Source organism: Pelmatolapia mariae, linkage group LG7 (assembly GCF_036321145.2).
Source record: "Pelmatolapia mariae isolate MD_Pm_ZW linkage group LG7, Pm_UMD_F_2, whole genome shotgun sequence".
NCBI classification, from domain to species: domain Eukaryota; kingdom Metazoa; phylum Chordata; class Actinopteri; order Cichliformes; family Cichlidae; genus Pelmatolapia; species Pelmatolapia mariae.
Window position 1 is genome coordinate 60,111,156 of NC_086233.1, and position 140,343 is coordinate 60,251,498.

General features: G+C 41.4%; 7 protein-coding genes and 2 long non-coding RNA genes across 18 annotated transcripts in view; 5 read left to right on the forward strand and 4 right to left on the reverse strand.

Annotated features, from left to right (window-relative positions):
- LOC134632489 (uncharacterized) overlaps positions 1-641 on the forward strand; it is a 5,946-nt gene extending 5,305 nt beyond the window's left edge. For both annotated transcript variants that reach the window (XR_010094505.1, XR_010094506.1), the window contains exon 5: positions 1-641. This exon is cut by the window's left edge and continues 19 nt beyond it. This is a non-coding gene — a long non-coding RNA (uncharacterized LOC134632489).
- Positions 642-2,470: 1,829 nt separating this feature from the next.
- Positions 2,471-7,124, reverse strand: LOC134632490 (uncharacterized). 8 transcript variants are annotated; one of them, XR_010094508.1, is made up of 7 exons: positions 6,860-7,122; positions 4,806-5,001; positions 4,234-4,714; positions 3,992-4,116; positions 3,425-3,533; positions 3,219-3,320; positions 2,471-3,073 (listed from the first exon to the last, which is right to left on the reverse strand). It is a non-coding gene; the product is annotated as an uncharacterized LOC134632490 (long non-coding RNA). The 8 variants fall into 8 exon arrangements; XR_010094512.1 differs by having other exon boundaries at positions 3,992-4,439; positions 4,622-4,714; positions 6,860-7,121; XR_010094509.1 differs by having other exon boundaries at positions 3,992-4,439; positions 4,594-4,714; positions 6,860-7,121.
- Positions 7,125-16,368: 9,244 nt separating this feature from the next.
- fnbp4 (formin binding protein 4) lies at positions 16,369-23,402 on the reverse strand. Its single transcript, XM_063480042.1, has 17 exons — positions 23,191-23,402; positions 22,653-22,724; positions 22,404-22,534; positions 21,952-22,126; positions 21,393-21,540; positions 21,198-21,300; positions 20,748-21,092; positions 20,477-20,669; positions 20,245-20,384; positions 20,061-20,165; positions 19,587-19,720; positions 18,428-18,588; positions 17,971-18,272; positions 17,748-17,865; positions 17,414-17,607; positions 17,053-17,210; positions 16,369-16,909 (listed from the first exon to the last, which is right to left on the reverse strand). Exons 1-17 carry the CDS (start codon positions 23,312-23,314, stop codon positions 16,819-16,821), a joined length of 2,694 nt encoding a protein of 897 aa, XP_063336112.1. The 5' UTR covers positions 23,315-23,402; the 3' UTR covers positions 16,369-16,818.
- Positions 23,403-23,454: 52 nt separating this feature from the next.
- LOC134631572 (seipin-like) lies at positions 23,455-26,126 on the forward strand. Its single transcript, XM_063480043.1, has one exon. It carries the CDS (start codon positions 23,662-23,664, stop codon positions 24,925-24,927), a length of 1,266 nt encoding a protein of 421 aa, XP_063336113.1. The 5' UTR covers positions 23,455-23,661; the 3' UTR covers positions 24,928-26,126.
- A 2,296-nt stretch (positions 26,127-28,422) lies between these two features.
- lrrc10 (leucine rich repeat containing 10) lies at positions 28,423-29,253 on the reverse strand. The gene has a single exon (XM_063480413.1). It carries the CDS (start codon positions 29,251-29,253, stop codon positions 28,423-28,425), a length of 831 nt encoding a protein of 276 aa, XP_063336483.1.
- A 2,211-nt stretch (positions 29,254-31,464) lies between these two features.
- On the forward strand, positions 31,465-42,328 carry cnot2 (CCR4-NOT transcription complex, subunit 2). Its single transcript, XM_063480045.1, has 15 exons — positions 31,465-31,515; positions 34,273-34,401; positions 34,537-34,609; positions 34,775-34,922; positions 35,003-35,185; positions 36,401-36,477; positions 36,898-37,023; positions 37,248-37,372; positions 37,497-37,614; positions 37,953-38,109; positions 38,707-38,768; positions 39,258-39,307; positions 39,396-39,496; positions 40,573-40,717; positions 40,800-42,328. Exons 2-15 carry the CDS (start codon positions 34,285-34,287, stop codon positions 40,884-40,886), a joined length of 1,569 nt encoding a protein of 522 aa, XP_063336115.1. The 5' UTR covers positions 31,465-31,515; positions 34,273-34,284; the 3' UTR covers positions 40,887-42,328.
- Positions 42,329-42,479: 151 nt separating this feature from the next.
- On the reverse strand, positions 42,480-57,112 carry washc4 (WASH complex subunit 4). Its single transcript, XM_063480044.2, has 33 exons — positions 56,979-57,112; positions 56,041-56,180; positions 55,886-55,939; positions 55,726-55,791; positions 55,486-55,531; positions 55,308-55,375; positions 55,141-55,223; positions 54,788-54,830; positions 54,598-54,701; positions 52,469-52,589; positions 52,252-52,375; positions 52,029-52,156; positions 51,748-51,908; positions 51,548-51,674; positions 50,510-50,635; positions 50,310-50,417; positions 49,291-49,437; positions 49,118-49,197; positions 48,364-48,469; positions 47,817-47,933; positions 47,566-47,734; positions 46,846-47,000; positions 46,684-46,758; positions 46,500-46,604; positions 46,275-46,409; positions 46,014-46,122; positions 45,861-45,927; positions 45,622-45,708; positions 44,198-44,345; positions 44,006-44,102; positions 43,700-43,896; positions 43,484-43,580; positions 42,480-43,346 (listed from the first exon to the last, which is right to left on the reverse strand). The coding sequence occupies exons 1-33, from the start codon at positions 57,037-57,039 to the stop codon at positions 43,282-43,284; spliced, it is 3,516 nt and encodes a 1,171-aa protein (XP_063336114.1). The 5' UTR covers positions 57,040-57,112; the 3' UTR covers positions 42,480-43,281.
- Positions 57,113-57,245: 133 nt separating this feature from the next.
- On the forward strand, positions 57,246-89,888 carry slc41a2a (solute carrier family 41 member 2a). Its single transcript, XM_063480049.1, has 11 exons — positions 57,246-57,369; positions 58,222-58,640; positions 58,731-58,838; positions 64,299-64,370; positions 64,525-64,669; positions 82,667-82,813; positions 83,033-83,180; positions 83,412-83,491; positions 87,139-87,270; positions 87,349-87,497; positions 87,587-89,888. Exons 2-11 carry the CDS (start codon positions 58,290-58,292, stop codon positions 87,761-87,763), a joined length of 1,509 nt encoding a protein of 502 aa, XP_063336119.1. The 5' UTR covers positions 57,246-57,369; positions 58,222-58,289; the 3' UTR covers positions 87,764-89,888.
- A 3,650-nt stretch (positions 89,889-93,538) lies between these two features.
- On the forward strand, positions 93,539-117,693 carry si:ch211-106e7.2 (uncharacterized). 2 transcript variants are annotated; one of them, XM_063480048.1, is made up of 5 exons: positions 93,539-93,691; positions 112,008-114,408; positions 114,529-116,137; positions 116,754-116,825; positions 116,927-117,693. In XM_063480048.1, exons 2-5 carry the CDS (start codon positions 112,054-112,056, stop codon positions 117,037-117,039), a joined length of 4,149 nt encoding a protein of 1,382 aa, XP_063336118.1. In that variant the 5' UTR covers positions 93,539-93,691; positions 112,008-112,053; the 3' UTR covers positions 117,040-117,693. The 2 variants fall into 2 exon arrangements, with proteins under 2 accessions (XP_063336118.1, XP_063336117.1); XM_063480047.1 differs by having other exon boundaries at positions 112,008-116,137.
- Positions 117,694-140,343: the final 22,650 nt, after the last annotated feature.

Sequence of the window (140,343 nt, forward strand, 5' to 3'; positions counted from 1 at the left end):
TTTCTGCTTCCATTTTGATGGCAAGAAGAAGAAGAAGACTTCAGCGAAGTGGCGTTCATGGTCTCAGTGGACAGTCATGGTCACACACTGCATGTGGTTTTAAAAGCAACATGTCTGTTCACCACAACAATGGAGATGTGTAATATCAGTGCAGCTACGGTTTGTTCTTGAACATCAGTTCTGTTTTCTACTTTGACCACTTAGACCAAAAAAGTGTTGTTTTCAGATTCTTTCTTATAAATCTGTAAAGCACCTGCTCATTTTTTATTACAATTAGTTTCACATAAATAGTAGTGTTTCCTTTATGATCTTTTAATGCTTACACTACACTGTACACGTCTACATTAGAGACATTTCTGTTACCTATTTATGAGACTGGGCCTCTTGACTACAATTTGGAAATGGATGCAAAATCACACGGATCGTGCTATTGTTTGTTTTTTAATATGATGGACTGAACACAGGACGTGTCTGACTAAGCAAAGATTAATCTGATCCCATTTCTACCTGTCTCTGCTGTTTCAACATTTCACTGAAGTTTGCTCAACTGTAACTGTCAGGATATATATTTATTCCAGCTCTCACAGGGCAAAGGAATGACTCAGACTTGTCAAATGTTCTTTGACTTGATACACAATATGAAGTTCACAATTTTCTTACAAATAAAACTATAATGACAAACATGAACAGCTGTGGTTATTTCTGAGACATGATTTTTTTGAATGTGTTCATATTTAGACATTTGTATGCTGAAACTGTAATGGTGAACCTGAGGTGATGGTCAGCAGAAGGCAAATATATATAAATATAAAACAATATTGAAGTAATGTCTTTACCCTGTGCAGCGTGTGGACGCTGTAGTAAACGTGCACCGCTAGCTCACGTGACTGACTGTCTCCATGGTTACATCGTATATTATTAGCTATGTAAACAGCTTCCAAAGATACCGCCATAGCTCTCTGCAGCTGTAACACTTTAACACTTTACAAATCATTTCACGTTTTTGATAGTTATGAAGAAAGAATATGTTTTTTAAGTCATGCTAGGCTGTTGCTATGGTGGTTGCTGTGGACTAGGGTGGACCGCGCGTCCGATTCCTGTTATTAGCTGTCCGCCGTAGGAAGGCTGCGTTCCGTTTAGAAGTAGCTCCAGTCTGCCGTAACTCGAACTCAAACCCCGCTTTGTTCTGTAATTAAAGGGCTTTTACAGCCGTTCATGACACACACGCACGCACATAAAGCACTTTGCCTCACCATGAGAATGCAACTTTACTAAAACCTTTAAAGTATCTGAGATAGGATAGAAAAATGAAGCAACCAGAGATTTAATGATGAAGACTCTGGGTTCTGTAGTTCACGTTTTACAGTCCTGAATGACTCTCTGCACATCCAAATAATTTATTGAAGAGGAGTTTAGAATGCACTTTACATTTAGACTGTTGCTGTTTAATTTTTTACACTGTTACGATGTCATGAATAAGCTTCACCTGCCAGGGGTTTGATGGATCAGCTGGACAATACAGTCAAAGACACACTTCATTCATGATATGCAAGAATCCTAGTTGGATTTTTGTTTTCACTCATATTTTAGAACCAAATATTGAAAACAACTCTGACAGACTGGATACCTGGTCAGGGTGTACATTACCTTTCACTCAAGCATCCCAGGACAGAGCCCTGCCCCACAATGAGCCTGGGTGGATACGTAGTTATAATATAAAATGACTGATACTGAATATGAATATTTCATGAAAATCAAATTATAATATGAATTCCTAGGTGTTTGTTATATCCAGCAAGAGATTGATTACATATGTCTGAATTGCTAACCCTAACCCTAGCTCAATAGACCACAATGCCCTGGACTGTCACTATTATTACATGTTGTGAACATAAGTAGCTTTGATCACAGTTTATGTTGTAAAAGAGAAGGAATATTGAAAAAAAGATCAACATTGTGATATTATTTCTTCCAAACCGACCAGAAACATGTTTGTCATACTCTCACAGCACAGGATCAGACTCACTGTGCATGACGGCTCAGGCCAATAATGTTTGTTAGATTGTCAGTTGTTTAGTATACTTCTGTACAGTTAGGGTCACCATCTCTATTTCAGTATAATTAATATGCAGAAAACACTAAAAGTTGATTGTCTTCCAATATTCTAACATAATTAAAAAAACTTTGACTTACTATGTAAGTACATATTGTTACAGTCCTAATGCCAATATGATTCTTCATAACTCCTGCTTTGAAATACTGAGCTTTAAAATTGATAATTTACAGTGGCAGTCTGTCAGAATAATTCTGACTATAAGATCACTGTATTAATCTGAATCCTTCTGAAATGTGCTGTGAATGAATGCTGATGCAACTCACTGTGGGAAAGCTGTTAATAAAATGAATCTGTGACACATGCAACACATTCACAGAGGAAGAGGACACAAAGGGAGGAGACGCAGAGGCTGTGTTAAAGTCAGAAATCCAAATCTTTAGTCAAAAACAGGCGGCGGTTACAAACAGGAAGACAAGCAGTCCATCAAACAGTCTACAGGGTCAAACATACAGAGAATTCAAACAGCAGTAAAAAATAACTGGACACTGAAAAACTTAAAGCAATGTGTGACGCAATAAAAGGAAGCAGCGCAGTATATTCACTGAATTATCATCAATTACAAAAGAGAAAAACGACGATTTCTAAGGATTATTTTCTTAAATGCAGGTAGAGTGTGGCTGGTAAAGATGGAAACATACAGAATGTAAACTGTGTGAGTTTGATGAACTTTGTTAGTAACAAATGAGGTAAAAAAAAAACCCCAAAACAGACAAAACACAGAAAGAGGCTCTCAGTATTCATTAATAATTAGAAAGCATCTAAACATTCTGGTCGTGGATTTTTACAGTCTTAGTTCCGCTCGCTGTCATCATTATAATCATCATGATCAATGGCGAGGTCCTGAGGTGGGCGGGGCTGTCTCTGGTGATGAAACCATGAAGGAACAGCATCTGGCACGTGTTGGTGAAACATCCCAGTACTGGTTTAGTTTCCTCTCCAGCTGTTTGACATTTGACACTTCAACATTAAGGGGAAGAAGAAGAAGAAACAGTGTTAGGTCAGGTGACCACATGGTTTCTAAAATAACTGACAGGAAGTAACCAGGCCGTTAGAAATGGATATCATGTGTTTATAGTTACTGTAGTTAGGTAACTCTACTTACCAAAAGCAAAGCTGCTGAATGTTGCAGGAACATGCTCATGTGTGGTGGTCATTCAGTGCTGCTCCGGCAGGTTAGACAGTCCAAGACTGATATCCTGCCCATCTGAGAGTTTGAAAACACACATGCAAAGATTTAATTGTATTACAGTCAAAGTTGGATGTTCGTTTTTGTCCTTTAAAAATGTTTGTGTATTTGAAAGCACTAACAAGGTGGTGAGATGGACTCGTGCCCTTGGTGACTCTGCTAGTTCTTCTGAGGAAACACCACCGTCTGTCCACACCGTCTCCATCTGTGAGCACAAACTGCCGCTCTGCTCTGCCAGCATGTAGGAAATCACATATCACACACACAAGGGTGAAGAAACATTAGAGCTCAACTTTGGATACTTTAGATCTAAACAGATCAAACTAGCTCTTAGTTTCAGCAATCAGACAAACAATGATACCATACTGATTCTGTATGAATACAATATGGTATTTTCAATACAGGTGTAAATTAATGTATTAAAACTAATACAGATATATGTATATATATTTTTGATAAATTAGTTTGCTAAATTAGAATATATTTTTATTTATTTAACAATTGCAACTGAAAGAAATTAAATATTGAACAAATATATTGTCACATTCTTCATTCTCAAATACAAATTTCACAAAGTAAATTTTTGATTAACAGAAAAAATATGAATTACAAAAAATAATTTTATATTATTAAAATATTATGCAACCATGACCAAACTCAGAATCATCATTACAGTACTGTGGACTTACTGCTTGGCTAATAGTGATAAACTTCAGGGGAGATCATGATGACAGAAAAATGTAAACAACACTCTGAAGTCTGAAGCTTCTTTTCTTGTTTCTGTGACCTCAGCACGCTGACAGACTTGAAGTTGCTAAAGATTTTAAAAAGTGATAATTATAGGGAAGAAACTTCTCTTTTTCATCCGTTTAATCAAACATTTGATGCCTCAGCTGTCTCAGTCCTATAGCATTCTGCAACTACAACTAACCTGAGGAGGCTTGGATTTGGCTGCAGATACCCCTGTACATCCTTCTCAGCAGCACACATGTGGGTACCATTTAATCACACTTCTTCCTGAGCTTTGCTTCATCACAAGACTAAAGGTGGCATACCGTGTCACGGTCTTATCATCATCCAATTGGAGAAGAAACATTTACACGCCTCCTGGTTTTGTTTTCTGATCCTGCAAAAAGACTGAGGACAACAAAGCCCAGAGAACAAGAGATACACAACATCCAACATTCAGACTCAACAGCCTCCATAAATGAAGAGCACCAGGTTGGTTCAGTTATACTAGATATAAACATACTTCACATTACTGTGTATGAATAATAATCAAGAGACAAACTTTGAATATGCAGAGCATGAGGTCCCACCATCAGACTGCAAACAAATATCCACCAGGCTTCTTTGTTGGCAGAGGTGATGATTCTCCCATCAGGGATCAGTAGCGTGTATTAACCTGTGGTCTAAGCAGCAGTCACTGAAATATTAGTGTTTCAGATAAGAAATCTAGCACATAAAAGTCAAGATGGGAGGGATCTCTACAAACTGACTTACCTCTCTGCGAGTGTGAGGCTGTTCCTCCAGCTTCAACAAAAATCTGACTCTCCAGTCACAGACAAACAAAAAACTCCAGCTGGGAGATAGAAAACGCTGTCTGGGTCTTACTGGATGTTGCTGGTCAGAGTCTCACATTAGCAGAGTGCTGCTTGGTCCCACTGACCCATGTGGACAGCGACTGTGGAGAACTGTTCTGGAAAATGGAAAAGAGAATTAAAATGACAAAAAGCCAAACAGGATTTCCACAAAGACTCTCTTAGAATCAGCAATCAGAAAATCATTGGTTCATATTACAATTAAATATGAACAGGCTCCTTAAATGTAAGCAGTTAAGATCTGATTTGATTTACATCCTTCACACAGCACATTTCTCCAGGCTGTCAGGTAAACATAGAATTAATCTCAGGTAACATGACTCACAGTAGAGATTCAGTAAGAAAGATTGCTAGCTCTAATATTATTACCACACCAACAGCTCAGATTTCTAGAAGTATTTAAACAAATGTCAGTCTATCCATTCATTTTCTTCTGAATATTCAATTCATGTTCACAGTGGGAGGGTGGGGGGTATCGTGGAAGTTTGTAAATAAAGTCTGCAACACAGAAAGAGCTGTGATCAAGCTATTTATTACTGCGCGCAGGAGAGCCAACACACATCAAACATCACAGTTCACAGTCATGTCAGCTCTGCCACAGAAGTCGTGCTCCTACTCCTTTATGCATTCCAAGGAAGAGGGAGGAAGTTACAAACTGATCATACCACACTTCACGCGCCTCGCTATGAAACCTAACCAATCAATGGTTATGCTGTTTTGTGCCCTTGGTCTTATCAGCACCTGTAAAGGGAATTGTTTTCTCAAACTGCTGATGCTGAAGTAGGTTCATCTAGTTTTAGAAACTTTCACTGAACAGTCTATAACAGTGTCACAACTAAGCATATGCATAAGCACTCATACTTTAAATGAGAATAATAGAAAATTTCTATTACAGGAGCCAGAGCCTGTCCCAGTAGTCACAGGTAGAGCACACCTGGACAGGTACCAGTCTGTCAGAGGACTAACAGAGAGACAGACATCAGAGTAACAAATCTATTTCAAATTAATGTAAGCTTGCTACAGCTGTATGTATGAACATGTGTTTCTGTGCTCACAGTCCACCTCTCAGGAACCTGCAGTTCATTTTAAGTCTACTTTAAACAGACCTCACAAAAGGCTGATGTGGCTGGTTCAGTAGTCTGATTTAAGTACAATACCTTTGGCCAGGGATTAATCTGGTACATCGCTTCACTGCAGTCTTACATATTATCCCCACACCTGAATAAAAAATATTGATATTTACAAATAACAGATTCGGCTGATGCAGCCTGACTCAATCTGATTCCAGATGTTCAGCACACACAGAGACACAGAGGTACTGTTTAAAGTTTAGTGTTAACCTGAGTCACTGATCATTTACAGTATTACAGAGTCTGGCAGTCTTTGCATGATTTTCCACGTCACTGTAAGTTTCTAGCTGACTCTCAGGTGTGACAGGTGTGCCAGCAGGAAAGAGTAATAAGAACCTGCATCCTGAGGTTTGTCATGCAGGATTAAAGGAGCCAGACTTTGTTCACACAGCTAGGATTGTATTTTACACTGACCCTGGGTCAGTATAAGTATCATACAGTTTAAACGAAGCACTGAAACTTGCACATATTTATTACAGATGCATTGAAGCAAATCGGGATATTTACTGTCAATCTGTGGCTGCGATTAATCACTTTAATGGAAACTTTATTAACTAGTAACTTCATCAGTCATGACAGAAGCTAATATTTCTGTGCTAACATCGTTTAAACAGTAACAGCTTTACTACAATATAAGCTAACGTTTACACCGTAACTTTAAGCTAGCACCATAAAGACGGTAAAACACGTAATAATATCTACAAATGCATCTTAAAGCTGTTATATTAGCACTCGCTGTATTACTAACATAACCACATTAACATTATTGACACTCGCTGACTTTTAATAGTCATTCTATAAATGCTGTCCGTTTAAATGGTCTTACCTGTAACACTGCTGTATCCACCGGATTCCAGCCAGAGTGGATTCTGGAGTCTTCCACGCTCCTGTCAGTGATCCTCCATCTGGATGGATGATAACAACCTTCTGAACAATCTAGCAGGTGGATGGCCCACATCTATGGGACTGATTTCTGCTAATAACGCCCATTGTATGGACTGATAACAGCCGAAGCGGGTGAATAAAGTCACCCAGTCGCTAGCTGTGCCATTACCCAGCATGCACCACTCCCTCCATCAATGCAATAAACGATACAAAAGTAATGGCCTATAATTAATGTATCTGCTGTATCTGCTGTTTCTCATGTAGTTGTTTGCATTATATAATATATTGTGTTCAGTACACGTCACTACAATGTGATTTCGGAAATGTATAAATATACGGACAACAGGCTCTTCCGCGGCAATCTCTTGTCGTCAATAAACAACGATTAGGGAGCAGCATAGTATTCAATAGGAGGACCCTGCACGTCAATTCTCGACGCCAGGGGGGTACCCTGCGCGTCGATAAGTGAAGCAGAGGGAGCCTGACCATGCGTCACACATTTGACGAGTTGGGAGTGAGAACGTGTTGACGTCAAACAGAAAACTGATTAAACAGAAGTGTGAGACGGTCGAGAGTTTACGTCAGGTTATATTTATATATATATTACCTGACGTTATATTTTAGATAGCAAGGAGCAGACGGCAGAGTTTCACTCCACCGAGGGAGCTCGTGACGTACTACCCGGCTTTCTTTAGACCGCGAAGGCCGGGTCCTCAGGTGGAAGCGGCCTCTGAATTTGGACACCCCCGCTGTTTCTGGGCCGGCCAATAATAACGGTGACATTTAACGTATTTTATCCGATAAATAAACACTGTAAAATGTATTTATCACCCCCCAACAGCCCTTTTGAATGTCTCCCTAATTCTGAGGTCTCAAGGTTGGCAAGTATGGCCACAACACCTCACTTTTTTGCCACATGTATCGCAAACCACGTCTCAGCTGTTTGTGGAGGTAAAATACATCCGCACAATTACGCTCAGCCATTGTTGTGAGTGCGAGACATTTATACAGCCGTATTTCGCACATGACTATGAAAGGCGCAAGAGGAAGTAGTTCCTTTGAATGTAGACAATCCGAATGTTATAGTTTCTTTCCACTGTGTTCCTGTTAATGATAAACTACAAATTTACCCTAAATTACTAAAATATCGATATTTTAATGTGAGAATCGATTCTAGAACATAAATGATTGGTATCGGAGGAATCGATATTTCAGTATCGATCCGCACATCACTAATATCTGGGCTCCAGAACATGGAGGAGACAGGAATCCAACATTTTCTACCTCCGAGAGTGGCTGGTCACTCAATGCAATGTACTCGATAATTGCCTGTGTTATTTTCACAGCACGTGGATTGTCTCTGGACATTTTCTCTCGTCTTGCAAGAGTTTGCTGCAGCGTGGGTTGTGTTGGTTTAGAAGCGTGGGTAAACTTTTTGTACTCCTTGTCGTGTTGGGATTTCTAGGTGCTTGATTAAATTGCTTGTGTTAAATGCGCTACCTTTGGAGCCTCCTCTGGACAATTTCGCTGAGCACAATTTGCAGTCCGCCTTTGTTTTGTCGTCTTCATTCATTTGAAATAGTTCCACACGGCTGACATGTCTCGCCTCGCCTTCTCCCCGGCTCTGAGGTAGTGATGGGTCGTTCACGAACGAAATGGCTCTTAGAGCCGGATCTTTCACGTGAACGACGCGAGCCGGATCCTTATCGCGAGCCGTGGGGTTTTTTTTTTCTTTCTCTCACCCTCTCTCTCGCACTTTTTTTCTGCTTCACTCCGCACGCGAGCCTTGTGCTTGCGCTGGAAAGAGGGGGGAGGGGCGGTAGTTACACTCAGTAGCACAGGAACAGAGCGGGAGGGAGAGAGAGAGAAAGAGAGCCAGGGACAACAACGTCGCATTAGAAAGGTATAGTAATGATCCACAACTATTTTCAGTTGCGGATGATAAAGGATACAGAAAGTTTATTCATGCAGGCCCATATGACAGAGAATGTGTATGTTCTTTTTGTTTTCATATTTTAATTTATATTTAATTGTGTTGTGGTTTACAGTGTTTTGTGTTGTTTGTTTAAAAGGAAAAAGCTGAAAATTTCAATAGTTAAAAGTTGAAATGTGAATAGTTGGTTTTTGTATTATATGATTTATTTATTACATTTTATGTGGGGTGAATAAATAAAAGTATATTTACGGTGGCCCCTAGAGACAAAGCACGTACAAACTCCAAAACACGTCCGAACTCTGAAGCACGTACAAACTCCAAAACACGTAAAAACTCAGAAGCACGTAAAAACTCCAAAACACGTACAGAAGACAACAGAAGTGCTCCAGGATGCTAGGCGCAGTGTTGAGCTTTTGTTACCTAGTGGCTACACAAGCCAGCAAGTACCAACGACCGGATTTGGTGTGTGGTAGTAACAGGTAAATGAACATTTTTTTTTTTGAATTATTTGAATATATATGAGTGCTTGTGTATAAATACACAAACAATACACATATGCTTTCAATTGTGTAATTTAAGTGATCTAGGTAGCTCTGTTTTGGAGGTTCAGTTAACGCTAGAAATGTGTTTTGGAGTTTGTACGTGCTTTGTCTCTAGGGGCCACCGCATATATTTATATATAAACATATATAAATAAAACCACTTTTTTTTTACATTAGTAATTCCTTTTGTGCATAAATTTATACTGTTGTTAATAATAAATTAATTAAAGCAACAAAACAACCTAAAGAGCCGGCTCTTTTTAGTGAGCCGAGCCGAAAGAGCCGGTTCTCTAAAAAGAGCCGGAAATCCCATCACTACTGAGCTGCAGCCGGGCCTGGGGGCGGGCACTCGGCGCCTGCGATTAACCCCTTACACGCTGCTCAAACATAGACATTTCTCAGACCATGGTATCGGTCCCCGGTATCGGGGGACTTTTAACGAGTACGAGTACTTTAGAAAATGTGGTATCGAGGCCGATACCAGATACCGGTATCGGTGCATCCCTATCTACGTTAGAGACCTGTTTTAATTTGGATAAGTCCCTCTGAGAGTAAAGGCAATCTCCAGCAGGTCTGAGCTAAGGAAACAAAGTACACTAATGTAGTTATAACGTAATGAGTCGTTATAGATATATACGTAATTATACGTTATATTGAGCAGGCTACTGCGCACGCTAAACTGTGACTATCACCAGGCAATCTGGGGGTGTTTCCTAAATCACTAGCAGGCGTGAAACTTCTGACAGAGTGAACAGGATCTATGCAGGTAAACTCCAGATTGACACGAGCTGATCGGTGGAGTCATGGGGAAAATATTGGCTTGTGATCTATGTTACAGAAATGGTAAATGGTAAATGGCCTGTATTTATATAGCGCTTTACTAGTCTCTAAGGACCCCAAAGCGCTTTACATATCCAGTCATCCACCCATTCACGCACACATTCACACACTGGCAGAGAGAGGTACAACACCAGATGGAAGGCATTTTATTTACACACTAAACTAATCTGATATCCCATTTTCAGCAAATGAAATGAAACACAAAACACAAAATGTATTTTTATTTCACTTTATTTTATTTATTTATTTTGGTGTGGCGCTGTTTCTTAACTTAAAATGTCCTGTTGTAATTGGACATTTTAACTTAAGAAACGGTGCTAAACCAAGCCCCCCCCCCCCACTTCCCTCAAGGTGTATTATTGCAAGGTCAAGACCATGCAGTAATACACAGAAACTCCAACCCCCTACGAGCAAGCACTTTGGCGACAGTGGGAAGGAAAAACCCCCTTTTACAAGGGGGAAACCTCCAGCAGAACCAGGCTCAGGAATGGGGTGGCCATCTGCCTCGGCCAGTTGGGGATGAGGGAAGGAAGGCAGGAGAAAAAGAGTGGTTATTTTAACCACTCTTTTTTTTTTTTTTTACCAATTTAAATTGTTCCATCTCATCTAAACTTAGTTTTAAAACCACTCTGGTTTTAAAACTAAGTTTAGATGAGATGGACCAATTTAAATAAATATTTTAAGCTATTTTAAGACAAGCACAATAGCACACATTTTTCTCATTTGCACTCATTTAGTGTGCAAATGAGAAAATCCTAGAGATGACACTTCGTCTCTTCAGCTTGGCATGTTTTTTGAAAGTCTTGACAATTATTTCGTCAACTGTTGGGTTGCTTAACTTCATGAACTGTCCTGGAGAATGCCACATTTCATGGAGATCATTGTATACTGTCAAGCTGAGTTCTTCAATGTTCTCTAAGTAGATTTTATAATTTTTGGACAAAATTTTGTTCCAGATCTTTTGGCTAAGCCTCTGTACAATGAAGTCAGTTGTTCCTGAATGCCATGTCGTCGTCTCATTTAGTTCGGCCATACTGTGTATTACCAGATCTCTAGTGAATTTTTCCACAAGTTCCCAGTACTCGTCCCGGTTTTTAGATACACTGAGTACTCTTTTTGGTAATCCCAGCAGGTGTTTGGTGAAGATTGGAACAGTAATGTTATCAAGCTGTTCCCTCAGACTAAAAATCAAATATTTTTCCTTGCATTTGTGTGTTTTGCAAAGATCCTTTAAAATGGCCTTGTGGATATTTTTTAGGCTTTTTGGAGATAGATCCAAATGTTTGTCATTAATTTCTGGCCACATTTTCTCAAGCAAGCGATCACCAATGCAGTCAGGAGTGAGGCGCTCTGTGAAGAGCTTGTGTTTAGAGGCGACGTTGTCTATGGCCTCTGAAACCACCATCTGAATAACTTTGTTGACACACAACTTTTCCTCGCTCAGAGAATCAGATAGTGGACTGATCTGAGAAGAAGTTAAAGACTCACTGTCACTGAGGAATCCCTGAAATCTGGGGGTTGCCTCATCTTTCAGTCCTCGACTTTCTGTTTCATCTCTGTAGCTTGAGTTGTCTACAGATATGCAGCCTACAACTGGTTGAGCCTCCAATCCCTGGTCTTCTACAGAGCTTTCACCTAGAGAATCAGACAGCGGACTGATACTAGAAAAAGTTAAAGACTCAGTGTCACTGTCCAGCTCAGGTACTGCTAGCTTCACAGGCTTTTCCAGGGGACAAGATTTTGTTTTGTCAAAGTCTTTTGTATCAGCTGTGAAGTTTTTCTTCATACAGCTCTTTTTTGGCTTTGCTGTGTCTGTTGTTTCGAGTTGTGTGTTTGAATTACCCACAGATATGCAGTCTAGGGCTGCTTGAGCCTCCAGTCCTGGAGTTTCTAAGTTTTCATTATCACCATGGTCATCTACAGAGCTTTCATTCAGGATGCTGTCCTTTGCTCCTGTATCCTCTGTTTTCTTGGGGCAGTCTGCGCCCATGGACTGAAGACAGACCTCAGAGGTCTGCATGGAGGTTGGATCGCCATTCTTTGTGGGTTCCCTAGTTGATCTCACTAACATTTTACAAAACTTCAGCATGTCTGTTAACAAAGTGGAAAGCAGATGAAAGTCACAGTACTCTGGTTTGAACGGTACCAGAGATTGCCACTGTGGTACAATTGTACCAAAAAAGTGGTTGATGAGTAACTCCCAAGTTTCCACTGAGGTGTAAGTGAGTGGAGTAGTCATGTTGAAGTCTGTACTTTTTAAACTCTGAATTGGAGAAGTGGGATTCATTTGATGTGTGGTTGGAGTTGTGCTAGACATGTGTGCGCTTTGTAAACTAAATGCGTTTAAATTATATTCGCTGCTCTGATGCATAACTCCTTTGTGAACTGAGCTTTACTGGGATTGTGGAGGGGTATTTAAGGACTTCGCATGCCAGAAGCCACGCCCACATCGAAGAACGCTTTGATAGATCAAAGCAGCCAGCCAGTTTGACGTCACACGCAGTTCTTGGTCCGAAGAAAACTGTTTAAAGTTAAAAAAAAAAAATCATTTTAAATTAGCTTTAAAGTAAGTATTAACTCTCATATGGCTCATTTATCAATAACAAAGAACCTTAAACGTGTTTTTAGGTTAATAGCGATAAAATATCAATAAGCACTCCAAGGTGAAGAAATACAGACAGGCTTTGAATGCTGCCTGGTTTTCATTGTCGCTAATAAAACTTAATTTCAGCTAACGACAGGAGCGAGAACAACCTGGAAAGCCTTAAGATAGATAAAATAAATATAACTTTGATAAGAACTAAAGTATTTTTGTTGTTATTTCGTTATTGTATTTTGTGGCGTGGTGGCGGGGAAAGAGCTCAGGTCTTTTAACTAAGATGTACTAGCAAAAGGGAACGTGAGACGAGCTGATTGGCGGAGTCGTTAAAATATCTGAGTTGGGGATGCAATATCTGGAACATTGAAAGTAGAATATCTAAACAAATCTAAACTGAAACACCGGTTATACTTATTTATCTGTCGTGTTTTGTCACCACCGGTTTGGACACATTACTCTAATCTGATATTCCATTCTCAGCAAATGAAATGAAACACAATTTCAATTTTTATTTTATTTTTTGGTGTGGCGCTGTTTCTGAAGTTAAAATGTCCAGTTGTAATTGGAGATTTTAAATGAAACATGAAACACATATTCACATGAAAATATCTGGTAGTATTCTGCTCCTCTGTGCTAATAAGCCCTCGTGAACAGCCAGTTGGAGCGCGACACACGGCAGACTTGGGAGCCCTGCGTCATTCATGGCTTTAATCATGTTTTTGGCATTGTCACGAAGCACAACACGTACAGATGTTTTATGTATACCCCATGTCTGGAGCATTTCCTCAAACACATGCGCTATAGCCTGGCTGGTGTGCGAGCCGCGGAATTGTTTGGCATGTAATATGGCTCGTTGCGGCGTGAAACTCGTCTATCCACTGGGAGGTTAGGCTAATTAGCGACACGGGGCTAACACTGCTTGTCCAAATATCCGTGGTGAAACTAAACGCAGAGGAGGCTTGCAGTAGGCTGTGGATATGTTTTTTCACGGACTCGTGTAGTTTAGGCAGCTCCGTGTCAGTCATGTAGTGGCGGCTTGGGACATCATATCTGGTAGTGATGTGCGATACCACTGATTTCCTTTCCGATCCGATACCAAGTAATATTCAGGGTGGTATCTACGTAGGGTTGCCAACCGTCCCTTAAAAAACGGAATCGTCCCGTATTTAGAAACAAAAGTACACGTCCCGTATTGAGCTAATAAGGGACGCACTTTGTCCCGTAATACAGTGAGAATCAAAAGTAGTCTATAAATGTTAATGGAATTAACGCTTTGTTTGAAAACATAATTCCCAGCCCCTCTCCTGCTCTGTGACCAATGAGCTGACAGCACACTTATGACAATTCAGATTACCGCTTATCTCATTGGTCGAGGAAAGGTCGCTTACGGAGAAAATACCGGAAGACAACAGATGACCACAACAAGAAGCATGGCAGGGAAACAAACGCCGACACTGCGGTGCAAGTCTCGGACGACAGTACACCTAAAGCTGGGCAGACACTGCGATTTTCAAACTGCACGATTGGCTCGCAGGGGTTATAAGTTGGTAGGTCACGATGCAGGGTCTCACACTATACCGCCCGATGCTCTGATGCGACCTGAGTGCTCACACTGTGCCTCCATAAAATGAAGGTTATAACAGAAAAGCTGTCGCTCGCTCTCCCTCTGTGTCTTTCACTCACACAGACACGCACACCACCACCATCAACTTTGCTAAATTGCTAATGAAAAACATTGATCAGGCAGCTGTGATTGAGCAGCAATGTAAATCCAACTATTTCACGGTTGTTGTGGTCGTGATAATTTTGTGAGGCCACATCGAAAAGGCTCGGATGAGCTTTCCAAAGTTCTACAAGTTGTGCCTCCATCACTTGTGTCCAGATCACACGCTGCACACCCGTACTGCTCCGTCTTTTTCACCGACGTTTACGTGTTTGCGCGTCAGCGGCTGCGGTGACACCCTCACGAGCAATTGATGATCGGGAGCTGGTCGTGAGGTGTTAATCGCTTCTCGTTACCCCACGTATACTACACGATGAAGGCCAAAATCGGGCCGATCACCAAATCGGTCGCACGACTCAAAAATCGGCTCAAAATGGGCCAAAAATCGTACAGTGTAAGCCCAGCATTAGGTGTACTGTCGTCCGAGACTTGCACCGCAGTGTCGGCGTTTGTTTCCCTGCCATGCTTCTTGTTGTGGTCATCTGTTGTCTTCCGGTATTTTCTCCGTAAGCGACCTTTCCTCGACCAATGAGATAAGCGGTAATCTGAATTGTCATACTCGAATTGTCATAAGTGTGCCGTCAGCTCATTGGTCACAAAGCAGGAGAGGGGCTGGGAATTATGTTTTCAAACAAAGCGTTAATTCCATTAACATTTATAGACTACTTTTGATTCTCACTGTATTACGGGACAAAGTGCGTCCCTTATTAGCTCAATACGGGACGTGTACTTTTGTTTCTAAATACGGGACGATTCCGTTTTTTAAGGGACGGTTGGCAACCCTAATTACATGGCAATACGGTGACTTGATTACCCTCTTTATACGGGGCTGCACAGCATTTTTAGTCTCTGTCCCCTGTCTCACATTTCGGCTGGACCTTTGAATAGTCTGGCTTTTATCCATGGTCTATGAAGGGAAGGCTTTTTATTAGCCTATAATGCCATCACCAGGAAAAGTAAAAAGTCACCCAAAAGTCACAAGCTCTGCAGATCTCGTTGAATATGATGAAAACAACCACAAAATCAGTTTAGTATACCTCTCTGCATTCTTCATGTGCCCAACTTTGTCCCTCACGGCGTTTAGCCCACATTTAGTTTGTTGCCATCTGGTTACCCTGCTCTGGCAGATGCCCCTCTACCAGATATATTGTATTATAGAGGGGAATAAGATGTGATATTAACGATTTCTTATATCTGTCCAGACCTGAATCAGTCTGTTAGGGAAGATGCTCCACTGCCTGTCCAGTGGTGCAGAGGATGGTCAGGATTACCTATAGTGGAGAACAGTTTCTTCATAGCTAGCTCTTCTGATATGTTTATTCAGTCTGTGGGTATCATCAGCTCTGATCCTGTTCCCCCAGCAGACCACAGTACAAACTGCACTCACCACTAGTGAGTGATAGAATGTCTCCATCTGCACATACTGAAGGATATACAGCTTACTTGGGGAAACAGAGCCTGCTCATCGCCCAATAATTCCTGTTTTGCTCTTCCAGTTCAGCCTGTTATCCTTAAGGACACCCAAGTTCTTGTACTCCTAGACTTGGATTCAGATGCAGTGCTCTGTACGTCTCCTCCTGCCCATAACTAACACACAGAACAGTCAATGTAGTATTGACTTTGTCATAAACCCTAAAAAAATAAAATAAAATAAAAAAGGACAGTGATCCAAACGCACTCTTGTGCTGTTTGTATAGTTGTATGCCCTAGTCATTCCTGGTCAATGTAGTATTGTTACTGAAAACAAGTAAATTGTAATTGAGATGGTGGGAGGGAAAACAAAACAAAAATGCAAAAGAAAAAAAAAAGATCACTTTAGAAACATTTTTTAATAACTTTTTACAAAATATACAAGTTCAACGAAGTCCCCCCCTTCCACAAACATGGCTTATCCCATTATACATTTTATATACAACATTGTAAAAATGCTCCATAAAATTAAATCCTCCAAAACAAATGGGTGATCATCTACAAGGGGCTATACAAAATAGCCATGAAACAACTTGATATACCGATTTTCTCGAGACATTTGGCACATTTACAGTGGTGGCTACAAAAACCAGGAGAAGGACATTCAAAACCCCTCTGTGTGAATGGCCTGCCATGTAAGGGCTTCTAAATGTCTTCATCACGGACAAGTAAAAGTTTAAGTTCACAGATCTTTAGAGAAAACCCTAAGCTGGGGAAGGATAACCTAATGACAGTGGTTGGAGTGGTTTTTAAAAACATTGCCTGGGCAGTGTATGACCCAGACCTGATGTTACGTGCTGTTCATCATCTTCCTTTTCTTCAGGCGTTCCCGCCAGTCCTCGGGCAGTGCCTCAAAGTTGGCATTCTTTGAAGCTTTTCCTCTGTAAAAATTGAAAAAAGTTACATTTATAATCACTGAAATAAGAGTAAAACTGGGTGAGAAAGCAGTAAAAACAAGTAAAGCTCATTTTAAAAAATAAAAAAATTAAAACCTAAAGTAAAAGGAAGGGGCATAACCACATACGTGCTGAGCTGCTGTTGCTTCCACTCTTCAATACTCTTCTTGTTGAGCAGCTCTCTATCTTCATCACTGGAACTGCTCTTTTCTTCCTCATCCAACTCCTTCTGTATACTCTGCCACTTCTTCACCAGAGAAGGCATTTTGGTCTTACTTTTCTTGGGCTAGAGACAGAGAAGAAGTGTGTCAAATGGAAAACTTGAACTGCATGTTTTCCTGAATGTCATTTTAAGTATTGCATCACAGGGACGGCTTCATGGAAAGGAATTTTTTTTGAGAACAATTAGTCTTTAACAAAAGACAAACCATGATGAACACTCTGGAATGAAAGACTTCTTGGTCAGCTGATTTTAACTCCAATACTAACCTTATCCTTTTTGGTTTTCTTGCTCTTGTCTGTGAGCAGAGTTTTTGCCCCAGGAGGTTCAAAGGGTGGCTGAGATGGTGGCAGTGGTGGTTGTGGAGGCAGAGCTGGGACAGGTGGAGCTGGAGGTTCACAAGGTACCAAAGGGGCAGTGACGGCCGGCATACCCCAGTAGGCAGTTGCTGACATTAGAGGGGCTGCAGACAAGGAGAAACTTTATTGTTACTTTGTAAACATATTAAATGAACCAATTGTGTACATGTACTGTCCCCTATTCAGTGTAGCTTTGCCTTTTGTTTTCATTATGATGGACGTGTAGTGAAGCTTTTTTTTTTACCTGCACTGGCAGCTGGCTGGGTGTACAGAATGGGACTGCTGCCAATTGTAATGGTTTTATTCATCTGACCAGCTTTACGTTTTTGACCCTTTCCCAGGGGACCCGATGACTCGACAGCCTGTGTGAATGACAACAAATACAATATAAAGCTAAAGCGGATGGCTACTGTTCTTCTGAAAAAATGAAAACACTAACGTAATTAGAATCATAACTACTTCCACACCTTCGTGCTAGCAGAGCCTGGTGGCAAAGGAGGCTTCCCACTGCCATCTTCCTCAGTTCCAGGGGCTGGAGGTTCTTCATCATTGTCATCATCCATCTCCATCTCCACCTCCATGATCTCTCCATCACTGTCAGGAGGGGGAGGTGGGGGAGGTGGTGAGCCTGGGGGAAGTGGTGGAGGTGGGGGGTAGTTGGATGGTGGAGGAGGGCTGTCAGGAAGTGGAGGTTGGGATGGGGACCAGAAGGATGATGGATTGGGCTGAGGAGGTAGTGGTGGCGGGGCAGTAGGAGGACATGTAGATCCTTTGTTTAAAAAAAAAAAAAAAGGGAGATTAACATTATTATGCAATTACAGCAAAGAAATATGTATTGAACAGACTTTATTGCAATTATTTTCCTTTCCACTCCCCAGTAATTTTCTCCTAGTCTAAGACCAGCAGCAGTAATAATAGATTTACCTGTGACACCTGACGCACTTGTTTTGGTATCCACCTGGCTTGAAGTCTGTGTCTGAGTACCCTGGCCATCTTTCAGGTCCTCCTCCTTGTCATCCTCTGTTGGAAAATCCCACTGGGAGGCACCGGTCCGGTCCTTCACATAGAAATACCGCCTGTGCTCTCTAGAGAGTGGGACAACAGAGATAGAAGGCACAAGTCTCAACCACTGGTCTACATACTTGCTGTGTAGCTTGATACCCTGGGACAGAAGGGCAAGGGAGTGGACAGTATGGCCACAATTAAGGACTAGGAATGTTGGTATGGACAGTGCTTTTAACTGTCCTGAACAAAGGCCGAATTAAGAGTGTGGTTATGGTTGTGGATAGGGAACCCACCTTGCTCTCAGGAATAAATAAACAAACAAATCATCTCTAGGTCCTGAAAGCAGCATTCAGCAGCTCACACCATGGTTGTCACATTTCTTTTGTTTTAGACAACCATTCCCTCCCAGACACAGGAAGACGCCGGGGAGGAAGCACCATTATTATTATTATCATCAGCAGCAACAACAACCATAGGGCATAAAATAAGAAGCACAAATTCAACTCATTTTACGTCAGAAAGAAGTAAATGGAAAAACAGGAAAACATATGAAATAGAGTTGGTCTGACCTGCTGGATTCCCGTCATTGCTCCATCTTCACCTTTTATTTGATGCGTGACACTCGTCGCTTCCAGGGCATCACTCTTTCAGCATTGCATTCAGGGGGTTGTAGTCCTGTAAAGTGCAAAGCTGTCCCACGCAACCAAACCTTCCTACCATACACCCCCTCCCAGTTTTTCCACTGTCTGGACCCATAATCAGTTTACAAATGCCCTTTTACAACAAAAGGCTTAAGAGTCTGTTACAGGGACTAATAGTCCTCTCTGTGGCAGGTGTATTTAACACGAAGCAGGCAGGCCCAGAGTGGATGCTCCCTTATCAGTGTACGCAAAGGACTGCATCACAAAAACCTGAAGAGTCTGTTTCTGGTAAGTATTTTGATCCACTCGGACTGGTTAAGTTCTCCCCAAGTCATGTTACAAAGTCTGCAACCTCAGCACTGAGGGATGTGTAGTCACACGGTAAGATTTTTGGGGGGCGGGGGAGTTTAGAGATGTGAAAGGTAAGGAGCGCGTACCTGTCCCAGTGGCAGGACCAGCCTTTAGGGGTGGCGTTAAGTTCGTAATATTTTATGTGTTCGGCAGCTTCCTGCAGCCGGCGGCGAAGATAGACTCCATTCAGAGCGCCCTCCCTCCAATCAGCAACCCGTGTCTGGGGGAAAAAAAATGAAATAAAGAACAAAAAAAGAAAGAAGAGGGACAGAGACAAAAATTAGACAAAAGCCCATAAAATATAACTAAAGGGCTCAAGAGACAGATAAAGACAGAAGAGCTACAGGATAGATGAGTAATATGGAAGAGTAATTACAGTAAGTTTCCAGAATGACACCTTATGATGAATTATTATGAAGATTTTAAATATTAAATACTACCACGTGCCTGTGCAAAATTATGTGAAACAAAATTAAATGTTAAATATTTTAAAAGTCGCAATAGAAAAGCAGCAAATGGAAGTTAGGATGACATTGCTTAGAAAATGAATATCCACGCACCTCAGTTTGTAGCAGAAGCAGCTGAAAGTTTGAGATCCCTTTCTTATTTATCCCAAGAAACTCCATCTTGCTAATTAAGGTGTTTGCCAGTTCACCGATCTGAAACTACATTTTTTACCATTAAAATACTTCTCAAAAGAGAGTGCAAATTACTGTTTGTTAGTAATAGTAGTAGTGTTGTTACCTTGAGCTCAGGTGTTTCCTCTTTGAGCTCAGATGTCTCCCCCTCCTCCTTCACGGAAGGTTTTGAACCCATTTTGTCCTCAGAATTTTCCACTTCATTGTCTTCTCCTTCCACAACACTTTCTAAGACTTTAGGAAGTGCTACAAGAAACAAGAGAGGCATAAAATTATGTAGATAGAATTTTATTATGTTATTCCACCCACTTCTCTCATGTGTTAATGTTTAAACTAACCAGTCTCTGTGTTATCCGGTATATCTGAACTTCTACTGTTAGAGTCGGGGCTGGCAGCACTGAGGAAAGAAGTCTTCCACCGGTTCTTCTTCACCAGGACACCACGAGGACCGGAGGCTTCTTGGCTATTCTCAGAACAAGGACTGGAGCCCCCAGCACTGACATCACCCTCCTCCAGTGCTCGTAGCTCAGCCTAAGAGTCAGGTGTTTGATTATTCTGTGTGCCAAAAGAAAGTTTCAAAGATATTCCTGAGCTGCATTAAATACACACCTTTTTCCTTTCCAGAGCCAGTTCTAACTCCATTGTGTCCTCTTCTGCCTCTTCATCACCTTCAGAGTTGTCTCCAGATTGCTTCTTGGTGCATCCATCTTTCTGGACAATGGGAGCTGAGTCTGAGTCCCTCAGAGGGGTAGAAGGAGATCCTGTAAGACGAATGCCATCTCCGTCAGAATCCAAGCTATTCTCACTCTCATCCAGGCCTTTAAGCAGTCTTTTCCTCCATTTCTCTTCTGCTTCCTTCACTTCAGAGGGAATCAGAGGAGCGAGGAGTGCTGCAGCAACTCCCTGGCGCTCTTCCTCTTCACTTGTGAGGCCTACAACGCTTTCAATTACCTCCTTTAAAGAAAAACACAGTGCAAGTCATATTTAGTATCAAGGTGAGAGTATTTAAACAAAACAGAAACTAGCTGAATAGCTGAATTGGGGACAGATGGAACATGCCTTCACTTTTGTCTCTTTTGCTGATGTTGTTGTGGCAGCAGATACAGCATTTTCTTCTGTGTAATAACCTGCATGAGCTGTGCCATTTCCATTGACACTCGAGCTATAAATAAAAGCAGAATACCCACAATTAGCAGGTGTCAGAAATAAACATAATCTTCAAACACTTTGTTTAATACTCTTAATGTCTCCTACCTGTTGGTATAATGCCCCAGGCTTTGCACCTGATCAGCTAGATAGTGTGGCAGCTCCCAGGATACTTCATTGGTCAGTGTGTTCCAGTAATAATAGCAACCAGAGTTCTCGTCCCACACCTCCTGCCAGTCTCCCATCTCTACACCCACTGAAATACAAGCAAATACATGGGACTTTAAAAAAAACCCCAAAACAATATCTCAAAAATTGTCCTTGTCACAAACAAACAAAATAAGACAAAAAACTCCAGTGTTCTCAGTTAGAGCAAAGACATTAACAAAAATAAAATAAAATAATCGGCTGTGTTTAATGGTTAGTAGACATCAATATCAAACCATCCCTTCTGAAAGTAACCACTGCGTGATTGATCTCTTTATATAATCAATGTAGCACATCATTAAATACTTCATGTAATCAAGAATATAACATTAGAAAAATGCAGTTTTCTTTTCACATGAATATAAATACATTATTATACAAATTATTTTTGGTGAAGAAATATAAATCAGTTCACTAAGGACATGCACACTTGATATTTTAATGCAGCTGAGATAATTACCGCCGGCTAGTGAGTACTGTGTATTGTACTCAAAGTCTGTGCCTTGCTGATTCTGTCCTTCACCAGCAGCTGGCTGCTGAGTATTAACCTCAGGTTTGGGTGGAGTAGCACTTGGAACTGATTGATGAGTTGGTGCATCATCTGAACTTGGCTGAGTTGTGATTGCATCAATTTCCTGCAACCAGAAAACAGAGACAGCAAGTTTTTAGTTGCGTGAATAAACCACACTGGTCAAAGCACTAGGCTTTACATAGAGTATATGATTTAATAATGAATAAGGAGCTCAAAGAGTATAAAATCTGCATAAGTGATTTGAAAAATCAGGAAAAACAAACAATTTTATAAAGTTATAAAGTAGAAGTTGACTTTAACCTACTTGCCATTAATCTACACCTTTATTAGCTCAACATAAATAATAAGAGACTGGCTTACAGTATCGTCATCATACTTACAGCCATGAAATTGGCCAGTGTGCTGTCGATGTCACCTGACTGATTGTGTTGAGAATTTGCGGCTGAACGATGAGAATCTCCCGCATCCTCTTCATCGCTATCCTCATAGGCTCCGAGCAAAGACAACCCCTCTACAAGTGAAAGCAAAAAAGCTTTGTTCAGTGAAATGAAATAAAGTCTTGAATCTGCTGCTTGAGAATGACTGCAGCAACACACACGAAAAGAGAGAGGGAGAGAAAAACACCTCACCTGTAGCTTTTACTGCTGGAGCCTTGATGTTTGTGCGTCTCACGAATCTATGCCCATCCCCATCCTGTTCATCTGGGGGGAAAAAAACAAAGTTTTGTAGTAAAATATTGTCGCTTTTAACATTACAGGTATTCATAGATTAAATAAAAAGCATCGCGGTTAAAGGGTATCGATCCCACAGATCATTCCCCCATTTCTTTTTGGCTAGTTAATCCTATCCTATCCTATCCTATCCTAACATATTTTGTAAGGTAAAGTGACAATGTTCCCCGAACTGTTAGCTTAGCGCACTAGCCTGTAGCTTCTGGTAGAAGCTAAAACTAGAAAAAGAATTCATAATAACTACAGCTCTCAGCTGCAGTTTCTCAGTGACGGTGTATATTTGCAGCATATGTTAAGTAACTGGACAGCTAAATATAAAAATACCAGTATTATTGTCATTAATAATAATAATAATAATCAGATGAGCCCGTTGTTCGCACCTCAGGTATTTAGCACTAGGCTAGCCTGCCGCTAACATGCTACTGAGATAAAATACCATCAGATCCCGAGGGCGCTTCTTCTCTCTCTCCAACATTCACGCCGCGGTTCCCGGGTGGGGAAAGCTGCAATATAGTTCTCCGACCGACGGCTCCTCCAGGGAGGCGACTTTTCTTCCCCATCTCTGTTTATGTGTTTGTAGGCCTGCTTCCTTCGCTGGCGACGTTAATTACTGCTTTTTTTCTACGTTGCTGCTTCGAGCTGGCACAAAAGCTTTTCATTTCCGGGTCACGGTGTAGTGTTTTGAGCATAGTCGCCGGAAATTCATTGTGTAACCCGGCAAGCTAATTTGCTATCTTAAATTCACAGTCTGATTGAAACCAACACAGTCCAGACTTTAGAAAAGCAGGATATTTGTGTTTGCTGAGTAGTTTATTTCGCCCGTGACGGTAGCTGCAACTATCACGGTTAGCGTGTAGCCGGTTAACCAGACTTGAAATGGAGGGTGAAGATAAGCGATTACACGGTTATGGAGGAGACCCACCCACTGATGCATCAAGGTAGGGGCCTTCCGCTGAGGCAGCGGTCCACGGGACTCCAAGGAGCAACGACTGTCCAGAACGGGACCAGAAGAAGGTCGGTGAGTTCCGGATCGGAAACATTAGGAGGTGCCATGGGACCACTTCTGCACTGGCTGCACGATGTGGCAGCTGTCACGCTCCTCAAAGCCCGACGGACACTGCTTCAGGCAGCCATCCTTTTTTGTGTCCTAGTGCTGCTGCTCTGGGTGTCCATCTTTCTCTATGGGAGCTTTTATTACTCTTATATGCCTACCGTGAGCTTCTCCACCCCAGTGCACTTCTTCTACACTGCTGACTGTGATGCCTCGGAGTCGAGACTTTGCTCCTTCCCCACAGCCAACATCTCTTTCATGAAGAATGACAGAGATCAGGTGATGGCCAATGGTCAGCCTTACCGAATATCTTTGGAGTTGGAAATGCCTGAATCGCCAGTGAATGAAGAGCTGGGTATGTTCATGGTAAAGATGTCTTGTTATACCAAGGGTGGAACGACTGTCTCATCAGTTGGAAGATCTACAATGCTGCATTACCGCTCTAAGCTTCTGCAGACTATGAGTACCTTAGTGTTCGCTCCTCTTCTCGTCACTGGCATGGTGGAGCAGAAGCAGCTCATAGAGGTGGAGCTATTCTCAGACTACAAGACCAATGCTTATCAACCCACTATTGGTGCAGTCATTGAGATCCACTCAAAACAGGTTCAGATCTATTCATCTCAGCTCCGTATCCATGCTTACTTCACTGGTATTCGTTATGTTCTGTATAACTTCCCCCTGACATCTGCAGTGATTGGCGTAGCGACCAACTTTGCCTTCCTCAGTGTCATTGTGCTGTTCAGCTACCTGCAGTTTATATGGGGTGGACTCTGGCCTCCAGATCAAGTGAGAGTCAGGGTTATGATGGGAGACGACACCCGCATCCAGCAGAGGAGAGAAGAGGTCCGAAAGCGCATGGAGAGGGAAAACTCTCAGAAGGAACTTAATTCTTCTAAAGTGACTGGATCTGTGAGTGAGTCATCTGATTTTCAGGAGACTGGCACAGGCACTGAGCTGTCAAAGAATGCCTCTGTAATCCCAGATTCCTTGGGGCCTGATGCTCCAGATAGCAAGGAAGAGGAGTCTCATGAGTCTGATGGGCCAGAGGTGGAAGAGAATTCTTCACCTCAGCTGGGTGAAACAGTACTCCGGCAGAGACCTGGACCCTGGATGAGCCTTTGAACCCTGTCACCTCACACAGTTACAGTACCTGTAGGATATGCTTATATATTCCATTATCACTCTTTAGCAGTTTGAATGTGATTTGGCAGATCGTGATAGATTGAAGCATACCTCCTGTTCCAATTTGTTCAAATTCACATGCATGACTGTAATCAGTACTAGCCACGTTGTTTTAGCTGGAACACTTCTCATTTTGACAAGAGGGTTTTTTTTGTAACTTTTACTGCTGCTTATTTCTTTCTTCTGGACTTACAGTTCTTGTCTTTGTTACATTTGAGTTTATTCTTTCCCACATCAAGAGGTGCTACATTCCAGATCTGGCTTGTCTAACAGTATTCTCTATCGTCACGTAATGCCAACAACTTAACACACCCTTTTAAGTCAGTTCAATCTCCTCATGTGTTACCCTTACTTCTCAGTTCAAACATCATTAAATATGAAGCCACTTTTGAAAGTAAATGCTTTGCAGTTGAAACAAAACTGCAAAAGACTGATGCATTTTCTCAAAGGGTCATTGAGAGACCAATTAGATTAGGAAATTTTGGTGTAAGAAGACAGCAATGGTAAAATGTGCAAAGAGCGCAGCCTGAGGGATCTAAAAAAATTGATGTTTGTTTGTTTGTTTTTTTAAATATTATAAATACATGTTCTTTTTCAGTGTACCACATGACTTACCTAGTGTGGCATATTTAGTTAAAGCTTGACTCTTTTATACAGTTGTGGTTCATTCTATGAGGTCTTTATTATTAAGTGCAGTTTGCGTTCTGCTGTTTGTTAAAAAATATTATTTATTTAGTTTTCATCACGACCAAGCACCAGAACATTTTAGATGGGTCTTTTAAGTAATATAAGTTTATTGACATGTGAAACTTTCTTTATTTATCATTAATGACTATGGAGAATAAGAGGAATAGTAAAGTTACTGTAGAATTGAAGCTGATGTTAGTATGTGGCTCAGCCTCCATGTGTTTAACCTGCACTTCAGGGGTGCTTTGGATCCAAGTAAGTTTAAGTAAAGGAAGTGGGCAAGTTGTGTTTTCGTTGGACTTTGAACCAAAGATATTTATGTATGTAATATAATGCACTCATAATCTCTCATCTTGTATCCTGAGAAAATACGAGTAGATGTTATGTGTTAAACAAATTAAACACAGTTAACTTCTTTATTGTCACCATAATAAAGCAACTCTAGCTACCAACTGAATTTTTAATTCCTATAGAGAAATCTGATGACTGTCTTGCAGTCTTATAGTAAATTACTTAATAACAAATTTACATTACATTACATATACATTTGAGAAATGTAAAATCATCGACAAGATAAGTTAATTTGTATCTCCAATAAACATGTCCTGAATACTAGGTTTTTAACATTTTAAACAAAAATATGTTTACTTCTTTTTGTTCCAATCTCTTGTACAGATAATTTACTGGAAATTCTAAGCAACTTCTGATGGCTAGTTCCAGCAGGGTAGCGTGCCATGTCACAAAGCCCAAACTTGTTTCTTCAAAATGACAGTGAATTACACACTCATCAGATCTCAATCCCATAGCACCTTTGGCATGTGGTGCTACAGGAGATTTTATCATGTGATGCTATCATGTCAGCATAGACCAAAAGCTCAGAGGAATGTTTCCAGCATCTTGTTGAATCTATGCGAATTAACACAGTTTTTAAGGGAAAAGCAGATTGAACCTGGTGCTAGCACAGTGTACCCAATAAAGTGGTCAGTGAGTGTGTGTGTGTGCAGAGAGAGCAGCAATGCAAACTCAAATGGTTTGTAATAAGTTGTGATCTGCAGATACTTAAAGGATTAACATTGATACTGTTGGCTTGTATTAAGCATGAAATCTATATATAGGTATGTGTCACACTTAAGCATAGATTAAATAACATTACAGCTATTGGTTTGAAAAAAATCCTGCAACTTCACATGACGTCTGATTTTGTTATAAAGGTAAAAACGTACCAAAACTTTGGTGAATGCTTTTGAATGACCAAACATAAAGATATTTATACATTTACAAACCTTCAAATTTAACTATACTGATTAAAAAAAAAAATAGGTGTTGTGTTTAATATAAGATTAGATAAGTTTATTCCAGTGTTACATTAAAACATAATGTTAAACATATAAAACATAACAAAATCAGATTGATATATATGTAGTTTATAATAGGACCATACAAATGTAAAAGATTGCCTGAAATCATAATAAATACTATAACGTAATATAAGTATACATTTAGATAAAATATTATGCATTCATATATTTAAAAAATCAAATACATGTTATAGAATAATATAAAGATCTATGAAAGGTGGAAGCACAGAAAATCAGTTGTAAATAATCACATTTCCAGAAGAAAAAACAATTTCAAGCCCTTTCAATCTTTTTTTTTATGCATTTTGTTTAGAAAGTTTCCAAATGCCCAGATCATATATCGTGGAATTACTTTTAAGCTTGTTTACAGAACATTTTCCTGGTACACAGGGGAATTGCAAAATTGCATGTATGATCTGTTTCAAACCAGAACCTTACAGCAACGACATTATGGCCCATTAGCAGTCTTTATTCAAAGCCACAGCTCCAATCTAGTCGATGAATTATGCATTGGTCTGGATACAGAGTGCACTAATTGACTTAAACCATCCATCTCTGGTATTAAAATCCCCAGCAGGTGCAGATACTATCTCGCACTGCTGGAACAAAATGTTTCCTAATTCTTTGCACTGTAAAATCAGAAGTCGCAAACTGTGACTTATACTGACTAAAAATGATGCATGTCATTTTTTTTTTTTTTTTTTACTTTTCTATAAAAGTAAGAAACTAATTCTCAGATCACTGGACAGCAACAGCTGCATGGCTGATTTACTAGAATAATGTTAATGCCTGTTTTGACACATTGCCTTGCAAACATACTATGGGAACTTGGCAATACACAAACAATATAATACATGCAACATTCCAGAGGAAAAAGATCAATCAAAAAGTTTACAGTGTTGAAATGAATAATTTCAAGGCATGCAGTCTTTTTATTTTGTTTTTTTAAATATTGCTTTTATGTCATGATTCAAATATCCCATTTTACAGACTATGCATTTTGGATTTCATTACTTTATGGCCTTTATAAGGACAGTTCAATCCAAAATAAAGTCATAATCCTAAAATATGTAAATGCAAACATAACTAGTATATCTAAAACTGGCCAAGTCTCACCAAACAATCCATCAGATTGTTTGGTGAGACTTGGCCTGCTGTGCCAGACCCTCAACTGGCCTGGCACAGCAGGCCAGTTGAGGGTGTGTGTGTGTGTGTAGATTTGATTTCAGAGGTGAACTTTCCCTTTTAAATGATTGGCTTTACCATATATGGACCAAATACCATCACCCTGATGGTATTTGTCATGCCACTCTGCTTTAAGTGCTCCAGGACGCCACTCGAGCGTGGCCAGTCAGTCCCGCCTCCCCACAGCTGAAGGTCACTTTGGTCCTTAACCTTGAATGTTCTGTTGCTCTTCGGGATGGACTTCGACAACCTCAGCTGTAGTCTCACTTGCTGCTTTTGAAGCATCATCTTCCTGCTCGTCATCTGAGCTATCAGCCCAGCGCCCAACCCTTCTGACTCCCTCAGCCACTGCTGGGGCATTAACACAGGGGTTGTGGTCATAGATCACAAGTTTTAACCCCTGCATGTGAGAAAGGCTAGGAAAATGACGTATTCTGTTCCGATCTACATCAACAACAGCCAGAGAGTGCATTTCAAGCAACACTGGTGGGAACTCTGGCAGTTGGTTCCCAGCAAGCCAAATACTTCGCAGCTCGTGCAGCCGTCCAAATTCTTTGGGTAAACTCCGTATCTGGTTATATCCGAGGTGCAGGGTCTTTAGATTTGAGAGCTCACAAACAACCTTAGGGAAAACAGTGAAGCAATTAGTCTCCAGCCACAGAGTGCTAAGTTCCCTAAGCTCTCTCAGCTCTACGGGGAGGTGATAAAGCCTGTTATTACCCAAGTAAAGAATACTAAGCTGGGGCAACCTGCATATGGCTAGTGGGAGCTCTTCAAAGCAGTTAAAGTCAAGGGCCAGAAGCTGCAGCTTTCTCAGGCTCTGCACTTCAGCCGGTAAGCTGCTGAGGTTGTTGTCACTCAGGTAAAGCTTCACCAACTCATTGAAGAGACAGGCAGCAACAGGCAGCTTTCGCAGCTGTCGGCTACTCAGGTCCAGGGTCCGATCTAGTGGCATCTCCTTCAGGTCCCCAACTAAGAAGCGCTGGCAGCGTTCAGAAGGAATGAAGGCGAGAATACTTCTCATGGCATTGCCCATTTTTCTTACTGTTTCTGCCACAAGACTGTTACTCCACATCCATCTCCTTTGTCTTCAAGTGAATTTCATGGTGTTCCATTAACACTCCTCCACTTCCCCTCTGCGTTTATTAATCTTGATAATCAAGAAAAAATGAAACAGTGAAATCATACAACAGCTTAGGAAGGAGGATGACACATCAATTATATTATGAAGTGCATCCTTTAATGGAATAAAGGGGGTGTTGTGTCAAGGTAATATATAATAAAATTAAACAGAAAAACATTGTAAGTGTTAAGATGTTCATACAAAAAATTCAAAATACCTACTTTCTAATGTCTTGCTGATGATATCCAGTATGACTCCCAGTATCTCCTACAGTAAGCCATTTGTTTATCCAACTTAATGAGCTGAAAACTTATTGTATTCCCTGGGCAGATATTTCCCAGTGCAGTCCTCTCACTATCTCTCTGTGGCTCCAAGCTCTGCCCAGACTCTCATGGCTATAGCAACCACTAGCTCTCTCCTCCCCATTTGTGCCTAATGACTTTCCCCTCTTCTTCTCTGAGATGACAGAGGTGGGAGAGAGAGAAACAGGGAGGGGCGCAGGGTGACATGGATAAGCAGAATAAGTGCTTTGTGATGAAAGAGCAACAAAGGTCATTTGCATTCTGCCGTAATCATCCCAGATGCAGTCTTGGGTGGAAGCCACTGGGCTCAACAGGTGAAATGTTCTTAGCAATTTGCCAGTGTTTGCAGGGATATCAGATTACTTTGATTACAGTATACTATGTTTTCAGTTATGGAAAATCTCTGTAGATCTGTGTTTTGCCAATGCCACATTGTATAGTCCTGGAAATGGGTTCATTTAAAATCAACACATAGCAAGTCAAATCCTCCAAATCCAAACAATCTTCATGCAAGCTTATACTCAAAGATGAATATCCTAAATTGTAAGTAAGCTGGATATCTTACAAGAGGTGTGAAGTGTCCATGCTATCTGACATATCTTCATTGGGGCTATTTTCCAACTAGATAAAATTAGGAAGGGATTTCATTGTCCTTATCTGAGGGGGCAATAGTTGACCCTCATCTGCTTTCACTCACTGACACACTGTTTTTATCACTTTCCTGCAGCCACTTACTGCCAGAGCAGAATGGTGTGACTGTCATAAAAGACCCTGTTCATATTAGAAATCTGGATATCTCACAGGAAGGGAAGCACAGATATAATATATGGTTCCAGGGTGAAGTAACTGGAATGGAAACATCATTAATTTTATACCTGCCTTTTCTACTGTAAAACCCATTTATTTTTTCCCCCTTACACTATGGCTTACTTGTTGTTCCCAAAGCTTTCAGCTATGTCCAGTTCTTTTCCTCAGCAGATAAATAATGATGATTGATGGTTTGCCAAACACTTTAAGTCTAACTGGTAAAGGATCATTATAACAGCCTTAAGACACCATCTGCTGAGGAAGTCTGTATAAATATGGTTTTAAGTTTCCGGGCCATATTAAATTCACGTGAAGCTGCTGTTTTCCAACCTCACTGAGTAATTCATGCCACTGTGAACAGTGTTAGCTCCTGTGGGTCCACTTTAAAATACCTCTGACTACCAGGCTTTTCTCAACTACTCATTTTATGTAAGATATGAACAGATATAGCCCCCAGTTTGTTGTGTGCTAATTTGATTAAATGTAGAAATGCAGAAAAAAACAAACAAAAAACAGAAAATGTTAAGTAAAAAACAACCAAAAACCCAATTGTGACATAAGGCCCTTGTCAACACATAAAGTTCATGTTTTTGCACAGAAACCTGTGAGATTTGGGATACTCTATGAGATATGTGTCAAATGTGGTTGGTAACCCAACTTTTATTGCTGACAATCACATCCTCTGCAGTATGTAAATCCAGGGTTATTGTTGTACACTAATATACTCTAACATTACATTAGTGAATGAAGTATGCAGCTGCACACACACATTTATTTTACTGGAGTGAGACACCTAATGTTCACACGAGGGAGACAAAAACTCGACATTGTCATATTTGCTTTAAATGACTGCAAAATCTTCTTTTTTCTTTCCCCCTCCGTGAAGTACTTTTCTAGATATATGTTGGTTCTTCTCCCAGCACCCTGTTAGGGAAACTATCAGATGTGTTCATTTTTGTGTACGGAAGTGATCAGCAGGTTGTAAGGTCAGGGGGTAAAGGCTAGACCTCTTTCGATTGAGAATACAGCCATCTTGGATCTAACGAAGCGAAGGGAAATTGATGCGGTGAGATTATTTTACTTATTTTTGTTCTTATGTTAAAATTGCCCTATGTAAATTAAACTCCCTCAGCTGGAGCTTTTTACCTCCCTTGCTTTCTTTCGTTTAAATACGTAGCACGTCGTTAGCCTTTAGCACCCGCAGATTGTCGCTATTGGTCTGTCTGCTGCTACTGCCACTGCCTGCAATCGGAGCATAAACTGAGCCGTGAAAACACACAGCTGACAGTGGATAAACGGAGGCAAAGAGGGCCAGTGTTACTGGTAGCTAAACCACTGTGTATTTTTCAGTTTAAACGCTCTGTTACTTTGGTTGTTTTTAGAGTAGCCAGTTAGCAAGCTGACGTTAAGCTAGCTAAGCTAACTCAAAGTGACAAGCACCTAGCCTGCTAATGTTAGCTACCTAAACTAGTGTTGGCTAGCCTGTTAGCTTTGTTGCTGTTAAACACATTAATAGTAAAGTTTAACGGGATGGAACTTAACAACCAGTTCTGCTGTCATCTCATTTAGTTAACAGGTATCGTAGGGCTGCAGTTTTTGTTTGTTTTGTTGTAAAAGTCAAATTTTCATTTTAAATTAGTAGAGAAAACAACTATTCAAAAGTTTATTTTAAGAACCGTAAGGTGCCAGTTATAGCCCATTGAATTACAAAGAAATTATAACATATTGCATTTCCAGATGCTTCCATTTAACTTAGCGTTGCAGTCATATCAGATATCCTTTTTCTATACAAAGGTTATGAAATATCAGAGCGGTGTGGCGGCAGTAAAGTTCCAGTTGCACAAACGATACAATGTGGTGCTGTTAGTTTCAGACATGGGCTATTCAGTCTCAGATCATTGGGTTTTTAACAACATTTTCTGCTCAGCCATCGTTGATTTGCCTAAAGAAATGTGTAGTCCAAAATTTAAACATATAGAATGATTGCTGTGAAATTTCAGCATCGCATAACAAGTACTTTAAATATAAAGTACTTGAGATATACAGTACTGTGCAAAAGTTTTAGGCAGGTGAGGAAAGATGTTGTAAACAAAGAATGCTTTCAAAAATGCAAGTGTTAATCATTTATTTTCATCAAACAAAATAATGCAGTGAATGAACAAAAGAGAAATCTAAATCAAATCAGTATTTGGTGTGACCACCCTTTGCTTTCAAAACAGCATAAATTCTTTTAGGTACACTTGCACACAGTTTTTGACGGTTGTTGTTCCAAACATCTTGGACAACTAACCACAGATCGTCTGTGGATGTAGGCTTGTCGATGATATATACGTGTGTGTGTGTGTGTTTTTCCCCCCACACATTGATTTGATATCTGAAGCAGTGTTTGAACTCGAATATCTGAGAATCTGTTAAAGAAAACTGGCTTCTTTTACCATGAAAGTGAATCAGGTTCTTTAAATGGGAGCAAATACAGTAAAAAGTTCCAAGAATTATTCAAATGTGTTTAAAAAAGCCGTCTCATATTTGAACGTAGACTAACAAAAAAGAATAACATTAGTTATTAGTTAGAGACAGTTTCTGAAGGGTATTGACGTATTTCACAATAATACAAAATCAAACATGTAGAATGCTTAATCACAGGAATGAAGAAATAGTTATTTTCATTCAGCTGCCATTCTGGATTGAGGAAGCCTAACAAGTTGTACTGCATAACACAATTTTCAGCCCAGTAGTGTTATCAGATTAGAACAGATTTCTCTGGTTTCCAAGGTGCTCTCATTATAACTGAGAAAGTACTTCTGCTAAACATAATCTATGCAAATTTGTTATTTTCACTTGCTCCCTGACCCTTGCTCTGTCTAAGTTTAAAATGTAGTCAGAGGCATTAAAAATGCAACAAGTACTCATGTAAAAAAAAAAAAAATCACAAATACAAATAAGTATAGCAAAACAGGAGTAATCAGCCAGTAGTGTTCCAAGGCCAAGTTGCCATCAACGCAAGGTGCAATTGGTAGTCTGATACAAGACTCTAACCCTAACCCTAGGAGCTTAATTCTAATCTTAGCCCCCCGTATTTGCTTCTTTAACTCTAATCCTTACCCATTAGCCAGTATGCCTGAGCTGACTCCTATTCAAAACCCAGGAGGAACCAAAACTGGGCTTCACCCCCTGCCTGCTTACCCTTCTGAACCTGCTTCCACCTTCCTTACCCCAGAGGAATGCTGAGGGGGTTTTAGGACACACAATACACCTTAACAGGGGTGGTTTGGATTGCTTGATGCCAATGTATTATAAACTTCTGATCCCTGCAATGCCTCCTTGCTCATTTCTTCTCCCCATCACAGACTTAGTAGAGTAGTATAAGGTGCAGGGTACTAGTGGTGACATGTGTTTGTCTGTGCATTATCTTGACCAAGCCAATTTGGCCGACAAACCATTTCGGAGAGAGTCTTTAACAGAAAATGCGTACCCCTGTTCCTAATTCTTACCCTGCTGCTGCAACTGTGAGCAGAGATCAGGCAATTGCCACGCTGACTGCCTGAATGAATGCTGCAAGAATTATTCTATAAATACTAAAGCTAAAAAAAATTTTAATGTCCAATTTTGAAACCATAACATTTTTAGGCTAGTATAGAAGTTGACCAGAAAATATTGTATAGGTTGAACCTTACTGGCTCTGAATTTTATCTAGTTCAACTAGAAATCTAAAGAGAATTAAAATTCAAATCTAAGCCACAGTATAAGTTCAAAAAGTTCACTCCTGAGCATCTGCTTTCTTTCACATGCACATTTTAATTAATGTTCCTTTCTCTCTCTTCAGGTGACGAAAGGCATGTTTGGTGCTAGAAAGAAATTTGTAGAGTTCGTTGACGTTGTCGATAACGACTTTACCGATGAAAGCATGTACTACAACCAGCCGACGATGTTTCCACATCGGTCGGATAAAGATGTGAGTTTTGTGTGCTGGTACACCTTTCTTACCTGTTGAGATTTTTTTTTCCACATTTATCTTACTTATCTTCTTCTACTTTACTTATCTTCTATTTATCTGACTTATCTTCTGTCCTTTAATGTTTTTCTCTAGATGCTGTCCTCTCCCTCACCATCGTCATCGGGTCAGCTGTCGCAGCTCGGTGCGAGTTTATATGGTCCACAAAGTGAGTGTTGACCTTTATCTTACAGCCTGTAACATCAGTTTTGTCATTTGTGATAGACTTAAAATCGTAAAGACAATTCTGCTTTTTACCTCTGAACTAGAGTTACTTAAAGTTTGATTGTTATTTGAACAATTTACTGAAAAGCTTTCTTTTGTCTTTGTGCAGGTGCACTCGGCTTCTCAGTAAGAGGCATGGGAAACAACACACCTCAGTTAAACCGAAGTCTAACGCAAGGCTCGCAGCTACCAAGTCATATCACCCCCACAACAGGGGTCCCCACCATGTCTCTCCATACCCCACCATCACCAAGCAGGTGAGTGTGAACTTGACTGATTAATCATGCTGTTTAAGAAAACTTTTAATTCACTAAATTGGACGATGATGTTTTAACAGGGGGACGTTACCGATGAATTCGAGGAACGTACTGAATCACTCTCAGGTCGGTCAAGGCATTGGGATAAGCGGCAGGACCAACAGCATGGGCAGCTCGGGGCTGGGAAGCCCCAACCGTAGCTCACCCAGTATCATCTGTATGCCCAAACAGCAGCCAGCACGCCAGCCCTTTACCATAAACAGGTAGATGGATTTAGTATTTATTGCACATATCCACCAGTGATTCAAAGGGACATGGCCCCGTACTATGATGCAAATTCAACATACACAGGATGTCTTTCCGCTATCTGGGTTCAGTTATCTTAAAACTGGTGATTGGGCCAAGCAGTCACAAGAAGCTGATTATCAACTTAACAAGGCAACCCAGGGTTTCTCAGTCTAGCTACCAGCATGAAAGAGGTGCTGTTTACAGCATTTGACCAATCTGAAATGTGGATAAGTCTGTTGGCAGCAGAGCAGCTGATTTTGCAGAAAATGACAAAACTGTAATATGAGGAAAAATCTGAAGAAAATAATACATGCTGAACCCAAACCTTTATATGCATTTTGTGTGTGTGTGTGTGTGTGTGTGTGTGTGAGAAAGAGTTTTTTAAAAAAAATAGTAGCGTAGTATTAAAAGCGCCATATGAATCTATGTGCGCTTTAAGTGTTTGATCAGGGAGACTGCCAGAGTCCTACTGTATTAATAAAGTTTAGCCTATTACAGCCTGAAAGAAAGCAGGTAAGAATGCAAGCTGCTGAAGTTAACAGGCACCTCACAGCTATCACAGCTCAATCAAGAACAGGAGAAACTAATACAGTGAATATTTACTTTACATTAAAGTTTAGATGTACACAGGATGTTTGTTTGTTTTTTTGTTTTTTTTAGTCTTTCAGCTTTATCCCGGTCTGAGATTTTTAAAAAAGAAACAAAAAAAGTTCAAAACAAATAAGTAAAAATATTTGCCCCGTTTGTAAATTTAGAACAATAAAATCGTTTGCACCCAACAGGAAAAATAAACTTATGTCTAAGAATCTGTTTCTAATCAAACATAATGAACTACACAACTTTATCCATGCACTGAAATCCAAGGAACAGTGACAATATTTTGCAGAAAACTGATGAGTAGGCACTGGTTTTGTACCTGTTTATCTTTAACTGTGAACATAACATGCTCTGAAACAGGTTAGGATGTAAGTTACCATGGTGATGTACCACCTTTGTAATAATGAAAAGCCAGGGTTAACCTTGAAGTTACCTGGATGAGCTCAAATCTTGCTTCATAGTGCTGGCATGGGTTACCTTCGGTGTTTCCTTTTGTGTGTACAGTTGCTTTCTAAAACGTGTTTTTCTAATTAAGGAAATGTTTGTATCCTTTCTTTTTCTTTCTTTTTTCTTATTTTTTTCTGTCTCTGCAGCATGTCAGGATTTGGTATGAACCGCAATCAAGCTTTCATGAACAACTCATTATCAAGCAACATCTTCAACGGCACAGGTTGGTCTGTTCACTTTTGTCTAACCATCAGGTTTCAGCTACTTTTAGACTAACATTGCTCTGTGTGTGTGTTCAAAGCATAAAAAACAGCCACAGCCTGATAAATAATACTGCTTCCTGCACAAAATCACAGCTTTCCATTAATGCTGCTGTTAGGGTCTTATAAGAGTTAACAGCAGCAAACAGTGCCATCCATCATACATAAATTGTGTATCCTTGAAATGAATTGCAGGAAATTAGGTCTGAATAAAAATCTGATTAAACTGATCTGAGTCTTTTTAACCTGTTACATAAATACACATCAAAAAAGGGGAGACCTGCTATATCCTTAATCTACTTTATAATAAGGCTACATTATTACATATTTACAAAAATAGTGTATTTAAGGATTCACATGTTTGTACTGTCCTTGTGTAACAGATGGGAGTGAAAATGTAACAGGACTGGATTTGTCAGACTTCCCTGCATTAGCAGATAGGAGTCGGAGAGAAGGGACCGGAAACCCTACACCAGTTCTCAACCCACTGACTGGACGAGCGCCTTATGGTAGGCCATTAGACTGTAGAAAGTGTCTTATTATTTTCCTCACATGAATTTACAGACAGCACATTCCATCAACATTGGAAATGGATTTCAGCTGAAAACCATCAGATGAGCTTCATAATGTTAACTAAGCTTTTGTTACACTGCACACGACAGACTATCATTGCTGATTGTACCATTTTGTTTGTTTTTGTTTTTTTCTTTGCTGTTACACTTTCATCATCAAGTTGGCATGGTGACAAAGCCATCAACTGAGCAGACACAGGATTTCTCCATCCACAATGAGGACTTCCCTGCACTGCCTGGGCCAAACTATAAGGATCCCACGTTGAACAACGATGACAGCAAAACTGTAAGTCACACAGCACACTGGCAGGACTTTTTTATTTTTTGTGAGAAGAGTGCAGATCAAAAGAATTGAAATAAATACATGCATTATTTTTCCTGCCTATTGATTTTTTCCCCCTTCCCTTTAGAACTTGAACTCCACAAACAAGAGCACATCCAATGCAGATGGGCCCAAGTTCCCCGGAGACAAGACGGCCTCAGCACAGAACAACAACCAGAAGAAAGGGATTCAGGTGTTGCCTGATGGTGAGTCTTCACTGCCAATCGTATTGCTGTTAGTCCACCAAAACAACCCTTCTTAATTGCCTTGAGTGAGGCAGTTGGGCGTGCTACCCTGCATTTGGGCTTAGATAATTATCAACTAAGCTACAGTGAGGAAACCAACAAAATAACGTTCATTGTAACACAGCCATAATCACTTGTCCATTAATTTACCTGTGATCATGAGTTCAAAGAGGTATTCAGTTGGTTTGTTAACAAAGTGTAGTTATTAATGCAAAGGTGATTTGAGAATAAGTACTGAATCTAGCTCAGAGTCCAGTTTCTACAGTTTGTTTTAATCTTCAGTTGTCTTGCTGCTGCAGGTCGGGTGACGAACATTCCCGCAGGAATGGTGACGGATCAATTTGGCATGATTGGCCTACTGACGTTTATCCGGGCAGCAGAGACTGATCCGGGGATGGTCCATCTGGCATTAGGAAGTGACCTCACAACACTGGGACTCAACTTAAACTCACCAGAGTAAGACAAATTTCATTACCCTGCAAATACATACTGATTTTTCCTATACAAAAACACACAAAGAAACAATAAAAATTTTTAGTCCAATAATGCATGTTACATCTGTCTACTTTTATTTTTAATGAATGAATCTATTTAGTTCCCCACCGTTTCTTTGGATGGATGTAATTGTATTGTCATTAATGTATCAGTGGCTGAATACAAGAGGCGCAGTGTCTTTGTTGCCTTAGAATTAGCTTTTTATTATCTGCAGAAGGGGTGAGTCCCTTCACTGTCATTTTTATACATTAGGAACCTTTTGCATTTGTAATAGTCACGGGAGGAGCACTAAATCATACACGCTGGTCTTTTAAGTTTCAGGGTCTATGATTTTTGGTATACATCAAATTTCATTCTTACTCAGAGGTAATAAAGAAATAAGAGGAAAGAGACTCCATTAGTTAAGTTTGCCCCCTGCTGACTGCATCAGTAGGTTGGTAAAGTTGGTACTTTCAGAGTTTTTGACATTTCTTCCTGTTTTATCTAAAACGTTTAGCAAACAGTCTGCTTTTGATATTAATACTAGCACGAACTGATTGCAACTAAACTCTTTGACAGAAACTTGTACCCCAAGTTTGCCTCTCCTTGGGCTTCCGCACCTTGTCGACCTCAAGACATCGGTAAGACATTAATTTGATGTATGACAGTCCTGAGTAGCTTTCAAGACCAGAGTCAGAGCAGGTGTCAAGACATTTGCATTAGTGCTGAGGAGGAGCAGAGAAAGGATGCAATGCAATCTTAGTATTTGTGTAAAATAGTTACATTTTTAGTCATGTTTTTTTTCTTTTTTAACAAAAACTGTTGTTGTGGAAATTAAAGTACAAACATACATGTGGCCCTTTAAAATTAGTGCAGCTAAAAAAACCTTCAACTATTTTATTACGAGTAGTTGGCTGTTGACAGAGTTAATTAATAAGATTTAGATTCTGGCAGGCCTCCTGGTTTTTGTTTTTTTTATTTATTTTTTTTATCCAACCTGTTTTTGGAGACCACATTTTTGGCATATCAGTAGCATAAATTTTCAAAGCCACAGTGAATTAAAACAGTTACACACTGCTTTAGACACTCTTGTGTGTGCTGCTAACCTATATCTGTATCTGCATTTTTAGACTTCCATGTTCCATCGGAGTATTTAACAAATATCCACATAAGGGACAAGGTAACCATGAACTTGAGCTCAATGTAAGCGGTTCAAAGATTAATGTAGTAAAATAAAATTAATCTATACTGTCTTGTCTTGACTCTAGTTGGCTGCCATCAAACTGTCTCGATACGGTGAAGACCTGTTGTTCTACCTGTACTACATGAATGGAGGAGATCTGCTACAGCTTCTGGCAGCAGTGGAGCTGTGAGTACTGAGTTTTTGCTAGAAACGGCCACAAAGGTGTTTGTCTGTCCAGGAGATGATCACCTTACTTAGCAAAGAACAAGTTTAATTTCCTCTTCACAAAACTGTCTCATCTGCTCGCCAGTGAAAAGTTTTTAGTACAAAGCAGCAACTGCAAAGACTGTCGACTTTACACGACTCCTTTAAGCAATCCGTAAACAGAAAAACAAGCTAGAACATTATCCCTGCCATAAAACTGAATCTAAATTCTAAACCACAGTGATTCTCTCAGCAGATGCAAATATAATTGACTTTTTCCTGACACACAAGTTCAGCAACATTCATCTACAACCCAGCTCAGTAGGCCTTCTAAGGCCCGTTCAGTCCAAAGGCCACGGAAGACACAGCTGAGAGCGGAAGCCAGGAGTCTTGAACCAGCTCACTTTAAGAAAAAGCCTAGACTACTTATTAACGATGAACATAGCTTGCTGGTCTAAAAGGTAAAGGGTATGCAGAAGTGTTTTCAAATCTGCATTCATTCTTAATGACTTCTTCTTGTGTAGAAGTCTGGGGGGGGAATGAACCATACTCATCACTTGATGTAATCTGTTTATTATCTCAGTTTCTGTTTTTTTTTTTTGTCCCATTTGGAGTTGAATAGATGACACAAGTTCTCTGTTATTTCCACCCCTCAGTTGTGACCAGATTTCAAAAACACTGCATGGCAGTGCTCGAAACGGCCAAGTCAGGGTTTTAAAGTCGAACTACACAAGTACATCTCTTATAAACAGACTTTTGGAAAAAAACACTTGTAAAGCTTTAAAATGGTGATCAATTCTGACATCTGGTCTGTACTCTTAGATTAACACTTAACAAGGTACAATATTGTTTGTTTATGGAATAATTTTTCTTCTTTTGTATGAACATAATCATTTTTAGTTTTTGTAGAAATAGCTGGAAGTGTGTGTGAAACTCCCTGAGGCTTTTTAAGGGTCTTGAAATGAATCTTTCTTGGTCCTTGGTTAGCCACCAGGTGGCGGTGTTTTATTTATTTATTTATTGTAATACTACTTATTAATGTGTTCTTCACTCTCCAGCTTTAACCGGGACTGGAGGTACCACAAAGAGGAACGGGTTTGGATAACTAGGGCACCTGGCATGGAGCCTACACTGAAGACTAACACCTATGAGAGGGGTACCTACTACTTTTTTGATTGTCTTAACTGGAGGAAAGTAGCCAAGGTAAGAGTTGATATGATCAGGTTTTATTACTTTTAGTTTTGAGGATTAGAGCTATTATCTTAAAACTATCTGTTTCTCTAAGGAATTTCATTTGGAGTACGACAAGCTGGAAGAGAGGCCTCACGTGCCAACAACATTCAACTACAACCCAGCCCAGCAGGCCTTCTAAGGCCCAACCAGTCCAAAGGCCGCAGCTGTTCCTGTACACGACACCGTTGTCCAGGAGGGACGAGGAGTTCCACACAGCTTGGTTTTTTTATTCCTCGAGGATTTGGCTCTTTGACTGTAGGGGTCATCACCACCATTAAAACTGCCCTGCATTTTCAAATTTACAAGCTGCCCCAAAACACCAACGAATGTTTTGTTTTTATTCTTCATGTTCCTCCTGTTTTTTTTTTTTTTTTTGTTTGTTTGTTTTTTTTCCTCCTCTCTTGTTTTGAGCAGGGTCTGTGTTATGTTTACGTCTCTGAATCTGAAGCCTGTTTTTTCTCTGAAAGGAGGACTGACCTTGTGGCACAGGGCAGTGACAGAACAAAGGTTATTCTTTGTATTTATACCAAGTGTTAACTGAATTAAAGACGGGGAAAAGAAACGTTGACATCCTAGGAAGCAAGTTAAAGGGTGAAAGAAATGCAATGTTTATTGTTGCACTATATTTAGTAATAAAAGAACACAAAATTTGTTTGTGCTTTTTTTATGTGAACACTCCCTGGTAATTTCTCCCCCTCTTTTCTATTGTTATTTGCTTTTTTGTTGTTGTTGTTTTGAGTCAGGGAGTTCATGCAATTGTCCCACATCTATAAATTTCACCTTTTTAGCCCCCCTCCTTTCAATTTACATTCATCCTTCCACCCTGTTTTTGCACCACCAAACCTTTTCTGTCACATACAGTTTCTTCGTCTCTCTCTGTGACGTCTGTGCTGCCCAAACATGGACACAAATGTAGGAGACTACTTTGGTGGAGAAGTCCTCAGAGGCTGAACATCTACACGACTTTGCTCCAGAGCAAACAGAACTCTTTCCAGTCTTTGTTACAATTTTGTAAGAAATGTGTACATTTTTTTTTCTTTGCATCACATAAATTAGTATATGTATGTACGAATGTGTATATATGATTGCTACATATATATATGTATGTGTGTGTGTATATATATACATATATATATATATATATATATGACATTTATTTTGGAAGAAATTTTGCCCTGACTTGTACCTCGTTTTTATGAGGTAAGCATGGATGCAATATGTGGATGCGACAGGAGTTTTCTGGATCTGCTGGACAGGGTGTCACATGACACCGGGCACGTGCATCAAACTAAAAAATATTAAAATGTCACATGAGGAAAGGCCTGAATCTAAGCCCCACCACTAAAAGATTAAATAAATAAACCTGGAGATCATCATTATCATCCCCTTAATTTTGACTCAAACACAAAAAGGATGCATTTCATTTTAAGCTGACTGAACAGTGGTGGACAGCAGCATTTCATAGGAAACGGAAAAAAGACATGAGGAAAAAAAAACAAACCAACACACAGACCAATCTTGTATTTTCTGAATTTAAAATCTTAATTTCTTTGTATTAAAGCAGAAAAAGGCTTTCCTGAACTGTGTGTCTTGTTTATTGAGTATCTTACTAAAATTGACTGTACAGTGCAACAGAGAAAATTAAATTCAAATTTGTAAGACAGTTTAGAGAAATCCACAGCAAACACTGGACATACTTTTCACACCTTTTAATACAAACTCTGAAATGAGCCACTAAATTCTGCTGAAAATGCAAGGTTTACTTTTTATTCCTGAAGTTAATACATGGAATGTAATTACACATGTACCACATGCTTAAGATACAAAACTGGAAAACAAAAATGTAATGACACACCTTCAGAGCAGCAGTAAAAAATAATTAAATTTTAGCGCTGTATCTTTTGCATCGGATGAATTATTTCCAAAATATGTTATGAAAACAAGTATCCACAGTTTAGAAAGGCACATACACGCCCTAATTCATACAATGTATAAAGTGGACCAAGAAATGGTACACAGTTATGGCACACAAATGTGAAATTATACATTGAAAACATTCACAAGAGTCTTCGTTTCCATTGAAGGCCATAAAGAATCACAATAAGTACAGTGGACACCAACAAAGAGGCAGCACTCCATTGAAACAAAGATCCAAACTAGTTCATGACTGAGTAGTAAAAATACGTTCATCCAGACTGAGTAAAAATATCAAAAGATACACTTTTACATTAGATTTGTTAAGCCCGCTCATCTTTTTAAAACGCTGATGCATTTGTAAATGCTACTAATACAAAGTGAGTTATTAGATGCAGGGGTGATATCCTGATTAGCACTTTAAGTACACATTCTTTGTCTAATGAAGACGACTGTGCTGTGACAGAACACAAAGCGTTTTAAAGTCATTGTCTTTCAACCGTTTTCAACATTTTCCAGTTATTTTAAATCCCTGAACTGCACACACGAACGCAGCCTGCTGCTGAGCTCTCCTCTTCAGTGCTCCAATCCAGTACGTGACAGTGATCTGACAGCGAGGCTCACTTCGAGGCAGGGTCAGTTGGGGTGGAACTATCTGCAGAGCTTCCTGCTTTGGCAGCATTTTCTGTTGGAAATAAAATGACAACTTTAATCTTTCCATCTCTTGAAAAATTATCTACAAAAAGCATACATGACAGTGGGAGTGTGCCAGTGGTTTTGCATAATTAAAAGACTTTATTAATAACCTCACAAACTGCTAACCTTTATCTTTCTTCTCCTGAGTTTCCTCAGCTGCTGTCTTGTCAGCTCTGAAGAAGATCCGGGCGCTGCTTAAAGAGAAGTAGAGAAGCTCAAACTCCTGAAATGAAAAGGGAAAACAGTTCAGAAACACATCTCAGTGCCATTCTCACAACCACGCCACCAACAGTTAAACTTCTTGAAATTCAGTCTGACATTTAAAAAAAACCCAAAATGTACCTGGAGGTACACGTCCAGCCTCTTCTGGGTGAGATTCATGGTTTGCAGCAACTTTTCATCCTGATTGGCAGACTGAACGCTCTGCTCTTTCACCACTGCATTCATCTCTTTCTTGTACTTGTCTCTGACAGACTGGAACCAGTGCAAAGAGTCAAACTCTAGGTACTGGTCCAGTAGCTTCAGAATGTACGCCACACCTGAGAGAGGAGGCAGAGAGGGGACAGAAAAAGAAGATAGTACGTCCAAGGCCAGTACAGAAGAAAGGATTAAGGATGTCTGTGTGTATTATCAGGTTTGTCTGCTCACCCATTGCAAAGCCGTCGTCTGTAAAAGCAGCTCCAGATTTGTTTTTCTTGTTGAGTTTCTCTTTGCAGCTGATGGAGTGCTCCACAAAATTCACCGTCTAGAAGTGAGATTTGTTGCAATAAATGTAATCAAGCACAAACTGATTTCAAGTGAAGAGAACATGACATGTAGCAAAACAGCATCAGCACTGACCAGCGGTGGTACAATCATGTAGAAGTTCCTCAGGTGCATGTTCTTTGCACTGCGAAACTCAGGCGCAAACACGGCCACCAGCATCTTGAAGTACTCTGTCCCCTCGGCAGAGTTGCTGGTCAGATCTCCCAAAACAGAGTCCAGGATGCTGTGAATCATAATAATCATAACAGAAAGCAAATAAATGACAGCAAAGAAGGAATTACATTGAAGGAATACATTTTTTGGAAAAGTGCAGGGTGAAACTTTAATTTATTACCCCCACAGTAGATAATATATGAAACTACATGGGAAAAATACAGTATGTGTTCATTTCAATTCATTGTGATTATATATAACAATGTTACATGTTAACTTTTATGTAACATTGCAATACGGCGGTGGCCATCGGCAGAGATCACTCTGGAGTTTGGCCGGGATGTGATGTGATTTATTTCCTTTACATTTTTCCCCCATTACGAAATATCATTGTTAGGTTTATGTTGGCACAAAACTATTGCTGGAACAGCCGAGACAATTTTACTGCAACTAGCAAAGCATAAGACACCAGGCCGAACTCTTTGTGTGATCTCGTGCACGAGGGAGATGACCGAGACGAACGCTGTTCCTGCCGCTCGAACCCCAGTCACTCTCGGTCAGCTCCCCTGCAGTACTGCCTTTTATTGTGGTTACATGAATATGCATGGTTTCATTAACATATGACATCTTAAACAGGCATACATGTGAACAAAGAGTACCAGTCTGTGTGTACGTGTAGGTATGCGTGTGTGCGGGTCAAAATATGACCCTGTGAACGACTCCCCAAAGCTGGCGCCAGGAGTCCAGCGGTCCACCTAAACAAAGGGCCCTTGTACTCAAACAGATACAGAGTAGATGTCCTCCCATACTATATATCAGAAAGAGAAGGTACGACCTCTCTCATGACCTTAGGATGTGTGTGGTATGCCAGAGCACTCTGGAACGCACACAGACTCTTTGCAGACTACTAAGGATCAGACATTCTATCAATATGCAATCGATTATATACCTCTAAGCATTAGTGATTATATGTTTCTAAGTACAATTGACAATCATAAAATATCACTCCAACAATCATACTCTCTTTTGCTATAATTTAGAGTTGTAATTTATCAACATCAAACCTTTTCTTTAAAACTTTCACTTTTCTTTTACAATTTAAATGATAAACTAAAAACAATGTGGGAAGCACTTCAGTTATCTTTTTCCTATCTGAGGTGCCCCCTGCTGGTACAATAACGGCAATGCACACAACACTAACTGCTAGGTGCAGGATTGTTGGATTACACTCTGAAGCTGACATACAATTTAAAATTCATTGATGCACCGTCCATCCAAAATAGGAGCCTGCTCTGCAAACACTGACACACAAGAAGCGACTGACTGACTTTTTACAGATAACTCACCTAGCAGCTTTTTGGGTCTCCTCTGACAGTCCCTCTTCTTTCACCAGCTCCTCAAAGTTGACTATATCCTCCAGATCTGGGACAAATCTGAAGCAATAACGAAAAAGAAAATGTTTCCAATAGCAAGATAAAAATGTTTCTGATGTAAAATCACATTTAGCCTCATGTTTACACAATATATCAGTAATTCCTTCTAACTGAAGCCATATAAACTTTCACTCAAATTCCTTTTATTATACCTGATTGCGCTGCTGCAGCAATGAAGGCCTCCAGAACGGATCATACGTACATAGCCCATGGCGTTACCTGAAAGAACAGTGTGAAATTGTGTTATCTTTGCATGCAACTGCAGTTTAATGTTTAATACCAGAAACCAATAAAAGCATCCTCACCGATCTGGCTGATCAGCTGTCTGAACTGGTCCAGGTAGCTCTGTCCATCAGGAGTGATACCCAGTTTCCTGATGCCACGGTTAAACTTCTCTGCTCGCTCAAACGGATACTGTAACAACAAGACAAGACATATGGCACTGTGAGAGCTTAGCCCGAACAATGACAGCTCTACTTTTACTCCCTGGCTCCAGGGTCTTCCCCCTGTGCCAAACTTCCGTTCACTTAAAATGACTGAAAATGGAAAGACAGAGAAGACTGCACCTTCTGATCAGACTGGTCCTTTGTTTCTCTGAAGAAACGTATGTCTTTGATGAGTCTGGACTTGATGTGTTCGTCGTACATAAACTGACTGAAGATGTAAAACTTCTTTTGCAGAAACTGGTAGGTGAAATTCACCTGACGGAAGAATAGAGGACATATAAAACAGGCCTTACATTCACATGAGAATGTCAAAACACATGCTGCTGTTTTCTGCTGGAAACTCACAGTGGTGTTCATGATTCCTGTACCGTGTGTTCGGATGGAGTTGGCGATGTGACGGATGTTGATGGTGTTCAAGTGCTTGTTGTTGCTTGCCTTCTCAATGAAGATCTGTCACAAAAACAATTATAACTGCAGAGGCAGCAACACTTTGTGATTCAATGGGAGAAAAATCCATATGGACTCTGACCTGGTTGTTGAGGTTATAAAGGTATCGTGAGACAAAAACATGAATGTTCCTCATGATCTCCAAAACATCCAAACCCTGGTGAGAACACAAGGAGGATTTAGTTAATTTGTCTATGTAAATCTCCACCTCTGCTCATGATGAGGGAGGTGTAACCAAATAGACCTGCTCTAGTGTCTGGCTGGGCAGATGAGCCTCTGTCATTGTGAGTCCATAGCGCTGTGTAGCAAGGTTTCTCATCTCACTGTAGGTGGCCCAGTCATGCAGAGCGACAGTCGTCAGGTTGTAGAACGTTTTATCCAGGTAGTGAGTCACATAGGCTGTAGGACATTAAAAAAACATTATCACCTCACAGTACTGCAGTAAACAGTTTACTGTTAAAGAAACATTCATGCAAAGAACAAATCACTTATGGAGGACCTTTTTATATTTACTATAACTTGGGACTAAGTCACCAGAAAGCAATAGCAGCAACCCTCAGAGAGCAAAAAGGGATGTTTGTATTGTGCTTTTCTGAATGCCATGCAAAAAAAAGTGTGTGCCACAGCACAGAATGGCATGCAGATGGTGCACAAAACAAGAGTTTAGTTCATGTTGTTGGTGCATAAGAAGTCACTGTACTATTCAAACTTTTAGAGTGCAAATCAAACGCACACCTTACATTAAAATATAATAAAAATGATAGGACACTTTTTAAAAATTCAAATGACTTTAGAAAAGTAACAGATGTCTTCACAAATAACAGTACAGGTGGCTAAAAATATATTCTTTAAAGTTTCCCCACCCACAAAAAAACATTAAGCGTTTCCCATGGCTAAAACTAAAAGTAAAAAACAGGAGCAAACATGGTTTGAGGGCACAGACGTATGAAAAGTTCTTTTGCACCTTTGATATGAATGAAACGATTGAAGAATCGAATGGGCTTGAGGGAGAAGAAGTGGGCCAGATCCTTCATGCCAACTTTAAAAGGGTTCCTGTCATCAAGCTTCAGGTGCGTGTGAACAGAGAGACGCAGGTCCTTCTCAATCTCCTTACACAGCTTGTCAAGCAGGTGCTACAACACAGGAAGAAAGAATCTTAACAAATAAAAGCCTTAAAATAGCCACGAAAAAAGCATGTTCAGAGCGCGCTCTCACCTCCTTGAACACGTCCATGATCTCCTTGTCGTAGCTCTCCAGCAGCTGGTCACATGACTCCATGTGTTTGGAGTGCATCATAGACAGCACACTGTCCCTTAGTGCACTGAACATGTACTGCTCAAGCCAATCACCGTGCAGATGGACAGAACAGCAGAATAGCCAAAAATGAGATAACACTCAAAACCTCACGAAAATAAAGACAAAAAATACACACACTGGCACGAAGTATGGTGTAGTGAATATGATGTGACCTTTCTAAAGCAATATGTAACCTATTACTCATACATTTTTATCTTGTGTATGGTTACAACTCTTACTTTCTGCTGGTATGTGTGTACTCTACTCAACAAGTGTGAGTTAAGAAATTAATGTGTTTTGCCAGGGTCAATCTGACCCAGGGAACACTGCACTCAGTCCTGTGTGATAAACAGCCCTTATAAAGGATTAATGAAAGCAGATGTTGCTGTAGTTGAGGGCCAAGGACTTGTAAAGTGTCTTTGTAAATTTTCACTGTGTTATGTTCATCACAGGTCTGTCTGCTTACATGTATTCGTGCTGCGTCTACGGCGTTGTCATATACATCATCTAGATAGATGGGAAACACGGCTCGGTGCCAGTACAGGAAACTGCAGTCACACTGAAGCTTGACCCTGAGGAACAAAGAACACTGAATATTGAATATTTTAGCATGCAGGGATAATCTTAAGGTAGGTGAAAGATAACACTGAATAAGTCCCATTGGCGCCAAATTTTTCCACACCATCTAATGGAAACTTCACTGAGATGCCAGATGGCTGTGAGCTTCAACAAATAATCAGTGAGTCACCTGCCAGCATGTGCTTGTGCTGAACATTTGGATCAGTGTCTGAATGGATGTGTTTGTTGGCTTTAGATTAGTGGCATGAGACATTTCTGAGTTCTAAATGGTGCATTTTGGATTCTTCTGTCCTTCCGACACATGGTACTGGACCTCTATAAGTATGTCCTGGTGTATGTAGAGACACTTGCACTGTTTTCAGCAAAGCACTAGACACACACACTGGCACGAAGTATGCTGTAGTGAATAGAGTAGATCACTAGAGTGGTTTATTCCAACCACTTCTAATTATATAAGCTGCTTTGATTTTTTTGAACATCATTTTTTCCCCCACTTTGTCAACCTGCTCTAGCTCTTCTTTTTTTTTTTTTTTTATGAGTTTACAATTGTGTGTCATTTCAACTTAAGGCTGGTTCATCCATCCATCCCCCAAACAGTGTCCTGCACTGTGACGCATGACAAAAGAGGGAAAAAGTCTCACCTTTCACTTAGCTCACTAATCAGATCCAGCTTCTTCAGTACAAGCTGCAGTGGAAGAAGCTCATCATCCTTGAAAGTTTTCTGGAATAAAATTAAGAGGACAATGAAGACGAAAAGAAAGTACGAAGAAGGAAAAATTGTTTGTATATAAAATGAAGTCTCCTCCTGACTTACCAGCTGAGTGCCGACACACAGAGCCAGAGACACCACAAGGCGTCGCTCCTTTGTGCTGGGACCACTCAAAGCATTTTCTGCCAGCACCAAAGAGGACAGCACATCCAACCGCTGCTCACTGTACTTCTTGTCAGAGATCACCCTTTTCTTGAGGGAGAGAAGACATTTTTATTAAATGCTTCAATTCAATGTTATTTATACAGCGCGAAATCACAACAACAGTCGCCTCAAGGCTCTTTATATTGTAAGGTAGACCCTACACCATTCAGAAAATGCATTCAAAGAGCACATCCGCACTAATAACAGTTTTACCATGTCATGGAATTTTCTGTTAATAAAGTTTGCAACACGATCAGCTGTAGTCAAGCCTTTTATTTCTGCATTCACAGTTATACAGTCATGAGAGCTCTGCCCTTAAGACATTGCAGCAACCCTTTTATAATATCACACACACACACACACACACAACTCCTGTAAGAACTTCTTTCAGCAGTTTCTTGAACGCACACAGACTCTTTGCAGACTACTACCCTGTTGCTGTGCAATACCTGGGCAGGAAGCGAGCTCCTACCCCCTATGTCGCAGGAAGCACCTGGCACTGGTCTTTCTGGGAGTTTCCTCCTTCTATGCTCTAACAGTCACCAGATAACAAAGTTAAGCAGGCTATATCAGGTCATATTTGCACGCCTGTCATTCAACCTAGAGATGAAGCACATAAAACTTCTACAATGGAAATTTTAAGCACCTAAACCCAAATAAAGAACAAACTAGAAATGTTCCATCATAACCATTTTAAAGACAGCAATCCACATCTGTACTGAAATCTAAGGGTTTGCTCAAGCTTCATCTCTAGAAAAAACGTTTATGAAATTTAGCTCTGAGCAACCTTGACAGACAACGTAGTGGAAATGGTAACATAACTATAATCATCAATTCAACTCATAAATTTTATTTATATAGTGCCAAATTACAGTTGCCTCAAGGCAACATTAACAGGATTTATTGCTTGTTTCGTTTACCTTGGCAATGCTGATGGCACTGAGCGCCTGTGCCTGCAGCTGCTGAGTGATGTGAGAAACGGAGTCAGCAACAACCATAGAGCGTCTGTGAAACGTGTGCTCCACAGCCTGAGAGGAGAGTCACATGACATTCATTATTATTCTCAATGCAACAGGTATTTAAACAGAGGGCCAACACTCAAACACACACACACACACACCTTGAGTAACTCAACTAGTCGACAGAGAGCTTTGACCGATGTCTTGGTCATGGGCCGCTGCATCGACACGTACATGTTCATGGTCGTCTTGATAATGGTACTGACGGTGTAAGCATACAGAATACCCTGTAAATGAAACACAACACTTTGCTAAATGACGGGTCATACATGAATGTAAAGCTTCACACAACTTTATGAAATGAAACAGGAAGTAGATTTAACTGAAGATGACAAATCAATAAAGTTACTTCTGTGGTGAGAAGATACTCAATGTAAAAAAAAAAAAAATCATTCATGCATTCAGAGATTCTACAAAATAAAAAGTCACTTGTTGGAATTGATTTTTTTTTTTTTATATTGTCATTTGTGCTTAGGAACACATAATCATTTATGCTTAGAAATATATAATCATCTGTATGCTGATAAAAATCATATCCTTATGAGGTCTGATAAGATTCTGTGTGCATTTGTGTACCATGAGATGAGAGGAAGCAGTCTCGACGTTATAATTTCCATTATAGCTTTAGGAACTAGATTGTTCTGTTTCTTAAGAGTGCAAGATTTCACACCTTTAAATGTTCGTCTGAGACATGACCTGTTGCAAGTTCCTGTTCCTATCATTTAGCGAGACGCTTACTTCTGCTTTCCTGCATACCTCATACACACAGTTTAAGTTCACTGAAAGGCCATATGTCTATGTATAGTATGGTTGGACACACACACACGCACACACACGCACCTACACACACACAGAATACAGACACTGATGTTGTTCAGATATGCCTGCTTAAGAATGTCACATGTATTTGTAATTGAATATTCATGAATGATTGCTTGCTGACAATAAAAAGGGCTGTAGCAAAGGAATCAGTCGAAGTTGGCTGAGTTCAGGTGAAGGAATCTTTTCCTCAACTTTGGCTAACTTCCCTCGCAAGCCACTAAACACGGAGAGCGCCTTCTTGTCTTGTTTTGTCGTGCAGTTGAGTGTCTTGTGTTCCAGCGGGGTTTGTGCCTAGATAAACCCAACACACTACTCACCTGTACAAACACATTACACCTGCTGTTAAGGTCCTCTTGCAACTTCTCACTTTTTTGTTCTTTGTACAAGATGGACTCCATCTTCATCATCCAAGAAGTTACAAACAGATAGTAGGACTGAACATCCCTGAACACAAAAAAAATGTTTAGATACTTCACTTTATATTTAATAAATGTGGCTGACATTCAGCTTTACTCACTTTGTTAATGTCTGTGCTCTTTGTTGCAGGTATGTGTCTCTCTGTGCTCTGATGGCCTGTAGACTCTTCCTATCCATCAGTTTAGCTGCAGCAGGGACCTTATTGGTGAGGAAAGTGTCGGGAAACCAGATGATGTTTGCAACCAGAGTGACTGCTGGAACCTAAGTGAAGATGTGGACACACAAGAGCAGACTGTTAATTCTCAGGCCAGATCAAAGAAAACAATGAGGAAGGACTCCCACTGAACAAGTAATAAAAAAAGTCCAAGAACAGAAATCCACCTTTTTACAGACATCGAGCAGCGCCTTGTAAAGCTTTTTGTCAACACTCCTGAAAATGTGAAAGTGAAGCACAAAGAGACCACAGACGCCAGCATATTTGTCTCTCTGGTCAATTTCTGAAGGTTCACCTGAAAAAGAGAAAAGACACACAACCACAAATCAGTCCGGCTCTGAAGAACAACTCAAAGGAAACTAGTCTATTGTGGAAGAAGAAACAACTGACCAATTTTGGATTCAACACTTGCAAATATGGTGCGAATATTGAAGGCAAACTCCTCAGCAAAGGCACTGTTTTTGGAAACTGCTACTCCTTCCCCAGGATCATCAAATCTTTGTTCGACACAGGCCTGTTGCACATCATACGAATAATGTTCATCATATTATCTTCCCAAAAACCTCTACTTAACACCAATATAATAAACACCAGAAGGGAAAGTCACCTGGAGTATCATGCCATCCAGCAGTTGCCCCTCCAGCTTGAGCAAGAGCTTCTCAAAAGGTTTCAGCTTGTCTTCAGGAATGGAAAATTTCCCAGGGTTATGGTGTACAGATTTCAATAGCCTGTGTAAGGGATAAACAGCAAGAGTGAACAGGAAGGATTGCAAGATGCTAGTGAGACCTTCTATAATGTATGGTTTGGAGATGGTGGCATAGACAGAGGTAGACCTTGGGCTTTTCAGTGGGAGTGACCAGGATGGGTGTTGGGTCTGCGCTTCCACAGGCCCCGCTGGTTCAGAAACTTATTCCCGTTAACGAAGCAAGACGAACAGCTCAACCAGTTTTTCACATGCTAGCAAGGGAAGGATCTCAGAACAGACCTGCCCTTGGTGTCAGGCCACTTCGAAGAACCAGCTTCCCCTGCAGCCTTTTATTTCTGTGACACACAGTTTACACAAAACCCCCCCTATGGTGTCAGGCACTAGGTGTGTGTGTGTGTGTATGCATGTGCACGTGAGTGTGTGTGTGTTTGTGTTTGGGGGTGCGTTTGTGTGACCTCCTGCTCACCAAAAGGGTCATAAAGGCAGGAAGTTTACTAAACAAGATAACAGAACCTTCACCTAGGATGTGCCTATAATAAAACACTACAGCCTCCCCCACCATTCAACAGGCTGGGGGAGGCTGTAGTGGGGTCTTTGATCCTACAGTGAATCAAGACTTACAAATTTAAGTACAATAATGGCAACATTTAAATGGTAAATGGCCTGTATTTGTATAACGCTTTACTTAGTCCCTAAGGACCCCAAAGCGCTTTACACTACAATCAGTCATTCACCCATTCACACACTGGTGATGGCAAGCTACATTGTAGCCACAGCTGCCCTGGGGCACACTGACAGAGGTGAGGCTGCCGGACACTGGCGCCACCGGGCCCTCTGACCGCCACCGGGCCCTCTGACCACCACCAGTGAGCAAACATGGGGTTAGTATTTTGCCCAAGGATATTTGGCATGTAGACTGGAGGAACCTGGGATCGAACCACCGACCCTTCCGGTGAGTAGGTGACCCGCTCTATCACCTGAGCTACAGCCACCCCATTTAACAATTTGACTCTAACAATGGGGAGGATTAGAAATGAGTATATCAAAAGGGACAGCTCAGGTTGAGCAGTCTAAAGACAAAGTGAAAAGGCTGAGATGGTATGGACATGTGCAGATGACTACACTGGACAAAGAATGCTGAATATGGCGTTACCAGGTCAGAGGAAAAGAGGAAGACTACAGAGATGCTTTTCAGACCTAGTGAAAAAGGAAGAACAACAAAGACTAACTCCAACAAGTATGTAGATTTTAACGTATGTTTTCACTTAAGGGGCTGGCCTATATGAAGGCCACTTTGCAAAAACAAACTCCAGAAATCCTGGGGCCAGTATAAGATTTCCCCCATAGCTCCACATGTCTGTAACTGAATATATAGATTCCACGACCCAAGTAGGGAACAAAACCAGATACATATATTTACCACTGAGTGTAAGTGCACATATATGTACGTGTGCACGTGTGATTGTGTGAGTGTGAGTGTGTGGAAGAAAAACCTACAAATGATAAATCAAACCACAGTACTTACGTGAACAAAAAACTGGGATGCAGTTCCGTATTGTGGCACATATATTTTGCTTTACTTTCATAATTACAGGTCACATTCTCTTCATATTTATGCAAACACATGTCTACAGTGTACTCTATTTAACAGGTCAAGTGATCATTAAACTGTAGCTTATAAACTATGACTACGCAATGAGACACTTGTGTGACACGAGAAAAACAGCGATCATTCTAGAGTGAAGGTAAAGACAGAAACCTCAACATACATGAAAGGAGGTTGTTGTGTTTGGCGAGTCCTGCCTGCTCCTCAGCATCATGTATGCAAACTGGTTTTTTTACAGAAACTTAATGTTTACCTATTTTCAGACTAAAATTCACAAAAAAAACCCACTAGAGAAATGTGCTTTTATAGCCTTCCATACCCTTTCCTGTCCGAATGTGGTGATTTCTAGCCAGAGATGTGAAACTGCTTCATTGCATCTTTTACACTGTATGTCACATGCCATCATAGCTTACTGTGTAATTACCTTTTATACATCTTCCAGTGGTCTTTTAGTGTGTTGTGATTTTCCATAATCTCATCAAGTGTGAGCAGCACCACCAACAACTCTCCCAGGTGTTCATATACTATCTGCAAAGGGAAAGCAAGGCAGACATGGTATAAATGACTGAGTAACATCTGCAAATATTAAAAGTCTCACAACATTTGAACCCTACCTGGAAATGGACACCAGAGGATTCTATGATTTTTGTTGCACCCCTGTAATTTAGAAGAAAGATAGTTTAGTACATTCTGTTTGGTCATGACAGGGAACCAGCTCATGCTTCATTCGCTATAGCAAAATGTTTGTGGTGCCCCTTCTGTTATAACAAATTTAAGTCCAGCTTACCCATGTCAGGCCATTCACAACCACTTATCTAATATGAGGCAGGTTGGATACAATGAGACTATCATTGCAGAGCAGCTGAGGCCCTTTCATTAAATATAAAGTGCACACAACCTCTCCCTGCAATCCTGCAAAAATAGTGCAATGACTGTAACATTATGGTCATGTATTCATGGTTCATACTTGTTACTGTTGTAGAGTGCTGCCAGCTGATGCACAATACTGACCACCACTTCATAACATCTGGATACAAAGCAGGACAGCTCCTATGAAAGGACAAAGTAAAGTAAATATTTCTGTCTTCCAGACATCAGTAAATAAGGTTATGGCAGAAATCAGTTACTACCCACCTGTAGGAATGAGATGAATCTGCCCATCTGAATCTGGGATTCCCCCTCAACAACACTGGTTTCAGACACTGTAAGAGAAATTCACACATGCCTTTTTTTAATCTTAATAAGCACTGTGTATCACAGAGGGCAAACCTAGAATAAAAACAACATGAAACAGTAAAAGTTGACAGATTACCTCCTTCTCCATAGTACAATAGGCCATTGTAGAATTTGGTTTCTGCCTTGAAAAGCAACAAACAGAGGCTAAATTAATATCTTAAAGAAAACAAAGTAAAAAAAAAAAAGAGCTACTAAAATTGCTGAAAGTAACAGTAGCTTTACTTCCACAAAGTCAAGAGTATGCAGACATGCTGATATAAACATGACATAATCATAAGCCATGCACAAAGTAACTGAGCTGTTTGACCACACTTACCTCATATTTAAGCTTCTTAACTTCACTACAGAGAGCAGCATAAACTGTAATAACTTTGTTCAGGACCTGCACACAACCAAAGTGACATTTAAAAAAAAAAAAAAGAACAACTGTGTGGATATGAAAATTAAAAATGACTCATTTGTTTGTCTTTACTTACCTTATTGTCAGTTTTAATTAATTCTAATAAGGATGACTGCTCATAGGGAAGAAGCTGAAAGGGCATAAAGTATAAGGAAGGAAATTACGCAAGTTATAACTGTGTAAAAGCAATGTCAGTCTTTTCAACCAAGCCAGTATATTTGGGGGTTTTACCTTAAGGGCGATGGGGTCCAGAGTAAAGTCCCATACATCTCCAATGGAGTCATCCAGAGCCTCTTCAATACCCTTCAGCTGAGAGGTGTACTCCTCCAGAAACTTACTGTAGTTCTTCAGTTGAACCTCTGTGTGTATCTCTGTTGGGAGGAAGGTTTGACAACGTTACAGACTGGTACTAATCAGAAAAAAATATGGGTTGATTTTCTGCCCTTCCATTGCAAGTTTACAACATTTTATAAGCAACAATGCTGCTTTTGCACTACTAGATTTTCATTAAAGAAAGAGACACTTGTAACTGTCCTTTAAAGCTCAAAGCATGATTCAGCTGCCCAATAGATTCTAAATTTAACCTAAAATATGTAAATCTACACTATGCCTAGTTACAAGGTGTTACCAAACTACCTTTTCCAATAAATGTAGTTGACTAATGGCACATAAAGGTCGTTCGCTCAGGTTGTCGCAAATAAATATTTTGAGAGCCAGAGAGGCAAAGTCACAAGGAGATAAACAAAGGAAAGCACTGGGCAGTTTTCTCGCCCTAAACATAACACTAAAAACAAACAAGAAAATTAAATGTGAGTAAGCGAAAGAGTACGGCGTTAACTACACAGTCAAAACCAGCTGTCAGATCGATCAGCTGTACGTGACAAACTGTGTTGATTTACGTTCGCCAGCTACAGCTAGCGATTAATTCCACTAATTTACTCCTTCAGTTTTAATTATTCCGGGGGTAGTAAATACTTACTTTTATTTTGATGGCATTTACTAAACATATATTTTGGGAATTAAAGAGCAGCGTGCAGTTTCTTTCACTAATACGAAGCCCAGCTGCAAAGCATCGAGCTAGCAACTTGAGCTAGCGGTGGATGCTAAAGTAGTAAACTTTAGCCTGCCACAGTCTTTCTTTGCATGTCAGGGCTCAACTGGGCACTTACTTTGTGAACCATCGTCAAAACGGTCAAACTCCCAGTCGGGTGCGATGATTTCCACCGCCATGGTGCTAGAATGAATAAGCGAAAATCCCAAACACAGCACTGCTAAAAAGTAGTACTACACGATCCCATGATGGATCTCATGATTCTCCGAAAGGCCGCTAATGCTCATGGGAAACTGAGTCTCTGAGGAAGGAACATTAGATGAGTTGACACTCAGGATAGACAGATAGGTGTGTGTGTGTGTGGGTGTGTGTGTGTGTGTTAGAATATTGCCACACTGGAGACTGAACACACCATTCAGATATTAACAGAAACCACAAGGAAGAGTCAGCTCAGCAGCAGTGTGCCAGAAGAGATGCCTCCTGTTGTTCTCTTATGGTGTAAGAAAAGGGTAAGGCATATTTTCATTGTTTTTTAACTTGGAAAAAAAAAGACTGGAGTGTCTTAGATTAAAACAAGAAATGTTTCATTATCAAGGGAGTTTGTTATCAGAGGTACTGGAGAGATGGCGAAACACCAGGAAAAAGTAAGCAGTGCAAAATTCTCAACAAAGTCCTTTTTTCTGTCCTTAACCAATTTGATCTTAATCTTCAAACCGGATACACTTAAAAAAGTGTATCTGGTGGGTTCAGCAATACAAGAGTCCTCATTGATAACCATAAAAACTAAGAACAAAATTATTTATATTTGGATTTATTACTGTTAGATATTTGTATGTTTTTGATCATTTAAGGGTTTGTTAATTAGAACCTGCTTAAACTCTTATCTTAATAAAAGTATATATTTGTTATTATATGTTGGATGTCTTGTGATTATAAGATACTGTATTTTTGTTATATTAACATTCCCAACTGAAAAGAAGAATAACAAAATAAAAAAAACAAAAAAGGACGAATTCAATTCCGACATAGTCTGTAATTTTTTATTTTAGCTTGTGATAAAAAAAGTAGCTAAAAAGTAACACATTTCGTCCAATTCCCATCTTATAAACTGCCAACCTCAGTGGTTTAGTACCTGGTCATGTATAAGGAATTTCAAATAAAGAGTACTGTCTCTGCAAGACAATGCAGCCTCAGTCATACTGATGTGAAACGGGCATGAAGAATGATAATGCAAGGAATCCTTGCAATCAGATGATTCTGAAACAGGCTTGTACAAGAAACCCTCTCTCTATCTCTATATTAAAGTTGCACACTTGATTATCTTCATGGCAATGACATAAGTTTTTCTATTTCCTATTTAGATCAACTTTTTGTAATCATTGGCGCAGGAGCAGCTGGAGCAACATATCGCTGAACCAAAGTTTGCACCATGGTTGTCCAAGAGTCACAGGATACAAAACTGACCCACAGTGATTCTGTTTGCCCAAGCCAACAAAACAGATCCAACACATCTTTATCCCAGTTCTCTGGAAGCTCACAGCATTTTACGTCTAATGAAAATATCTATTATGAGCCAGAGGAGTACACCGAGACAGATTTTTTGCTCCCAAATCAGCTTTATGGCAGGTCACGGCTCACCAGATCCCCTCAACCAAAAGATGCAAATGTCTCAGGTGCACCTGAAGAGTCCATCTGTTCCATGGTTCTGCAGATTCTGGTGCCATTTCTGTTGGCTGGGCTTGGAACAGTTTCTGCTGGGATGCTGCTCGATATTGTTCAGGTCAGGAACAGAACACTGCAATGTTTAAAATTGTTTTCTTTACATATATATTTTGCAATATGTATTTTATTTATATATTTTTTTGGGCAGAGCTGGGAGGTGTTCCAAGAAATCACAGAGATCTTAATTCTGGTCCCAGCTGTTTTAGGCATGAAGGGAAACTTGGAAACGACTCTGGCTTCAAGACTCTCGACTGCTGTGAGTGTGTAATTTTATATATTTTACTGGAAAACTACAAGGTTGAGTTTAAAAACATAAAGACAACCACTATTCATTCTATTAATAAAAGTTAGAATTTAAAAAGTTAAAGATTAGTAAAAATAAATAAATAAAAAATGATACAATGGAAGGGTATACTGACAACAGCCAAATTCTCAGTTATAATTTTTCCTTTTTTTATCATACATGTGGATCATACTGAGACAAATAAATTCCAACAATACTCCAAAAATGTTTATTTGACTGCACATTGTTTTTTAGAAAATACCATTTTCAATTGTTACCATATTTATTTGCAACATTTCCCCTAACATCCACAACCTTTACTGTAACACTGGAGCACATTCATTTTTCAAATCACAAGAATCACATTTTCCCCCCTTTCTGTTACTAATATTACAGTAGTAGATATTTAAACCCCCCACCCCCTCAACCAATGTATGACCCTACCAGACTAGACACGTTTGCTAGTTCATGAGACACAAGTATCAGTGTCAACTGGTGGCAAAGGGAAATGCCATTGCGCCAGGATCATGTATTGTCTTTTGTTCTATCTGCTGAAGGGGCCATAGCAACAACACACGGCTACGTGTCTTTCCTTTTTGGGCTGAAAAGCCAGAGGATATGGGGGCATTAGTCCAAGATATTCATTAACCCCCATTCTCCCAGGAAGTCAAGATAACCTCTCTGTATTATCTGTGTTTCGGTGACCTGGAGCGAGTGTATAATGCAAACACACACACACACACACACACACACACACACACACACACATCACAGAGGCGTTATCATCAGAGATCGGTTTTGATGATTAAATTATCAGAATAATTTTCAACAGTTAAAAGTATGAACAGAACTGATATTCAACATGAACAAAATGTAACACAACATCAACTTTAAATATGAACTATACTAAATATGTACAAAAAACGTTTTTTGAGCCTAACACCACTCAGTTTTTTTATATATTATCCCTTTTATATTACAAAGCTCCAGGTGTTTTTGGGCATTGCCACTTCTCCACACCCGCATCTCTGCTTCGTGCGTCTGTGATTGGACTGTCATGGCTCGTGCATTCTAATGATGCACATGTAATGTTTCGTAACCCTTGTCTTCTCTTTCACTAACCATTTAAAATGTCTCTTAAGTCCCAACTGGTCGAAGAGTTACGGTAGTGTGAATCACCCATTGTAAAACCTAGGCAGAGTTGACATTTCAGTGTTCAGACCAATGACCGTAGATTCTCCATTCACTTACTTCCTGTATTATTTTGTTAGTCCTCTGTATCTGGTGCCTTGTCCTTTGTTTTGCTTCTTTTGTTATCATCACACATAGTTTAAGGTGTGCTCTTTAATCCCAGCCTTTCTACTCTTCATAAATACCTCCTGTATCTATTTAAAGCTTCAGTTTGCATCTTCTCCTGTTGCCCTCCCCTGCAGAGATTAATGATGCCTCTCTTAGATGCATTGCCTCAATAAATATTCCAGTCTCCATTTGGTTCTGCAACTTGCATTTTATGACACACAAGAATGCACAGACATGCACAGGAAAGACGATCTGGAAAACAGATTTTGTTTAAAGACTTTGTATATATTTGAAAAACCAGACTAGAACACTTAAGCTAGCTGGAGAGAAACTGTTGGATCTTGTATATAAACTTTATCAAACCTGTCACTTGTAGATTCATTTTTTTAAAGATCCAATTAAAAATCAAGTCGCTCCAAAAGATCCTCTGGAAAAGAACAGAGTTTGTTGAACAGTCATATAAACAATAAAACAAAACTTTACAACAACAGAGAAGGAAAATAACACAAAGCAAATGAAAACCAATAACTTTAAAATAACATAACTTTCTGGGCATTATTCCCAGACCTTATAGGCCGTCTTCATTACTTTGACAGATTTATAGTCAAGGTCAGCTCATAGGGTCAGAAACAATGGCTGTTGTGCCAGTCTTACAGTTAAAAGTAATTAATCCTACTTGACATTTTTTATAACTTTTATGAAAATAAGTTACAGTGCAAAAAATAAACCACAAATCTTACTAATTAGGGATTTCTAAAACTTTGGACAATTTTTGTTGTCAATAATTAATAATAATCACCAGCTGGACCACTTTATTTTTTTTGTTTTGTTTACAAACTATAAGTCATAAACCTGTCAAAATGCAGCAAAAAACTGTCAAAACTACCCATTAGTTTGAATAATTAGATTGCAAGACAAAAGCCATGCAACTTTTACTTCTACAGTCCTTTTGCAGTAAATCAATAAGATCTAGTTTCATTTTTCTGTTACAGAGTTTTTGGGTCAGTTGTCTTCTGTGTTTCTTCTTTCCGTGTGTCCGCTAGTTTGAAAGGCTTGGGCCGCCCTGCCCGTCACAGTTTATAACTGGTCATGTGACTGCATGGCTACATCTGATTCGTGAAAGAGTTACAGGTAACTCCACTGGCGGCATGATCCATTATTAGTAGTATTATCTAATGTGTGAAATGAATTATTTAAAAAAGTGTCGAATATTACCAAATATAACGGAGTAAAAGTAGCGTTTCTTCTTCACAAATGTACTAGAATAGAATAGAATAGAATAGAATAGAATGCCATTATTGTCACTATACAGTTGTACAGTGAGATACAGAGCATCTCCAACTCAGTGCAAACATGTGTGGGTGGGCTGGGGGGTGCACAGTTCTGCAGCACTATATACATCCATCCATCCGTCCATCCATCTTCTTCCGCTTTATCCGGGGCTGGGTCGCGGGGGCAGCAGCCTAAGTAGAGAAGCCCAGACCTCCCTCTCCCCAGCTTATCTGGAGGAACACCAAGGCGTTCCCAGGCCAGCCGAGAGATATAATCTCTCCGGCGTGTCCTGGGTCTGCCCCGGGGCCTCTATATACATATGAACAGTATTAACAGAAAAAATATATAAAATGTACAAATATACAATCCAGAGTAAAAAAGTAAATATGTAAATAAATAGTGTTATGTATATACGATTTGGGTTATTGCACATAGAATCTGGTATTGCACAGTCGTGGTTTATAGAGGTAAATGGGAAAATGGGGGGTGGGACTGTGTTTTCGGCAAATGTATGAGTTAAGGGTGGTTATGGCCTTTGGGAAGAAACTGTTCTTGAGGCTGTGGGTCTTTGTGCTGATGCACCTGTAGCGCTTCCCTGATGTTAAAACCAGGCTGGGAACTGTTTTTGATGATGTGTGCTGCTCTGCTGAGGCAGCGGGAGAAATAAATGTCCATCAGGGAGGGGAGAGGGCAGCCAATGATCTTCTGTGCTGCCTTGACTACACTCTGAAGCCTCGCTCTGTCCGCCTTAGTCCAGCTGCCATACCATACTGTGATGCAGTATGTTAGCAGGCTCCCAATGGACAAGCGGTAGAAGGTCAGCAGCAGGTTGGAGTCCAGCTTGTACTTCCTGAGGATCCTCAGGAAGTGCAGCCACTGTTGGGCCTTCTTGACAACTGCTGAGATGTTGTCTGTCCAGGAGATGTCAGTGGAGATGAGGATGTATAGGGGGAGTTGAGTCAGTGCTGTGCCTCCTGAAGTCGACAATGACCTCTTTGGTTTTCTTAGTGTTCAGTTCCAGGTTGTTTTTGGGTGTAGAGAGAATACAGGAGGGGGCTCAGCACACAGCCCTGTGGGGACCCGGTGCTCAGTGTGCGAGTGGAGGAGAGATGAGGGCCAAGTCCGTTTGAAAGAAAGTCCTTTATGTTTGTGAGAGGGGGAAGGCCAAGAGTGACCAGGATGGGATGGCTGACTGATCCAGTGAGAGGTTCAAGATTCTGGTGAAAGTATGCAGGGTTTCTGATTTGGGAAAACCCAAATCCACAGTCACAGTTCCAATACAGAACTTGATATAGTCCAGTACTGATCCTGTGAAAGTTTCTAGGTCCTGGTGTTCTAATATGTCCCAGTCTGTCTGTGTGAAGCAGTCCTGCAGTTTGGAGAGAGCATTTTCAGGCCAGGTTTTAACAGTCGTTGCGGTGGGACTGGCACTGCGTCTGAGGGGGGTGTAGGCTGGGGAGAGCAGGAGGCAGAGGTGGTCGGACTGGCCAAGGTGGGAGAGGGGTACGACTCTATATGCATGCTTGATGTTGGAGTAAATATGATCTAGAGTGTTCTCTCCCCTGGTGGGACATTTTACATGCTGATAGAACTTTGGGAGTACTGTCTTTATGTCGGCCTTATTAAAGTCACCTGCAAATATGTAAACATCTTCAGGGTGGATCTGCTGCTGTTCGTTAATGGTGTTCAGCAGGATAGAGAGCGTCGTGTTTACACGTCGTGTCGGGTGGAATGTACACAGCCGTGATGATCACTACTGTTAGCTATCTCGGTAGAAAAAAAGACAACACATAGTACAACAAGACAACACATAGCAAAGCAGCAAAGCAAACCCATGGGGTGTAGAGCCTTTAAGCACAAACAGCAGAGACATACAAAATAACTGACGGAAAAAGCTTACCTGACTTCTTTTATAGGAGTCCACAACCCCTCATCCTGCTGCTGGGTAAATTTCCATTCCTTGTCTTTTTACTTATTTAGTTTTAAATTAAAACGAAAGGTATTTTCCCAATTTTACAAACGTCGATACTTTAACATCTATCAATTAAATGTGTTACTCCAGTTTATATGTTGATTTTACACATTTTTGTTCTCTTCTTGATCTTCAGCACTTGTCTTACATAACTTCCTGGCATCTCTTCCCAGACCTTTTCATCCATCATTTTAATCAGTCCTTTGACAGTTTTATGGCCAAAGTGAGTGAGAAATTCAGAAACAACAGGTGCAAGGACGGCTTCACAGTACAAACGATTAATCCGCCTGACAGTTTTGTCAGTTTTGCTGCCAAAAGTAAGCTATAAATTTTATTAATGACAGGTTTTTGACAACTTTGGACAGTGTAGGCTGTCAGAGCTGCATCTTCAGCAGGGCCAACTTCGATTAACCCTTTGTCTTGGCATGTCACCACAGGCCATAACACAATCACAAGTTACAAATTAATCTTAATTATTAAATCTAAAAACAAGAGGTGTGGATCAACAGGTATTCATACAACAAGTGGTGCAGGCTTATGAAATAAATGTGGATAATACTTGACCTAAATATATGGGTCTTAATTCAATGTATGTATGTTAAATACTTAACATGGTGATTCCAATATATAAAAACACTAGTGTAGGTATATAGTGTATGCCAGTATATATGATTATATAGTATATATGTTCAGTGTATGCAAGTTTGTCCATGCTGTACCCTACCTTTTGTCCTGTGATAGATGGGATAGGTTTCAGACCTCCTGCAACCCTGAACTGGATAAACGAGAGAAGATAGATGGATAGTATCTCCATCAGCTAAATGGGTTTGTCATGTAATTAAATTGTAGAAGCAAATTTTTTAAGGAGATAAAATGTCTGATGCTGTCAGGTGAATGCAGGAAAAATGGACTCTCCCAGAGAAAAGTGGATGCTGATTGCTGGAAACCTGGCACTCAAGCAGGTACATCATTTTCATTCAAAAAACAAGGAAATAAAAAACTGTGTGACAAAATATATGGATAAATTTCAATATTCCCTATATCTGCTTATCTGTGCAGTATGACGTTATGTCTGCCAGGAATGATATTTTCTCACTATTCTTTTCATTTAAAAAGCTACAAGCTACAGTGCTGGGCCTGCTGGCTTCCCTAATGGCATCTCTGTTGGGCTGGATGGCAGAAGGACAGATGCCCTTTAATCATATAATGCTCCTGTGCTCAACCAGTGTTTCTGCTGCATTTGTGGCTTCACTGCTGCAAGGTAAATAATAACGTGGCATTACTTCGGACTACACTGCCCTTGACCTCTCTGTGACAAAGTGGTTAGGCATGAACTCATTTACCACTCATTTATTCTTTGTTATTTTACAGTCAACCATAATGCCTTAATTTAAACATTGCTGGTGTAACTTTGCTTAACATACTATCCTGGGTTTGTTTGTGGTAGCAGTAGTTACATCCATTACATTCATGCATATGTTTTTTAAAGCAAATACTATTAACCATCAGGTCATTTGAATTTTCTTCTGTTCACAGGCAAATGTCTGGTAAATTATGTTTCTTTATGTTGCTTTGGTTATACTTACCATGTTTGTCCATTTATTCATGTCCTATATCTAAACCAGGTGTGTGTATTGTGCAATAGAATAAAGGGAGTAGCAGCGTATGATGGGGGGATGAAACAAATATTCAATAAGTACTCTTGGGTAATATTGCACGGTCTGGGAGGGAACAGAATAACATAGGTAATCGTCTCAGGAGAATCACCTACAGAGTGAGGAAGAGTTAAACAGTCTTATTGCCACCGGCACAAAGGATTTCCTGTGGCGGTCAGTTCTGCATTTCGGGGCAATGAGTCTTTTGCTGCGTTTGCTCCGATGGTCCATCATGGGGGCGTGCATGGGGTGGGAGGGGTTGTCCATGATAGAAAGAAGCTTTTTTAGCATTCCAGCCTTTCTAATCAGTTTGTTCAGCCTGTTGGCATCAGCTGTCTTGACCCCACTTCCCCAGCACACAGCTGCAAAGAACACGACGCTCTCCAACACCGAGTGATAGAACATGGTCAGCATTTTCCTACCAACATTGAAGGACCTGAGCCGCCTCAGTAGGAAAAGCCGACTCTGCCCTTTTTTGAAGATAGCATTGGTGTTCTTGGTCCAGTCCAGTTTACAGTCCAAGTGTACCCCCAGGTACCGGTAGTCCTCAACGATCTCCACATCAGCCCCTCTGATGGTGACAGGGGTAGGAGTAGGAGCCTGCTTCCTAAAGTCCATAATCAGTTCCTTTGTCTTTGTGATGTTAAGTTGTAGGTGGTTTAGCTCACACCACTCGACAAAGCTGTCCACCACACTCCTGTACTCCTCCTCCTGTCCATCCCTGATACAGCCCACGATGGCAGAGTCATCTGAGAATTTCTGCAGATGGCATGACTGAGACTTGTACCTGAAGTCAGATGTGTAGAGAGTGAAGAGGAAGGGTGATAGGACAGTCCCCTGCGGCGCCCCTGTGCTGCTCAGGATGTTATCTGAGCGGCAGCTCTTCAGTCGGACATGCTGTGGTCGATTTGTTAAATAGTCCGTGATCCAAGCTACCAGTGGGGCGTCCACCTGCATTTCCGTGAGCTTATTCCCCAGCAGTGATGGTCTGATTGTGTTAAAAGCACTGGAGAAGTCAAAGAACATGACCCTCACAGTGCTCCCAACAATGTCCAGATGAGAATAAGCCTGGTCCAGCAGGTAGATGATGGCATCCTCCACGCCGATACCGGGTTGATAAGCAAACTGCAGGGGGTCCAGCCAAGGCTCCACCAGCAGACGCAGATGTTTCAGGATGAGTCTCTCCAGCGTCTTCATGACATGTGAGGTCAGAGCCACTGGCCTGTAGTCACTGGGGGTCGACGGGTTGATCTTTTTAGGGACAGGAACCAGGCAGGATTGCTTCCAGAGTGATGGGACTCTCTGCATCTCCAGGCTCACGTTGAAGATCCGTTGTAGAACTCCAGACAGCTGGGAAGCACAGCACCTGAGGGCCCTGGGACTGACACCATCAGGGCCAGCAGCTTTGCCGGAGTGGAGTCTGCCCAATTCTTTTTTGATGTCATCTGCTGAGAGGGACAGGGTGAGACAGTCTGAGGGGGCAGGAGAGGGAGGAGGCGAAAGGAGAACATGGGAAGAGCTGGGTGTGGAGACAGGAGACGCAGGGCAGTCGAACCTATTGAAGTGTAGATTTAGGTTGTTAGCACTTTCGACGTCCCCATCCATCCCAACACCTCTCTTTTGTCTCAGGCCAGTGATGGCCCGCATTCCATTCCACACCTCCCTGGTGTTGTTTTCCTGCAGTTTGTTTTCCAGCCTCCGTCTGTAGGACTCTTTACCCTCTGCAATCTTGGCTTTCAGCTCCTTCTGCACCAGTTTCAGCTGATCTCTGTCACCATTTCTGAAAGCTCTTTTTTTCTTGTTCAGGGTTGCTTTGATGTCTTTGGAAACCCAGGGCTTATTGTTGGGGAAGCACAGAATTGTTTTTTTGGGGACCACAGTGTCAACACAGAAGTTGATATAGTCTGTAACACAGCCTGTCAGATTGTCAATATTGTCCTGATTGGGATCACAAAGAACATCCCAGTTAGTTGACTCGAAGCATCCCTGCAGAGTCTCTTCCGACTCCCTTGACCATGTTGTAACCGTTTTTGTGGCTGCAGGTTGTCTCTGGACGGCAGGTCTGTAAAGGGGCTGGAGGTAGACCAGGTTGTGATCAGCCCTGCCCAGAGGAGGGAGAGGGCTGGAGGTGTATGCCTCAGCAGCATTGGCATAAAAAAAGGTCCAGTGTTTTATTGTCTCTTGTTTTGCAGTCCACATACTGCTTGAATGTAGGTAGAACAGTGGAGAGGTTCGTGTGGTTAAAATCGCCCGTTATAGCCACAAACGCAGAGGGACTACGATTTAATAGGTCCGCTGTCGCAGAGCTGATGACGTCATACGCCTGCGCCGCGTCGGCATCAGGGGCGATGTAAACAATGACAATAATGGCGAGGGAAAACTCACGCGGTAGATAATATGGTCGAAGACCGACTGCTAACAGTTCGATGTGTTTGTTACACACAGCCATCCTCACCTTAACGTGACTGGGGGAACACCAGCGGTTGTTAACATAAAGAGCGAGTCCTCCTCCCCTCTTCTTCTCGCTGCTGCCTGGGTCCCTGTCCGCTCTCACACACGTAAATCCGTTTATATCCACCACCAGGTCCGGGATGTTTTTGTGCAGCCATGTCTCCGTGAAACACATAACTGCATTCTCGGAAAACTTTCTCTGTCCTTGTTAGCGTCGCGATCTCCTCCATCTTATTAACCAGCGATCTGACATTGCCAGTCACCACAGACGGGAGAGCAGGACGGAATCTTTTCCTCCTCAGTCTTCGCATTTTCCCCGCTCTGCAGCCGCGGTAGTTCCTCTTGATCATCGCAGGGATCTCATGCTGAACACCGGCATGGCTGTGCTGTCTTAGCCCCAGCAGCTGGTCCCGGCTATAGACAAAGGGGCAGCATGGCGTCGCGGTCATCTCAGTAGTTTTACACGGAGTTTCGTGTCCAAACACGGATAAAAACTTCTCGACTACACAAGAAGTATAAGCTAAAAAACTAACTAAGTAGACAAAAAGAAATAAATAAGAGGAAAAGAGAGAAAGGGGAAAGTAATTTTCAACTGCAGAGAGCATGCTAGAATGAAGATGCCAGAAATAAAGTATACTTAAAAGAAACTTGACTACTATGCTGATGCTGTCCACTTATCACCTTCCTTGCTGTTTATGTTATGCTACCTCACACTCTCTTGTAAAAAACTAAAACATATTTGTGAGAGTGATAACTTAAGATTGTCATTTGTACTGTGAGATTATTCTGTTATCATATGTTACCTTATATCTGTAATCAAAGTAGTTGAATTATGATACTGCTGTAGGTCATATTATACCCCTTAGTATAGAGTGTGTGATCAGTATGTAGTTTTAGTTTACATTATACTTATGAGTTAAAAAGTATGAAAAATCATTAGATCTATTGGATTGACCTGTATTACTCGACACTGTTGAATGTGTAACACTGTTTCTTGACATTTCATACTGCTGAATCATTAAGAGAATGTTGGGTGCAGAAGGCCTTGTTGTTCTGATAGTAGAAGAGACAGACCACATTCCATACCACCACCTTGTTGGGAGCAGAAAAACAAGGAGCCGAGGTCATAACTTAGGCGCCGTGTGAGAGAAAGAATGTGAATGTTTAGGCTTTTACGACTAGGTGGGGGCCACTAGAGGCTATAAGAGCTTGAGTAACCCTTCACCAGTTTGAGATTTGCTGTGACCCTCTTCATGCATGTCTCCCCATCCGGATGGTCTGTGCTCATAAGTGTTAAATTGTATGGAAATAAATAATTGTTGATTGAGCATTTATACACCGAGTATTGTCCTTCCTTTAGCCCAAAGATTAAAAGAATTGGGAGATTTTAACAGTACTTAGAAACATATAATCATTTATGCTTAGAGATATATAATCATTTGTATGTTGATAAAATGTGTCATCCTTATTTAGGTCTACTAAGGTTCTATGTGCACTTTGTGCACCATAAGAGGGGAAGATGTTCACTCCCTTCTGGTGTTCTGGCATACCTCATACACATGTTAAATTCATGGGAAGGTTGCATCTTGTTTGGTGATATATGGTATGGCGGAACACACACTCTGTATCTGTTCAGTTACAACAGTCTTTTGTCTTAGTTGGACTGTTACAAGGGAGACTCCCACTCTGCTTACACACACATGCCTGTTTGAAACTGTCACGTGTTAATGGGACTATGCATATTCATGTAATCACAATAAAAGGAGCGCTACAGGTAGTCTGGCCGAGGTCGACAAGGTTCAAGTGGAAGGAACAGCGCTTGGCCTTAGTCGGCCTCCCTCGCGAGTGATCACACAACGAGCTCTGTCTTGTGTCTTGTTTTGCTGCTGCAGTTGGTTGTCTAATTGTTCCAGCAGGGTTTGTACTTAGATAAACCCAACAATATTATTTCATATCATGGTCTAAGGAGTTGAAAAAAAAGCATCTGGATTTCTTGACTTTCTTGAAGATGTTTCACCGCTTATCCCAGAAGCTTCTTCAGTTCTAAGAGCAATTGGGGTAGAGCCCAAGATTTTTAAGACGTATTGGGAGTATCCCTAATAGGGCCGTGGACCCCCTATTGATCCTCTGCCTAATCACACTAGCCAAGGTGTGAAAACGAGAATAGGTCTCCAAAGGTTGATTCTGTCTGTTACGTTTCAGTAAGAGTAACATATGTTAACATATGTTATGTTAGTAACATATGACACAAACAGAGTAACAAGATGGCGCGGCCATGTCCAGATGCCTTCCTGACCGCTCCGCACAGACTATGCACCTTTTTAGCTGTTTACTTGTTTATTACCTTGTTATACATTCCAGGAACTTCTAGTTTTATAGTTTATGACAGTAGTTCCCTTCTCAACATTGGTAACAAGTTTGCACATGTGATCTTGGACACTTTTAAACCAGACCCATCCTGGCTGACTGAGATACTACGTGGCGCAGCCAACAACAATGGACAGGATGCTCACCCGAGGCGCAGAACAAAGAAACGCCAGGGGAAACCCGCTGGCGTTCAGAACAGACTGAGACAGCAGGTGCACCGTGCACCACTGCCCAGTACCCTGCTGGCTAATGTACAATCGTTGGAGAACAAACTAGATGATCTGAGGGCAAGAGTCACCTTCAAACATGACATGAGGGACTGCAACATGCTGTGCTTCATGGAGACATGGCTGACCCCCACAGATCGATCCGCGCTGCAGTGAACGCCAGGACCGCCACCTACAACGCAGGTCTCGCCACTGGCAATATGAGCGCCTACAAAGCGGCCTCATATGGCGCACGGGAGGGATGCCAAACGCCGATACCGGGAGCGAGTGGAGTCTCACTTCAGCTGGGGCGACACACGGAGCATGTGGCACGGACTACACACAATCACGGATTACAAAACCAGGGACACTGTGCCAACCAACGCTGACTCTGCATTCTCCAACGAGTTTCGAGGTTAGCCACGCGGCTAATTCTAACAACTGCCTGATAACTGAGGACAGTGACATCATCAGAGAGGGACCGGCGATCAGCATTGCAGAGCACGACGTTCGAGCGGCACTGAGGTGAGCGGCGCTGACTGAGCACAAGGAAAGCGGCGGGGCCAGACGGCATCACCGGCCGTCTGCTGCGGTGCTGTGCTAACCAGCTAGCAGGTGTGTTCACTTCGATTTTCAACGAGTCCCTGGCTAAGTCTGTAGTCCCCACATGCTTCAAGAGATCTACCATCATCCCTGTCCCCAAGAACAACAAGCCCTCATGCCTGAATGACTGCCGGCCAGTTGCACTGACCTCGGTGGTTATGAAGGTGTTCGAGAGGCTGTTGAAGAAAACCATCTCCTCTCCCATCCCAGACACCACAGATCCGCTCCAGTTTGCCTACCGACCCAACAGATCCACGGAGGACGCCATTGCCCACGTCCTGCACACCACCCTCAGCCACGTGGACAAGAAACAGGGTAACTATGTGAGAATGCTGTTTGTTGATTACAGCTCAGCATTCAACACAATAGTGCCCGGTAGACTGTTCACAAAGCTGAGGGATCTAGGGCTCAACAGCCGTCTGTGTGCGTGGGTGTTGGACTTCCTCACTGGCAGAACTCAGGTGGTGAGGGTGGGTAGGTGCATCTCCGACAGCATCACCATCAGCACGGGAGCGCCACAGGGGTGTGTCCTCTCGCCACTGCTCTACTCCCTCTGCATTTCAGACTGTGTGGCCACCCACGGCTCCAACACCATTGTGAAGTTTGCTGACGACACAGTGGTGTTGGGCGCCATCTCCAACAACGATGAGGCCTACATGGATGAAGTGAAGAATCTGGCATCGTGGTGCCGGGACAACCACCTCCAGCTGAACGTTGGCAAGACCAAGGAGCTGGTGGTGGACTTCAGAAGGAGTAAACACAGAGTCTATAAGCCCATTATCATTAATGGAGCTCCTGGGAGAGTGTGCAGTCCTTCAAGTATCTCAGTGTCCACATCTCCTCAGACCTGACATGGTCTGCCCACATTCAGGTCCAGACCAAAAAGGCTAGGCAGCGCCTGTACCACCTACAACAACTGAGGAAGTTCAGGGTTTCTCCAGTGATCCTCAGGACTTTCTATACAGGTGCTGTGGAGAGCATCCTCACACAGAACATCACATCCTGGCATGGAAACAGCTGTGTCAAGGATAAAAAAGCTATTCAGAGAGTGATCCGTATGGCAGAACGCTGCTGCAGGACTGCTCTCCCTTCCCTACAGGACATTTACGTCAGGAGATGCTGGACTAGAGCAACTCAGATTTTGAAGGACCCGTCCCATCCCAGCAACGAACTGTTCCAGCTTCTGAAATCAGGCAGAAGGTTCTGCACCATCCGAACAAGAACAGAGAGGCTCAAGAGGAGTTTTTATCCTCAGGCCATTTGTGTGTTCAATCAGCCCAAAACATGCGGTTATCCTAATTGGGCGTTGTCAAGAAATTTATTCTAAAGACACTTCTTCAGCTGAGAGTCTGATAGAAGAAACACACACACACTGCAGTTTTTACTTGCAAGCAAGGGCAGTCACAGAGCACTCGCACGAGAGTGAGGGCTCCGGGACTCGCACTCTGCCACTGCCCTGGTCTTTATTTATATACAACAGTAGGTGCGTTTGTTCATTACATTGGAATGTGGATGTGTATATGTGTGTGTGTGCGTGTGCCAGGAGAGGCTCCTCTACCTGGTACGAAGTGAAACTGCTTGTTAAGCTCTTATCTATCACTAGCAGGTACTGCTCCTTCCCTGCATGATAACGGGTCACAGTGAATTAAAACAACAGTCTGAGTCATAAAGAGGTCATCATGCAGTATTCTATCATATGCAAACTTATATTATTAAAAGATTATACTGACTACGAAGTACAATTTTCTATTAACAGGCGTTTATGAAGTCATCAAAGATGCACATGTGACCCGTGGTAGGTACCTATTTAGAATAGGACAGAGCCGTAGGCGCACAGTCAGTTAAAAAGAGTTTAATTTTTAATACAAAATAAAAGTAACAGTGTAACAGCGGCACCTAAAAACAATTAAAAACTTTACCTTATTAAAATGATAAAACTGTATGATTTCCCGTGAGACAGGACAAGCGCTGCGGGGAACCGTTTAAGAACAAATCGGCATAGCACACAGGTTAAAAAGGGACGGCAGCTCACACATAACCCCAAATGGGCAAAACACGATAGAAAATGATAAATCTTCAGTACCGTCTTCACTCAGGCCCACCGCTGTGCATGCAAAAGCGGTGAGACAAAAAAAAAAAAAGGATTTGTTTTCCCTGCAGCGCCTTCACCGGTTGCGACAATATATATATATATATTAAAAAAGGGTTAAAATACTAAAAGAGTCAATATCTGTGGTGCCTACTGATACAGAAAAATAAAACAAAAAAAACAAAACAATCGACAGCCGCAGCAGTCAGTCTGTCGAATTACACCAGTTTAAACCAAATTAAAACACACTGATGTGTCGGGTCCTTTGCCCGCAGCCAGACATCCACTTGGCAAAGCAGCAGCTCGGTACTCTGTCCACAAGTTCGTGTCACACCCTAATAAATGTGGGTCAGTGGCGGTGAAGTCCACTATACTGTTCTCACAGGAGCAATGTTTCCCACCGTTCTAACAGAAGTTTAGGGGAACCCGCATCAAGCTTTCATGGAAAGGAATTAAAAACACCAACTTGCCCAGCTTGGACCAAGCACTCGCAGCTTCAGGTTTGCAAGAGGAATACCTAATTGCCCACACCTGAGCTTATGAAAGGGGCAAAGACCGGCTCCGCCCACCCGGGGCGGTTCCCAGACTCAGGTCTCACCTGTCACATTCTCCCCCCTGGTTTTTGCATTGGCGACCCAACAATGAAACTTTAAAGCCACGGTCTGTAAAAAGCTGTTACTGAATGTACACTAGGTGGTCTGGCTTCAGCTGATTGGGGCAGATGGTGTGGATTGGAATGGTGGCCAGCTGTTGAGTGTGTCGTTCTTCTGACTGTACCACTTTCAGCTAATGGAGTGGGGACACTACACTGTTGAGTCAGGGTACCAGGTTCAGTCCCTCTGGACTGCGGCCTCATTACTATAGCCAGGTCCTCTGGGGGTTGTTGGAGACCAGGTTCAGAAGCCGTTTGTGAACATTGAGGGTTACCTCTCGGGGACTCCCTTCGTTGCCACACATAAAAGTCTCCAGCATCCTCAGACAGGGATAACCGCTCAGGTGAACGTCTAGGGTTAGGAGTTTGCTGGAGCTCTGCCCTTATTTTCTCACAGATATCAGCAGGGATCGGCTTAATGAATTGTCTATTAACCTGCCTTTTCTGTTCTGGATCATGGAGTGGGGCCACTGTATACACAGGACCAGCGTCAGCAGGGGCACGGACAATACAATACGGTGTAGCGCCCCAAAAATCTTGTATTTTATTCCGGCCCCGAATGCTATGATCTCTCAAATACACTAACTGATGCAATGGCAAGGGGTCAGAAGCTGGGGCAGGTTGACAATCTGCACGCAGGGCCGCTGCTGCTTGGGTGCGATTTCTCACACCTTCGTAAGCAACACCAAGACGTTTCTGATGCTCTTGGACCCAAGTGTGCACCGGGCCCTGTGTGGGTTCCTCCACTCTGCCTAACAGGAAGTCAATTGGGAGCTGGGGTTCTTGGCCAAACATAAGAAAATAGGGTGACTCACCCGTAGTTTGATGGATTGTGGTGTTGTTGGCAAAGGTAAGCTGCTGTAAATACATGGGCCAATGACGCTTTTGCTCAGGGGGTAGGGTTCTCAACAGATCATGCAGAGTCCGATTAAAACGCTCACACTGGCCATTACCTTGTGGGTGGTAAGGAGTGGTGCGAGTCTTTTCCACACCATATAACTGGCACAGCTGCTGAACTACTGCTCCTTCAAAACTCCTCCCCTGATCAGAGTGGATCCTAGAGGGGACACCAAAGCGATAAAACCACTCATAAACCAAAACACTGGCCACAGTAGTTGCCTTTTGATCCTTAGTAGAAATGGCCTGAGTGAACTTTGAAAACACATCGGTCAGAATCAATACATTTTCACGGCCATCAACAGAAGGTTCAAGGCATGAGAAATCAATTGCCAGAATCTGATTGGGCCTCGCAGCCATGAGGTGACCCATGGTTGTTTTAGGTTTGGGATAAACTGCTTTAGCCTGCGCACAACGTTCACATTGCTGACAGTAATCCTGAACCTCCTTAAACATACCTGGCCAATAACACCTCTTGCGTATCAAGTCTGCAGTCCTGTCAGTTCCCTGGTGACCATGGTGATTATGCAAGCCATGTAAAACCTCATTCTTGAGACTCTGAGGGACCACTAATTGGCACACGGGTTCCCCCCCATCTGGCTGGAAAATCTGCCGATAAAGGACGCCCTCCTTCTCTACCAGTTTCCTCCACTGGCGCAACATTTCCAACACTACTGCTGGCAAATCTCTCCTCTCCTGGTGAGTAGGGCCAGTTCCTCTGCACCAGAACTTCAAAAAGCCACTAATCGTGGGGTCACCCCTCTGCAAAGTAGCAAGGTCTGCAAGTGAATGAGAGGGTAAAACCGAAATCATAGATTGAATTACTTGCTGGGGTGGTAAAACTGTTTGGACTAAAGAGTCTGGAAGGGAAGTACCAGAAAGCAGTGTTTCTAAAGACACAGTTTGCTCTGATGGCTGACACTGTCGGGACAAAGCATCTGCATTGCCATTTGTACGACCTGGACGATACTTAATTGAAAAATCAAAAGAAGAGAGCTGAGCAGCCCAGCGCTGTTCCAAAGCTCCGAGCTTTGCTGTAGTCAGATGGCTCAAGGGGTTGTTGTCTGTATAGACAACACACTTGTTACCCAGCAGATATTCTCTAAATTTTTCAGTCATAGCCCATTTCAAGGCTAGGAATTCAAGTTTCATGGAGCTGTAGTTGGACATGTTACGCTCCGTGGGCTTTAGTCCTCGACTAGCATAGGCTATAGGACGCACCTTGCCATCTGCTTGCTGTTGTGAAAGCACTGCCCCCAGACCCCAGTGACTGGCATCAACCTCCAAGATAAAAGGTTGTGAAAAATTAGCATAAGCCAACACGGGGGAATTCACCAACCGGGCTTTCAACTCTTGGAAGCTGTTTTCACACTGCTCGGTCCAAACTTCCTGTAATGCACGCTTGGAGGGGCGTTTGTGCTTAGTCCCAGCCAGCTCGGCCACCAGCTGGTGAAGCGGAGCAGCTAGGGATGCAAAACCTGGAACAAAGCGGCGATAGTAACTAGCAAACCCTAAGAATGACCTCAATTCAGCAACAGAGCTAGGAGTTTGCCAATTAGACACAGCAGATAGTTTATCTGGGTCTGTGGCTACCCCATCCTTGGAGATCACATGCCCAAGGTACTTTACCTCTGTCTGCAGAAAACAGCATTTTTCCAACTTGGCCTTCAAGTTTTGTACCCGCAAAGTCTCCAGTACTGCTCCTAGGCGCTGAATATGCTCGTCTACTGTGGTAGAGAAGACAATCACATCATCCAGATACAACAACAAAGACTGGTGATTCTGGGAACCAAACATTCGCTCCATCAATCTCTGGAAGGTGCTTGGTGCATTACAGAGGCCAAATGGCATGCGGTTGAACTCAAATAACCCGAAAGGAGTGCAGAAAGCAGTTTTCTTCTTGTCTGGCTCAGCAACAGGGACTTGATTGTAGCCACTAGCCAAGTCCAAGGTGGCGAACCAACGTGCACCTGACAACACATCCAAGGACTCCTCAATTCGGGGCCAGGGAAAAGCATCCTTCCTAGTCCTTGAGTTAAGCAGACGGTAATCCACACAAAGCCTGATACTGGAGTCCTTCTTTCGTACTACCACAATTGGAGATGCAAAAGGGCTACAACTTTCTCTGATCACCTGACTCTCCAACAGGTGTTGAATATGGGCCTTAACGCTCTCATACTCTGAAGGTGGAATGCGTCGATACCGCTGGTGGACTGGAGTCTCATCTAAAAGTGGGATCCCATGAGTAATTAAATTGGTACACCCTAAATCACCATCATGAGAAGAAAAAAACAGATTGGTACTCACGCAAAAGGGCTCTTACCCTGTCCTGATCGGGTACAGTGAGGGCTGGCAGATCAATTGCATCAATTGCAGTTTTCAGAGGGTTGGGTTCCACACTCTGAGTTGCCATGGTAACACATTTTTCCTCTCCCAAATCTTCCAACAGACTGGTCGAGCCATCCAATTGGCTGACAATTTCAACTTGGCACAAGGTGCCAAGCTGACTGCGAGGTGGTAAACTGGCCTCGGTTAATCCCACATTTGTAACTGGGATAAATGCAGTGCCACTGACCACTTGGACCAAAGCTGGAGAAGAAAGGAGACCATGAGGCAAGCCGGCATCTAATGGTTCAAAAAGCGCTGTTCCAGTGTGTGCTGAAGGGGCTTTTCGACATGTGGTAGGTACAAACTTCATTGTGCCTGCGGGGATGCAAATTTTTCTTCTACCCTTAACTCTCACTGGGCCACTAACCTGTGCTTCGGGCTGTAGCTGGGCTGTATGGCAACGCTGCAAAGCCTGATGCCAAGGATCTTCCTGCACTAAAGGAAGGTCAAAAAGAGCAGAGCCATGTTCCAAAAACAGCTCCCTATAACACTCGCGGATCACATTCATGCCGAGTACTCCACATATTTCTGAGTTGGGGCTGGGCTCCAAAGGATCTCTAACAACTAACACACCACGCTTCGGTATTTGCCTCCCTAACACCTGGCAATCAAGCTCCAGGTAGCCAACGTAGGGGATATCTAACCCATTAGCTGCCCGTAACCGCAGCCAATGGCATGCTTTCAGTTTCTCTGGACCCCAGTTCTTAAAATGTTTGGCAAAAAAACTCTCCGTGATGGTAGTAACCATGGACCCAATGTCTAATAAACAGGAGACGTCTACTCCTCCCATATTAATGGTAATCTTTGGACAGGAGCCTACCAACTTGGGTGGGGGACCAGACGTTTGAGCATTACAACTGTTGGAGCCAGTTATGTCCCCATCTGATATGTGGCTCAGCATAACAGAGGGTGCTAGTTTTCCGTCTGCATGGAAAACCTACCCTGACCAGATGAGCTCCTGCTAGGGGCTGTAGACTCAAAGGCTACTACCCTTTCGTTATCACAGTCTTTAGCAAAATGGCCAGGTTTCTGACACCGTCTGCAAATAACCTGCCTTCCTCTCTCCGTGAACCTAGGCTTACTTGATGTATGGGCAACTCTCAACTCATGTGTAAGCTGATCAATCTGGGCCTGCTGCCGTTTTAACATTTCCTTAACCTCTGCTAATTCTGACCCAATAGTATCCATTGGCACCCTTGCTTGTCCTGTATGCTGAATACTGTAGACTGATGGGACAGAATAAGTCCTGAACCGGCCTGGTTCTACTCCTATTCTGCCTTCCCGCTCCCACCTGAGGGCTTCATCTCTTAAAGTATGGAGGTCATAATCTGGATGTTCGCGAACAATCCTTTTAAGCTCGCGGCTCAAATTTCCATCCCGGACACCCTCTACAAACTGATCAGAAAGCAGTCTAGCAGCCTCAGGAATTCGCCTCTCTGGACAGCTTTGAATCATTTTGTCCATGAGAGAGAACAATGCATGGGAGAATTCCCTCAATGACTCCCCTTCTTGCTGCCTTCTTGCATAAAAAGCTTCCTTAACAGCGGTAAAGGACATGGGGCAACCATACTGGCTAATGAGAATATCAAGAATGCGGTCTGGATCTTCTCTTACTTGCTGGGACCTATATTTTATTTCTTCACGAGCATCACCAGTCAAATGGTCATAGATATAATGGGCTCTATCAATAGGGGCAAGTCTACGAGTGCGCATCACAGATTTTATTTCCTCCACCCAACTTTGGACACCAATTTCCCCAGTTCCACTAAACAGGGGGCACGACCTCTCTCTAGGGATATAAACCAACCTCTCTCGGGGAGAGCCCTCCATAGGGGTAGAGTCATGAGGTCTACAGGGGCTAGAAATGCCTGATTGTGACTCCATAATAATAAAAAAAATAAAACCCTCAGTGTGCCTACAATGTTTAAATGCAGATTACACTTTGTTACCACTAGGAATTACCAGCTGCTGCTTTGCCTAAAAAAACAAATAAATACAAATATAAAACAGTTTTGTCGCGGTTCGTATTTTGAGGAAAAGACAAACGACTGCAGAGTCCCAGTAGATGTCAAAATAGTGATTTTATTAAACACATATATATGTGGGGAAGAAGCGTATCGTTACACTTTTCAAGGCAGTCTCCCCCGAACAAAAATAAGGAGTGGTATATATAACAGTTGATGACGAATAATATGCGTCAAAACACTTGGATTTACTGGAAATCTAGGTATCAATTCTCGTAATCTAAGAACACTCCAGTACATCGGACCCTTAACACCCTTTACTCCCTACTCCAGATGTCCTCTGTCTAGTAAACAGTCACGTACACTGGACAAGTCACGTAACAGTTTTGAGCAAAACAAGTTGAGAAACTGTGTGTGTATGAACAGGCCCCACTATGTGTGTCTTCTCCTCCAGATTCCCCTGCAGCAAGTTGTGCTGGGCTCACAGGCCTCCATGCTGTAAACTTTATTATAAGTGATGTGTTGTATTGTAAACAGATATGGAGTCATCTTAACTTTAGCTTAACTTTCTCACTTCCCCATAACTTCAACCCCCCAATTAACAACTCTCTAATGAACACTATGGATTACATGAATGCAGTTAAACCTGCAATGAAAGATTATTATGCCATTAATATGTGATTAGGCTCCCCCTAAAATACACATTATAATATAACATCAACAGATTCAATAAATGCTTGAAACCCATAAAAATTAAAAAAGGAATTTTACACAAACCAACTGACTAATCGCCGTGTACACCTAGAGGCTCGTCCTGTCCGACAACGCCAGTTTGTGACCCGTGGTAGGTACCTATTTAGAATAGGACAGAGCCGTAGGCGCACAGTCAGTTAAAAAGAGTTTAATTTTTAATACAAAATAAAAGTAACAGTGTAACAGCGGCACCTAAAAACAATTAAAAACTTTACCTTATTAAAATGATAAAACTGTATGATTTCCCGTGAGACAGGACAAGCGCTGCGGGGAACCGTTTAAGAACAAATCGGCATAGCACACAGGTTAAAAAGGGACGGCAGCTCACACATAACCCCAAATGGGCAAAACACGATAGAAAATGATAAATCTTCAGTACCGTCTTCACTCAGGCCCACCGCTGTGCATGCAAAAGCGGTGAGACAAAAAAAAAAAGGATTTGTTTTCCCTGCAGCGCCTTCACCAGTCGCGACAATATATATATAAATAAAAAAAGGGTTAAAATACTAAAAGAGTCAATATCTGTGGTGCCTACTGATACAGAAAAATAAAACAAGAAACAAACAATCGACAGCCGCAGCAGTCAGTCTGTCGCATTTAAAACAGTTTAAAATTCAGTGACGTGTCGGGTCCTTTGCCCGCAGCCAGAAATCCACTTGGCAAAGCAGCAGCTCGGTACTCTGTGAATAAAAGGCAGGAGATCACTTATGCTGGACAGTAAAACAGGAATATTCCTCAACTGAATTGGTTTTGTTACCTGTCCACAAGTTCGTGTCACACCCTAATAAATGTGGGTCAGTGGCGATGAAGTCCACTATACTGTTCTCACGAGAGCAATGTTTCCCACCTACAAGGGTGCAAATAACTGTAAACCTCTGCCAACAGCCAGAGCTCCAGTGGTACATTGTTGTGTAACCTACCGTTCTAACAGAAGTTTAGGGGGACCCGCATCAAGCTTTCATGGAAAGAAATTAACACCAACCTGCCCAACTTGGACCAAGCACTTGCAGCTTCAGGTTTGCTGAGAAATACCTAATTGCCCACACCTGAGCTTATGAAAGGAGCAAAGACCGGCTCCGCCCACCAGGGGCAGTTCCCAGACTCAGGTCTCACCTGTCACACACAGAAAAGAAGATCAGACACCAGCGAGGGAGGATAAGAAAGACAGACGCAACAACATTGTCATCCCCTATGTAGCCGGTGTATCAGAGAAACTCAGGAGGGTTTTCTCCAAGCACGACATCCCAGTGTATTTCAGACCCAGCAACACACTCAGACAGAAACTGGTTCACCCGAAAGACAAAACTCCTAAACACAAACTTAACAACGTGGTGTATGCTGTACAGTGCAACGAGGAATGCCCAGACCTCTACATTGGAGAGACCAAACAGCCACTTCACAAGTGCATGGCACAACAAAGAAGAGCCACCTCCACGGGACAAGACTCAGCAGTCCATCTGCATCTTAAGGATAAAGGTCACTCTTTCAAGGATGCCAATGTTCACATTTTGGACAGAGAGGACAGATGGTTTGAAAGAGGAGTAAAAGAAGCCATTTATGTCCACTGTGAGCGACCATCTTTGAACAGAGGTGGTGGTTTACGACACCAACTGCCTGCCATCTATAATCCAGTTTTGAGATCCCTCCCCAGACGCCTTAACGCCCACTCACATTCTGGGCCATCTGACCTCAGGAATTCACATGATAGGGTGGGGCCAAGTTTCACAATGAGCTCACCCGAAACCCTGGCTGATTGTGACCCACACCCGTTTTCACACCTTGGCTCATGTGATTAGGTAGAGGATCATCAGGGGGTCCTTTGTCCCCCTTTGGGGGGAAACTCCCACCGGCTTTAAATCTGGGACTCTCCATCTGGGGTGAATAAAGCTTGGATTGATTGATTGATTGACTCCAACCACCCTCTGGAACACCAACTTGAAGTAATCAGAACTCTACAACACCGGGCATCACTTATCCTAAGTGGGCTTTCATGAAACACAAACTTAGCAATGTAGTGTATGCTTTACAGTGCAGTTAGGAATGCTCAGACCTCTACATTGGAGAGATCAAACAGCCACTTCATAAATGCATGGTACAACATAGAAGAGGACAAGACTCAACTGTTCATGTACAACCACAAGGGACAAAGGTCACTCTTTTGAGGATGCCTGTGTTCACATTTTGGACACAGAAAATAAATAGTTTGAAAGAAGCCATTTATGTCCAGTGTGAACGACCATCTTTGAACAGAGGCAGTCTTTTATGACACCAACTGTCTGCCATCTATAATCCAGTTTTGTGTGTCATCCCTTATGTAGCGGGTTTATCAGACAAACTCAGGAGAGTCCTCTCCAAACACGACATCCCAGTGTACTTCAGACCCAAACTGGTCCATCTCAAAGACAAAACTTCCAAACAGAAACTTAACAATGTAGTGTATGCTTTACAGTGCAGCGAGGAATGCTCAGACCTCTACAATGTACGACCATCTTTGAACAGAAGTGGTGTCTTACGACACCAATTGTCTGCCATCTATGATCCAGTTTTGAGATCTCTTCTCAGATGCCTTAACACCCACTCACGTCTTGGGCCATTTGACCTCAGTAAATCACATGATAGGGTGGGGCTAGGTCTCACAATGGGTTCACACATAAAACTTGGCTGATTGTGACCCACTCCCATTTTCACACCTTGGCTTGTGTGATTAGGCAGGGGGTCAATAGGGGGTCCACGACCCTCTTATTAACATTCCCAATAGGGCTTAAAAATCTGGGACTCTCCACCAATTGCTCTTAGAACTAAAGAAGCTTCTCGGATGAGAGGTGACGCTTTTCCAAGCTCCGTAGACTATGATGACTTGGATTACTGAGGACCTTCACAGACATCATTTCATATCATCTTTATTGCTCTGTAGCTACAATGCACACAGTACATATTCACAGCTACAGATGTCTAATGTCTAAAATAATTCAATTACTAATATTATTTATTGGGCTTAGTGTTCTAGCAGTGACCTAAACACTACAAAATGATAACATTTTTCTTAAATTTCCCCATTAAAATGTGTTTTTGGTTACAATTGAATGAATTCTGGCCCGTGCTTTCCGTTCATTTTTTATTCTATATTACTTTATTCTATTAAAGCTGAAATATTTGAATGAAAACCTTTTAAGGTCAAATGCTCAAGTAGAATGATCACTGAACACTTTTAGCTTGTCTTTAACTTTTTCCAGGTATCGTTATGGTGGGAGTGATCATTGCCTGTAAGCGGATAGGAATCAACCCTGACAATGTGGCCACACCGATAGCAGCCAGCTTTGGAGATCTCATCACTCTTGCCTTGTTGGCATGCTTCAGTCAGTGGTTCTACTCCTTTATAGGTGAGAGGTAAGGGCCATAACATGGTCTGGTTTGAATGTACAAACAGTTAAGAGTAATGCTGTATATTTGGTGCAAGTGCTAGAAGTCATGTATCTTTTACTTTTGGCCAACAGATGACACCAGTTCACCCAAGTCCACCAAGATCACAGCCTTTACTTTTTCAACTAAATCCTGATAGAAAATAAAAGGCAAAATAATCTCTTTTTTCTTTTTGACAGAACTTTATCCCTATGTGTTGTATCTGGTAAATCTATTGTTTTTATGCCTGATTCCTGCCTGGGTGGCTGTCTCATCCAAACATCCAGCCAGTGAAATCTTGCTGCACACAGGCTGGGAACCGATCATTATAGCAATGCTCATCAGCAGGTACTCTCTGCTGCTTTCACATGTTCAGATTTCCTGATGGTGTTCTCTAGTGTGAATTTTTAAATAAAAAAAAAATACAGTAAATCATCATTTGTATAATTTATATAATAACAATTTGATCATTTGATACCATTAACTCATTTGCTTTATGTTAGAAAAAGATAATAGAAAAATATTATGAATACCCTCACACACCTCTTACTGGTATTATTTTAATTGTCTTTCTTCTAGTATTGGAGGAGTTATTCTGGACAAGACTGTATTGGATCCAAACTTGGCAGGGATTATAGTTTATGCCCCTGTCATAAATGGTGAGTTGTTCTCTTTATTTGTGTTCTTGTATTTGAGATCATAACAACATATTGATGCAACGTATGGACAATGCTACATTTTGTACATAATTTGGTAATGCTCGCATAATCATAATTTCTATTCTTAGTGAACGTGTGAAACAAATAATCCTGTTGTAATACCGGTTCTTGAGAAGTTATGGGGTAGGGTCAGAAAGTTATGTATCATAAGTGGAAGATGAAAAGAAAGAACAAAGGATGAAAGGGTACCCAACGCTGATCCTATATAAGAGGAAGGTCGATATAACCCAGACTGCTGCCTTTTTCCTGTCTGTCCTTTTGTATTTCTTTGCCGGATGTGCTTTAAGGCTATACACCCCGGGGCTGCTTTGCTTTAGTTTGCTTTGCTTGCTTTCTATGTGTTATTTTTGCTGTAAAATGTACTGTTCTGCTGTTCATATGACAATGTTTAATAAAATCTGTTCTAAGAATTCTACTCTTTTCCAAAAGATCTTTATGAGTGATTTGATATTAATTGGATCTGAAAAGCTGGACCACCACAGTGTTGTGTCAAAATTTGCGACTTGACAGGTGATTTAGTGAGCTGAAGCCAGGCCCTAAAAATTTATTATGAGGAAGTTAAAATGTCAGCCAAGATAGATAAGTTAATATGCATTGCTGTATATTCTTCAGTAGTGTTCCTTTTACTCCCTGAGGACAGTTTTGTGCATGTTTGCCCATGCATGTCTTTGCATGAGGATGTTTGAGTATATATTTGTATTTCCTGGAACTCTTATATGCATCTGTATTACCTGGAACTCAAACCTCTTCCAGTGAAAGAAGTATTATATTTCTGCTTGTAAAATAATATGAACAGTAATATGAGTTGAAAAATCATTTGTGGTTCTGTATTGCTGATAGATAGCAACAAGTCAATGTTTGCATATATTCCTGCTCTTTGTATTTCTTCCTTTTGTTTGTATGTAGTTTTTTTTTAAATTGTTAGTTTTTATAGTTCTTTTTGTTACTATTTTTGTGTCTTGTTAAAAGGCCACTTTTATCCCTTTCCATTAGTTGATAGAGTCACTAAAAGACATTTTTAGAATGGCAAATAAGTAAAGTAAAGTTTCGCCACAGGCCGGTTTATGTCCGACTATATTTTCACGGACTGGACTTTAAGGTGTCGCGGATTAATACAAAAAAAAAAAAATGAAACCAGTATTGGTACCAAAAAAAGAGATGTATTCATACCACATGGGAAAAGACCCAGGGAAACCAAGTTAACGATAAAAACAATTAAAAAATAACGATAAAAAATGATAAAGTGGTCCCCAGGGGTTGGGGACCGCTGGATTAGGGAAAATCCAAAATAAGTTCAAACCTGTGCACCTAGTTCTTGTTTTTAAATACGTTACAGATGTATGGTGTAAAATCATACCACCCTGGAAAAAGAGAGTTGAAAGACCCCCGATGAATGTATGTAAACTTCCAACTACAACTGTAGGTTTAGTCTAGACAATTAACGAAGTGACCTGGAATTTAACCAATAGCTCTTGGCCCAAGCTATTGGTTAAGTCAAATCCTGCAAAGGGATCCAAATGTTTAAACTGCACTGCAACAAACTAAATGATCAAGATCTATAAAATATTGGGTAAACCATGTCTCACATGACCAGCTGACATCCATTCCCTCTAAGATTAAGATTAAGATACTTTATATGTCATTATTGAAAGACACAACAACATTTTTTTAATAAACTCTATCAACCAATCGCAATGGATAAAAGTAGCATTTAAAAAAGATGCAAAAACCTAGGGTTTACTTAGGTCCCAGTGATGAAACTATCTTGCGAACACACCTCACTGTCTACACAGATGCTCTGACTGTGTTTTAAATTTCAAAAGGACTCCACACTCACAGCTGGGACTTTATCTTGTCGTCACACTTTAAGGCCTATTAAAGATCTGAAAGTGTGAAGACCTGGATAAGAATCTGATAACCAGAGAGCGATCTGGGGAAGACTTCTCTCCTTTAGCTGTTATTTGCATAGTCAATCCTACAACTGGGATCTTTTATCTTAAAAGCAATTTGCTTTTCAAAACATGAATACATGAATATGCATAGTCCATACTTGTTGTAGGCAGCAAGTCTTTGACACCAAAAATGTGTGAAGTTCTTTAGAATTCTGTGCGAGGGTCGATGCTTTTCCACTTTTATATGCATACACACATTCTTTTCATATGTCTTTGCTTCTTTGTTTATTCATTTGTTTCTTTCTTTTAAGTTTTGTTAGGTTTGTTCCTCCATAGATTTAGGGGACACTATTAGAAAACACTTGTATTTCCATTGCTATGAAGTTTATTTATTTTTTATCGTATTCATCAGTATTAATGATGAAGCACAGTGCAGTGTTCTACAGCTTAACTTAATGGAAGATTAAAATCATTTTATGACCACTTCTGGCATATGTGAGATTAGACAGCAGTCCTGTGTCTCACATTGTGTCAATAACTGAAGCTGAAGACCAAAGTGTATTCTCTAAACTGAATTTTTTTAAAAAACAAAATGCTAATTTAATGCTAATGCCTCCCTCCTGCTGCGTGCCCAGCCTGGAGGCTGCGGTCTGTGACCGGCTCCCGGTGCAGACGGCTCCCTGTGATAGTGTTTCCTCACTTGGCTAATGCGTACCCAGCCCAATTTTACTCTTTAAGTGCGTATGTGTGTGTGTGTGTGTGTGGGGGGGGGGGGGGGGGGGGGGGGGGGAGAATGTGTGTATCCATGACTGATTATGTTAATGAGAGTGTGGGGAGTGAGTGGGAGGGTGGGGTGGGGTGGGGTGGGGTGGGCTGCTTTTAACCATGTAAAGCACTTTGTGCTACAGTTTTTTGTATGAAAAGTGCTTTATAAATAAAGATTGATTGATTGATTGAAGGATCGGGTCCGCCGACACAAACAGAGTAGCATAGTGTGCGCTGTTAAGTGCCAGGAGGATTGCCAGGATTTATACATCGGGGAAACAAAACAACCTCTGGAGAAGCGGATGGCACAACACGGAAGAGCTACCTCATCAGGCCAGGACTCTGCAGTCTATTTACACCTACAGGCCAGTGGACACTCTTTCAATGATGAGGATGTACACATCCTGGACAGGGAGGAACGCTGGTTTGAGCGCGGAGTCAAGGAGGCCATTTATGTGAAAAGGGAAAGACCATCTCTGAATCGAGGAGGGGGCCTAAGGGTACATCTTTCGCCATCTTACAATGCTGTGATTGCAGCCATTCCCCAACTCTCTCTGAATGGTACTCATGGCCATTGATCAGTGGTTGTTGATCAATGGTCATGAGATATAATGAGCATAATTATGATGAAGGAACTGACCTCCCAGCCCACTGTTCCTTCAGTGGTGCAATGTACTGCTTATAAGATTGGGGAAACCTGCAGTCAGCTGAGACTGAAGAAGTCACTTGGATGAGTGACAAAATCTTTCTCCCACTGAAAACGCTACATCCAGATGAACAGAATCAACCTTTGAAGCAGATACTTCACTGTCACAGCACACAATATAGGTTAGGTTGGTCATCAGTTGAATGTCTTTCTTTTTTGTTCATATTCTTTATTCTTTACTTGCACAAAAGCTGGCTTAAATGCTCCTTTTCTTTTCTCATGAGGTGTTGGAGGAAATCTCGTTTCCATACAATCTAGTCGTATTTCAACTCATCTGCATTTGAAATACTCACCGGGGGAGCTGCCTGAGGGTCGACAGAGCTGTTCCAACCCTTGGCACACATTCTTTGGTTCAGGTAAAAATCAAATTTGAAACAATTTACATAATAAACACAGTTTGCCAACACAATCTGACGTTCACCTTTGTTGGGCAGGAGCAAACCATCGATCTGCTAAGATTCTGCTTCTCCTGGTGATCCCTGGTCAGTTGATCTTCTTACATGCTATTCACTTGATCAAAGGAGGCCACACTTTGCCAAGTCCTCTCTTCACCATTGCCTTCTTGTTTGCATCTTTGATTCAGGTACGTCAAATGTGCACTGACAGGCTATTTCTCTTTGCATAGAGCAACCTAGTCTGCAGTGATCTTATGTCTCATTCTTTGTTTCTTAGGTGTTAATCCTGCTCTGCATGGCTGACTGTTTGGTTCACTGTTTGTGGAGGAGGGGTAAAGACCCTGACAGTTACTCAATACCTTACCTCACAGCCCTCGGAGATCTTCTAGGGACTGCTCTACTTTCAATTGCTTTTCTCATGCTGTGGTGCATTGGTGATTCAGGCAGTGTGTAGATTCAAAATGAGAAAACAAACCCTTATAGTGCTTATGATTTTAAAAGGCAAAATGCAAGTAATACTGAAGATTTGCAACACACAAATGTGCCTTCATCTTTATGAACAAGTAACACTGTTTTCTGCCTTAAGGTGTTTATTTAAAACACAAGAAACACACCTACAGGACACATACAAATACTCTTAATTTTTGCACATTTCACATCTTTGTGTCTGTCTAATCCACTGCAAACCATCATGTACTTACAAAGTCAGGATGTCATGAAAACAGACAAACCATGACAGCGAGAGTGCAATTTTTTTCATCTTGTGCTTCACTCACTGTGTGTGTGTGTGTATGTGTGTTGTCACAATATGGTTTCTAAATACCTGAAATTTGACTGAGATTTTTTTTCCTGTAATTTCTCTTAGTACAGAAATGAAAATGCAATGAAACATTATGTGGAGCCCTATTCAGATGTATTGCATTTTAAATCTTTTTTATAATGTTGCAAATTTGTATTCAGTGTAGCTTTGCTACGTTGTAACTTTGCTATGTCTGAAAAAGTACATTAAGTGGTAGAAACCAGCTACTCTACCAGTGTCTCTTGTCTTTCTGTTTCAGATAGTTTTCAGATAATAGAAAGGCTGATGAATGAACACAGAAAAGACAGGACAGTCCAGCTTAGCAACAACACAAGAACGTACTATGTAGCAGCTGTAAACCTAATGAGAAAAATGGGTGTAGACTCACTAAAGTGTAGGGGGAGGGAGAACTGACTGCCAAAATGCCATCCTCATACCTTCCTCCAAAGTTGTGAAAAGGACGAGAGAGCACATCTGGAATTCATTCAGGACATTTACAGCATCTGACACTTTCCTTCTGGTTTTCCAACCTGCTGGGGGCTCTAGTAATGAAGCTACTGAATGTTAAACAAATTCTTCTTAATCTTTCTTTGTCTGCCAGTAGGGTTCACAGCAGGCCCAAGAACTGTATGTGCAAAAGTTATGAAATTTGGGACCATATCTGGGAAAAGTCCCTCCACAGTTTTGCCTTTGAGTCTGGATTGCTCACCTAAAGATTGAAGTCAAATGTGTGATGTTCAAAAATGTGATGCTTTTAAATTTCTTGGACAAGGCTGGGTTCAAAGCACACTGTGTTAAAAAAAAAAAGAAATTTAACATGCCACAATTTCACTATTGTGATTTTTAAAGTGACTTATGTCAGCTGACTAACTAACTGGAGAGTAAAATGAGCACGGATCAATCGGTTCCCTTATTTGTGCAAAAAAACCAAGAAACTCAAAAACAAAGCAAACTCAAATGTAACAGATTTAAATAAAGTGTGGGAAAGAAAAATATTTGGGATTTCAAAAAAAGAATAAAATCTAGTTGAGCTGTTGCACCAGAAGCCTTATTTGTATGATGTGTTCTGCAGCTGTTATTATTATCATAGTTACGTGAGTCTGTGTTATCATTATACAATCTTTATGCATTAATCTTGACTTTTCGCCAAAATTCAGTGATCCATGTCACACATTGTGGCATCATGTCACACATGATCGCAACAAACTGCTGAAACTGCACAGTATGAAGGCGCCTTTAAACCAAGATCTCGTGGGTCTGGTATGCACTGACATCAAATTTGGCTCTCAGAAAAGTATAATTTGACCTTTGATAACTCTGCAGTCACAAAATAAAATGTTCCTATCACTGTTTCCTGCTTGCTTCCGAGTATGTTATCTATAATATCTATGACAGCTGCACACGGCTATTATGTGCTCAGAAGCATGAAGAAATTATGGCATTAAATTGAGACATGATGATTAATGATTGTAAGCACAAGATGACAAAGACAAGCTTCCATAATAATATTTTAAGGCAAAAAAAAAAATGTTCATGAGAAATTTTTAAAACATAAACACAAATCACACACATACCTCTCAAGCTATGAATGTCTCACAAACCTGCGACCTTTTCCTTTCATTATTATTTGCCTTACCAGCACAAACGAACCCGTCTGCTTGATGTCTGAGCTCAGTGGATGCAGCTTTTACTGTGCCTCTATCCAGAAAAGAACTAAAATGTCACAATTATTACTTTTTATAGTAAGAAATCAACCTAAAGGTTTACTTTTATTCTCTGAATGTAGATTTTAGATTTCTAGTATCTTAAAGCACAAAACACTTGTTGGTCATCCCGCACAGCTTAGCCTTTAAGATATACATTAGAAATAAACTAAGCCTGTTAAATTTAGATCAAACTAAGATATTATATCTTGGTTTGATCTTGTACTATTGCAAACACATGAACTTTTGAGTATATATTTCCTTTATAAGATTTATATTACTGCAAAGTTAAGTCATATCCTGCTGTGAGTGTGATGTTCCTCCAAATTTTGCTCTTCTGTTATTCTCTTATGCAACAGTTCCTGCAGCCATGCTTTTTTTTTTAAATTTCCTGTGTTGCTATTTCTGTACTTTATTTTCCAAGGGAAACACATTACTTAGAACTGTTCACCACATCAGTAGTGGATGCAAGGAGTGTTTTCAAGAGGTACTTCATTATGTCTTGCCTGCACAGCAAAACAAAAATAGTTATCGAGGCACCGCCTGTTAAGTTTTCAACATGTAGCCTAAAACGTCACTTTACGAAATAACAGGATCTGGGAAAATAAATTCAGTCTATCAAGAAATATAAAGGATGCTGTATATAATATTATTTTCACTTAGTGTTTTGGATAATATACAGAGCATTTACACCATAGGTTATCCCACAGTGTGTTTTGTGTTCCTTTATCATCATATTTTTTTTTAAATGCTGGATGAGGCTTCAATTTATTTAACCCTTTATTTCTAATTAAGGCATGAATAACCACACTAAAATGAATTTTTATCATTATCTTGAGAGTTCAGGGCAATATAAATCTTACAGGTGGACAAAACTAGATTTTAACATGACAGCTTGCAATAAAATCACAAATGTAAAAAAAAAAAATCAAAGCTTTAAAAGCAGTGTGTAATTTTAATATATTGTTGATAGTAAAAAATAGTATTATTTTAGTCTTTAAAACATAATTTTAAGTAAGACAAAGGCACTATTTCCCCCCACCTCTGGTTTGGCTACAAATTTATGACATGGAAAGATATAGTTCTGCATTTTATAGGTGTGTGCGTGCGTGTGGGAGGGACAGTGTTCATTTTGAGGTTATAACAAACTATGGAAGCAAATGTGTCATAACATATATTTCTACATGCATTTAAGCATATGACAATGTCTCCAAAAGAAGAGGAAAACACAGTCTCTTCACTCAACTTTCTTTTTGTAGCTTTTCTGCAGCCCTCCCAAGTTACAAATCAAACTGACAACCAGCTTATTGGGTAGAGGGAGGGGTTCTTCCTCTGCATGTTTCATATCCATCCTGTCACTAAGTTTAAACATGGAGGTCATTCTTGGGTCTTGGTGGAATTAAACTGTTTAAGCCATTATTCCAGTGTTTAACTCAGTTTAAAGTTGCAACGCCCCCACTACACTGAAACCTTCTCCAGACTCCACCAGAAACCTTTTTATTGCTCAGCACATTTGTTTGGGGGCAGGGCTTAGGGGAATTTATGGTTGAGCAGAGACAACGTTTGCTGCCCTGTCTGGGGACAGGGTTGCTGCATCTTTAACACCTAAAAAGTGATCCATGCATTTCTTTAATCAGAATATGGAGCAAGCTGGAAATAACCACAACACTAAAGATGAGGTGGTTTCACACTGCGCATCAAAGATTTTTTAGGCTTACAGCATCTTGCATATACTGTAGCTTCAAAATTGTTGGGATTTTGAATATGCATCTTGCCGCCTGTGTGTCTTTCACCCATCTAAAGCATGCAGGAGAATATGTGAAATATTCTGCATATTGGGACAATAAATAAATGAAACCTCAAATGAAAGATGTGATTTTTGCTTTTGACTATTTGTAGAAGTTCAATAGACTGATCAGCTACAAACTCTTCAAACTCTTCTCTTCTCATGTGGCATTTTTTTCAGTATTTTTTTTCATTTAATTTAAGAAGTGAACAAAATTTCAGAATTTTTGACTCAACATTGTTCAAAGAAAAATCTTTTAGAAAAGAGGCTTTTTCCTGGCCGCACTCTCAAAGCATCCACACACCAGTTAAGCCTTTTGCTAATTTTAATGTTATGATCTTTAACAGGCTAAATGAGGGCTGAAACTTCTAAGATGCAGCTCTTAGTTTTTTGTAGTTTGTCTGAGCATTGCTCGGTTTAATCTTGGGAAGAATTTGCTAGCATGCTCACTCTTGATAAAAATGGCAACTACTATTTTCCAGATGAGAATAATATTTCTTACAGTAGAATGACAAACTTCAAATTGTTTGGAAATGGCCTTATGATTGTTCACATTTTGCTTAACCCATTTGAATTCTCCAGACCAGCAAACTGCCAAAACCGCTGTTTTTATGGTCACACTTGTTGACAATCACTTAATCAAGCTGATTTTATTAGCAGCACCTGGCTATCCCCTTTGGATAGCCCCTGCTATTATTCTTGTGGAATTAGTAAGGTTGTGGTTAAATTTCACTTCCTGCTTCTGCATTTGCAGTTTTTGTTCAATCTGCAATGATGCATTGTAAGATGTTAAAAGATGGACCCTTAGTCCCCCTCCTCGATTCAGAGATGTTGTTTTCATTTTCATGTTAATGGCCTCCTTGACTCCCTGCTCAAATCTGAGGGCAATTCACATGAAAAGGGAAAAACTCTCTAAACGGCTGCAAATCACCATCTTACAATGATGTGATTTCAACCATTCCCCAACTTTCTGTGAGCTGTACTCATGGCGACTGGTCATTGGCCATTGGTCAACAACCAGTCATCGAAGACCATGGTCTTCGATGACTGGTTGTTGACCAATGGTCAGGACAATTTGCATAATAATGATGAAGAAACTGATGAAATGTTTCTTCCATTGAAAAAATGTTACATCCAGACGAACAGAATCAACTTTTTGGGATTTCTTTACCTGGATGATTGAGCATGCATCAAGATGTAGCAACTGTCTGTTTCTCCCTGAGGAGAGCATGAGGCAAATCTGTGTGCTACAAGTGGCTGCAGTGTGTGTTTAGCTCTTGTGTGCGTAAGGGGAGAGTGCAGGTGATTGACAGATTTGTGTAGTTTCTGCAGTGATGTGGACACTGCACCAGTCTGATGTGGTGAAGGAAGAGCTAACCCAGAAGCTCTTGAATTGATTTGCTTTGTCCCTTTGGCCGCGAGCTCTGGGTGGTGCTTCAAAGAATGAGATTCTCTGGAGAATTAGAGCTCAGTCCCTTAGACACATTTAGGTTTCAGGTTTCCAGAAAAAAAGAGTTTCAAAATGCATGAAAAGCTGAAAGGTGCGTTTAGTTGTATTAACTAATTATTGTGGAAAGTTACTGAATATATCATAAATCACGAAAATCATGCTCTCCCCTATATAAACTGCCTTTATAGGTTAAAAGTATGGGTACGGGTATAATACTGGCCCTGTATTTACTTGGTATGGGCTCCAAAATCTCAAGTTTGGCACAGCACTGTTGCTGGGACTGCATCGACTTTCCGAGTGGGAAAGATTCAAATTCCGACTGGGAACTTGAAAATTCGGACTTCCTCTGGGTTAAGATGAGTCATGGTCCTGTTTTGTGAAGCCACACGTGTTTGTCGGGGTCCGCCTCCTTCGATGACGTCTCCGATCCGCCGACACTCATAAGCAGAGAGCGTTAGCGCGAGACAATAGAGTTGAATCTCCATCGCGTTTAACCAACCCCAGGAGAAGGACTAAAACTTTCCCTTATTAAACCCAGATGTGATATGGATGAAATTACGCCACTACCACAAAGAGAAGCTGTTTTACCCAAGAGGATGCGGACTGTTTGAAACCGCTGCGGCTCAGCCAGAATTCGTGAAAAAGTAAGTTTCCCAATTGCTCAAATACTCAAGTACAGTGCAGATGTTGTGTAGTGTACGCTGCCTGCGCACACGAGTGAAGCTGTGGATGAGCATAATAGACTACATTAAAGTTTAATATTAACATCTGACGTTACTGATCAGCGTTAAAACCGGATGTTACTGAGTTTTACCATTTTAACCCTGTATTAACCATGGGGTCAAATTTGACCCCATGGTTTCCCTAGAAAACCAATGGGGTCGGATCTGACCCCATGGGTTCTCCAGGGTTGAGAAAGAGTAAAGCACAAATGTAAGCCTTGCATTGAAAATAAAGGCACAAACTTTTTAAGTGTCGGGAGAGCCGCCAGTTTAGTTGGAGGGCTACATTCAGCAGCGTTATGTAAAGTCGGCTAACTGTCTGAGTATACTGCATCCAGTGTCGCGTTAACGTTTCGCTAAGATCTTGTTTTAATAAGGGGAGTGTCGGACGAGCTCTAACATCTCCAGCACATCCCGAAGTGTGGACTCTGGTAGCCAGTCAATGTCTGAAAATGATGTTTTATGGTCTCCGAGCCACTCTTTGGTCACTGATGGAAAAACCCTGATCATTCACTATTGCTCTGTGGAGGGAAATAAATGTTGTTCGTAAAATTACATTTAAAAATAAAATTCGTGTTTGCACAAGGTAACCCCAGCTACCTCTCTCAGGATATTAACTGCTAAAAATTCATTATTTTCTAACTTCTTCAGATAACCAGTCACCACAGAGCAAGAACATTTGATGATGAGGTTTGCTGTGATTTGCCATAATTATTTTTTCTATATTGATCTTATACCAAGTAAATACAGGCCGATACTCCAGGTACCGTCAAAATATAAAGGCAACTTATATACGGGAGAGGAGTGTCATTCCTTCATGCATGTAGACAGTGATGTTGTTTGGAGTGGGAAGGCTTGAGTGTTCTGTGGCCTTGAGTGTTCTGTGGCCTTGACATGGTCACTACCAACAATACTCTTTTCCTGTTCTGCTGAATAACACTCTGTTTAGAATTGGCTATTTACCTCTTAAGGAAGCACGTTCAGAACCCCAAATCCTACTTTATGCATACAGATTTGTTATAATTAATTAGCTAGCAATTGTAAACTCTACAAACGTGCCCATGTGTGCTTGTGTTTTTATAATTTTAAGGATCTTGATTGATACTTTATTGTTCTCACTGGAAATTTTGACTTCAGTTTTATAAAGCTATGTGTCAGCTTATTTTAGGCTTCTTTGATTCTATTGGATAGAGGGACAAAAGCCTTCTTTAACCCATTCAGTTTGTACTGCCAAACTCTATGCCTTCTTTCTAATGGTAGCAGTGCCCAGTACAGGATGTAGGATGGACCACAAAGAATTCTGTGTTCATTTATGTGCACACTGGTCAAAAACTGGTTGAAGACTAACATGACCCTTCTGACTAACAGTGTAGTCTGAAACGAGTAAATTAGCTTAGGTAAGGAAAGTTCAAACTGCAGCTTCAAATTGTAGAAGATATCTTATTCAGTTTCAATAAACCCAAAAGCATAGACAACAGGGTTTACCAGGCTCACCCAATTGGTGAGTTCCACTCCTTCACATACTCTGGCTATTTAGAAAATGGCACTTTCCAGTTCTCTTCAAATTTACCTCCTCCTATGTGAATACACTGCTGATCAGTCTCCTATTTGACCCTACAAACTTGTATATCCCAAGCTAATTAGTCCCTCTGTTTCACGTGAGAATACCTTGAACTTTGCAGGTGCTCTCTGTCTTTCACTATGCACAGAGCCAAAAAAAAGCTGCATGTGGGGAACTCTTTGTACAATCTCAGCACACGCAGACACACAGTATTTGTCTTAGATGGGTACTCAAACCTTAATATACTTGTGTTCAAAAGACTCTTAGTTGTGAGATAAATGCAACATTAATTAAATACATGAGGCAGCTATTTGACCTAAAATGAAGAGTGTATTAGTATTATGCGTGTCATCTTCCTGTGTTTTAATAACCTTTACCTTAAGATATGAAATTATGATCTTGCGGTATAACCGAGCTGTGTACATACCTTTTGAAATAAACACACTAACTAATTAAAGATTAGTAAATTGTAATATTATTCACACAAATAAAATGGGTCAAGGATATTATTATATTACATTAGATTATACTTTGAATGCAAAAAACTGATGTAGGTCAACATGGATATACAAAGTGTATCTACTCCTAAAATATTCAACACACTCCTAATATGCATCTGTTCTGAGAGCACCATGAGACACAATATATGGAACAAAAGCACCATTAAACCTAAGAGCAGTAAAAACTATTCAGTTTGCATTTTATTTGCATAGTGTCCTGAATCAGTGAACCCATATTGTCCAAGTGAAGATTTCTCTTCCACGTGTATCATGAACAGTTTTTGTTAGTGTATATGTGTGGACTCAGCTCTGGTCAATCCTCTGTACCTTTGCTACTTCATGAGGATGGTATCATTGAAAAGTGGTGGTAAGGGGGGATCCTTTCAGAATGTAAGCCACTGCCTAGTATTATTTACTAGTAAATAATTGTAAAAAGTATCTTTTAATAAATGTTGACGACATCTAGCTTTGTCTTTGTTCTAATGGTTTTAGGGCCATTGGGAAATGTAGCAGGTTGTTGTGGGACCTGTTTCGCTCCGTCTCCTGGGAACACACAATCTCTGTCTTATCAGTGTCTTGGCACTTCAGTGTGAGTGGGTGATGTACTGTGTTGAAGGACTCCTGATTTAAAAGCTCTGGTTATCAGTTGTTTTAATTCTCATAGTTTTGTTACACTTCACAGAGTTAAGGACCTCCAAATGTTGTCCGACAGAAGGAGCAAAAATACTGTGACATAAAATTTGTGCAGCAGTTGTTTTGTTTAGTAACCAATGTATGCTCTCAGTCATCCAAGTCATGGTAGTTGTAAGTGCTTGAGTTGAAGGCTCCTGGACTTCTTTTGAGGTTCTTGAAAAATGTTTTACCTCTCAATATAGAGATTGACAGACCATGTGACTTTCACGAATTGCATTGTGGGTACGAGTGGCAACAAAATCAAAACACTGCATCAAGCGCTAGCATTTCCAGCACTGGTAATCATTAATTCTGCGGTTTTAATCCCTACTTGCATTTTATTTGGTCCAAAAACAGTTATGTACAAAACAACGGAGAGCACGGCAGGTCTGTACAAAGACAGACTTGACGAAAAGGCAAAAAAAAGTACGAGGAAAAAAAAATCAAAGGAGTGAAAGGGTCAGACCCATACCAGCATACAGAGTGGAGTAAGGACGTTAGCGTGCTGCCCAACTTTCATCACACACATATTTATTATTATATGGTCCTAAGTGTGAGTGCATACACTCACAAAGTGTTTAGTAACTTCAGATCCCTGCAACAAGCCCAGGTCCAGTTTACTTTGGTGATTTGGACTATTCCATTTCACAGCTGTTGTTACATTTTTTTTTTCTTTGCGTTGGCCTGTACAGGAGATAATCTATTTGTTGTTTCAGGTTGTAGTATTACACAACATTTTCAGATCTAATAGAAATAAAATAAGTGTTTCATAATTCATTCAATTTATTGTCTTTGAAACAATAATGCCAGTTATAAATATTCTATTATAGAATCTTACAAGAAAGAGGCAAAATTGTATTTCATTATGCTTTATTAGCTGCTTCGGTGAAAAACAAATCAACAATGCACAAAAAAAAAAATTCAAAACAACATACTGGAAAACAGTTATTCATCACTTGCTTGCTTCAATACAACACTTGGGCACATACAGGTCCTTCTCAAAAAATTAGCATATTGTGATAAAGTTCATTATTTCCTGTAATGTACTGATAAACATCAGACTTTCATATATTTTAGATTCATTACACACAACTGTAGTTCAAGCCTTTCATTGTTTTAATATTGATGATTTTGGCAGACATAACTCATGAAAACCCAAAATTCCTGTCTCAAAAAATTAGCATATTTCATCCGACCAATGAAAGAAAAGTGTTTTTAATACAAAAAAAGTCAACCTTCAAATAATTATGTGCAGTTATGCACTCAATACTTGGTCGGGAATCCTTCTGCAGAAATGATTGCTTCAATGCGGCGTGGCATGGAGGCAATCAGCCTGTGGCACTGCTGAGGTGTTATGGAGGCCCAGGATGCTTCGATAGCGGCCTTAAGCTCATCCAGAGTGTTGGGTCTTGCGTCTCTCAACTTTCTCTTCACAATATCCCACAGATTCTCTATGGGGTTCAGGTCAGGAGAGTTGGCAGGCCAATTGAGCACAGTAATACCATGGTCAGTAAACCATTTACCAGTGGTTCTGGCACTGTGAGCAGGTGCCAGGTGCTGAAAAATGAAATCTTCATCTCCATAAAGCTTTTCAGCAGATGGAAGCATGAAGTGCTCCAAAATCTCCTGATAGCTAGCTGCATTGACCCTGCCCTTGATAAAACACAGTGGACCAACACCGGCAGCTGACATGGCACCCCAGACCATCACTGACTGTGGGTACTTGACACTGGACTTCAGGCATTTTGGCATTTCCCTCTCCCCAGTCTTCCTCCAGACTCTGGCACCTTGATTTGCGAATGACATGCAAAAGTTGCTTTCATCCGAAAAAAGTACTTTGGACCACTGAGCAACAGTCCAGTGCTGCTTCTCTGTAGCCCAGGTCAGGCGCTTCTGCCGCTGTTTCTGGTTCAAAAGTGGCTTGACCTGGGGAATGCAGCACCTGTAGCCCATTTCCTGCACATGCCTGTACACGGTGGCTCTGGATGTTTCTACTCCAGACTCAGTCCACTTCTTCCGCAGGTCCCCCAAGGTCTGGAATCGGTCCTTCTCCACAATCTTCCTCAGGGTCCGGTCACCTCTTCTCATTGTGCAGCGTTTTCTGCCACACTTTTTCCTTCCCACAGACTTCCCACTGAGGTGCCTTGATACAGCACTCTGGGAACAGCCTATTCGTTCAGGAATTTCCTTCTGTGTCTTACCCCCTTGCTTGAGGGTGTCAATGATGGCCTTCTGGACAGCAGACAGGTCGGCAGTCTTACCCATGATTGCGGTTTTGGGTAATGAACCAGGCTGGGAGTTTGTAAAGCCTCAGGAATCTTTTGCAGGTGTTTAGAGTTAATTCGTTGATTCAGATGGTTAGGTTAATAGCTCGTTTAGAGAACCTTTTCATGATATGCTAATTTTTTGAGACAGGAATTTTGGGTTTTCATGAGTTATGTATGCCAAAATCATCAATATTAAAACAATGAAAGGCTTGAACTACTTCAGTTTTGTGTAATGAATCTAAAATATATGAAAGTCTAATGTTTATCAGTACATTACAGGAAATAATGAACTTTATCACAATATGCTAATTTTTTGAGAAGGACCTGTATATGCAGGACTTTTCGTGGCTGTTTTGATCTCGCTCTCCCTCTTAACCGATCAAATCTCGCTGTGGTAGCAGCTTTAAAGTCGGTATGACCTAGGTTGATAGAGGGTGCCCAGTCTGGATCACATTCCAGCATTTTGTAGGCTGGTTTTCCTACAAAACACAACAAACATTAGCCCACAAAGCCACAGTGAACAAAGCAGCATAGCGCAACGAATTCAATTCAAATCAATATAAGACTTATTTGTAACCTACATCAACAATTATGTTATGATAAATTACGTAATTTTTTATTATTTGTTAGTCCTTTATTTATCCAGGTAAAAAATCTCATTGAGATTAGAAATCTCATTTCCAAGAGAGACCTGGCATCATGGCAACAAAAGTCAAAATACACATACCACATAAGTATATAACATTTAAAACAAATACAATATCCCATACCAACATGTGTAAAATATACAATAACAGATCAAAGTAAGAGTACATTTAAAAACAATCACGCTGATAACTACAACAGAAGACTTACCTTTGTGGAAATGCTTGGAGCAGACTAACATGTGAGCTGGAGTGTTCTGGGACGTTATATTTGGTCTTCGAATGGCTGCAATCCAGGCCATCCGTCGGCTCTTTGTTACTTCGGAAACATGGCTTGAACAATTTCTCTTCCACGACGAAATCCGATAAAAACCGATCTCTTTTTTTTTTTTTTTTTTTTTGTCTGTCCCATTTGGTTCTTTAGCCGTCAGAATTGTGGTCTGAAGACCAACAAGGATACCAAATGGATTTATTTTGCCAAATGGATCATCATGGCATTGCCTTATTGGTCCATTTGATCAAACTTTGTTGTTATTATTTATTTTATTTTCAGTTGTTACAGATGGGACAGACATGACTGAGGGATAGGAAAGGGAGAAAGAAAGAGGAAGGAAAAGAAAAACAGAAGGGAAAAGGGACAGTGAGAAAGGGCACTTACAAAGACAAAGAAAAAAAAATCTCCTGGATCACCTGTTGAGAGAAAACAAGCAAAAAAAACAAAACAAAGCAACATACTAAACACAACACCATCCTGTCAATCTAGCTAAGTGTAAACAGCAGTAAATACTAAATATTGAATGTTGTTGTGCAGCACTCAGGACAGACAGCGCACAATGTGCTTTGAAGTAGCAGCTAAGAAAGGTGTAGTTTATGTCTATGAACAGTGAACACCCGTGTGCACACCTGTGTGGATCAGCGCGCTTGTATACAAAAGGTTTCCCCATGTAACGGTCTGCTAGAGGGTGTGGAGGGCCATAGCCCCGTCCCCCAGGGCATGAAAAACCGATCTCTTTACCCGTCGGCTTCCCGTGGCTGTCATGCGACCGGCTATTGCAGTTAATAATACAACAGCTTCTTGCCATTCTTTGTGTTTCTTTCTATCGCTGTGTGACTGTTTTCATGTGAAAGCCTGCGTGCGCTAGTACCGCTTGCCACTCGTACCTACAATCCTTTGCGGTTTTACCCCGGAAATGACGTCACATTTTCAATCTCTATAAAGGCTTCTGCAGTTCTAACAGCTGATGGTGAGTCAAAGATGTGATTGTTGTAAGAGCTTGGGGAGGAAAAAAAAAGAAGACAACTGGACTTCTTTTGAGATTTTTTTAGTTCTAAAACTTGCTGAAACAACAACAGCTATATTAAAATGCAGCCAGGAGGCATTTTTGTCTGAAAACGCTCCACGTCCACACTAATGTTTTCAGTCGTTTTCACAGAGTTGTGCGTCCACATTGGAACAGCCGAAAATGCTTACGTTGCAGTGCTGCACACGTGTGAAATGCAGACTATTCTAACTACCTAATTTCTGTCTACCATTTATTTACTTTCCGGCTCTTTGAAACGTCACGGCAAAATGTTGAGGAAAAGCAGAGAGTTTTTTAAATGGACTAACAATGAGGTGGAGTTGTTGCTGCGAGTAATGTACAAAGTTGCAAAAGCAATTGAGAATTAAAGAATTTGAAGAAAAACTCTCTGGAGCATGTACAAACTAATATTAATCTTTAATAGGGCTGTCAAAATTGAGAGCAAATAAAACAACTGCTGTATAATGCTCTCTGCTATCTTAGTTTAATTGGTCACATGACTGCATCACATGACTAAATTGTGTCATTGTTTTCGAAAAGGCTCCGGGTTCGCTGTCCACACTGCGACGCTAAAACGGCGTTTTCAAATGTATCCGCTTTGGAAAGCGTTTTCAAAACGCTGCATTTTCCTTGACCGAAAACGCCGTCTCAGTGTGGACGGAAGGCCAAAACGGAGAGAAAAAGATGCGTTTCCAAACGAAAACGCATTAGTGTGGACATGGCCTCAGTCTGCATGCCAACGATCCTTGAGCAAGCTACAAACCCCAAATTGGTCTCTGATGGATCCAGCTGATATCTGCAGTTATCGATCATAGCTGAATGGGGCATGTTGTATCGCATGGATTAGAAACGAGCTACGTGAGAATGAATCCATTTACTATTTTAAAAATGAATGAAAATCTTAAAGTTACAAATGATAATTAATGTATTGGTACAATTAGCCCTCTGTAATAATTTAAAGATCCTCTTTGTTTGAAGTGACCAAAGACCAACAGTGTCCACACATTGAGGTTAAAAATGGAAAACATTCTTTAAATTAAACAAAATAAAACCTCTTCTTTACTATTTTTAATCAATGTAATCCCAGACAGCTGCTGTATATGGATCAAACAAACTCAAGGTTTCTTAACATAAATTTATATTTCTTCTTTTAAAGGGTACTCTTCATATTTGTAGCTTGAGAAACCTGGAAAAAAGCACCTCACCATCATATGATGGAAAACTGCAACCAAGAATCATAAGGATACCCGAAAGCCTTGGATTGAACATTATGTCCAAACACGAATAGACATTCTTATCTTTTTTCAAAGCATAAAAATGCATGTTGTTACAAGATGGTTTCCATTTCTATAATTGATATGTTGCTATGCTACCACATTGTACAGTCCCTCTTATCGCAGAACAGAGAACTCTTCACATTCATGGTTTTCAGGGTCTGACAACATAGCTAATGGATCCCTGAGCACTAAAGAGCTGGATGCCATTGACCTGTGGCAAGCATTAGTAAGGTTCTTAGATTTGCAGGAAGAGGCTTTTCCAGGAAAGACCTGGTGCAATTAAGAGGCATGTTTGGCCGGTGCTGTGTATTTCTAATGAGATAGTGGGCTGAAGATTTTATAGATGATATGTGAATAACAATTATATTCTAGCATTGTTAATATGCTCCAAGACAATAAGAACACTAATAGACTGTACTATTTAATTTAGTTCAATGTATTAAAATTATGAAATATAAGCAATAGCTCTATAAATACAAATACATATAAATGAATAAATACAGATATTACAGGGAATAACTATATGTTTAACATTTTACTGTAAACTGTAAAAATTTGTTATTTTGACCATAGAGAATGTCCAAAGGGTGTAACTACTGCACTGTGTATTAGATGGAGGGAATTGCAGAAGGAGATGGCTACAGGTAGGAATGATTTCATTTGTCGTTCACTGGTGCATTTTGGGTAATCTTAGTCTTTCACTGAACGTGCTCCTGTGAGTGGCTGGCATGTCACGGAGTGGGTCTTTATTTTGGACAACAACCGCTTCTCCGACAGCACCTTAAGGGTGTCCAGCTCCATCCCGGTTACATTACTAGCATTGCGGATTAGTTTGAGTCTGATCTGCAACCTTCAACCTGCTGCCCCAGCATGCAACAATTAAGCCCCTTTTTCATTAGTACAGGGGTCGGCAACCTTTCTGATGATGAGTGCCATCTAAAATTTCCTCGGAAATCAATGTGCCATATGATTGCATTAGCAATAAATTTAATAACGCTCTATATTAACAGTTACACACTATATAGAACCACTTTATAGAATTATATTTGTTCGCAGATGTTGGCAGCTATCAGCGAATAGTTATCAGCTATTTTGAAACAAAAAAAAGACACTTTTTATCCATAACAAGAACTCCATAACAGCAAATGAACTGTACAACAGAAAATCCAAATGCTATTTATGATCCCCTCACAACAATGATAAGAAAAATAAGGCAATATGGCATGTTGGTTAAAACAGGGATACACATGTTAATGTGATCTCTGGTCTCCCACTCAGAGACACAGGTCTCCGAGTGTCCAGCATTCAGACGGCTGCCTGAGGACAGTCTTCGTGTGAGAGAAAATCTGCTCACACAGATATGTAGAGCCAAATACTGTCAATAATGCCTCTGACATGTTCTGAAGACAGTTGAACTTATTTTTAGCCAATTACAAACTGAATGTGGTGGTTGGGATTGTTAGATACTGTCATTAAGAAGCGGCATAATTTTTTTTTTTTTTTTTTTTTTTTTAATGCACATTCTCAGATTAATTAACTGTGTGTCGTGCCCAGGGCTGGACTGGGACAAAAATCGGCCCAGGCGTTTTGACTAGAGAGCGGCCCACCAGGTATTAAAGCCATAAAGCCTTTGAATGAAAACAAACGCTGTGGTGTCAGTGATGTACGCTGTCCTGTTGGTATATGTATGATTTCTATACATGCTACATCAGATTAAAACTTTGGTTGTAAGATTCAGATAATTATTTAATAAAAGCTAGACATTTTTAAATGAGAATAAGAAAGAAAAGTATTTCTTTGTGCCCCCCTCTCCCTGTTAATGCCCTACCTGGCCCCCTGGCAAAACTTTGCTAGACCCGCCCCTGCACAGTTACCAGCTGTCAGCTACTTAGAAAAGCATCCTGGTGTAAGTTGTCTCTCAGAAACAGTTCATAACTTCCCTTCAACTCATTCATGTCAAATTAATATTAAATAAATTCTAACAACAGCTGATCAAGCTTAAACGTGCTGCTGTTGTTTAGCGCGACATCCGCCAGTTTCCTCTTTCTGGCGCAAAGTGGGCGATAAACAAACAAGAGAGAAAAGCCGATCAGCTGATCACTGATCAGTTTCATGATTGATGTAGCAACAGGAGAGGGAGGGGGAGAGAATGAGAGAAGAAGAGGCAGCTGTGCAGCGTAAACTCCAGCTTTATGTCTTTTTCCATTGTAGCTGAAGTACGGGACAAACTGTGTTCCTTTTCAGCTCAATACAAAACGTGTAATATTTTCTCTGAATACGAGACGATTCCGTTTTTTATGGGACGGTTGGCAACTCCACTAACTAACCTTATGAACAAAATAAAGTTCACTATCAGTAACAGCATAGCACCCACCCAGCTGTATAGAAACTCCATCATGCTAGCTAGCATGCAGTACGAGTTATTGTAACTGACTGTGAAAAGTCAGCACAACGAAAATAAACGCCACCTAAACTTGGTTTATATCTGACCCAGATAGACTGCAGGTCATAACTTCTTACCTGAAGTTCAGTTCACCTGACACTCGGACTGGCGGCCGCCTCGGATCTCTCCTCCTGCCTCCCCTCCTGCCTCCCCTTTCCCTCATCCACCTGCTGGCCTCTGTGGAAGCTCCGCCGTAGCCACCACCAAACAACTGAGTTATTTTAACACATCGACCAGCATCTGGCCAATCCACCACCTCTCATTGTTTATACCGTCACAAAAAATCGGCCCATAAAAACGAAAAATCACCCGGTATGCCCGATGGCCAATCCAGCTATGGTCGTGCCATCAGTTTACCCTTTGCGTGACAGCCACAGCTAAAATGTGATGTCATCAGACTGCATGTGACCGATTGGCTGGTCAGTAGCATCACTTGATGAGTCGTGAGAAGGTCTCGTACACGAAAATCAATACCGCCATTTTTGAAACCCAGCAACGGGGAAATGGTTGCAAAAAACACCATGTTCCCCAAGGGTTCATGTTAGAGTCGAATTGTTGAATGTTGTCATTGTGTTTCTTAAATTTGTGAAGTCTTGGTTCAAGCAGTAGGATCAAAGACATTCCTTTGTCTCTGACCACCTCTCCAGCCAATTTGGTGCTGGGAGAGGCTTAGGGGGGTTTTATTGTAGATATATAGTATCTGAAAGATCTGTTTCTTGTGCTGTAAGCTTCCTGCTTTTGATCCTTTGGTGAGCAGGAGGTCACACAAACGCACCCCCATGACACACACAAACACACACACACACACACACACACACACACACACACACACACACACACACACACACACACACACACCTTTATAGCGTAAGGGGGTGGGGGGGGGGGCTGCCCTTTGGCACCCCTCCTCCGTAGTCTTCCACTGCTCTCTCTATTGTTCACCCTGGGGTTGCCCTCCTCCAGGCTTGTACCTGTGGCTTCCTGTCTGGGGGTGGGTGTTGGCAGTTCTTCTGCCCTGCACCCTAGCCCTTTGTTCATAATCCAAGACTATTTTTCTATATGTATTCTTACCCCCTAACAGTCGCAATATTATAATGTTGCAAATAATCACAAACTCTACAGTCTCTCTAACTCCAATGTATACCAAGCAATCTATTATTATCAACAGTACTAATGGAAAAGGGGTTATAGGGGATGGCACTGGCCACAGCAGGAGACGACTCTGTCCCTTCCTAAAAGTGCAGTGGTGTTTTTAACCCAGTCCACTTTATGGCCTGGACATGGGGACATGTCCAGGCTTGTCCCACTTCCTCCGTGTCTTACTCTTACCCCACTTTTCTTAGACAGTTCTTTTTTTCTTTCTTTTTTTTTTTTTATCACACCCAAACTCAACCTTTGTTTATTTCCTGTTATGTCCTTTTCTGACAGTTCCTCTTTTTACCTAGGGATGGGTATCGTTTAGGTTTTATCCGATACCTGTGCCAAACCAGTACTTTTGAAACGGTGCCGGTGCCTAAAGAATGGAGAACACAAACTTTGTCCAAAAACCTCTTATGTTTTTATTTTTAGCAGTCTCTCTTTTCTGCAAACTGATAACCAAGTTAGCCTTTTCTGTCGATACAACATACCTTCTTTGGTTGGAACCGGTGCTTAAACAATGGAAAACACAAACTTTGTCCTAAAACCTCTCATGTTTAGCTGTTTTTCTTTTTTGTTTTTTTGTTTTTTGTAAAAAGATAACAATGTTAGCCTTTTCTGCAGCTATAGGGCATATATGGTATCTCTATCAAACAAGAAGACAGCCGCATGTAACTACGACGGTGTTTGCTAGTTCACCTTATGTGCATTAATTTAATAACGTGGTTAGCCTACTCAATGTAAATTACACACAAACAACATTAAGCTACTCACCCAGAGAAGAACGGCTGCTGCTGCCATCATCATCCGTCATCACTGGCAGGGCTAGGGGCCAGGACTCTACTCTCTACTCTTCGGGTTCTTGGGGGATGTTGCTAACTCCGGGTCTGATAACAGGGGGTTGGGAAGCGTATCTGTAACCGGAAGGTCGCCGGTTCGATCCCCGGGCTCTCTGTCCTGGTCGTTGTGTCCTTGGGCAAGACACTTTACCCTACCGCCTACTGGTGTTGGCCAGAGGGGCCGATGGTGCGGTATGGCAACCTCACTTCTGTCAACTGTAGCTTGCCTCCACCAGTGTGTGAATGTGAGAGTGAATGAATAGTGGCATTGTAAAGCGCTTTGGGTGCCTTGAAAAGCACTATATAAATCCAATCCATTATTATTATTATTGTTATTATTATTATTATTATTATTATTATTATTATTATTATTATTATTATTATTTTGCTGTGATGTACAGCCAGACTTTTGACCGCTTTGCCTTGTGCATTTTTAATCTGTAGCTCTGCTCTAAAAGAATGTATGCACCTGGGCCCGCCTACTATTCTTGGAAAGGTAAAATGATTGGCTAGAATCCAAAGTGTATGACAGCTCAAGAAAAAAAAAAAAAAAAGCACCGAAATGTACACTGCTTTTTGGTCTGGTTACTACCGTTTATGTCAGAACCGGTGCACTGGTACCCATCCCTATTTTTACTACACTAAAACGTCTTACTTGGGTAACAATGGACAGTCTGGGCTGGGACAATGGAGTCTGTGTAGAAAGTTATGTAGTCTGTGATGCACTCAGTAAACCGATGTTTGATGTTCTAACCAGAGTGTCTCCCAGTCTGTTCCGCTAAGGCCTTTTCCAACCACCACTGAAATTTGGGATTCTCCCGAAAAAATCGGGAGGGTTGGCATGTATGGCATACAGTAGGTCAGCAGAGGGAGAAATGTAAACGACCACTTTAAGGAAAAAAATGTATTTGGTGTGTTATTAACAGGTTTAAACCATAATTCTTTGTTGGAAGTGTCTAGAAACTAGGTTATGCATGTGTTGTACAAGATGGTGTGCAGAACCATGTAACGTGGGTTATTTTCAGTGGTTGAGAAGAGGCAGCAGAAACACTTAGCAGGACATTCAAAAACCCATGACCACACTGGTAATGGGAATTCCATAGTGCTTGCCCTTTAATAAATACACTCTTCACCAACCTTACAAGGCCTTGTTGAATGACTACTGTCATGGTAAATGGTAAATGGCCTGTATTTATATAGCGCTTTACTAGTCCCTAAGGACCCCAAAGCGCTTTACATATCCAGTCATTCACCCATTTACGCACACATTCACACACTGGTGATGGCAAGCTACATTGTAGCCACAGCCACCCTGGGGCGCACTGACAGAGGCGAGGCTGCCGGACACTGGCGCCACCGGGCCCTCTGACCACCACCAGTAGGCAACGGGTGAAGTGTCTTGCCCAAGGACACAACGACCGAGACTGTCCAAGCTGGGGCTCGAACCGGCAACCTTCCGATTACAAGGCGAACTCCCAACTCTTGAGCCACGATCGCCCCGGATAAGATACTGTCTTATCATACATGAAGCGAGCAGTTATTATACAACCTGTAACATACTTTGAGTTAGGGAGGTAAAGATATGAGGTCCATCTCGATCCATGTGTCTACTATCTCCTTCCTTCCTTTCTTCCTTCCTTGAAAGCCCAGGCATCCCTCTCCCCAGCCACCTCCTCCATCTTATGTGAGGGAACACCAAAGCATTTCCAGGGCAGCTGATTGATATACTCTTGTGTCACTGCAGATAAGCCCCAATCTCTGTAGTCTACTCCTAGATATTCTGTCCATTTTAAAGAAAATAAAATTAAAAAAGGGGGGGGGGGGGGGAATAATGACCCGAATAAGTGACAAAGGGCAGCCCAGGAGTCCAACGCCCCTTGCTGTAGTTGTGCAGAGTGAATGGCTTGTAACAACGGGCCAGACATCTCACATTCCTGCAGCACTCCCCAAGGGATACCCTGAGAGATGCAAATCAAAGTCTACATGTAGACGGGTCTGGCAAACTCCCATGTGCACTTGAATATTCTCAAGGATAAAGCACTGGTCCAGCATTCTGCGGCCAGGATGAAAACTGTATTCCTCCTATATTTGGGTTTCCACTAATGTACAAACTCTCTTTTCCAGTACAATAGTATAGACCTTCCTGGAGAGGCTGAGGAGTGTCTTTCTCCCTTATAGTTGGGGGACTGAAGGGTGTACTCCACCTTAAAAATGGGGACTACCACCCTAGTCGGATAATCCAAAGGCAGATCTTCATGTGACATTGCAGAGGCTTGTCAGCCAAGACAGCCTTGCAACAACCGGAACTTTCAGGAGCTCAGACTGAATATCATGTACCCTAGGGTCCCAGCTAGCAGGTTGTTTAATTACTTCAATAACCTTGCGCCCAGTGATGTGAGCTGTTTCCCTCATCCCCAGATGCTCCTTGCTCTACAGAAGGGGTGTAAGTGGGATTAAGGAGGTCCACGAGGTATTCCTTCTCCCGGCCGACTATGTCCTCACTTGAAGTCAGCAGCACTTGTCCCGATTCTTTCATGTTGGGTTGAAAACAAAAAGACAATACTCCAGAGAAGTCCAGTCAAAACAATGATTTATTGATTACACGTACGCGGGAGATGTCTACAGCGTCACTCACTGCAGGGATCTCAACTAGGAAGCACACATCACACTGTTTTGTATAACGAAGTTCAGCCTCTTCGTGTGTAAGCAGATATCATAACATGCATCAGTTACAGTTAGTGACAGTTAGGTACATTTCCTTTATTGACTCTCTTGACTTCTATAACACTTAACTGTCTCCGCCGTCTCACACTCCAGGTGTTTCCTGTTGTTATGTTCTCTTCAAACTTGTCTCTAAAACATCCTGAGTACATCCTGTACTAACCTTGCTGAGCAGGCACGCATGCAAGTTGCAAGCAATATGTCTCTTACCTCTGACCTAGAAATTAGTCTAATTGTTATCTGTGTCTGTAAGCGTGTTTGCATTGACTTTTCTGCACTCTAAGTCACCTCTCACAATATATCAGTCTGGACCGTCATGCCAAACGAAGTTTATGACCCTCAAAAGACTGAGTGCCAACTCTCATGAGCACATTTGCAATGTGTGTATGAAAATGATTATAACTACTTATTTAATATAAGCTTTCACAACATGCCACTAATAAAAGCCCTGTTAAAAATGATGTATTTCCAACATTCCCCACTTGACCTTTGAAAAAGGTCACCATACTTCCGCCTGTGTTACTCCCCTGTCCATTCGGCCGCTTCCACTTCCAGCAACGGCATCATGGGCACCGGGCCGTCCGGTCCCGGGTCCACAGCCCTCGCTATCACCCTCTCAAACAGCTGTCTGGTACAGGGAACAACACAACAACCGCAGGTGACCAGTATCCCTATAAAGGTAACCTGACAGGTTACCAGAATGGCTTCAAGGTGGTCCGAAAGGCTTTTCCACGGTCTCACTGAATTCCTCATATACTCAATTATTTGCTTCAGCCACTGCATGAGACTTGTTCTGCTTGGGCTGCCAGCACCTGTCAGTTGGTTCCAAAGTACCACAGGCTAACGTAGCCCAATAGAACTTAACCTCCTGTATCCACCATGGTAGACCCCAAACACCTTGCAGCTGCAGCTTCATGTGGCAACTTTAATAATAGGGGTGTGGAACATGGTCCATTTGGACTTGCTGTCCTCAGCGGCTCTCGGAATGCTGTTAAAGATTGAAGAGCTTGTGGACAGTTTTTTTTTTTTTTTTTTTTTTTTTTTTTTTTTTTTTTTTATATAAACTTGGCTGCGCTACACCTGCATATATTTAGAAGTTGTTTGTGCAGACCAGCGGGAAGGTCAGTATAGAAATGGATGTGAAACCAGGGTCAAGGTTGGGTTAAATACAGGAATGGGGATGTGAAACTAGGGTGACGGTCGTCTTACACATGAGTGTCAAGAGGCTGGGACATGCCTGTGCACCAACAGAGGAGAGCCAATAACTTGCTGGCCCCTCCCCAACAGTTTTAGCCAATCAGATAGCGTTACACAATCTCATATAGAACAATGTGCGTTTAAGTTAGGGTCTCTCTTCTAGCAGGTTGTTCTACCGCTAACTGCTTGCAGAATGTGGTTTTCCAATCAGAAGAGATCCAAGTGTGTGTGCTTATGATTTGAATTGCTTGTGTGAAAATAAAAGGTGTGGTGATCTGATATATCAAATCACACTTCAACCATTTGAGAGGAGTTCTTGCAAAGTTCATCCACCAAAGGGTATTCTCTCTAACTTCCCTGTTGCCAGCACCTGTTTGGAATGCCACAAGCAACTACTGGTTGATCCAGTCGGGCAAAACATAAATGAGTAATTCATGACTCTTTGTGACTATGATATTATCGTATTAAGGAGTATTAAATGACAAATCTTGGGGAAATCTGTTTATGAAGGAAAAAAAATCAGATACTACAATTCTTTAATCGTCTGTCCTAAAAAAGTCCTGTATTAGTTGGTCGCTATAAAAAGTAATTTGAAGGATCTTCTCTTGTAAGAACCCCCACCACCACCATGTCACCATGATAGGATGTCAGCTGTACAGCAAGTCCAGTTGTGCTACTAAATATTCCAGACAACTGTTAGTGGTATTATAACAAAGTGTAGGCATTTTGGAACACAAGTAACTGAGCCACGAAAGCCATTACAGTTTCTGAGTCAGTTGCTATAGACCTCCAAACTCCATGTGGCCTTCAGATTAGGAGTGTTTTTTTGCTGTTGTGTTTTTTTTTTTTTTTTTTTTTTTTTTTTTTTTAAATGGCTGAACAGCCATTCAAGGATCCCATATGTGGTGTTGTTTTTCAGGAGTTGGACTCTGCCCCTTAGCTCTTTAATGGTTCAGCATACCAAGACATTCTAGATCATTTCATATCAATATCTTTAGACTCTAGCTTGAACATGGGTTCAAGTCCCTTTCACCATAAATTGATACCCAGTCACCATGTTTATTCAAGTTGAAACTCTTAACATCAGATGGATTAAAAATGATACTGTATAACATTGTTTAAATGCCCTCAGCAGAATTGTGACATACTTTGAGATTATAAATACATTTTTGAGATCTAGAGTAGCTGTTGATGTGAGCATCAGATAACGCTGGTAATGCGTTATCTTTAAACTAATGTAGTTTTCCTTAAAATGCCTTAATTTCAACTGATGTTTGGGTTTCATTTTAAAAGGCTTTTTTTTTTTTTTTTTTTTTTTTTTTTTTAAGAAAAGGTTGGAAGAAAACTTGTTTGTGCAAACAGCCATGTTTGCACAAACAACTATCCTGTTTATTTATTGTACTTCTGGTCAATGCTTCTATTGGTTAGAGAAGTGTTGTTTTTTTTTAATTTTTATTTTATTTTATTTTTTTAAAATTTATTTTATTTATTTATTTATTTTTTTCTAGCTGTCAATGGCCAGTTTTGGAAGAGGGCATGTATTTAAACCATTAAGTGCAGTAAATATGGGTTCTGGTGCAGTTTTGTAATTTAAATTTATTTACTGCCGTTAATAGATTTTTTTTTTCTTTGTTTGTTTATTTATTTATTTATTTATTTATTTTTTTATCCCTTTTCAGGATCACTCCCATTTGAACCCACTACAAACCTTAACGGAGGAAGAAGATGCAGTCCTGCGCATTGATGAATGGACAACACCAGCAGATTAGACAAGCCTCTCAGCCCTCGCAAGCTGCTCCTTATCATGCCCATGATGCAACAAGAAATCTGCAATCTTGGACTCCAAATCAAACCATTCACTATCAAGGAAGAAACCTAGGAGTGCAAAATGTACACGCTGAACATTTCCCTTTGCACAATGGAGCTTATTCTAACAGACAAATGTCAAATTTGCAGACTTCTGCAGGAACTTATCAGGAGGTTTCTTCTCAGCAGACCGGTGGAGGCAATAACAATAGTTATTTTTCTGGTATGTTATTTAACTATATTCAAAATGTATCAGCTAATAAGCAAAGTGGAAACCCATCTTTGCCAGCATCTGGATTTCAGATTCCCACTCTGCAAGACTGTGATCAGAATTCATCAACTCAGAGTCCACCTAACCAGACGAACTCAAACACTACATATCCCCAGCAATGCATGTCCACTCATTGGAAAGAGTCACCGGTTGTTAATGAGAGACAAATGATAGGAACACAGGATAGAACTGCGACTAATGTCCAGCATGTCAGTGTTCAGCAGGGCATGCAACAGAATGTGAATGGAGACCTGACAAAACCCATTTCAGCGTACACTACACCAACTACCTCATTTCCACCTGAACGTGGTTTATGTACCAGCACTATGATGCCTGGCTCTGAACAGACTGTGTACCTTGTTCCGAACAATCAGGTTCAAAGACAAAGCAGCACTCAGCATGGATTCTCTCCTGTCAACTCACAGAGTTACAATATGGGAACCTCTCAGACTTCAGGAAACAATAACATTGCAACATATCCACCATCAAGTGCACAGAATTCTTACTTTTCCAGCACCAGCCACAAAAGTCAGCAACACTCGGCTCAGCACCAATTAAGACACAACAATGGGATCAAGACTGCCACCTACAGTAACTCAAATTTTTATAAAAAGTATGAAAATATCAATCACTCTGCAAAAACTAGAGCGCGTCAGATAAAAACTTCTACACAACAGAAAGTGATCAGGCACTCATTAAGTGCAGATAGTTTAAATAATTCATGCACTCCTGGGTCTGATGGTTGTCCTGCTCCTCCACCATACAGCTATTCAAATCACAGACGGCAGCAGTATGTCAGAACGACCACAATGATGTTGTCTAATCAATCTAATATTCAACCTGGGACTTCAGCTACCCCTAAAAATTATATTAACTTGAATGCCATCAAGTTATTACCCGGAAATTCTGGACAGTCTTTACCTCAAAACACTCAAAGTGTAATGTCAAGAAGGCAGCACGCTGTAAGTACACCCCATCAGCAAACCTGTGTACCTAACGATTTCCACAAATCTGCTGCAGGAAATGAAAAAAGCCCAAGTAAGGAAAACGATGACATTCATCCTAAAAAGAGCTGTAGCTTAATTGAATTGTTGCTTCGTTCATCCCTGCTGCCGGAATCTGCTGACAGCAAGACACAGTCATCAGTAGCAAGCAGTTTTGAGATGCTGCCATCAGTCCAGTTAAACGACAGCTCCGTTCACTCATCACCTGGAAACACCGGCACCAAAGCTGTTGCTGTTGTACAACCACTGCCGTCACTGGAAAGTCAGCTTCACAATGACCATGCTTCTTGTGATTCCCCATCAGGAGACTCTTTAAACAACCCTAAGAAAACTTTTGTTTTAGATACTACAGCAATTAACAAAACGCGGCCATCTTCAGAGTCAGGGACACAAAACACAGGGAAACGACCTGAACTGGATGTTAATGTTCAAAATTCAATTCCATCCCAGGAATCAGTATGCCAAAATTCTCCTGAAGACCAAAGTGGGATCCAGACACTTTTAACATCACCCGTTTCTGATCTTTCCGCACTCCCAACAGCCCCATGGACATTATTGGCACTAAGGAAGTTGATAAAAGATGCAGAAAAGAATCAGAAAGAGCTCAGCGATTTGAAAGAATTACACACTGCGCAAAAAATTATAGACCTGTTTTGGGAGGGAAAACTTGAAACATTACAAATGTACTCATGCAGGGTAGGCTTTTTCAATGTTTTAGAAGCTAAAGATTTCTGCCAAAAATATTTAACAATCAACTCTGTTGTACTGTTGCAGGTAGATGGCAATTTTGAGGAGCAAATGAAAAGCTACCATGTCCTCAAAGACAATGAAGTATTTTCAGAATCGCCTTACAAATCATCATGGTTAAATCTAAATGAGCAGTTGGATGAAATAGACAAAGAATTTGGTTTTCCGTTGTCTCTGAAACATCACACTTTATTGCTTGAGAGTGATGACCAGAAAGATCAGATGCACATCAACAACAGTGATCCTGCAATTGTGAGTAAAGTGCCAAGCAAGGTCTTGCCATCAACACATTTTGAACCTGTTGATTCAAATGAAGGAAAAGAAGCCACCACACTGAAACCCCCCTCAATTCAAACTCCCTCCCCTAATCAGACAGATGGTGCCAGTGACCCATGTTTGTCCCTGAAAATCCAAGTTATGCCTCCAGAAGAAGCCAGACGTTACCATGAGCAAATGGAAAATGAGATGCCACAAAGTATGGATGCAGAGAAGGTCGTAAGTAGTTCCACGGAGAGTGAGACACCTGATAATACAAAGTCCACATCGTGGGAATCAAAATTGGAAATGGTGGAAATTGGCATAAGTCAGTCGCTTTGCTGTCTTACAAAGCTGTTGGAAATGACTATAGGATCAAGTACACCTTATGATTGTAAATGCCACAGCCAGAAAGAACAAAAGTATAGAAAATGGACCAACAAGACCAGTGATAATGGCGAAACACTTGTACTAAAGCACAACAACCAGTTTGGGAAGGATCTAGTAAAGGACAAGGAGAACACTGATGATCAAGTTGTGACATTTAGTGGTCCTGAGCTTTGCAGCTTTCTTGGTCAAACCATAGATTTGACTGAAGATTATGACCAACCTCAACCAACCCAACCCAATCCTTCTGAACAAAATTCTAAGAACCACTCCAAAATAGCCAATACCAGTCATTCAAGTATTATATTTATAAGTGATGAAGATGAAGATCTCTCCAGTGGTGAAAATGAAATTCTTAGCCAGAAGACAGATCTTGCCATAAAGATGTCTGACCCTGACGATAAGTGTGGACAAGAACAACCAAAGTCTACAGCATTGAGTCTGTCAGGTGCCTCGGTCAGTACTGACAAAGCTGAAACTGAAAAATTCTGCAGCACTGAGACAGAGATTGCCATCCAGATCCTGGATCATGGCAGGAGCTGTGAAGAAGCTTTAGATGTGCCAGCGTCACCTTTGGAAACCAAAGAGCAATCTCAAATCTGTGCTGAAGGTGACTTTAAAGTATCTGTCAAGCATAAAAAAATCAAAAGAAAACACAAGAGACTCGAATGGGATGATGAATTTGGTCCACCCCAAAAGGAATCAAAGAAATGCAACTCACCTGTTGATCTTCATTTAGAAAATGCCCTTGATGGTGTTTCAAAATGTGAAAAGGAGCCTGTTGTTGAAGCTGAAGCTCTCAATATAGACTCAAAAAGAACTGCAGAACTGGTGCTGTTTGGCTCAGCTCAACAAGACAAGCGTGCTTTAACTGGCAGCAGAAAAGCCCATTCCCGTTTTGTAAAGGATGGTTCTAAGGCAGCACACCTGAGGCCTCCAGAAGTTCTTACTGTCAATCTCAACTCTTTGAGTAGCAAGTCCAGTGACATGGTCTACAACAGGAATTATTCAGTCAAACAGCTAATTCATGACAAATGGTGGAGAAGTTTTCAACCAACTAAAGCTAGTCACAAAAAAAAACTTAAACACCGTTCTTACTCTGTAGCCGGGGGTATCTTGGTGAAACGAGATGAAACTAAGGAATCCCGGAGTCTGAAGGCGCTTGGAGAGGAGAAGAAGGATATCACCGCTGATAATAAGAGATGTTCCTCTAAAAATGAAAGCCGAAATGTCAAACCTCGCCAGGAGCACATAGTCTTGAGGTTCAGTGTTCTACCCAGTAACTTTGACCTCAAAGATGGATCCAGTGGCAGGAAGGAATCCACCGATCCCGTTTCAGGTAAATACCAGAGATTAGAGGGGGTACCGTTATTCTAATATTTCCCACAATAATGTTGATTGACTATCTATTGAAAACAATGGGTCACAGAAGGCTGATTTTTGGTTTATTTTGGTAAAAACTGTGATCTCTCCAGATGGTGCAGACCCATTCTGTTTGGTAAAGATCCAAATTTATGAAGCTAAAAGTTCCAAAGCACCAATCATATTATTGTTGGAGTGTCTACATAAAGCAGGGACATGCAACATAAATTGAGCCAGAAAAGACTAATGACATCTCTGCTCCTCGATGGGGCATAGTTGGAGTGGGATACTGGTGTCTTGCAGATTAGAGTGGTGGTAAACATGGGAACTGGAAAGTACTGTTTGTGTTTTTTCTTTTTCTTTTCTTTTTTTTTCTTTTTTTTGCAAAGGATGAGGTCACGAGTGGAGGAAAGACTTTAAAACAGTTTTAAATGGTTCTATAGAGCTGTGTTTTTACTTTGACCTTTGAGTGAATGGCACAATGCATTAAATATTTAAAATTAGAATTTTCTCAAATTGAATGAATGCATTACACAAATCAAAAAATATGTAACAAAATTTATTTTAAGGAATTTTTGAATCTGTCTTTCCAGAAGAGCGTACCGTCTTTACAGATGAGCCAGAAAAAGAACAGAGCGCTGCTACAGCTGTCACAAAACCAAAAGGTAGCAACTACATCTGAAGCATACATCAGTTCTTATTCTGCCTTTTTAAAAATGTTATTAATTGGGCTGTTTTTGTCTAATGGTTATTAATTACATCATAGGTAAATGGTGTTCAAGTCTGCAGAAGAATCGACCTCGACCTATTCCCAAGACCTTCAGCCTCTTCCACGAGTATCAGAAGAAATACAAGGAGCGCTCTCACTCAAAAGATTAATAATGTGAAAGATGTCTCTTCTCAGGGAATATTTTTTTTCATTTAAGACATTTAGTACAAAGATTTTGACTAAAATTATGCCTTTGTGTTTTTTCTGCTGTGTATATACAAGCAATACATTAAGGCTGTGTAACCTTTTGTTGTTTACATGCCTGTAAAAAGCGTTACAGTCATGGAGCAGGTGTAGTTACTGACTTTTCGAGATGTGGGAACTTGGCAGCCTTTACAAATTTGTTCAAGTGATGACATTCTGTCCGTCATTGATTATTATTGTGTCACTGTTCCTCGTCGGTTCACCGCTGTACTCGGGACAGAGGTGAAAGGAATACATGGTATTTGCTGTCGGTGCAGTTCTGTTTAATGAGCTGAGAAGCTCTGAAGATGCATGACACTGCATAGTTTGTCTTGTGTCTGTGCATCAGAGACTGCATGCAGACTTTAGATAGCAAGTCCACATGTTCAGAGCCACGTTCGAATTAACAAATGACATCCATGAAAGGGGCTGTAAGCCTAAAATCTTTTTTTTATTTTTACAAAAAACTTGACTTGTAACATTTGCATTGTGAGTTTTTACTGTTTTTCTACACTTTCAGTATTTGTATTGAAACCTTTTTTTTAATTGTTTGTACTATTAAATTATCAATTTTTAATGTGGTTTTGTCTTTGTCTAAATTAATAGTAGGTATTATACTAGATTGATTTGCTGCAACAGTTGTTTAGCATTAAAGGGAAATGGCGTAGTCCCTGGAAATAATCTTAAACAAACACAAATTACAGGAAGCTGAAATGGCCATTAACGGTTTTATTCTGCTCCTTGCAACGATCCTCTTTGTTGATCTTATTGTATTGTTTGATATTAAATCAAAAATGTTTATGCAAGTTATTTTATTTTTTTAAAGCCGTTTTCTGGAAATTACCCTAGGCATCTGTTGGATGTTAATAACAGATGTGGCCCTGTTCTGAATGTGAAAGCTAGCCCTGTTCAAACAACATCCAATTTGGGCTTGTTAGAAGTCACTCCCTTAACTAAAACACAATTGCACAATAGTTTCATTTTGAGATTCATATCCTTTTTAGATGCATCGCTCCAACACTACCAGGTAATCGCCCTTATACTGCTGACATGTTGCTACTTGAGAAACTAACCCTCCCTATCAGTGTAAATTCCCCTATACTTCACCAAACTACCAGCTACATTCAGCTCACTTGCTGATCAGCCAGTATGTGTGGAACAAGCTGTTGCACACACACACACATGCCTGCAGGACTTTCTATGTAGCCTATGTCACTTTTTTAAGTCACCTGATCAAATATAAACGCAATTTCAAAATATGTTTTCTAAAATATCTATAAAGTGGAGGAAAATCAAACTGATGCATTTTTGCTTACTGAACACAGTCATGTTTCATTTGCACTGACATAAGGTTACTTTTAAAAATACTGAAATTACCACTCAGAATTTTTTTAGATATGATATGGTGACCTCTAGTGAGATCTTTGATTCGTCAGAGATAAAATTTCTTTATGTGTGTGTTTCAGCCATGAACATTCATTTTGTCTAAGCTTGAAAACTTATCTTTAACAAGAGTTAGTTTATTACTTTATGTAAAAACGTATTTGAATATATGATCAGTTGATCCACCTGTCCCACCTATGCACCATACACCCTTAACAGTTTGCCAGTCCACTGCAACACTCATACATAGAGACAATCATTCAAATTTACATCCACACACAGGGGCTAATTAAAACCAAATTAGACAATGTACACAGGCGCAGAGGGAACATGTAAACTCAGAAAGGCTGTTTTGAACCGTGAGCCATCTTGCTTCTGAACTGATATGCTGAATCACCCATATGACCATTCTGTCATTTCTTTGTTCTTAAACACCATTTTCAGTTGACAAATGTATTTTTATTGATTTTCTCTTAGTTGCAAATATTGATGTTTTTATATTCACTGAGCTAAAACCAGAATATCAGCACCAACATAAAAAAGTCAATACACTTAACTCACAAAGTTATTGTGCCAGAAAAAGCCACTATATTAATGTCACAGTGGAATTGAGATGATTTAATTTGAAACAGCTGAGATTTCTGTTTTCTGTTTCATTGACAGATGAGAAAATTACTAACGTTTGACGACCTGTGTGAGACATGAACATTTCATAATAGATTATAGGCAGCCTGTTTATCGGGGAGGAATGTGAAGAATGGTGTTGCATAACAACAAAAATCAATATTTGTTTAACACTCTTATTCAAAATAATAATGATCATTAAAATAATACACTTCTTAGTTATTTGGGTAACATGAATGGATCCAGGGTTACGATGAGCAAGTGACAGCAACAAAGCACTTCTTCGACATGAAACAAGCACTAATGTAAATTTCATTCTCTGTATGTCCTTGGTGTTCGAGACAGACAAGGAAACAATGCTACTTATTGCTAAACACTGAAAAAAAATCCTTCAGTGTTTTGTTTGTCATTCACTACTAAACAGCATGCAGACAACAGTAGTGGGCCATCTACACATCTACATATACAGGAACTGCTTGGGCATTGAAACTTATGCCATGAAGCTCCCAGTGGATGATGTTAATAACAGATGTTATGGAATTTCTGTAACAAAGTCTGCAGACACAGTCAACTGTAGTCAGTACCTTTATTACCAGGTGTGGGAGAGCAAACAAACAGTCAACACTGATGGTTATTCAGTCATGAGTGCTCTGCGCTCTGGGCAGTGCAGCGCCTCTTTTATAGCATCACACAAACATCTCACAAAAGCTCTATCTCAATGGTATCATAACATACTCATTGCATTGCCTGGGCTGTGGCTGGGCAGAGAGCAACTCCCACTATCTTTTTCCAGGAAGCTCCTGGCACCTGTCATCTTGGGAGTTTCGTCCTTCTACGCCCTAAAAGTTAGCAGATAACATAGTGAAATATCGTTAATAAAGCTAAGCAGTTTTCATAAGGTCATGCTGACAAATACTTCATCTAAGCATGCAAAGGTTATACAAAAATCCTAGAATGAGATTCTAAACATCTACATCTAAATGTATAACAAGGTGAAGACTAGAACTTTTCCCATTACAAGCATGACTGCGACAAATTGCCTACCACACAGAAAGGAGCACAGTATAGAAAAAACTTGTTACTTAACAGCTCTCCACAATACAGGGTTATAACTGATCACATGGGTACGTCAAACGCAAGGCATACCTGCGGCGTTGTTGCAGGATGCAGATTCTGAGGTGTCAGTGGAGATCGGTGATGCATCACAATCTACAATCTAAGCGCATATGGCTGTATAGAGACAGATTGATCACAGTAGTTAGTTTGCCTGCCTGAAAGTCTGCCTTCTGTCATTTTTTCTATGTTTTCTGTTCCCAGAAGGTTGATTCTGTTCATCTGGACGTTTTCAGTGTGAGAAACATTTCATCACTGATCCAAGTGACTTCTTCAGTCTCAGCTGACTGCAGGTTTCACCAACCCTACAAACAGTTGTGGTGGCAGATTTCTTTTCTCATGTATTAATGACACATTTAATCATATCACATTAGATATAGTAATATCAGTTTCTCACTTTACTATTGTAGGAGAACTCCTGTCACTAGTTTACATGCATGTGGAATGTTAACACAGTGAGGCCATTGTAATGGGAGACATTATACAGATAGTGAGACTCCTTCTGCTTATCAGGGATGTAAATCCTTAGGTGACGGCCAAGCAGAAAACAAAGTCATAACTCTCTCTGTGAGGGAGGAGGTATAGCCCCCCCTCGTGAGAGGGGCCAACATGTAAGAGTTTGTGGAATGTTCTTTGTCTGTGTCTCTGTATATATGATGCAAGGGCGGTGGCCACAATTCAGAGATGGTCCTAGTGTTTCACTGGGATGCTCTCTCCACATTGCAATGTGTTTATTAAACCCACTTCAAATCAAGCTCACTGGGTGTGTTGCAGGTTATTGTTAAAATTTCCATAACACAGTATATTGCACAATGACTGAAAGTAGCACCACTGAATGATCGATGGGCTGTGAGATGAGTTCCTTGATCATTAATATGCAAATTCTCATGACCATTGATCAACAACTACTGATCAAGGCTCACTGATCAAAGACCTTGTCATGTTTTCTGTTATGTAAGTGCTAAGTGGCAGCTGGCCACTGGTTGGAAACTGGAGGTGGCAACTTTAAATTGGGACCTGACAAGACTGGTGTTGCTCTGCATTGTTCCTGATTCTAACTAGGCTGCTGTATCCTCCCATCCTGGAGAAAGAGCAGTTCAAAGAAATCATTAAAAGCCTAAAATTAGACATTAGTAGTAATATACCTGTACTTTTTTTGAAACCGTGTCCAACAGAGCCACCAAAGGTTTTTCACCTTTTCTTTCCATCACACTTTCTACTGACCAACCGATCCTCCAAACAGTTTTCACCTTTTGCTTACACCCCCACACCTTTATCTCTGCATCTCAGACAGTAGCGGTTTTAGATACGGGCGACACGGGCGGTTGCCCGGGGCGGCATCGTGGTGGGGGGTGGCATCACGGGCATCGGCAAAAAAAAAAAAATGCTCGTACTCATGCTGCCCCGACATCATGCCAGCGCATATTGGGAATGGCATAGGGACCGCTCGGTTTTCTATCGCTCATTTGCTGGGAGTAAGGGCGCCCTCCATTTGCGAGGTGCGCCTGCTGCCTGCGGCACAGGGAGGAGAGGGCGGGGCGGCGGGGGATTCTCTGGGTGGCTGGAGCAGCATCTAATAACCAACTTGCAAAATAAAACAAAATAAAAACAAACCAACAACACGAAAACAGCAGACATTATGATACAGACTTATAATTTGCACCGATGTTTTTTCAAAATTCTATACGCGAAAAGTGAGCGCGAGAGCCCTCGGTGCATCCGCTCGCTGCTGAAGTAAAGTAAACTTTATTGTCATCAGTGGCGGTCCTAGCCTGTTTGGCGCCCCGGGCGAACACACCCTCTGGCAATGCAGAGCAACACCAGTCTCCAGTCACTTCCAAAGCCGACCTCTCCCCAGAATTAACACCATATTACCTACTTAAAATTGTGTTTGATCCTAATGAGCTGATCCTAATGAGCTTCATTACGTGTGTGTTTATGTTAGTAAGGCAAGGCAAGGCAAGGCAAGTTTATTTATATAGCACAATTCAACAACAAGGTGATTCAAAGTGCTTTACAGAGACATTAAAAACAAAAACAAATAAAAAGCACGATTTAAAATTGATTAAGACAAGCAAACAAACAAACAAACAAACAAACAAACAAACAAACAAACAAAACAGTATTTAAAATCAAAAATCAAAACAGTAGATAAAATCAAAACAGTAGATAAAATCAGAACAGTAGATAAAGTCAGTAGTTAAAATGTAAGTTTTGAAATTTAAGCTTAAAAGTGTGGATTTGGTGCTTTATTCAAAAGCAGCTGAGAACAGGTGAGTCTTCAACCTGGATTTAAATAAACTGAGTGTTTCAGCTGATCTGAGGCTTTCTGGGAGTTTGTTCCAGATATATGGAGCATAAAAGCTGAATGCAGCTTCTCCGTGTTTGGTTCTGACTCTGGGAACTGATAAAAAACCGGATCCAGATGACCTGAGGGATCTGGAAGGTTCATACTGGGTCAGGAGGTCACTGATGTATTTTGGTCCTAAACCATTCAGAGCTTTATAAACCAGCATCAGAACTTTAAAGTCTATCCTCTGACGGACAGGCAGCCAGTGTAAAGACCTCAGAGTTGGACTGATGTGGTCCACTTTTTTGGTCTTAGTGAGGACTCTAGCAGCAGAGTTCTGAATGAGCTGTAGTTGTCTGACTGATTTTTTAGGTAGACCTGTAAAGATGCTGTTACAGTAATCAAGCCTGCTAAAGATGAATGCATGGACTAGTTTTTCCAGGTCCTGTTGAGACATCAGATCTTTTATCCTTGAAATATTCTTGAGGTGATAGTAAGCTGATTTTGTTATTGTCTTAATGTGTTTTTCTAAGTTTAGGTCTGCATCCATCACTACACCCAAATTTCTCGCCTGGTTGGTGGTTTTTAGGTGTATAGATTGAAGTTCTCTGGTGACCTGTAATCGTTTTTCTTTGGCTCCAAAGACTATTACTTCAGTTTTGTTTTTGTTTAGCTGCAGAAAATTGTGGCACAACCAGTCATTAATTTCCTCAATGCATTTACCAAGAGCCTGTACAGGGCCTCGGTCTCCTGGTGACATTGTGATATATATTTGTGTGTCATCTGCGTAGCTATGATAGTTTATTTTGTTGTTCTTTATAATCTGTGCCAGTGGGAGCATGTAGATGTTAAACAGAAGGGGTCCCAAGATGGAACCTTGGGGAACTCCACATGTGATACTTGTCTGCTCAGATGTGAAGTTACCTATTGATACAAAGTATTTCCTGTTTTCTAAGTATGTTTTGAACCAGTTTAGTACAGTTCCTGAAAGACCTGCCCAGTTCTCCAGTCGTTTGAGTAATATGTTGTGGTCAACTGTATCAAATGCTGCACTGAGATCCAGTAAAACTAAGACTGACAGAGCGGTTTCAGTGCTGTGGTTCTGTCTAAAACCTGACTGGAAGGCATCATAGCAGTTATTCTGTGTTAAGAAGTAATTGAGCTGTTGAGAAACTGCTTTTTCAATGATCTTACTTAAAAATGGGAGATTTGAGATCGGCCTGTAGTTATTCATTTGTGTCTTGTCAAGATTGTCCTTTTTCAGTATAGGTTTAATTACAGCAGTTTTTAGTGATTCTGGAAACACACCTGACGTTAAAGAAAAGTTTATGATCTGTAACAGGTCTGACTCCAAAGTCTTTGAGACCTTTTTGAAAAAACTTGTTGGCAGGACATCTAAACAGCAAGAGGAGGAGTTCAGTTGAACTAAGATGTCCTCCAGGTCTTTGTTGTTAATAGGGTGAAACTGTTTGATGGTGTTTAAACAGTTTTTTGGTGGACACAGAACATGTCCTGGATCTGCTGTTGATGTACCAATTGCTTGTCTAATCTTTTGGATTTTTTCTGTGAAGAATTTGGCAAAGTCATTGCAGGCCATGGTCGAATGAAGTTCAGCTGCCACTGACACAGGAGGGTTTGTTAGCCTGTCAACTGTAGAAAATAGGACCCGAGCGTTATGACTGTTTTTGGTGATGATGTCAGAGAAGTAGGACCTCCTTGCACTCCTCAGTTGTAAATTATAATTGTGAAGTTTCTCTTTATAGATGTCATAATGAACCTGGAGGTTTGTTTTTCTCCATCTGCGCTCAGCTTTCCTACACTCTCTTTTTTCATTTTTCACCAGTGTGGAGTTTCTCCATGGAGACTATTTCCTTCCAGAGATAACCTTCACCTTAATGGGAGCAATAGTGTCCATTACATTTAACATTTTAGCATTGAAGCTAGTGACGAGCTCATTGACTGAACCTCTGGACAGGTCAGGTGTTAATGGGAAGACCTGGTTAAAGATCTCACTACTGTGTTCAGTTATACACCGTTTTGTGATCACTGCTGTTGATATATTTGTGTGGGCTGAGATTTTACTTTCAAAGAAAACACAGTAATGATCAGACAGGCCCACATCAGACACAGTAACCTTTGAAATGCTCAGGCCCTTGGAGATCAGTAGGTCAAGAGTGTGTCCTCTATTATGTGTGGCCTCTGTTACATGCTGAGTCAGCCCAAAGTTGCCCAGAGTGTTACTCAGGTCTTTAGTCCCTTTGTCCTGAGGGTTGTCCACATGGATGTTAAAATCCCCAACAATAATTACACAGTCGAAATCAACACAGGTCACAGACAGCAGTTCACTGAGGTCATTAAAAAAGTCTGTGCAGTATTTGGGAGGCCTGTAAACATTAAGAAACACAACTTTGGATGGAGCCTTCAGCTGTAACGCCACATATTCAAAAGACTGAAAACTTCCAGGAGATAGCTGCTTACATTGAAATGATTCATTAAATAAGACGGCAACCCCTCCTCCTCTCCTGCTCACCCTGGCCTCACTGATAAAACTGTAGTTAGGAGGGGTCGTCTCGATGAGAACAGCTCCACTGTTACTTTGGTCCAACCAACTTTCAGTTAAAAACATAAAATCAAGGCTGTGCTCAGTGATTAAATCATTAATTAAAAATGTTTTCCCAGCTAACGATCTAACGTTTAATAAAGCCAACTTAAGTGTTTTAGAGGTATTATTTGCCCCCTCATGTTTGGGAGCAGTCTGTGGCACACAAGGTATGTTTACTACATTTAAAGATCTTTTAGAGTGCAGCTCTTTGTGTTTTGACCAGGCCACATGTCTCCTTCTGTCACCTAAAAGTACAGAAATTTTGAAACCTTCTAATAAACAGGGTCCCAGCTTCTCCTGGGAAAAGTCACCACTGTCATAATCCTCGCAGCCCGGACCCTCCACACATCACACATCAGACTGCGGAGACAGAGCATGAAGGTGGTAAGGAGGAACTAAGGGTGGCGAGGCTGCGCAGTGTAACTTTGATTGCTCTGTTGAGGGCGGGGCTCGATGGCGAACCTTTGGCTGCTCTGGTGGGGGGTTAATGGGGGACAAAAAGGGATTGGGCCGGGGGGTAGATCTGAGCCCAGCATTGACCCGCTCCATCATCTCCTCAGTGAATTTCAGGTGTGGGGAGGAGGGAGAAAGGGAGGGGGAGGAGGGTGATGGCCTGTCAGGGGTTTGGGGGACTGGGGAAGGTCGTGGTCCCTGGTCCTGGTCGTTGGTGTTGTTGAGAGAGGTGGAGGCAAATAGGGACCCCTCTTCTTGCCTCAGATGTCTCTCCTTTCTGAGGCTCTTCCCGGGTGGGGGCAGATGGAGCTCCTCCTCAAGGTTTCTGCTGGGCTTTGTTTGTTCTTGGAGTACTGTTTGTTCCTCTTTATTAGATAACTCCTCGTTTATCTCAGCCTTGGCACCAAGCACAGATGGATGACGTATGGAATAAAACAAGTTGGAGGTGAACAGTTTCACCCCTGACTTGTTAAAATTAAATCCATTTGCTTTAAACAGATGCCTGCGTTCCCAAAAAATATTAAAGTTGTTGATAAAATGCACTGAGTGGTCAGTACATGCTGATATAAGCCATTTATTCAGTGCAAACAATCTGCTGAATCTCTCGTCTCCTTCTCTGACGGGCGGTACAGGCCCACTGATGAATACAGCTGCATTCAGAGAGTTTACAGTATTTAATAATCCAGTAAAGTCCCGTTTCAGAACCTCCGACTGTTGTTTGGACACATCGTTTGACCCTGTATGCAGAACAATATTTGTCACAGTTGGATATTCATCTGCAATCTGAAGAATTCTCTCCTTCAGGTTGTTGACCATATCCTTAGGAAAGCATAGGACTTTAGTGTTCTTACCGCACATCCTTTGTACATCCTTTACGGCAGAGTCACCCACAATCAGGGTTTCAGGCCTAGCCTTTAGCTTTCCCTGTGGCCTTTTACTTTTCAACAGATTTTCAGACCTTACTTCGCTACTTTTAGATGGATGGTTGTCCGATATAGATCCAGGGTCCTTTGATAGTGGAGCAAATCTGTTCTGCAGTTTCACATTCAGTTGTTTTGGAGGTTTGTTGTTAACCTTTCTATTCACGGTTGTCCAGTCCTGTTTCCTCCCGTATACAGGGGTAGAAGAGCTTCTCTGTCTCGTAGGAAGTGAAGGCCAGTCGGTTTCAGAGATTTCAGCTCGCTGTGTTCTGCCTGTGATACGTCCTCCCCCTTCTAGGAGACATGATTTGTGTCTTGGTTTTGCACCAGGACAGTCCAAGGGGGGATTATCGCTTGATGATTTATAGTAATGCACAGAGTCTACTTTCTTGGTCATGTTATCTGTGCTCCTTAGCTGTGTACTAGCTTGCTCATCGCCATTGCTTTGAATCAAAGGCAAGGTTGTTTCATTTCCACACAGTCCATTTACCTCCACATTTACTTCTAAGCGATGAATTTTTGTCTCCAGTACTGCAATCTTCTGCAGGAGTTTGTGGTAGTCATCTGTGGAGAGGGAAGGCATCTTGTTGCTAGTTAGCCTAGCTAGTTAGCCTAGTTAGCCTAGCAGTTAGCACCTTTCCAGGCTATTGAGGCTGTTCGGAGTCCAGACGCTGTAATCAGGCTTCAGCTGTGTCTAGGCCACAGACACACGGAGTGCTGAGGATAAGGTAACTAAAAATGTTGCTGTTTCTGTTAAGAACACTTTAGTCCTAATGATCTATAAGTGTCCAGAAGCTCTCGCAGGTAGGCTCATACAGAAAAAAGGGAAAAAATCAGCATAAAAATCAATAAAAATCAATAAAAGAAGCAAAGCATTTGAAGAGCAAAGAGAGGAAGCGTCCACACTCACAAAAGGGGGCGGATCAGGTTAAGGTTAATACATTTTCTATTTCTATGTATCTTCCCCCTTTTTCTGAAACAAAATTTGGAGTGGACGGAATTTGGTTTCAGAAAAAGGGGGAAGATACATAGAAATAGAAAATGTATTAACCTTACTAACATAAACACACACACACACGTAATGAAGCTCATTAGGATCAGCTCATTAGGATCAAACACAATTTTAAGTAGGTAATATGGTTACCATCATCCTGTCTGGTTTATCGAGTGGGTTGAGAACTGATACATAGACGACTGAATTAGTATTATTTTGGGGAACATGATAGCAGGGGTGAACATAATCCTGCAGCCAGAGCTTAAATGAGTGAAGCAGATCTTTTGTTTTGTTTTGTTTTTGTTTCTGAAGTATGGGGGAGGTTTTACCATGGCACCAAGTTTTAGATTTGGTGTTTTTTCATCTATAAGAGAAAGAATATTCGGTGACAAGTCCTAAGACCGGGCTTCTGTATCTTTGGTTTATTTTTCATTTTATTTTTATTTTTTGCACAGTGCACTGATTTCTGTGTTCGCACAGCACTGGCGGCACGGAGCACCGCTTTTGCCTCCGCGAACACATCAGACTACAAACACGCACATTACCAACTCCGGAAGACGATCAAAGCAGCCAAACGTGAGTACAGGGACAAGGTGGAGCAACATTTTGACAACCCTCGGAGTATGTGGCAGGGACTAAACACGATCACAGACTTTAGAGGGAAAACCAGCACACCGCAGACCACGGCCTCTCTGTGTGAGGATCTAAACGTATTCTACGCTAGATTCGACACAGCGAACACCACGAGACCGGACAGTGTGCGCACCGCGGATGACGTCAGTGCGCACACTGTGTCTGAGGAGGATGTGCGGAAGTGCTTCAGGAGGGTGAACGCACGCAAAGCTACTGGTCCGGACGGGATTCCCGGCCGCGTCCTCAAGTCATGCGCGGCTCAGCTGGCTGGAGTGTTTACACACATCTTCAACCTTTCCCTCTCTCTGTCTGTAGTCCCAGCCTGCTTCAAAATGGCCACCATCGTCCCTGTACCCAAATCCTCCACCATCTCCTCATTGAACGACTGGCGACCCGTAGCCCTGACCCCCATCGTGAGCAAATGCTTCGAGAAGCTGGTCAGGGACTTCATCTGCTCTGCACTACCCGACTCACTGGACCCTCTACAGTTCGCATACCGCCACAACAGGTCCACTGATGATGCCATAGCCCTGACACTCCATGCTGCCCTGTCACACCTGGAGAAGAGAGACACGTATGTGAGAATGCTGTTTGTAGATTACAGCTCAGCATTCAACACCATCGTTCCCTCGAAGCTGGACAGGAAACTGCAGGATCTAGGACTGAGCAGCTCCCTCGGCAGCTGGATCCTTAACTTCCTGTCTGACAGACGCCAAGTGGTCAGACTGGGCAGCACCACCTCATCCCCCATCACACTGAACACTGGTGCTCCACAGGGGTGTGCACTGAGCCCTCTCCTGTACTCACTCTACACCTACGACTGCACGGCCACTAGAAAATCCAACATCATTGTGAAGTTTGCGGACGACACTACAGTGGTGGGTCTTATTACCAACGGTGATGAGAAGGCCTACAGGGAGGAGGTCAGCGCCCTGACCCACTGGTGTCAAGACAACCATCTCACCCTCAACGTCGCAAAGACAAAGGAGTTGATAGTGGACTTCCAGAGGTGCAGAGGAGTACACACCCCCATCACCATCAACGGCGCCGCTGTGGAGAGAGTGAGCAGCTTCCGCTTCCTTGGTGTACATCTGGCTGAGGATCTTACGTGGTCAGTACACATAAACAAAACAGTGAAGAAGGCGCAGCAGCGCCTCTTCTTTCTCAGGAGACTGAAAAGATTCGGCATGAGCCCCCGCATCCTCAGGACCTTCTATCGCTGTGCCATTGAGAGCATCCTCACTGGATGCATCACCACCTGGTACGGCAACAGCACCGCTCACAACCGCAAAGCTCTCCAGAGAGTAGTGCGGTGTGCTGAACGGATAATTGGAGGTGAGCTTCCCTCCCTCCAAGACATCTACAGGAAGCGGTGCCTGAGGAAAGCGGGGAGGATCATCAAGGACTCCAGTCACCCCAGCCATAAACTGTTCAGACTACTACCATCAGGAAGGAGGTTCTGCAGCATCCGGTCCCGTACCAGCAGACTGAGAGACAGCTTTTTCCATCAGGCCATCAGACTGCTGAACACGTCATAGACACCTCACCCTCACTACTGGAACTTCAACATTATGCACTCCATACTGTATATAAATACCACTGTTTTGCACATACCAACCTCTGTATATTTTATATATCTTATTTTATTGTTTACTTTATTTCATTTGTAAAACATGTATATACATACTATATACACACTCAAACACACACACGTAGAAAAACATATTTAGTATACACATTCAGTAATGTATATACCTTTACATATTGTACATATATTTATTACTTTTTAGATTAGCCATTTTTATATTTTGCTTGTTTTACATTATTGTATTTTGCACAACTCTGTTGCTTGTGAAGCTCGCACACAAGAATTTCACTCACATGTACTGTACCAGTGTACCTGCACATGTGATGTGACAATAAAAGTGATTTGATTTGTTTGTGAATTTCTTTTCTTTAAGCAGATCTGCACGTCGGGAATTAAAAGCGCTACACGTCATCAAGAAAATTGTTGCAAGTGAGTTTCTCCACATTAAAATGGGCTCTGGAGAAAGTCACTTATCTGGGACAATTAGAAAGTAAGTCCCTGACAAAAGAGGATTCAGCGAGGTAATCCATCTAAAGTTGTTTTTCTTTTTGAAATGACGTCATTTTGCTGAGGGGGGAAATCAAATGCGGCGAAGGTTTCCTCTATCAGCAAAGAAAGAAAGAATGGATGAATGAATGTATGAATGAATGGTAATAAAAACAAACTGACTGACTGGTAAAAGCTGACAAAAGCTGACAAGACTTGACCACGACTCAAGGTTAACCTCCACCTAGACAGGACGAAAGGGTGGATGAATTTACGTGTGTTTCTTTTTACAGGAGCAGGAGGATGACAGCAGCATCCTAGGTTGTGTGACGATTTAACCTTTTAAATGCCACTTTCTGTGTTTGAGAATCTATCAGGGGTGTGTTATTCATGGGCTTGTGCACAGCGTTAACATTTACATTTCTTTTCAGAGAGTGCCACCGAGAGAGCAGAGAGTTAATGATGTGATTTGATGATGTGATTTATAACAGAACAATTGGTTGATGTTTGTTTTCCTATCAGAGGATTTCTGGGCTTAGGTGTGAAGAAACTGTCTTTACAGGTTATGAGTTGGTGATGCTGTTACACTGTGTTGTTGCAAAAATGTGAAGGTTACTTTGACAATGTGAATAACATGTGAGACATTCCCTGTGTTGAAACTGGTGTCACTTGTTTCCACAGCTATGGATGGCTGACTTTATAGTCTTTTTATAGCACCTCTGGAATGTGGATGGCCGACGCCTGACCACCGAGATGGTCCATGTGTGTTGCTAATGTTTGTTTTGCATGTGGAGGATTCGGTAGAAAACAGACAGGTGACAGGAGAAAACAAATAAGAGATGCAGTGTTTATGGAATAGTTTAATAGGGGGCTCACTAGCTGGCCACTATTGAGCTCATAGTGATAAAACAGTGGAGTGACATTGCTTAAGGAAAGTCACCTATTAAATTGGGGAACAAATTGGGATGATTGATGATTGGGGACAAATTATGGCAATAATAGTGATTTGAGGATTGGAGAAAACCTGTACATGATACTTGTCTGTTTTGCCGAATACTTTATCACTCTTATGATTTATAGTTGGTTGTAAATAAGAAGTGATTTAACAGATTTGTCTTCCAGGATACAGGCTCGAGATGGAGCTGGGAGTTAAACAAGCTTAACATGTAGCTGCTGACTAATGTCTTTACACAGGGTTACAGGTTGGAGTATGGCTGCTCCAAGTGGGAAATCCTGGAGATGGTTTTAGAGAGAATGTGCAACATTCTTGTACATGTCTCAGTGAGGAGTTGACGAGAACCGTGTGGCCCAAGAGGAAGGTCGATTTTTAATCTGCAGGTACTGTGACGAGAAGTGAGTGAGGAAGAGTGCCTACAGGATGGAAGCTGAGGCCAGGATAGAGGCTTGAGGAGGATCAGTGATGATTTTGAGGAACAGCAGACATAGCACAGGGAGCTGTGCTACTGAGCTTCCAGGAGATCGAGAGGAGACTTCCCAAAGCCACAGTTTAAATAAAATGAGAGATTGATTGTTGACATTGAGGAGGACAAGTAAGGTGTACAACGTGCTCTGGCTTAAATCTTCAGCAGCGTTGGGACATGAGAACCTGAGGGATGAAGGGAGCGTGCTAAGCTCCAAAAGTGACGGCTCGTACCACAACAGCGGTCCAGTTGATGGGGAAAGGCGAGACCTGGTTCCATTGGTCTCAGTGTGCGGGAGCTGATGAGAGCTTGGCGGAGACAAGCTCATCTTCAACTAACACGGGTGAAACAGAGGCAGAATAATCCTCTCACCTGTGTGACGACTAACCAGTAGTCTACCTGGGGAGTTGAAGTAAGAAGAGGAGGATCGCAGAGCATCACTTCACTCAAAGAGGAGGTGGCTGAGTTGCCCGAGGAGTGAGACAATGAGAGGAGTGTTGGCCTTTTTCAAAGGCCAAAGAGGAGGAGTGTACAGATTATAAAATTATTTTGCTGTTACTATTCATGTTGCATTAGTTATCATTTCATCAGAGCATTTTTGAAGCTGTCGATGTTACATTAAAGTCTCTATTTCAAGTCTGTATTTCAGGTGGTAGCTTAATCACATAATGATCTTTCATTGCAGGTTTAACTGTATTCATGTTATCCATATTGCTTATTAGCAGTGTTGGGGAGTAACGGAATACATGTACCGCCGTTACGTATTTAGAATACAAAATATGAGTAACTGTATTCCGTTACAGTTACCGTTTAAAAAGGTGGTATTCGGAATACAGTTACTTTGTTGAAATAAATGGATTATACGGCGGTACTTTCCTGTTTCATATTGTCGCGGGTCAGGACTGTTTGGGTTTGTTTGACAGCTACGCTCTGTTGTTCCAGGCGGCAGCGTTACGGTTGCCATGGTTACAGGGTGACGCTCTCTCTCTCTGCGTGTTTCCTGGGTGAGAGAGCGCTTTTTTGTTGTTGTTGTTGTGCTAAGCTAAAAGGCAGAATGCTACAGGCATGGCCCTAAAGAATGTAGCCTCATGGGCAGTGTAGTCCGTGCTGCAGCGAGAATGGACTACCATACACGTTATGTGTCTGTGAGCGAGGGAGGGAGAGAAAGGAAAAGTCCGAGCTGTCACGGAGCAAAAACGGGAGCTGGAAGCATGTAAATATAATAATAACCACTGCAGCCAAGAAGAGTGCCTGACGAGCCCATTTGTAAGTAAGCTATTAAGACTCAACTGTACACTGTGTTCGTGTTTTCCTCCGGAAAAAATAAGTTCCGTTGGAGCAGCCTTTCAACGCCTCTCTCTGTCTCTCGCTAGCAAAGTTGACCCAGACAACAAAGCAAAGCTAGTTTTCAGCTACGAACCCGACACGGAACCCACCGTATTAGCCAGAGGTCCCTTTACTACGGTTCGGAGCCGCGGACCTTCAGTAACAGTAATAAATCACAGCAATAGTACATTCACGTAGTTGTAAACAGCATGATAATATATTAAGTAATCCAAAGTATTCAGAATACGTTACCCTCATTGAGTAACGTAACGGAATACGTTACAGAATACATTTTGGGGCATGTATTCGGTATTCTGTAATGGAATACATTTTAAAAGTAACCTTCCCAACACTGCTTATTAGAGAGTTGTTAATTGAAGGTCTGAAGTTATGGGGAATTGAGAAAGTTAAGGTGACCCAAGCTACTAAAGGATTTCATATCTGCTTACAATATAACACACCACATATAATAAAATCACAGCATGGAGACCTGTGGGCCCAGCACAACCTGCTGCAGGGGAATCTGCCCGGCAACAGATGACTCGGAGGAGGTTCACTGAGGTCAAGACACACACGATGGGGCCTGCACACATACACACACAGTATCCAGACTTGTTTTGCTCAAAACTGCTACGTGACTTGTCCGGTGTACGTGATCGTTTAGCAATAACAAGAAACATCTGGTGTAGGGAGTGAAGGGTCTTCAGGGTCCGATGTACTGGAATGTTCTTGGATTACGGGAATTGATACTTAGATTTCCAGTAAATCCAACTGCTTTGACGCATAATGCTCGTCATCAACTGTTATAAATACAACTGTTCATCTGTTGTTCTGGGGAGAGGTCGGCTTTGGATGTGTGATGATGCTCATCTTCCCCGCATATATATGTGTTTAATAAAATCACTATTTTGACATCTACTGGGACTTTGCAGTCGTTTGTCTCTTCCTCAAATTATGAACCATGACAATTACTACTGACATTTACACCATTGATGAATATCTGTAAACTTCTGACCAAATCTGTTTATTTAAACATGGTCTTGAATACAGTCATTTTTGTAACTTCCAGATGACCTGTTAATGTCAGCTAATACTTATAAGGGAACTGCAGTCATCCTGCTGCTCACGTTTGCACAAAGCTTCTACTCACACCCAGAGACTGATGAAACCAATATACACATTGCTCCATATATTATACATATTATTGGACACATTATTAAATTTCTAAGCTTACTGAATACAAAGTAATTAGCAGCAGTCGTAATAAGAAAGCAGTTTGATTTAACAAAGGAAAGCTTTCTTACTGCTCCATGATCAACTTCCAACCTTCAGACTGTTAAATGTTTACTCGATATTACTGTCCATAAACACAGAGATGCTTGAACTGTTTTAAAGTGTCATTTTTTTTTTAAAAACGGCTCTCTTTTTTGGCATTTAGTCCTCTCTTTGTACCGATGTAAAAGACAGAATAGTAATCTCTCGCCTTAACCATCTTCTTATATTTATTGAAAGGCTGTGCGAGGTTGAACACAGTTAATGTTGTGTGTGCTGTCTGAACTGGATTTCACTCTGAACTGATGTCCGTGTGGGTCCTGCAGGAAATCAGAATGGGGAAAATGGGAAAAGTTAGAAGCTGTTAATGTACCAAAAAACCCCAAATGTATTGCATTTTGTTCATAATCTCTTTAAAGCCATTATCATTCTTGTTTTGTTTTGTCTTTTGCTTTCACTGGAGTGGGTAAATGAGTCTACAAAGTTAAAAAAAAAAACAGATTTACATTTATTGTTTATTATTTTTATTAGACATCAACAGATCCCATTTATACACATTTAAGATATAACATATCCTATCCTGTCCTACAGACAACCCTCACAAGAAGGCACCCAAAAAGGAAATTGGACACCCCAACTTTCTTTTCCGGGCCCCCTCCCTGACTGCACACACACACACACACACACACACACACACACACACACACACACACACACACACACACACACACACACACAGAACAGAGAACCGAAGGGTGAGGGTTGTCTGTTTTCCACATTCTCCGATGGTAAAATACGACTTACAGGAGGCTATTTGTTTTACTTTATGGGCAACAGTTGTCTGCATTCGTTCTTGCTCATGACAAAACCCGCCTCCTGTTGTAAACTTGACTCTGAGAAAAGAACTCTTTCCCACAGAGGGGGGTGCTTTAATAAACTTATTTGAATATGAGGCCTGTATGAAATTATTTGCAGGGTTACAAGCAATAAGAAAAACCGATATCTGTTGTCTGACTCCTTCATGTGTGCAAAAACAAGGCCGTTTTCTGTCTATTGAGAAAACCTGCTGTAAAAGTAGCTCAAAAAATGAAGAAAAACTCTTTACTTTGATCTGACAAGGAGTGGCTGCACAAAACATACCTCATCGGGTTGTTTTATTAATAATATTTTGCACCTTTTTTTCGCTATGAAATATTTTTTTTTACATACGGGCGCACTATAGGTTATAAGCATTGAACTCTGGAAAGGGACGACTCCTCCTTGACCCGCAGGGTGTGTGTGTGTGTGTGTGTGTGTGTGTGTGTGTGTGTGTGTGTGAAACAAGACCATTTTCTTTTAGGATTCCGTCTATTTTCTGCTAATGAAAAAAATCTGTTGGAAAAGTCTTTCCCACACAATACCTCATCCGAGGGTGATTTAATTTTTTAAGTAAGTATCCTAAGTATTCACTAAGGGATATTTATTTTTTTACACATACGAGGTGGGCGGCCTGTAGGTTGCGAGCGGATAGAAAGTTCTTTTTCATTACAAGCGCCGATGTAGCCTGCCTCCACCCCTCTCTATAAAAATGCATTTTGTTACTAGGCTGATCATCTTAAACGTTTTTTTATCGCGTCTGTATTATAAGAAAGTAAAATACTATTGAAAGAAATGGTTCTCTACAGGCAATAGGAAGTCACTCTTTTTTTCATTACAAGCGCCGGTGCAACTTAAGAAAGTAAAATACATCCGCTATTGAAAAAAGAAATAGTTCTTTATTGAGAAAATTGTCATAGTATTTAAACAGAATTTAAACTGCTGTCTGTGGAAAACTAACTGCCGCTCTGTCTCTCTATACAGCACTGACTCAACAGCTGCGTCACCCCTATGCTTCAGGATCCCCCTCCCTCTCTGATCCCCCCAGGAACCATACCCCTCCCCTCACGCTTATGGAACATGTTGCACAAGTCTGAAAATGACTAGACACTTCCGGAGTATTTCTGGTAGGGACAAAAGGTCTAGGTTGAGGCCTTCAATCATAAATATGTCGTATTTGAAGACGTAGCCTCACTTTCCACACCCCTCAATAGGCAGAGGCTATTCTCCCCGCAAGCTCCTCGGAGCCGGTATCTGGCTGCGGAACATGAAGATGTTCTTATTTCTCCCTTCTTTCCACGGAGCATCGGTTGCTTCTGATCTGTTACTGTAGACGGTGATGGGAGTGTCGCTGATAATCGATGAAGACCACTCGCCGCTGCTGCCTCCCATGCTTATGGCCTCGGGAGAGCAGATCTCTTCCCCGTCCAAGTACAGAGGAACGCAGGGCTGCAGAATGAAAGGATCCATCTTGTGTCTGCACATAGAAAAGACCCCCCTCCCTCTAAGGGAGAAAACTTTTTTTTTTTCACAACAGGTGTCACAACAGGTGTCGCGCTTATGGATCATATTACACACTTCCGGAGTTCCCCCCTCCCCTCACCGGATGCAATTCGTCACGCTTATGGATCATATTACACACTTTCTTGCTTCCGGCGCCGCTCCGAGCTGGCAGCCAGTATCAGCAGCTCCGACCTGACCGAGTCCCTTTTTCTCTTTAATATATGTTCCTCTGTTGTTTTTGTGTTTTTTGTTTTTGTTTTTCTATTGTGGAGTGCTGTCCCCCACAATGGAGCTCAGAATTCTATGGACAATGGTATTCTTTATCACATTTTTTACGGTGTCTTTGTCCGGAGAGCGCGTGGAGGTCCGACCTCCCATTGTTTACAGCAGGGATCAGCTGTTAGCCCTCGGAGCCTCCGCTGCCATGCCTACCACCGAGCAAGCTAACATCCCCCGTGAAGTGAGGAGGAAGAGACGCGGTACTCGGGCCGGGATCGGGCGTCGCAGTAAAGTTAGGAGGTACCAGCCAGCGATTCCATCTATTATTATGGGGAATGTGAGATCTCTCCCCAATAAAGTAGACGAACTGGCAGCCCTTACCCGACATCAGAGGAGCTACAGGGAGTGCAGCCTGATGTGCTTCACAGAGTCGTGGCTAACTGCGCTAACTCCGGACTCACATGTAAACATGGATGGTTTTCATCTGATCCGGGCCGACAGAACAACGGAGAGTGGTAAGAAGAGAGGAGGGGGTCTGGCTGTGTTTGTGAACGATAGATGGTGTAACTCTGGGCATTTATCTATCAAAGAGACGCTATGCTGTAAGGACATTGAGCTGCTAGCGGTTAGCATGAGACCGTACTATCTACCGCGAGAGTTTACACACGTGATTATGATAGCTGTGTATGTCCCGCCCTCTGCTAGCGCTGCAGCAGCCTGTGAGGTCCTGCACACTGTAACCAGCAGACTCCAAACACAGCACCCTCAGGCCCTTTTCCTGATCTCTGGGGACTTTAATCACATCTCCCTGTCCTCCACTCTCCCCACCTTCACCCAGTATGTTACCTGCCACACCAGAGACAATAAAACATTGGACTTATTGTATGCCAACACCAAGGAGGCATACAGCTCATCACCTCTCCCTCCCCTTGGGGGCTCAGATCACAATCTGGTTCATCTCCAGCCTGTGTATAAACCTCTAGTACACAGAGAACCAGTAGTGAAACGCACAGTAAGGAAATGGTCGGCAGAGACTGAAGAGGCCCTGAGGGACTGTTTCCGTTCTACTGTGTGGGACAACCTCTGTAGCCCCCTGGAGGATGACCTCAACAGCATCACAGACTGCATTACGGATTACATGAACTTCTGTGTGGACAACACCGTACCCATCAAAAAGGTACGGTGTTTTTCTAACAACAAGCCATGGATAAATCCTGAAATTAAGGCTCTCCTCAAGGAGAAGAAGAGAGTCTTTAGATCTGGAGACAAACAGGAGCTGAGAGTTGTTCAGAAGAAGCTGAAATGGAAGATAAGGCAAGGAAAGGAAAACTACAGGAGGAAGATGGAAGAGCAGCTGCAACAGGACAACATCAGAGGGGTTTGGAACAGCCTGAAGACAATCTCAGGACAAAAACCAACCCCCCAGGCTGCAGGAGACTTGGGGTGGGTGAATGACCTAAATAAATATTTTAATAGGTTTGATCAACCACCCACCCCTCCCACAGCATCGTCCCCCCTGCTGCAATCTCCTTCATCTTCAGGGACTGCCTGTCCTTCATCTCAGGACTTCACACCTCTCAGCTTCACACCTCCCAGCTCCCAGTCATCACACCCACCCCCGGCTTCTGTGGACTCCAACATACACACCCCTCCCCCAAAACCCCCTCTCTCCATCTCAGCACTTCAAGTGAGGAACGAGCTTCGCAAGATCAAGTTGCGTAAGGCTGCAGGTCCAGATGGCGTCAGCTCCAGACTCCTGAGGTGCTGCGCAGATGAACTGTGTGGCATCCTAGGTTATCTGTTCAACCTGAGCCTGTCACTGGGGAAAGTACCACAGCTGTGGAAGACCTCCTGTGTGGTACCGGTACCAAAGACCTCCCATCCCAAGGACATCAGCAGCTACAGGCCGGTAGCCCTGACATCGCATCTGATGAAGACCCTCGAGAGGTTGGTTCTAAACCATCTGCGCCCCCTGGTGAGGTCTTCATTGGATCCGCTGCAGTTTGCTTACCAGCCTGGCATCGGGGTGGAGGACGCCATCATCTACCTCCTGCACCGAGCTCTGACTCACCTGGAGAAGCCTGGAAGCACTGTGAGGATCATGTTCTTTGATTTCTCCAGTGCTTTCAACACCATCCAGCCACGACTTCTGAGGGACAAGCTGGAGCTATCGGGAGTGGACCACCACATGTCCCAGTGGATACTGGACTACCTCACAGAACGTCTACAGTATGTGAGGTCACAGGGCTGTGTCTCTGACACGCTGGTCTGCAGTACGGGGGCCCCACAGGGAACTGTGCTGGCACCGTTCCTCTTCACCCTCTACACTGCAGACTTCTCCATCAACTCCCCACGCTGCCACCTACAGAAGTTCTCTGACGACTCTGCCATAGTCGGCCTCATCACAGGTGAGGACGACTCGGAGTACAGACAGTGGACTCTGGACTTTGTGGACTGGTGTCAGCAGAACCACCTGCTGATCAACGCCGGTAAAACCAAAGAGTTGGTGGTGGACTTCCGGAGACGCAGACCCACCACACTGACACCGGTGAACATCCAGGGAGTGGACATTGAGATAGTGGACTCTTATAGGTACCTGGGTGTTCACCTGAATAATAAACTGGACTGGAGCCACAACACTGATGCTCTTTACAGGAAGGGTCAGAGCAGACTCTACCTGCTGAGGCGGCTGAGGTCATTTGGAGTACAGGGAGCGCTTTTAAAGACCTTCTATGACTCTGTGGTGGCATCTGTCATTTTTTACAGTGTGGTATGTTGGAGCAGCGGTTTATCGGCAGCTGAGAGGAAGAGGTTGGATAAACTCATCAGGAAGGCCAGCTCTGTTCTGGGATGCACCCTGGACCCAGTGCAGGTGGTAGGAGACAGAAGGACTCTGGCCAAAATAACATCTCTGATGGACAGAGTCTCCCACCCCATGCATGTAAATGTTGCTGAACTGCAGAGCTGCTTCAGTGACAGACTGCTGCATCCTAGATGCATGAAGGAGCGTTTCCTTTTTTTTTTTTTTTTTTGTCTGTCCCATTTGGTTCTTTAGCCGTCAGAATTGTTGTCTGAAGACCAACAAGGATACCAAATGGATTTATTTTGCCAAATGGATCATCATGGCATTGCCGTATTGGTCCATTTGATCAACTTTTGTTGTTATTATTTATTTTATTTTCAGTAGTTACAGATGAGACAGACATGATTGGGGGATAGGAAAGGGAGAAAGAAAGAGAGGAAGGAAAAGAAAAACAGAAGGGAAGAGGGACAGTGAGAAAGGGCACTTACAAAGACAAAGAGAAAAAAAAAATCTCCTGGATCACCTGTTGAGAGAAAAAGAATAGAAAACAAGCAAAAAAAAACAACAAAGCAACATACTAAACACAACACCATCATGTTAATCTAGCTAAGTGTAAACAGCAATAAATACTAAATATTGAATGTTGTTGTGCAGCACAGACAGCGCACAATGTGCTTTGAAGTAGCAGCTAAGAAAGGTGTAGTTTATGTCTACGAACAGTGAACACCCATGTGCACACCCGTGTG

Excerpts from the sequence above, each read along its gene's own strand:
- si:ch211-106e7.2 (XM_063480047.1), top strand. The coding sequence starts at position 112,054 with ATGCAGTCCTGCGCATTGATGAATGGACAACACCAGCAGATTAGACAA. Across the intron at positions 116,138-116,753 it reads ATCCACCGATCCCGTTTCAG|AAGAGCGTACCGTCTTTACA; the intron begins GTAAATACCAGA and ends CTGTCTTTCCAG. Across the intron at positions 116,826-116,926 it reads AGCTGTCACAAAACCAAAAG|GTAAATGGTGTTCAAGTCTG; the intron begins GTAGCAACTACA and ends ATTACATCATAG.
- washc4 (XM_063480044.2), bottom strand. The coding sequence starts at position 57,039 with ATGGCGGTGGAAATCATCGCACCCGACTGGGAGTTTGACCGTTTTGAC. Across the intron at positions 52,157-52,251 it reads AAGTGTTGAATCCAAAATTG|GTGAACCTTCAGAAATTGAC; the intron begins GTCAGTTGTTTC and ends TCTCTTTTTCAG. Across the intron at positions 44,346-45,621 it reads GAGACCCAAAAAGCTGCTAG|CATCCTGGACTCTGTTTTGG; the intron begins GTGAGTTATCTG and ends TATGATTCACAG.
- lrrc10 (XM_063480413.1), bottom strand. The coding sequence starts at position 29,253 with ATGGGCAATGCCATGAGAAGTATTCTCGCCTTCATTCCTTCTGAACGC.
- fnbp4 (XM_063480042.1), bottom strand. The coding sequence starts at position 23,314 with ATGGGGAAGAAAAGTCGCCTCCCTGGAGGAGCCGTCGGTCGGAGAACT. Across the intron at positions 22,535-22,652 it reads TCCAGCAGTAAAAGCTACAG|AGGGGTTGTCTTTGCTCGGA; the intron begins GTGAGGTGTTTT and ends TTTCACTTGTAG. Across the intron at positions 20,670-20,747 it reads TGGCTCTGGAAAGGAAAAAG|GCTGAGCTACGAGCACTGGA; the intron begins GTGTGTATTTAA and ends CCTGACTCTTAG.
- LOC134631572 (XM_063480043.1), top strand. The coding sequence starts at position 23,662 with ATGGAGGAGACCCACCCACTGATGCATCAAGGTAGGGGCCTTCCGCTG.
- cnot2 (XM_063480045.1), top strand. The coding sequence starts at position 34,285 with ATGTTTGGTGCTAGAAAGAAATTTGTAGAGTTCGTTGACGTTGTCGAT. Across the intron at positions 34,610-34,774 it reads GAGTTTATATGGTCCACAAA|GTGCACTCGGCTTCTCAGTA; the intron begins GTGAGTGTTGAC and ends GTCTTTGTGCAG. Across the intron at positions 37,615-37,952 it reads GATTCAGGTGTTGCCTGATG|GTCGGGTGACGAACATTCCC; the intron begins GTGAGTCTTCAC and ends TTGCTGCTGCAG.
- slc41a2a (XM_063480049.1), top strand. The coding sequence starts at position 58,290 with ATGGTTGTCCAAGAGTCACAGGATACAAAACTGACCCACAGTGATTCT. Across the intron at positions 82,814-83,032 it reads GTGGTTCTACTCCTTTATAG|AACTTTATCCCTATGTGTTG; the intron begins GTGAGAGGTAAG and ends TCTTTTTGACAG. Across the intron at positions 83,181-83,411 it reads ATAGCAATGCTCATCAGCAG|TATTGGAGGAGTTATTCTGG; the intron begins GTACTCTCTGCT and ends TCTTTCTTCTAG.